The sequence below is a fragment of the Myxocyprinus asiaticus genome, chromosome 8, assembly GCF_019703515.2.
Source record: "Myxocyprinus asiaticus isolate MX2 ecotype Aquarium Trade chromosome 8, UBuf_Myxa_2, whole genome shotgun sequence".
NCBI classification, from domain to species: domain Eukaryota; kingdom Metazoa; phylum Chordata; class Actinopteri; order Cypriniformes; family Catostomidae; genus Myxocyprinus; species Myxocyprinus asiaticus.
The window spans coordinates 45,499,436-45,637,339 of record NC_059351.1 but is presented as its reverse complement, the minus strand read 5'-3'; the positions used below and the strand labels follow the sequence as shown (position 1 = coordinate 45,637,339).

General features: G+C 39.2%; 3 protein-coding genes across 9 annotated transcripts; 1 reads left to right on the top strand and 2 right to left on the bottom strand.

Annotated features, from left to right (window-relative positions):
• Positions 1–6,894: 6,894 nt before the first annotated feature.
• LOC127445311 (gap junction alpha-8 protein-like) lies at positions 6,895–11,323 on the bottom strand. 4 transcript variants are annotated; one of them, XM_051705303.1, is made up of 3 exons: positions 10,773–11,323; positions 9,123–10,288; positions 6,895–8,098 (listed from the first exon to the last, which is right to left on the bottom strand). In XM_051705303.1, exons 2-3 carry the CDS (start codon positions 10,271–10,273, stop codon positions 8,089–8,091), a joined length of 1,161 nt encoding a protein of 386 aa, XP_051561263.1. In that variant the 5' UTR covers positions 10,274–10,288; positions 10,773–11,323; the 3' UTR covers positions 6,895–8,088. The 4 variants fall into 4 exon arrangements, with proteins under 4 accessions (XP_051561263.1, XP_051561261.1, XP_051561260.1 ...); XM_051705301.1 differs by having other exon boundaries at positions 6,895–10,288; positions 10,744–11,322; XM_051705300.1 differs by having other exon boundaries at positions 6,895–10,288; positions 10,773–11,322.
• A 12,437-nt stretch (positions 11,324–23,760) lies between these two features.
• On the top strand, positions 23,761–35,130 carry LOC127445312 (gap junction alpha-5 protein-like). 2 transcript variants are annotated; one of them, XR_007897960.1, is made up of 2 exons: positions 23,761–24,775; positions 26,522–27,810. XR_007897960.1 is itself a non-coding variant. In XM_051705304.1 (2 exons), the coding sequence occupies exon 2, from the start codon at positions 32,242–32,244 to the stop codon at positions 33,373–33,375; it is 1,134 nt and encodes a 377-aa protein (XP_051561264.1). In that variant the 5' UTR covers positions 23,764–24,775; positions 32,214–32,241; the 3' UTR covers positions 33,376–35,130. The 2 variants fall into 2 exon arrangements, 1 of the variants encoding a protein (XP_051561264.1); XM_051705304.1 differs by lacking the exon at positions 26,522–27,810 and adding an exon at positions 32,214–35,130 and having other exon boundaries at positions 23,764–24,775.
• An 11,376-nt stretch (positions 35,131–46,506) lies between these two features.
• Positions 46,507–107,530, bottom strand: LOC127445305 (B-cell CLL/lymphoma 9 protein-like). Of its 3 annotated transcripts, none has more exons than XM_051705288.1 (11): positions 106,449–107,530; positions 102,394–102,549; positions 83,564–83,641; positions 62,010–62,407; positions 58,019–58,353; positions 53,351–53,461; positions 52,788–52,947; positions 52,025–52,124; positions 49,628–51,917; positions 49,033–49,317; positions 46,507–48,921 (listed from the first exon to the last, which is right to left on the bottom strand). In XM_051705288.1, exons 4-11 carry the CDS (start codon positions 62,348–62,350, stop codon positions 47,819–47,821), a joined length of 4,725 nt encoding a protein of 1,574 aa, XP_051561248.1. In that variant the 5' UTR covers positions 62,351–62,407; positions 83,564–83,641; positions 102,394–102,549; positions 106,449–107,530; the 3' UTR covers positions 46,507–47,818. The 3 variants fall into 3 exon arrangements, with proteins under 3 accessions (XP_051561248.1, XP_051561249.1, XP_051561250.1); XM_051705289.1 differs by having other exon boundaries at positions 58,019–58,350; XM_051705290.1 differs by lacking the exon at positions 62,010–62,407 and having other exon boundaries at positions 58,019–58,350.
• Positions 107,531–137,904: the final 30,374 nt, after the last annotated feature.

Sequence of the window (137,904 nt, the reverse complement as noted above, 5' to 3'; positions counted from 1 at the left end):
CTGTCCTACCCGCTCTGTACGGGACTCAACTGGCATCTCGGGTGCGCTAACAAGGAGGCTAAATGCTACAGCCTCAAGCGTCAGTCGCTAGTGCACCTCTTGAGGTCAGGAGAGTGAGGTTTATACACATTGCACAGCTATCTATCAGCTGCTCCCGTTACACTCACCCCCGTAAACCTCACTCCCATCCGGGTCACGGCACCACTGTGACGCTCCTGTTCTACCCGCTCCATACGGGACTCAAACTGGCATCTCTGGCATAAGAGGCGGGTGCGCTAAACAAGGAGGCTAAAGGCTACAGCCTCTAGCGTCAGTCGCTAGTGCACCTCTTGAGGTCAGGAGAGTGAGGTTTATACATATTGCACAGCTATCTATCAGCTGGCTCCCGTTACACTGGCAACCAACTCTAGCATCGTGGAGGCGACTTTTGCATGGCAATGCACAACACACATTTTGTTCAGATCAAATCAATCAAATGTTCTTAGCATCATCTGTTGATTTCTTATGTTCCTATCACACTGTAGTTCTGCACATAAAAGTACACTTTGAGTATGACTCTACAGTTTGCAATTCACTTAAAGTGTTCCCCACAGAACTCTCAAGTGATGGAACTACCTAAAATCCTTCTTATAAAGGGTTTTTAATTTTGTTGGTTCTACACAGAACCTTCTTCCAGATGGTGCTTGCTATGTGGTGGGCGGTACAACTGGGAAAGCCTTTATGGGTAATTTGCTGTAGGGACAGTCACACCAAACTGACCACCAATGTGGCCACACAACTAGTTAATAAACAGGACAAACACTGCAAAATATAACAAATTGTCATGACACTTAACCTACAGCACTTAAGTAGATAACAATATTTTGGATAGTCTATAGGCCAATCAAGATCATACACTTTATGTAAATGACAAAATAGATTTGACGTATCAAAACTTCTGTTCAGCTCGTAAACGTTATTTTTTTCTTCTTTTAAAACAGTGGAGAATTTAGTCCATTCATAAACTTTTCTCTGTCTTACATCTAAACACTGGCGTCATTTTTTTTTTTTAGACATTTCCGTTGAAGCAAAGAATTGTGGGTTGTGAGTGCCCACGAAGGATACACCTCATGCATCCTCTGAATTCCCATGAAAGGAGGTCGCATTCGAAGGCTGCATTCGAAGTGTCCTACTCACTTTTCTGAAACGAGACAGCCTCAATGACGTATGCGGCCGACAAATGCGACCTCCGGAGGACGCAGCCTTCCAAACAAGACACAGCCATTATTTTTCATTAAAGGTGCAGTATGTAAGATTCAGAAACCCTTGTTATTAATGACAACTGTGGCCGTTAAGTGAACTGCAGCCAGCTACCTGTTGCACGTGCTTGTGCTCGCGCACACACTCCATAGGGACGTGAGTGAGCGAGCATCGACCAAAACAAAGACGTAACGTAGAGACAACGTGATTCACCGGCATCATGCTGACAGATGAGGCAGCATAATTAAAATTACACAGTTATGATTGTTTTACTGCAAACTTTGAGACTGTATATTATATTTGACCCTCCAGTGCTGGAACAGGGCTAAAACAAAGTGTGGATATAGGTCTGGCTATGCGAGACTAGTTTGAAGTAATCACTTTTCTTTGCATGATACATTGACTGTATTTATATGCTAGCCTATGTCGGCGTTAGCTAGCTAGCCAGCTTTATCAATAGCTGTTAGCTAAATTTGGTGGATGATGACAGTAGCTGTTTATAAAATAGATTGTACATTATAAATATGTTGACACAATTCAGTATTGATGTGATTCCATCACAACTGTTATTTTGATATATCGATGCACTATCGTTTTATAATAATAGATTGTATATATTTTCTGTATAACCAAGTTACGTTGTCTAGCATTCATTTCATGTGTTTTCGTAGTTTACCGTGCTGAATAATTACAGATTAACATTGTTTATGTCAGTTACTGTGAATCAGTATACCTGACTTTTAGTATAAAGAGAAGATCGTTGAAATTATTTGAAAGTTACGAAGCAAGGTAGCTTGCAATTCGTCAGCGTTAGCAGGCAAGATCAAGTTAGCTAAAATTACACAGATCAATCCTTATGACAATATATTTCACATGCTTTGCAGTTATGTAAGCTTCAATAAGAAGAATGCCAATTCAGGGTCGGTTTTGATCCCCAAAACCGAATGAAGGTCCCTCCAGGAATCAAATGCCCTGCCGATTTTCACTCTAGTTTTCACTCGACCATGATCACGTTCCCGCTTAGCCAGATGGGATTCAGTAGATAAATGTTTTTTGGTTTTTTGACTTACTCAGAGTTTGTGTAGGAGTCGGTGTTGTTCTGGGAGCCGGACGTTTGCTGGATTCCATCTCTCAGATAACGTTACCTAGTGTTGCAGTTTGTTGTCGCTGTTGAATAGCAGAAGAGAAGCACTGAGGCAAGGCTCTCGGGAGCGCGCATAAACGTCACATCCTTTGGATTTTCCCGGCAAAAGCGACCCGCTCCCTTTGCATGAAAATCAGTCTACAGGCTTTAATAGGCAACCTAGGAAGTCCGGGAAGGGCTAATTTTTTAAGTTGCATTACAAACCGTTCACACATTGGCAAAATAAAGGCGAATATTACATGAAAATTGTTACATATTGCACCTTTTAAAAAAAAAAAAAACATTTCTGAGTGTTTGAAAATAATACATTTATAAGAAAATTGATTAAAATCAAGAACAAAAGTTTACAAAATAGTTTGTATATGGTCTTCGTATGGGTGACGGATAATAAAAAAACTTTTATTGATGAGTCATTATGTAAGAAATATTAACCTATTACATTATATAATGGTTAAAAGATAACTAAAATAAACTGCTGAATAAATATTCATATAGGCCTATATATTCATATTTAAATGTATCAGTCTGTTGCTTATTATATTTTTAATGACATTCAAGTTTTACCTACATATTTAAAGTATTAGGCCTATATAGGCATATTTATACAGAAAACAGATGTGTCTATCTCACCTCTTGTGCAGTGACCAAAAATCCTTTTCTCCTTCAGTTTATTATTTATTTTGTGCCTCCCTTTTTCAGTCGCTCGACTGTGAATACTTGGTCAGCACTTTTTCACAGTTTGTGTATGTATACTACAGTACATGTTAAGCATACCAGTGAATATTTTCGTTTTTGGGTCATGGAAAAATTACATTTGCATCTTGTTTTGTTTTTGTTTTTCCAAGTGTACCAAAAATGTGAGGGGGTTTGCATTTGGGAAGAACAATTTCCCAAGTGATTGTGAATACTATATTCACTGATTCTAAGTTCAAACAGAGAATTTATCAAGATAGTGGAACCATAATTTATTGATCAAAAAGACAATAAGTAGACATGGGTAGGCGTTCACGTTTACTGTAGCTCAGAATAATGCATAATTCAGCCATTGCTTTTTACTGAAACAACATTTTACAGGTATGTTAATGATGATCAGATTTCCACTCATAGTAAACAGAGTTCATCCTCTCTTGGTAACTTTTATGTTTTTCTCGTATCTTCATCTTTTCAGAAACCTGTAAATGAAGGCAAAGTGAAACTGAGTGACCCATGGCACAAATATAAAGATACTGAGGTGTGATACTAGCATTGGGGTGGTGTGAGTTTACAACTTTCATACCTCAATGAAAGAGACCTCACTATCTTGAACCTTTCAGATGGAAAGGGCAACAATGAATTCATAAGGAAAGGGCAACAAACAAACTAACTAATCATAATTTTAAACCAATAAAAAGCACCTGTCCTATGCATTTCCTACATTTGCAAATACATTCATTAAAACTGAACTTTATTTTAGATTATAATGAAAGTGATAATGTTGTTTATATAAATATCCTCTTTTACCTCATTTTCTTGTGTTTTGATTTGTGATTTTTGCCTATGAAATAAAAAAAATTAAAAAAAAGAATTGTTCTTCATTTCATACATCATATGGTAGGTTTGTACTGTATGCAGCAAGTAAACTACATCTGAGATGAAAATTTCATAGGAAGCTGTCACTCACCCTGTGTTATTCAGGAGTTTCCAAAAACTCAAGAAGACAGTGAATGCCAGGAAAAAACAAAAACCACAAAGCAAAATCAACACGATCATCCTTGAGATGTTCACTAGCCAACTTGCATCCAAAGAATGGGTCTCATATTGTTCTGGTGTTAAAAAATAAATAAATAAATAAATATTTTACAAGAAACAGAAGAAGAAAAATTACTCTTAAAATTATCTCTTAGTTTAGACATGTCTGCTTTGTATTTTTAATGTCAATATTACATTTACACTTGTAGCTAGACCTCATTTTGCAGAAATCTTTTATTCTACACCACATTAATGCAGTGCCGGTCCTACCCCATTTGGCACCCTAGGCGAGACCCTCCAGTACCCCCACCCACAATGTGTATAAATGCAAACTAGCAAAATATGAATTATAACAATGTTGGGAAGAAACCTGCAAGTGCATGTTACGGCTTCTTAAGTAGGCATCATAAATGGGTATCACTATATATAGGAATAACTTTAATGTAAAGTGCACATAAACCAAGTCAAGTGGTCTAAGGCACTCTAAAAAAAGGCACACTGCCCTAAAGATCTATGCATATTGTACAGCGTATTTCACAGCAGGCACAATTATAGGCTTTCATCATTACTGGGTAGTCTGGGGCCCATCAAGTACACAATCTTTTGTACTACGATGTTGTATTCATTTCTGGTGATTTTAGGAGCATCTTTTGAACGTTTTCTTTAGTAGCCTATATATATTGTGTAGCATTAATAAATAGACTAAAAACATATTGTCACCTTTTCACATTACACAGCACAAGATGAAGTTGATCGAAGTTACCTTTCTCAAAAGCCTGCAGTAGCAGTATCATGGTACAATGATGGTACAATATGGTAAAACCTTGGTATTTTTATTATATACAGTAGGCCTATATCATGGTATTTATATGGAAGGCTACTCCAGAAAACCTGGTATTGGATTGTTTTTGGTACTTTTAAGTGCTTTCATACAATGTAAGTGTTTTGAGACGCCTATATTTAGAAAGTATCTTTACCTGCAGTAGATAATCGTTCACAGGCTGCACTCGCACATAATCTTCATCAATGGCAAATGATTGAAAGCAGCTGCAGGTTTTGTTCCAATGAATTGTAAGTAAATATTCACTTCATTCAGTGTCAGTTTTGTTCTCTGTCTTCTAAGGCATCCCGTTACTGTTTTACTGCGTGACAAAGAGCTTCAAACGACTCAGCCCGCAAGTTAGACAAATTAATTGAGAAGAGCTGACTCAAAAGACTAATTAATTCACGCATCAGGCATCACTTCGATTCACGAGCCCCGCACTCGTGAGTCTATAGCCGTGTTCACAATGGCATACTAACCCATACTACCCTAACTGTTTTTGTTTTTGTGTTTTTTGTGTGTGTACAAGCAGGTATAACAAAAACAGTAAGAGTCGTATGGTGGTATGGCATTCAGTACACGGTCTATTTGTTCTGGGGGGCGCCACAACACATCATCGAACACACAGGGCGCATTTTGTTCGACACAGTTGAACACATACTTTTTGGCACGGTAAATCGGCGCCCCTGAAGCGATGCTGCCCTAGGCACTCGCCTATGGTGCCTGATGGATTGACCGGCCCTGCATTAATAATTTACAGGGTCAAATTCAGCCATTTATTTAATGCCTATTTCTCTGTATAACTCTGTATCATCATGCCAACAATGACTTAATCTCAGCTCACCTGTAGCATTTTCCTTTTGTGACCCATTGTTGTGTGATCCATTCATCTGCTGAATTCAAGATGGTTTATTATAAAGTAAAAGAAAATCTGTGAAAATATCTTTGCAGTTGCCACACGTCGTCCTTTCCAAGCATAATACAAAACATTTCGTTAAGGTGTAAATCAGTGAAGATTGACAATAAATCTTACCCTTTGATCAAATTTGGCCCTGCAGTCTTTATGACTGTAGTCTGCATGTTCTGTGTTGCACTGTGGAAGACCGTTCACACATCATTCACATGAGCTGCCTAACACAGGAAATTGTCTTGCAAATGTTCACACCATCACAGTATTTATTTTTTTTTTTGTCTAGAAATATGTTGATATGTGTAAAATAAGCATTTAAAACGATATAAGCAAGTAAAAATTAAACAATATCCAATGGCTTTAGAACTCCACAGTCACGACTGCTTAGACATGGTCTACATCTGCAGAAACACGAGGATTAAGAACACTTTATTCATAAGGGTATTTAGCCCTTTTAAATAAGCAATCTTCTATAGTAGACTTATCTATCAGTAATCATTGCGACTGCACAGTATCCTCTTGTTGTCGTTGATTTGGCACATTGTTTGTTCCTTTTGTAGGCTGGTAACACTTTTATGCAGTTACATATTTGTAATTTTCCATTTTACTATTTAACCTACGTCCTCTAAATACTTTTGTACAGTGTAAATATGATCCTTTTATCAGTAACAGGGTACAGAGATGTATCATATGGTCCTTTGATAAATAGTACTGTACCATGGTGCTGAGTGACTAATGTTTTTACAGGCCCTCAGTGAAAACGGCTTGATTAACATACTAAATAATGTCTTAATGAAAATGTAAAAATACAGAAAGTTTTGCTTGCTGGTTTGGCTTAGGGGTAAGAGATAGAAAATATCATTATCTTAGGATAAAAGCAAATGTAAGTGAATGGAAAGTCCACAACATCATAGAAAAACAAGTGCGTGTGTTAATTTAGACACTTCATGCTAGATAAAAATGTGTTTGTAGGTGTCAAAATATGTGTGAACATATTTTCACACTTTTGGATTTAAATAACTACTAGCAGACTGCCTTGTTGACCACACATGGACTTTTATTGGCTATTTCCACAGGTTTCAATTTATGATAATTTCTCATACAAGCGTATATGAGCAGTAAAGAAATACAAGTTAGTAAAAAGGATGTTTTGTGTTTAAGAAATGAAAAAAAAAAAAAAAAATGATGTCCAATAATATAAATGCAACAGAAGACCTTGAACAAAGTAATTAAAAATGACTTCTCAGAACAATGTGCTGAAAATCACAATTAAGAACTAATGACCATTAATGAGATATAATTTTAGCATTGCCACCCCCAAATCTCCAAATCTGTCTTGAGGGAAAATCAGTGTGCTTTTTTTTTTTTTTTTTTCCTGGGCTGTTTGTTTTCTGTGAACAGACTGATCGCTGTCAGCTTAACCTCTCTGGCCACCGCAAAATACAGAATCATTTGTCTGCCGCAAACTTCTTTGCATGACAGCTGACAAACTTTGTGCTGGTTGTTTTTATTTATTTTATTTTTTATTACTATTTCACAGGTTATGAAAGCTTCTCTACAAAGTAATTTTATGCACTTATCTTATCAGTTACAGCCATTGTGTGTTTCAAAGTTGTTTCCACTAACCAGTTCACAGAAATGGAACAGAGTAATACAGGAAGTGAATAGTGATGTGCAAGCAAACAAAAAGTTTTCCTTTTTTTTTTTTTTCATTCAATTATTTTCATTGCTGGAAAGGCTTATCAGCAGTATGAAATAACAGTTTTACATTCAAACCAAAGAGAGAGAGAGAGAGAGAGAGAGAGAGAGAGAGAGAGAGAGAGAGAGAGAGAGAAGAAAAAAACAGGCACTTTGAACTCTTTTGACATATCTGTTATCGTATACACCCTATTAACATTACATTTTTATACATTTCAGTAAAGTATGTCCTGTGACTTCAATAGAACTGTGAAAGTATTTAGAAACAAAGTGAAAAACAAAGAGACATTTTATTTGGTCAAAAGTTCACCCACTCACTATGAGAAACAAAAGAGGAACTTATAATAATAATAATAATAATAATAATAATAATAATGAAAAAAAAAAGAAACCAACTTTTCAAACTAAACTTGCATGACTGATCATTTACATTTTTTTTTTTTGTTTGTTTTTTTTTTTGCTGTTTCACACTATTGTCCATGGCCTTGTTTTTGTTTTAGGTCAAATTAGTGGTGAAGCCCTTCTGTTCTTGTCCTCTGAAATGTTTTAAAGTTGCCTTTAAAAAAATAAAAATAAAATAAACTTTAGTGTCATGGAGGGCAAAGTGTGGACATGTTGTTTACAACAATGTCAAGGATGTCTGACCATCTGTAATGACATAATGTTGTTTTATTGACACTTGTTGAACAATACTTTGTGCTGATTGGGCGTGATCTTTATCATCATCATCATCATGGATGCATGCACAGAGTCCACAAAGAATGTGGCCTGCAATCATTTTTATGGCTAATGCAATTAGTACAATTATATGTAAGTGAGTGAAACCAGAAACAATGTATTTCATAATTCTTCATATTTATCAGTGGTGATCATTTCTTTTAAATAAATAGTCTATATTTTGATAGGATGCCATGATGAACAACTGTGCAATGACACTATCAGCACTTGTTTCACCTCGCACATACACATATCTATGCCAAACATTACAGTACCATTTACATACAAATCAATAAGAGTGATTTAGTAATTATCATGTATGGTTGAACTTATTGAGGTGAAAAGGATGATGCCCTGACAGTTTTCTTATCAGAATAATAATAATTTCAAAATATCACATACAACGTTTAGCTAATGGCTAATCCAAAAATGTAAACATCAGAATCTCACCTTAGATAAGCAAAATTCTGGATAGAAAAAGTTATTATTTAAAAAAAAAAAAACAGCACATATTTTGCTAAATAAGTTCTCCTGACACACAACTCCCATCGTAGATCTAGCTGCTGCAGATCTCTACCTTTAGTTTGATAATGTCTTAAATCTGTTTGATAAAATAGTACAAAAAATACTGCTGTATAAAAAAGTGAATCAAGCTCTCAAGTTTCCTCACAAAAATTGCACAGCATTATTTTTTATTTTTTATCTTTTTCCTCCTCAAAATAATAAACTGATATTATAAGTGTTGCCACAGTTGCCGGAAGGCACCTCTCTTTCTCACACTAGTTTTTACTTTCTTCAGTATAACTAGACTTTATTTTGCTGTAGTTCTAATCCAGTTTATTTATACTGTCAAGTCATCTGACCTTGCACGGCTGCTGGCCTTGCTCAGGCTGCTTAGTGGTCGTGTATCTTCTATCGTCTCACTGGCTTCCACGTCTGCTTCCACGGCCAAATCATCCTCATCGTCATCCCTGCGTAGAACTCCTGTCGCACTTGGCCCTATTATGGTCATCTGTGCGTAGGAGGGCAGCGTTTCATCATACAGCTTTGACACGTCTTTCTTAGGTGCAGCTGCCTCATTGGATTTCTCCTCAAATGGCTCGTAAGGAGCCGGTAGCCGCCCAGCCTCCATCCCCACTACCTCTGTCATGGGGAAGAAGTGAGATGTGGCTTTGTCCTCCTCCAACAGCTTATAGCCTTTGGCTTTCTGGATAGAGGAGACTGCCATGGAAGGCAGGGCCTTCTCAACTGCCCCTGGTCCCTCAACTTGTGGCCGGGCTGGTTTACGGAATACAAAGTGGATCTTTTTCAGACCTAAATGGCTGATTTCCACAAAGTTGAGGAAAAGTGAGACACAGGCCACAGCTAGCATGAAGATGATGAAAACGGTTTTCTCGGTGGGTCTTGAGACAAAACAGTCAACCGTGTTTGGGCACGGCCAGCGGCTGCACTTGTAAAGTGGCTGGATTCGGAAGCCATACAGGTAGTACTGGCCCACCACAAAGCCTACCTCAAAGAGAGTCTTAAAGATAATGTGGCAGATATAGGTCCTCAACAGTGTGCCCTCTAGACGGAACTTCTTGCTGCCCTTTGTGCTTGTCTCCTTGGCTGTACGGACACTCCCCTGATCAGGTGCAAGTGGCAGCCTTTCCTCGTTCTCTTGCTGCCTGTTTAGCTCTGCCTCCTCCCGTTCCTTGCGTTTCTCCTCCATATGTACATGGTGGACAGCATGACCCACGTACACCAAAGACGGTGTGGAAACAAAGATGATCTGTAGTACCCACAGGCGAATGTGTGAAATGGGGAAGGCCTCATCGTAGCAAACATTCTCGCAACCTGGCTGCTGCGTGTTGCACACGTAATCCGACTGCTCATCGCCCCATACAAACTCCGCAGCCGTGCCCAGGATTAGGATTCGGAAGATGAAGAGGACTGTCAGCCACACTCTACCGATTACTGTCGAATGCTCATTAACTTCCTCAAGGATGTTACCCAAGAAACTCCAGTCACCCATGGTTGACTGTCAGCACTGCAGACAGGAAGAGCAAACAAAGAAATACCTGAGAATGGACAGCGATGTAAATTGATTTTGTGTTGAAAATTGAATAATATCAATATGGAGAATAGAACTCAAGTTACATTTCAAAATGTAGGTTGCCCCAAACAATATACTGATGCAAAGATGAAGAGTTTTGTAAAAGGTATTTTAGATTGTGACAAAAATTAATCAAAAATGTGTTTACATTTTGTGGCATAAGTTCTATTAGATAATCATCTTGAGTAAGTATTGTCCTTTTAAAAAACAATCAAATCAAGCCAGGAATTCATATATCCTAATAGCCTGGTCAAACAAACAAGCATATAGTCTTGAAACTCTTGCACCCCCTCTAAAAAATTTACATCAATTTTCAAAAATTTGCTAAACTACTCTACTAAAGAAATTTCAGAGCTCAAAAATGGTCTGTATAGAACAAACAGCAATACAGGTAAATGGTAGAAAATGGGCAGCTTGCCACAGTAAGAGCTCCAGAGTATTTGCGTTCCCCCTTCTCTTGGCACACTGTGGTGTGAAGTGAACTTTTTGCTCTCTGGTTCCCACCTATGGCCTCCAATCCTTGTCGCCCGAGTGAGCAGAAGTGAATGAATCCAGTCTGATGGTTGGTTTTTAGTTTGCTGCAATATTTAAGCTGGGAGCCAGACAGCCTTTATTCAGAGGGCGACGAATGGTGACACACGATACAATAGTATTCCCAAACAGATGCAGAACATATGTGACACTGGTATTGGGAAAAAGGGAAATTTTAGTGGTGTAAACTTGACATGGCATTAACTAAAAAGCATGTTTCTTAGTAGGCAAGGCTTTTTCTTTCAAATTTACTTATACTGTCATACCTGTACTTTGGCTCAAAGGATGTGGAAAGGTGGGCATTGTGGAAAGGTGGGCTAATCAAAAAAAGAGTAAAGTTGTATAAAGCATTTCTAAATATGATTTTGAAGTTTCCTGCATGTTTGTCAATGGTTCACGTAAATTTTGTATCCCTTATAGATCTCTTCTACATTGAATGATATGGTAAATAAACTTAATTGTTTGAAGGCTAGCAACAGGCTAGTTTGATCATTAGTAATAGAATGCTAATTTGGAAGGTGGAGTACAGAAATCTTCAAATGTATTAAACAAAATAATTAAAGGTCTACCAAAGAAAGATGAATATTTTGATATTACTTTGAGACAAAAACACTCATATATTGTTTTGCAGTATTAACTACTGATACAATCACTGAATTTCCTGAGAAATGTAACCAGAGTTCATGATAAATGGTTGATAACACTGCTAGTTCAAACTCAAGTAAAATATCTTTTTTTTGCACTTTTCCGATATCTTGTGTGGCCCTCTGGCATCATAATGCATAAGGCGTTGTTTAAAAAAACAGCATCAATAAGCTTGGATAACTTTTAGTTTCATTCAGGTTGTAAAAGAGAATATGAATTTGGTTGTAATTGGCTCTGGTACAATTCACATATGTAGGCTAAATGTGAAAGTTGGTATGGGTTGGGAATGGTGTATCTCAGTGTAAATAAATGTTTGTAAATGTAAACCATTTTTATAGGTAAAGCCAAGTTTTTACACTTCTGCTTCTACAACACAGTTTGCCTACTATGGCAGAACCAAACCAATAATACTTCTCTGGATAATGCTTCATCCTGTGGTTCAGTGGTTTCTCATGAGTTATATATGAGTTTTCGGGAGAGATGGGGTGGGTATTTGCATATGCAAACAAGTCTTCATGTTAAGGTCAAAAATCCTCCACATTGTTTCACAAATAGGTGTAAAGAACATACTATTGTAAAAGAATAACATGTTGACCCCAATGACCCTGTTGCATTTGCTCTGGAATTAAAGACAAGTGCAGGCAAATCAACTAAAAACATCCTGTACCATCATTGAACCACCAGAAAATAACTTCATCAACAGTGATCCTTCCAAATTCTCCAGTGCCTGCGAATCTCTGCAGGTCTCTAAGCTATCAGTGTGATCAGGAATAGTAGAAAGCCTTCACTTTGGGGTTCCATGATGAGTGCATGTCTGATGATACAGAACACTGCATCAGAAGTCATAAAAACAAAACATTATTTGTGTGGATATAAGCAAATGGAGGTTTATCTTCTGTCTGTTATGACTTTTGACAATCCAGCATCACTGATTACATTGTTTTAGTTGTCTACTGACCTCCTCGGCAACCTGACAGTAAATAAACCATAGATTTACAAATTACACTGTATTCTAACTGTAGGATGACATGCCCTGTACTTGTCAAAAGACTGTCTCATGGATAAACACATCCCTACAGAGGTTGTAAGTAGCGCAACACCCTCTGCATAGAGTATTCCAAATGTTTGTGCAAATTGTCCTCATGATAGCTTGATCCTGGAACCTACATTTAAAGGTGCTACTTGTTGATATTGCCAGCGCTGGCAGCCTAAGCCAGCAGCAGAGTAGTGAATGGATGTTGGGATTTCAAACAATGGCATGATGTCATGATGAAGTCTGATGTGTCTATTGAATGTGCGCATTGAGGCATGATCCCAGATTGTGCGAATGAAGCAGGCCCCAGGCTATGGCTAAGCACTGGACCATCCCTCAAACAAAGTTATCTTACGGTGATCTGCCTACACGCCGTCGCTCAACGTTTCCTGCTCATGAGGGACGAATTAGCTGACAGCCATAAAAATACATAGGATGCAGGGAATGACTAGCAGTAGCCTATAGGTAGCCTTAACCAATAGTTGGAAAAAAAGCTGGGCACAACATGTCCCATGTGCTCTCAGTCTCACTAGATGAAACTTTGCATTGTATGACAACTATGACAAGTTTAGAATGAAAATGTAAGCTTAATTTGAATGAATGTGATTATATTTGGCGGTACCGTTGGTTTGAAAAATTGTTAAATTGCTAAACAAATTGTATTTATTTGTAGTGAAGCTTTTGTATTGATATCAAAGAAGACTTCTGCTGAAAAGTCCAGTTTAGACATGCATTAATTTCCATGTTGGGCCAAGTTCACTTATGCTAGTTAACACTGATCTAGCTTGGATGAACTACATAACTTTAGCTTGTCATGCTGGTGATGACTAGCAGGATCTTTCGAGTTTTGCTAGATGACCAAGAAGTCTTGCAGGTTAAGCTAGGTTAGAAGCCTGCTACGAATACCAGCTCACCAGCCAAAACATAACATTAGCTGGAGACCAACTGTACTGTATTTTCAGCAGGGTCATAAGCATGTTTACTGATTTCATTTGTGAATTGGAATCCCTCAAGAGGTCACTTGATGTCTTTGTGAGCAATATTGATTTAAAGTACCAGTGTCTGTCTTGAAACAGTAGAAAAGTAGGTTCTGTACCTAAATATTGGGCTGGGCTCACTCAGAACTCCTGCATGGTTTGACTTCATATGTCTGTCCTCTTGTTCTTGTCGTAATCCCCATTAATCTCTATTCCAGCACCAGCCATTTGATGGATCCAGTGTGGGTCTCTCTCTTCTCTGTTCTTTGTGCATACCAGAGATACCAACTACAATAAGGAGGATTTACCTGATTCAGTTCACTTCCATTCCATGTGGGAGACTGAAAAGTGAATGAATCCTCATTGCAGCCTTGTCTATGAATGAGATTATCAAACTGTCTTTCTCCTCCTTCTGGACATCCCTCTCTAGAGTAGCAAAATCACTTGCAATACAACACACTTGGTTAACATTGTGGGCTTGGATACCAATCTTTTTTTTAGTTGGATTAACCACTGCCATACTTCCAAATAATAAAGATCTCAAACCTTGGTCACTCGCCCGTTACAACACCTTGATTCAGAGACACACTGTCCCTGTCTAAATAATGCAACAATTTGCATATTGATGACTACAGTAATATTCAAGTATTGCTGGTCAACAGTATATATTGTGTTTTAGATGCTGGTATACTGGTGTCCCCACCAGGCTTCTTAGCCAGTTTACCAGCAAGACTTCCTTAGTCTGCCGGCTTTACCAGAAAGACCATGCTCCTCGACCAGCTTTACCAACTAAGTTTTGCTGGTGAATAGCATGGCTATGCCTCTAGCCTCCAATTAGGTCAGCACCAAATCATCTTGGATCAGCATTAATATTATACTAGTCTAAGATGGACTTCTCAGCAGGGATAGCAAAAGAATAACAATCTTTTGTTGGATGTTCTCCAGTTTTTCTTGTTTTCTGAATTTAGCCAGGTTATTAAGAAAAGCAACCTTTTAGGAACACATTTTTGTAATGTTCAATTTAATCTATAAGTATGGCTACATGATAAACTCCAAGACCCAGACTGGAGACAAAGTGTCCACATACATAGTATCAGGATTTTAAAATGGTTATTTTTCTGTAAGTATGGAAACAAATGACCATCTAACCACACCCTGGCTGGAAGTCCCAGCATTCAGTGGCATTTTATTTATCACATGCGATATTGAATTTGCAGGAGAAAGGCTGGAGTAAAGGTAATCAGTTGTTCTGACCAATCTCACAGGAAATGGTTATGTGACTTCCTTTGTGTGTTAGCATGGGTTAGGGTACAGCAAGAGGAAATAAAAGCCCATGGCAATACAATGGAGACATGGAAGATAGAGTGGTCACAAATCACAAAGTGTTGTGATAAAAAAAAAAAAAAAAGAGTGCAATGGCCCTGTAATGGAATGGATAGTAAAAAATGTGGCAAAAAAAGGTTAAAAAGAATAAATTATGACCATCACTTCAGACCATGGTTCATTGTGTACCTGTGTCCAGGGCCTCTTTCTTCGTAAGTTCCCAAACAAATGGGCAACACATGCAGGGCAAACCCCTCTGGACAGGACTCAGTAGGGTATCTGCATCTAAAAAACAAGGATCACATGTTCAAGAGTAGTGAAATCGAAAGTTTGGACAGGGAGGATAGATGGTTTTAGAGATGAGTGAAGGAGACCATCAATGTAAAAAGGAGCAACCATCTGTAAACTTAATTAAAATAGCTGTCAAAGATCAACAGTCCAGTTAATTCAAAAAGTAGGAATCCCATTAATGCTGACGTGTGAATTTAAAAAAAAAATAGAGCTGTCGAAATTAACGCGTTAAAGCATGCGGATAATTAAAAATGTTTAACACTGTAATTTTTCTTTAACACTAATAATGTTTTTATCATTTTCCACATTACATTCTGACTTTTTTTTAGTTCCGTGTGAGTTCTGAACACTGGCTGGAATAGGGCAGAAACTTTACGAAGTGTTCAGGGTCATTACACTGATGTACACACCACAAACACATAACAGTGATTCCATGTCAATGATCAAGTGATGGAAAAAGGACATCTTAACCATTTTGTTGTTGTTGTTGTTTTGTACAAAACAAACCCAGATGGGACCTGTGAAAAGCTGCATCCACGTGACTCGCTAGAGTGAAGCATCAGCTCTTCCTCTGCGCTGTTACACTTCCGTCTTACCGAACAATTCGGATGAAGTATCGCCAGTGCTTAGAGCAAAACGACATTTAACAAGAAGTTTAAAATGGCGAGAATCATGTGAATGCAACTTCAAGATTGCTGTAGCAAAGTATATTGCCACAATTAGTATTGTGGAGTATGAGGGTTTAAGAGATTTAATGCACATTTCAATGAATTCTCAATCTATGGGGACTAGCTCTTTAACAGCTTTATTCTGTGGAAGGCTTTGATTGGAAAATGTTAGTAAAACATTTTTGTTATTGGTTTCTTTCCTAAGAAGGAACTAAATGCATTCAAATTTTTTGCAGTCAATTTTAAACTCTCAAAATCTGTAAATATTTGTGATTAACTATGAAAAATCGTGCGATTAATCTTGAATAAGAATTTTAATCGACAGACAGCACTAGGTAAAATAAATTCTGGTATCCCAGCATAATATGTAGAGTTTGTTTGAGTGACCTGTCCAGCCAGACACAGCAACATTAGCTCGACCACTGGCATGAGTTCGTCACACTGTGAATTTGGCCACAGTAGGTCGAATATTTTGCTGCTTAAATCAGTTTGTGCTTACTGAAACTCGAATCACTGCCCCCAGTGGCCGAAGTTGGAATTGTTTTTGAATGTATGGGTATGTGAGTGCATCCAGTTTAGGGGTGAAATCTCCACAGTATTTTTTTATGTAAATGATTATACATTCAACAGGAATACATATTATATTAACCATAAACCAAACCATCAGCAGGGTAAAAATGTATTTTTAGAACGAAAATGCATCCTCTGTCCACCATTGTTTATAGAACACAATTACTTCCTGGTTTTATGGGACCAGAATCTTTGTCTTGGGGGTTGCTTGTGCAAGACAATATCAGTAGCATAAGAGGGAGATGTATTCATGTTGGAACTGATTAAAAAATGTGCGAAGGGGGATGGCGCTTGTCAGAAATCCGGCTGAATGGGGTTTATTTCAAAGTACATGAACTTTCAGAAGCAAGGAACATGCCGATTTCTTGTGTGATCATGTTGATGAGTTTGGGGAAGGGCTGTCTGTTTATACTACCAATGAACGATAGGGGGAGTTTTCTGAAATGTTTTTTAAAACAGTGATTATTTTTGCATTTCCTTTTGGTGATGCTAGCAGCACAGAAATTACACACTTCGGCTTTACCAAAAGACAAATGCATGCTACACTTATAGCCATCATCAGATCTTCTGGTTGACTGGCACTTTCTCTAAGGCAGGACTCTGTCAGGGCATAGGCAGAACTATTTTTAACATTAGGTCAAAGAAGGCTCCACTCTCTTTTAGGTGATAACGCTGATCTACTGGGTGTCTCTATCACTCGCCAATGTTTCACAGCTTCAGGGCTCTCTTTAAAAAAGATAGAGATGATTTTAGTGTCATAATTAGTTTCACACATACCGTTTGTGGAAAAAAACAACAACACTGAAGTACAACAATTAAAACATTTCTGCAATACATTCCTGTTTTTGCAGCAAAATTCACACCTTAAAGGTGCACTCATCCCATCGGTCTCAGTAGTACTTGTGGTTTTGGACTCTATACTGACACCCATCGTCCTGGTTACTGGAAGTTTGTTTACCAAATGCTGCCACTTTACACCAAATATCTTTGTTTATCTTCTGTTTTTTTTTTTTAAATTTTTTTTTTTTTACTTTTAGTCTGTGTTTTCATCCATCTCATAATACACACATCCCTATAATGAACATTCTTGTGTGCAATCCAAACAAATTTTCATGTGTTGTTGCACGCTAGACTGTGACTGTGCAACTGCGGCTCGCGAGCTCTCTGCCCTGGCTGAAAACCGCTTTGTGCTCGTTGTGCCATTTATCCATAAGAAATGCAGGTTGTAGCGGTTTGTTTCATGACTCCAGAAGGGACCTCTTGTTTGGACATTTTATCTGTCCACTTGCACTCATTCTGTTCAGACTGTCTGGTAGATCACTTTCCTCTTTATAAATATCATACCATCACTATGAACTAAATTGTTGACTCTGGCTCCATAATAAGTATGTTGTGTTTGTTGTTTTATTTTATTTTTTTGGTTTGCTTGTTTTGTTTACATGTACTTTTATGTTTGAGCCTTGGCTGAAAGCACTATATAAAGTAAACATGCTATCATTATTAGTTATTATCAGTGGTAGTAACTTGATTAATTGCATGACTCTGGTTGTCATGTGCTGTCAACATGGCAGCGCCCATGAGGGGGCGACCAGTTCCATGTAAAATTAAACAGCTTTTATGAGGTTTCTGATATGACTGGAGTCTTCATCTATTGTGAGTATACATCATTTCTTTATGTGTAAAACTTTTTTAATTTGAAAAACGTACTTAGCGCACCTTTAAGTTGTTGTTTTAAGTATCGCACAACCCAAAGAAAAAAACAAATAGATGTTGATTTCAAACAGTTTTGCAGCAGCTTCAACATTACCTTCTAACAATGTGAAAACTTGGGTATAGCCCCTTAAACTACTTTTCAAATGAAAGATTGTCTGGCTAACTTTTACTTTTTTTCCACTAGGGACAGCTGGAGAAAAGTCAGGTTCTTACTGAACTACTGTTCTTGAGTGCAGGGATATGTTTAGGTTTGTACTTTCTATAAATCAGAAATGAGCTGTCATATAAAGACATTTGTGAGTTATGGTTCAGAAACCATTGTTATGAATAGCACATTTATATCCCTACTAATTGTGTGCATGATTGGACAAATCTTGATACTAGGGTTGCCAAATGTCCCATACACGTTTTGTTCTATATTGAAGCCTCGGCGAAATGTCCCTTATTGAAAACTTTGTGTCCCATATTGAAGCAGAAAAAATACTCAAACGTCCCGTATTCGTATGACAAAATGTTTGCAACCCTACTCAAAACATGGAGGTGAAATGGGATATTTAAAGAACCTATGAGAGAATACAAAGACACAGAAACAATTTAAACTTCTGTTTTCATGCAGGAAATATAGTAGACATAGGTAAATTATATACTTCTGAATTAGACAACAACAGGCTGGCATTTTGTTAAATTGCTTACTTCAACACCCAACAAGTCCAAAGCCCAGCAAAAACAAATGCCTGTCTACATTTTTAACCTCATAATCTTAAAGCTGAGTTTGAATGTCAGATCTGAAAGGGAGTCCATTGTCTAAGGTATCAGCAAAACTATTGTTATATAAGAGACATGAATTAGAAATTATATAAAGATTTCTGCTGAGTGTGGAAAGTCACCATGTTTTCTCCATTGTTTCAAAAGGGTAAAAGAGAGAATAAGCATTGACACAAGAACACAAGAGGAGACTGAGACAGACACCAAGAGGTTGGTCTGCTTTCTTTGTCTACTACTTTGAACATTGCGAGTGTTTGGTTTGGCTTTAGAGATTGTTTGGAGAGGCTTTTCACGTAACTATCCGTAAAGCTGGTAGGATAACAACAAAGGTCAATGAGAGGGACTGAAGAATAAAAGCAATAAATAAAGGAAAAGTTTGTCTTTTCATGTGTAATCATCAGGTGGATTAACGCTGTCTAGATGGGTAAAATGTGAGGGGTCAGGTCAGGTCACCATACTTACAATGGTCCTCGCAATGATTGCTGGGTAAATAAAGAATGGATGAAATAAAGGGGTCAAGGTTTGGCTGGTTAGCTTTTTAAGCCCCTGCTGGTAGATAACGCAACCATTATGTGGGCAAAAAGAAGGTTTCTTTTTTTACAAGAAAACTTATAAATTGTATTTATTTATATTATAAGTAGATGTATTAAAAGTGACAACTACTGTATGTTTTGGAGAGTTTATATTTTATTTAGTTTAATGAATGCAAAAAGGTGTCAGAGTTTAAGTAAGTAGACCTGAGATAAACTATGGCCATTTGCACTTTTGACATTTTGCTGTTCAAGCAATACATGGCGTTGGTCCACATTATCATTGTATACCCTGCTCTGCCCTTTGCAGGTCTTATTTCAGAGGTTATGTGATTCGGGCACATGGCTATCCTCTTCACACCATCCTTTACAGCAGGGCTAAATGAAGAGAAAGGCATTTTATCACTGTCCGTATGACCATGATTGAAGAGCGAGTGCTAGGATTCACAGGGGTGTTGATGACAACTTAAAGTACTGCAGTCACACTATGTCTTAAGTGGTTACTGTACCCACCATGAGAGCAGCATTGGTGGTATTACTGGTGGCGCTTGCTTAGGCAAGCATCACTGCAACTATTGCTCATACTCTGGTTTTGGGATTTTTCAAATCCTTTAACCCCAAGTATTATACCTTAGTGTGTAACTTGTCCCACACTGTTTGTGTTACGTGCATGAATGATCCCTCAGATCATGTGGCTTGTTAAGGAGAGATGTATTATTACTCATAATCAAATATAACAAAATTTCAAAGAGAGGGCAGGCCTTTTTTAACTTTGTCCAGGAAGAGACCACAGTAGCAACCACTCAAAACACCCTAGCAACCACCTAATAACCAAATAGGAACCACATAGAACACCCTAGCAACTGCATAGCAACACACTAAAAACCATTCAGAGTACCTTAGCAACTACATAGCAATATGCTAAAAACCAATTAAAACACCTTGGCAGCTGTATAGCAACACTCTAAAAACTACTCAGAAACTGCTATTGGAAACTACTTAGTGACATGTTGAGAAAAAAAAAAACATTAGCAACTTCAAAGAAACACCCTGAAAACCACCATCAACAAGGGAGCACCACTCACTTTTTCCTTATTAAATGTGAACATGTAGTTGGTCAAGTGTTTTCACAGTCTGAAAAGTCATCTGTCCTTATACCAATATGTTTCTTCCATGCTTTTTAAACTTCAGAGATGGATGCAAATGCATTTTTAGTCATTGTGAGTGTCAGAAACCAACATATGAAACTGTTTTTTAAAAAAAGAAACAAAACTCAAGACATATCTAACTAAATCAGGGGTCGGCAACCTATGGCACACGGAGTGGTAATCACTGGCATGCCAGCAATGGCGAGAGAGGAGTAGACTATTTTATTTATATCAATTCGCAACTGCATTCCAATCTACATCTTGATGTAATCCTTCCTCTTGATCATGCAGCGTGTTTTCATGAGCTGAATGGGAGACTAAACAAAAAGTTAAAATGTGACGAGACTGCAGTATACCCAACAGACTCGTGCAGCGCGTGCATTTGCGCATCATGAGATGGCAGAGCTTCACTTCCGGTTAATCGCGCGAGTAAACGCGCCGCTTTGCTTCGGTCAAACTGCGCGGATGACAGCCTACATTCCGTGTTTCATTTGTTTCATAAGGACAACACCACTATTATCCTTGAAATTTCCAACCCAGCATACAGGTATACCCTCCTTAAACCATGATCACACTCAAAATTACATTAAACAATTAAAAGAGAAAACATAAACCCACATCGTGGGGTTCAAAAATCTAAATTAAACCTGGAAATAAAGTTATAGGATTTTGCAGGTGCAATTCACCAAAAAGGGCTGAATAGTTGATCGGCTTGTAATGTGCGAGTCTCGTCACACTTTAATAGTGTTTAACCTCCATTGACCAGGAAAATAAAAAATGGCACTCCATGTCAAAAAGGTTTCCGACCCCTGAACTAAACGGTAGCCCAAAGCTAGTCTGATCACATGATGCGTCTCTTCATTGTCCCCTTTCCAGTCCCTGTCTGAGGACTCATTATGTGCCTGCATTTCACATCACTCATATAATTAATGTAGGATTATATAAGAGTGTGGTGGTGGGGGTAAGCACCGGTTTGTTAATGGAGAGCGAGATCAGGAGATGAGAAAGTTAAGGATCATCACCAGGGGCCGGTTGCACCAGCTATACTTACGTTACAACTTAGCCTAGTTGTGGCGTAAATGGGCACTAAGTCACGATTTACAGACTGATATTTTATGACATCAATGAGCTCATGTTTTGCGTGACAAGCTTAAGTCTTTTCGACATATATGATGATGTTGGCATTTACACTCCTTTACATTTACGAGAGAGAAAAATCTTAAGAGGCTCTTCAGCATGAGCGTCGCTCAGTGTCAAGTTTCAACATATTAAAATATATATAGGATATTAAAATGAATAAATGTCTATTTTTCCAGCGTTTTGTATTAGAATTTATTTATCACCCCTTATTTATTTTAGATACAGTTCCTATATATTGTTATTTACATAAGCTAAATATACCATTAGTGAAATCCTGTTTTATTACATATCATATTTCAATGGGGGTATAATTTATTACAGCGACAGTTATGTGAGCAAACAAGGTTTGAACATCAACCGTAGCGAGATAAACTGAAATGCAGGGCTTTTTAACACGTCTGTGTACAAATTTGAAGGCTACTTATTGGATAAATATGGGTAAACGTCATAGTATGCGACTACGCATTACTTTATTGAAAGCTTACGACCTACTGGTTAAGTCTCGCCTTAAGAACAGGTGGTGCAACCAAATTAAGCACTGACTTAGTTACAAACTATCTAGTAGTTACTAAGCCCTTAGTGTAAACTTTACGTCCCAACTTACGTAAGAACTTACGCACAGCTGGTGCAACCCTACCCTGGCAATGATTGTCTCTAACAGCTGTTTGTCATTGCAGTGAGAGAGGAGACGGGCTTTAAAAGCCAGTCAGACGCCACTCAGAGGGGGAGAGTTACGAGACCTGAGTTGGAGAAAGACAATTGCTTTATGTCCACTGAAAAGCGGAGTTTCTGAGTGTGACTCCTGAAAAGCTTAAATATTGAGTTTAAAGAAAATAAAAAGATACCGTTTGAGTTGGATTTGCCGTCTCCCGCTTCCTCCTATTCTGTGAACATTTGTTACAAAGAGATATATTTTTGTGTGTTGGTATTGTGTAGTCTTCCATTTTCTAAAAGCGTTTGTGTCGATGGCAGTAAGAAACATTTAAATGCAGTGAGTTTTTGATGGAAGAGTTTAAACACACATAGTTTAACTCTTTTCCAAAATCTAGTGAGCTGCCTTGCTGTTATGCCTACATAGGCAGCATCCTCATAAATGACAGGATCGGAATGCTCTACATAGGCGGCAACTTTGCGTGGCACGCGCGCCATACAGATGGTGCTCCTCACGAGCAGGGCCATAGCTAATGGGGTGAAAGGTGGTAACGATTCTAGAAGCCCACAGGTCTAGGGGACCCACAACAAATTTTAGACTGTATTTTTTTTTATATGAAAAGGACCCAGAACAATATAGTGTCAGGGGGCCCAGAATTCCCTGCTACGACCCTGCTCATGAGCATTCTACTTTTAATTCTATTAATTACTACACTAATTAACACACACAAATATTCAGCAAAATAGTAAATTTAAAAAAAAAAATTAACTGTGTTTATTCATACTATTTTGAATTAAATAAGAAATCATATTTATAGTAAACATTTATGCTGCATTCACGTGCTATCAGAATTATACTAAATATGAGTTTTGCACTCAGAAGTGTTGCATGAATGCCCCTTTTGCTGCAAAGCTGATTTGCATGTGAAAATGATCAGTGGTGAATATGCAGCCAGTTTGCAATAAATCTGCCATGAACTTTCGATTTTTGTAAGGGAATAGCCTACATGTCATGCTGCCTTAGAATTTGGCCAAAATTAGGTACCTCAAAAAGCAGCATAAGTTGCTTACTTTTTGGAGTGTTCTTATGATGCCTTAAAATACTAGGTAGGTAGCTAACTAGGCTTTGGATCAGAGCTTTAGTGTTATCTCTGCATCATCTTAGTTTCTTTTAAATCAAATATTGTCACCAACTGTTCAACAACACAGTCATATCAGACAGGCTGATCACTCAGAGAGCAGTTTGAAACATTTAGCATTCAAAATAATTACCAGGAGACCACGAGTCGATTTTCCCATTGTTTCTCAATACAATCTTACTTTCCTTCCTGATGATTAGATACTCCAACTAAAATAGAGTGGCAGGCAGGCATTGTGAGTAGGGGAGTAGAAGGAGGTGGAGAGGGAAGGGGAGACGGAGGGAGGGTAAGAAGGAGGGCAGAGAAGGAGAATGAGGGAGGCATAGCTCTGTTGGTATTTCTTGGTATGTCCTTAAAGTGTAAGGGCACTTCCAAGACTGTGGCCAGCCTGCAAGCAGCTGTTCCTGATTATCAGCGCGTCTGCAATCTGTTGTCCCTTGGAAATAACAGTGTCCCTACTCAGGCACCGAAGACGACAAGGAGCCTTCTAAGAAAGAATTGAATTGATTTGTCTACTTTTAACTCTAATATCAGAAAGAGTCTTTCTTGTGTGGCAACCGCAGTGGTGACTATCTACAAAGACCTTCTGACAGGCTACCTTTCTTGATCAGTATGACACCAACCACATCGAGTCATCCATCCTCAAGTTCATGACAGAGACATTTTCTCTTCTTCAATCAGAGTAATGAGTCCATTGTAACCATCAGTCAAGAGCCTCTCCTTCACTGACAAGATGAGAACAAGCGGCAATCTGTCTGCAAACGGCCTTGCATCCACAACTCTACCGTCAAGAAGATACGTCTAGAAGAATATAGTTTCATCACCTTGATCCTGCTGAGGTGTCAACATACCTGCGTCAACTCTTGAAACATCCCTACCACTGAGGAGGCATCAAACAGGCTGGCTCTACACTAGATCATTCAAAAAGGATCTTTAGTTCACAGCCCTAGGCTTTGAGAGACACTCAACCCTTAGGCAGTAATCACAGATAACATACAGATAGAACGAACAGTGATATCAAAGTGAAACAGCTTCTGCTAAAGCTGAGAGGATTCTGAGGTACTGTGGCTGTCAGCCCAGCAAATATTTCTGGCAAGTAATCCCATATTTTTACAAGCAGAAGAGACAAGAGGGGTTCTCAGCTCATGTAAAAGTATAGAGCATCAATACCCAGTCTTAGAAGATTCTGTCAAGCATCGTCCCTAAACAGGCAGTTCTTTACCCATCAGTCTGCAGAGAGACAAACAAACACCTGTCGGATCTTTAAGAGACACCTTTTGGTCCACTTCTGTTAAAGGTATGGGAATACATAAAGAACATGGAGGGTTATATAGATATATATTCAATTCTATATACATCAAACCTGCTCAAATATGAAATTGAAAATGAGTCACTGTACTCGGTCGATGTATAAAATATATATATTATAATAAGTATAAAAGTTGTCGAGACAAAATTAATACAGTTCTGTACAGAATTTTTGCAGAAATATGACAGTGCTTAACAAAAGTGATATATACACACACACACATAACAGTTAGTTCTGGCCCATGAGCACTTGGATGCTTCACTGTTTGTATCACTCCACTTGATGTATCTCTTCACATTTATTTTTGTGACATCAAAGATTTTAGCCAGCAGGTGGCAGCAAAAGACCATTTTTGTGTGTAAATGAGTCAGCTGAGGTGACCTGCATCGCCAGTTAGTCAGTATTTTCATTAATCCGTACTCCGTGATTTCTCGGATTACTACTACACTACTAAAGCTGTGAAATAACTCACCTTACCTCTTGCTTATGTATATATGTATATGTATGTGTGTGTGTGTGTGTGTGTGTGTGAGTGTGTATGTGTATATATATATATATATATATATATATATATATATATATATATATATATATACACACACACACACACCGATCAGCCACAACATTAAAACCACCTGCCTAATATTGTGTAGGTCCCCCTCATGCCACCAAAACATATGCCAACCTGCATCTCAGAATAGCATCCTGAGATGCTATTCTTCTCACCACAATTGTACAGAGCGGTTATCTGAGTTACTGTAGACTTCGCCAGTTCAAACCAGTCTGGCCATTTTCTGTTGACCTCTCTCATCAACAAGGCATTTCAATCCACAGAACTGCCGCTTACTGGATGTTTTTGGCACCATTCTGAGTAAATTCTAGAGACTATTGTGTGTGAAAATCCCAGGAGATCAGCAGTTACAAGAAAACTCAAACCAGCCCGTCTGGCTCATGCCACAATCCAGTTCACTAAGATCACATTTTTACCCCATTCTGATGGTTGATGTGAACATTAACTGAAGCTCCTGATCCGTATATGTGTGATTTTATGCACTGCTGCCACATGATTGGCTGATTAGATAATCTCATGGATCATTGTTGGTTCCAGATTGGCTGGTTTGAGTATTTCTGGAACTGCTGATCTCTTGGGATTTTCATGCACAACAGTCTCAACAATTTACTCAGAATGGTGCCAAAAACATCCAGTGAGCGGCAGTTCTGTGGATTGAAATGCCTTGATGATGAGAGAGGTCAACAGAGAATGGCCAGACTGGTTCGAACTGACAAAGTCTATGGTAACTCAGATAACCGCTCTGTACAATTGTGTTAAGAATAGCATCTCAGAATGCTATTCTAAGATGTGGGTTGGCGCTGTTTTGGCGGCAGGAGGGGGACCTACACAATATTAGGCAGGAGGTTTTTAATGTTGTGGCTGATCGGTGTGTGTGTGTATATATATATATATATATATATATATATATATATATATATATATATATAATGTATATGTAGTGTATATATAGTGTATTGTATCATATCTTAGTTACAAATATCTAGTAAAATTAGTCAGATTTCATATTGTATTTTCAGACTTTTTTTTATAATGTTTTCCCTCTTCCAAAATGTTGTCACTACCTTACCACAGAAATACACTGTAATACAAATGATTATTTTTATCTATTAAGAATTTATTTCCATCCCCCCTCTAAAGAATATTTTTATGAATTTTTCTAGAAGATTTTCACAGCCATTTACTTCAAAATGATGGGATCCAGCTACTCACCATAAGGCCTTAATGGACAGGGATGCAGTCTCACATGGTCAAAAATGAGGCTCAGCCAATGGACAAAAACGCTTTTGTGTTTCTGCATTTCTAAATAAAGTTTAATTAATCAAAAATTAAACCCTCAATAGAATACAAAATTTTTCCTTTCACTTTAAAGGAAATTGTAAAGATGTTTTAAAAAACAACGCTGAAATTTAGGGGTTATGGACAGCCACTTCCTAATAGAAAGTCCTCTATAAATGGTGATTTTGTATATATTAGATTATTATTATGTAAATTATTGCCTTGTGTTTAAATAGCTCATAACATATCATTATGAAATATCCAATTTCTAAATTCTTAAATTGTTTTTCAATAGTTTGTGTGTACACTATGGGGGGCAAACAGGAAATAAATATATAAATTCTCAATATATATTTATAAACCCTGAATATATAATTGCATGTTGCAAATCTGAATCTAAAATTGTAAATCCAAATATATTATAAATCTGAATATATAATTGTTAATCCAAATTGTTGTAAATATGGATATATAATTGTAAATCTTAGTAAATAGTTATAAATCTGAATAAATAGCTGTAAATTGGAATATAGTTATAAATTGAAATATATAGTTATAAATCAGAATATAGTTATAATCTGAATATATGACTGTAAATCTGAATACAATAAATCTTACCCTTGTTGTAACTGCTGTTAGTTAATCAGATAAAGTTGAACTATACTGTATATGGCCTGGTTTACTAATTTACAAAACACTGCAAATCTACAAATCTTTCTCTTAAACGTCCCGGGGGGAACGTAAAAGGCCCTATCTCCAGATGCCCCTGCTGTAAAAAAAAAAAAAAAAGAAAGAAAGAAAGAAAAAAAAAACTCCTGCATTGTTCTCCTTTCCTCGGGTAAACAAGTAAAGGAGAAGGGAGTGGGTGTCACCCCTTTCCTCCACAAAGTTTCTCTGACACAGAAAAAGCACTGAGAAACGTTCACATACAGTACAGTAATTAGTTTGGGATTATTGTAATAAGTTACTGTATGTTTCAATGTTCTTGTATTTTTACATATGTGCCTCAAATGTTGATGTAATATTTTTCTTCCATATTTATCTGCTACAAATTAAAGTAGTTTAGAATTCTACTACTTATCTCTAAACTGTGTAAATTAGTCTCAAATATAAAGAGTGCTGTTGTTACAACTTACCCCCCTAACACTAATAAAAATGATTTTGATGTTTTTAATTTTGTGCATGATGAATGTATGGTGATAATCAAATCTACTCATTCAAAAAAAGTGTTACAAGCTTCCACGTCTGTTCGGGTATGATATTTTCCTTTTTTAACATGAGCGAAAAGCTTGTTTGAATTTTTATATCAAAATAAACAATAGAACCATCTCCATTAACATGATGGCAATAAAATTACAGTTTAAACCAGATGTGAAATTCTACTTTCTTACCCCAAGTACAGGAATCAGTACATAAATAATTTAATTAATACACTAAAGAATAAATAAATATCTAAATAAATACAAAAATAATTAAAGGAATAAAAAGAGAAATACAGAATTTAAACTCGATGAATTTTATATTTCCTTAACATTTTTGTATTTTTCTTACCATTTATTTATGTATTATATCGTGTATATTTTTTTGTTAATTTCTTTAAGTATTTTGTTAATTTTTTTCTTTCTCGTTTATTTCTTTATTAATTTCTGCACATTTTTAATCCTCTAAAAATAGTTTTTATTTATTTATTTATTTTATTTATTTTTATTTATTTTTGTCCTGTAAGTCCTTTATATTTTTAAACAGAGACTTACAACTTAATGTCACCTTAAAGGAAAAGTTCACCCAAAAAGAGAGATCCATACAATGCAAGTTAAGATCCATCTGGAGATCCATACAATGCAAGTTAATGGGTACCAAAATTTTAAAGCTCGAAAAAGCACATAAATCCATCGTAAAAGTAATCCATACGACTCCAGTGGTTAATTCAATGTCATCAGATGCGATGTGATAGGTGTAGGTGAGAATATTTATGTCCATTTTACTATCAATCTCCACTTTAACTACCACCATGTACTCCATTTGTTTTTGTCGATTCATATTCTTCAAACATATTGCTACTTACTGGGCAGGGAGGAGAATTTATAGTAAAAAAGGACATAAATATTGATCTGTTTCTCACCCACACTTATCATATCGCTTCTGAAGACATGGAATAAACAACTGGAGTCTTATGGATTAATTTTATGCTGCCTTGATGTGCTTTTTGGAGTTTTAAAAATTTGGTACCCATTCACTTGTATTGTGAGGACCTACAGAGCTGAAATATTCTTCTAAAAATCTTCATTTGTGTTCAGCAGAAGAAAGAAAGTCATACACATCTGGGATGGCACGAGGGTTAGTAAATGATGAGAGAATTTTCATTTTTGGGTGAACTATCCCTTTAAGAAGGTGGGTGGCCATCTACAATAGTGATTTCACCCCTGTAGCTAATTCATTATTGGTTAAACTGATGGTGTTGCAACTCACCATGTTACTTACAACACTTTCTGATCTTCTACTCTAGCATTCAAACTATACTAATTCAAGAAGATTAAGTTGCAGATTTTACAACCATATGCACAGTTCAGATGGTTCCAGTTTTAAAACAGAATGATCTTGAATCCACCACCTAGCTGAAGACTGATTTGGCTTTTAAGTGTTGACATTAACCTCTTTGGCCTCAATGCCTTGAACCCAGCCTGTTTCCTTTTCAAGTGGCTTGTAAGAGGGAAATCATATTGTTTGGGATTGTTTCCTCAAAGTATACAGTTTCCTCACTTGTATACAGACTCCAGGTGGGTGGGTGCCCAATCACATTCAACCTGGTTCCCACAATTGATGTCACATTGCCTTTCTTAGTAATGTGTTGGGAATGTTATAAAAGGTCAAACAAATTATATATTCAAATTTTACATAATTATGACAAAGTCAATCCAAATTTACTAACTAAACTACTAAATCAAACCAAACCTAGCGTAAAGCAAGTAAGTCCTTTTCATTTATTTTCAGCTACTAAGAAGCCAATAGAGCGCAACAGTGCCCACCCACTTTTTTTTTTTTTAGCGTCTGGGTTCTGGAAGTATTTTTCCAGTAAATTTTTTGCAGACTTTTCATTAAATCCTTCATAAAAGAGTTGTAAGCCATGAACCAAACCAATCAGCTCCAAAGTGAAGCACAACATTACAAACTTCATTTTGAGGCAAAAGCGTATTTGAAAATTGGACAAGAAGACAAAGGTAGACTGTGTACTTACCGTCTTTCACAAGGACACGAACTACAATCCCATGAAGCATTGTGAATTATGTAATCGAATAAAAAATAATTATGGGAATATATTAAACTATTAATTTTAGTTTGTTTATTATAAGTATTTGATTGCAACATTCACAGTGCGTCATGAGAGTGGGCAGTCGCTCCTGGGCTCGTTTCATGGGCTTTGTTGGCCACAGTTCTCTGATTGGTGAAGCTTTCACAGCTGGACCCTGGTTAATGTAGTTGTTCACCAGGAATCTATCAAACACGACTTTTAAACAATGAAGTTGAAATAACGCAGACTGATGGCTTCGGCGGAAGCATATACCATCGATGAACAACCTCAGAGCTCATGGTAGGTCTTAAACTTTAAAACGTTTATACAGTAAGTTATCATTGAAAATCAGTTTGTCTATAGAAAAAAATGTATGGGATTTTCTGGAACCAGACTGTCTATTGATAAAAAATTTAAAATCTCTCCCATTGCTGAAACATATTCTTAAAATAATAGTGGTGGGGCATCAAGGTCTGACCTGATAAGCTTCTGACATAAAAAGGGTGGCTCCTAATAGGGAATGTTTACACAGAGTGATTCTGCAGTTAAATTTACATCCACATTTGTTCAGTGCTTTCCCCAGAGAAACTGCACACAGTCTTACCCAAGTTCTCATGGTAAAGCACTGAGAGTATTGCAGCCTCCCTGTTCCCATAAACTCCCTGGAGGGCTGTGAAAATGACATAGAGATATAATTATACACATTAAATGACATTTAACTTTCTGTCATATAGAAATCTACCGACAAATGGCTAACTTACTGTAAAGCTCTGCATCTTATTTCTATCTATACCTTGAAAAAAAAGTGCAGTGTTGTCCTTGACCAGACATTAACCTGATTTGAACCAAATTATAAATTGTATTTGAATATAAAATGGATGAAATAATTTACATCTCATTGATTAATCTGTCGATTAATTTATCTGACACATTTCCTCAGTTGTCTGCTTTAGAAAGATAACAGGAAATACTCCAATACCCAGAAAAGATTAATGCCAGTAAATATTTGCTTCTATGTTTATTTTTAGTTGCTGGTTTCTTAAATTCCTTAGTCTCTTTTTCCCAGACTCCAAGCACTTGACTGTGTGGGAAAAGTTTATGTCGAAGCCCTAAACACACACAGACAAAACCTAAATATACAGTCTCTGCATGTTTGCAATCTTTGCCCCTGTTTTAGAATGGCATGAGAAGGCACAAGGCAGTACAGTATATCACTATACTGACTGCAGAATTGCACATTCAATTTAAATAATGTATTTCAAAAACATTCTTCTATAGGAAGAAGTTGGAACAGCATCAAGGTATCAGACTAAATATTAACAACGATAATGTAAACTCTATATTGAACAGAAATGTTATGATTTTTATTGCACTATACTTTAAATATATTCTGTAGGCCTGTTGTAGTACATAGTGCTCATTTAAAGTTTATACCAAGTATTTTCTTCGATTATGTTTTGCTGGTCAATACGACACTTTATATAAAACACCTATTGGCATGGATGCAGCATCATGCAAAATGTATGGTTACCAATACAGTTGTAGAAATATTCAAATCTGCAGGCATATTTGACACCCATGATTAATATATTCTAAACCCGAAAGTATCTGATAATAGAGGGGTTACAGGGGTGTAGTATACTGCTGGTCATCTCATCCCATGATCAATTAGCATTTACACTACAAATGCAATATTGTCACATCCATTTTCTACTACCACCAAATGTGGTTTAATAATTGGATAACAATAATCGGATTACAAAACTATGAGAGCGTTTATATGCATCGATTATGCTTAATAAGTAGAAATGTGTGAGGTCATGTAAACACCTTAAACAGTTTTCCTTTAACAGGCCGGGTAAGGTCTTAAACTGTTTAATCATAAACCAATTGGCACACAGATTTTTGCCCATTACCCTGATTTTGCTCTGCATGTAAACAGCTTTGCTGGCATTCTTACCAGCTTATCCAATGCACTCAGGTGTGGTGTTCACGTTTAGATGTCAGAAGCAGAGAATAACCCGATTATTTCAAATCTCTTGTAAAGCGGTTTTCTTGCATTGTCTGATTTTTTTAATAAACTGATTTTCGGTAGTTTTCAGCATACTGACGTGCATGCAAACATGATATTCTACCCTGTCTACATCTGTATTTGGTGTTGTGCACTTGTGAATGGATTACCAGAAACATATCTTAATACCAGGTGTAAACAGATGTAACAAGCAGTGTAAACATTCACAGTTTCTTTTTTACTTTACGTTCATTTACACTTCCTCTCTTTTCCACAGGACTCTTCACTAAACCTCCTGACTTGTCATGGCTGACTGGAGCTTGCTGGGGAACTTTCTAGAAGAAGTCCAGGAACATTCCACCTCAGTGGGAAAGGTGTGGCTCACAATCCTCTTCATCTTCCGGATCCTGGTCCTGGGCACGGCCGCCGAGTCCTCCTGGGGTGACGAACAGGAGGACTTCACCTGTGACACAGAGCAACCTGGTTGTGAAAACGTTTGTTATGACCAAGCCTTTCCGATAGCGCACATACGATACTGGGTGCTTCAGATAGTGTTTGTGTCCACACCTTCTCTTATTTACATGGGGCACGCCATGCATAGCGTCCGCAGGGAGGAGAAAAAAAGGAAAAAACAGGAAGATGAGGGAGCTCAGATAGATGGAGAGAAGTACCCTGAAGAAGAGAAGGATTGTGGGAAGGAGGATGAGGGCGGATGGGGGAAAGTTCGACTCAAGGGTGCCCTGTTACAAACATATGTACTTAGCATCCTCATTCGCAGTGTGATGGAGGTGATCTTTATCGTAGTCCAGTACTTGATCTATGGAGTCTTCCTTAACGCACTCTACGTGTGTAGGGCAGCTCCGTGTCCACATCCGGTGAACTGCTATATCTCACGACCTACAGAGAAGAACGTATTTATTGTGTTTATGTTAGTGGTTGCAGCTGTATCGTTGTTACTCAGTATCGTAGAACTATATCATTTGGCATGGAAGCAGTGTAAGAAGAGTTTGCAAGGGTACAAGGCTTCCAAACAACAAAATACGCCTTCCACCGTGGCTGCAGTTTCACCAAATCCATCTACGCCAAACCGGGCGTGCACTCCACCACCTGACTTCAACCAGTGCTTGGTGACATCACCACCATCTTCCCCTTCTATACATACACATGCACACTCTCTCACACACCCAAGTTTCCCGCCCTTTCATGACTGTCTGGCGCACCAGCAAAATTCGGCGAACATGGTCACCGAACGTCACCATGGTCAGGACTTCCTAGGAGTGGATTTCTTCAAGCTGAGCTTCTCACAAGGTGCAACAGAGATGCTCAAATCTTTTGCCTCTCCGTCATTGCTAAGCAGTGAATTTGTTGAGGACAAGCGAAGGTTTAGCAAGAGCAGTGGGAACAGTAGTCGCATGAGACCAGATGACCTTGCGGTATAACATTGACCAGTCACATTTGGACAAAGGATGTGTAGTGTGACTAGGCATAAGCCTGGTACAAATAATGTTGCACTCATCAGACTGATCCAGAACATCTGTTCACACATTTGCACAAATGGATCATGTGAGAAATGCAGTTCACAAAATGTTGTTCACCATGAAATCAAAATTGAATCTATTAACTTTCTTAATGCACGTTCATGGTCTTATTGTCAATTTTTCAGTGCATTTTATTTTACATGGAAGTAAAATGGTTTGCAAACAGTATTTCATGTTGATTTTAATTTCACTTTAAGTCAACAAATATGTCAAAATATAATGCACTGATGAAATGCTTACAACCAATGATGCAATATATATATAAACTCAGTATATATAAGAAACATCCTCTCACTTTCAACTGCTTTTATTTTCAGCAAACTTAACGTGTAAATATTTGTATGAACATAAAAAGATTCAACAACTAAGACATAAACTGAACAAGTTTCACAGACATGTAATAATGTGTCCCTGAACAAAGGGGGGGTCAAAATCAAAAGTAACAGTCAGTATCTGGCATGGCCCCAACTGCATTAAGTACTGCAGTGCATCTCCTCCTCATGGACCGCACCAGATTTGCCAGTTCTTGCTGTGAGATGTTACCTCACTCTTCCACCAAGGTACTTGCAAGTACCCGGACATTTATGGGGGGAATGGCCCTAGCCCTCACCCTCCGATCCAACAGATCCCAGACGTGCTCAATGGGATTGAGATCCGGGCTCTTTGGTGGCCATGGCAGAACACTGACAGTCCTGTCTTGCAGGAAATCACGCATAGAATGAGCAGTATGGCTAGTGGCATTGTCATGCTGGAGGGTCATGTCAGGATGAGCCTGCAGGAAGGGTACCACCTGAGGGAGGAGGATGTCTTCCCAGTGTTGAGATTGCCTGCAATGACATCAAGCTCAATCCGATGATGCTGTGACACACTGCCCCAGACCATGATGGACCATCCAAATCGATCCCACTCCAGAGTACAGGCCTCAGTGTAATGCTCATTTCTTCGATGATAAACACGAGTCCGACTATCACCCCTGGTGAGACAAAACCACGACTTGTCAGTGAAGAGCACTTTTTGCCAGTCCTGTCTGGTCCAGTAAAGGTGGGTTTGTGCCCATAGGCGACGTTGTTGCTGGTGATGTCTGGTAAGGACCTGCCTTACAACAGGCCTACAAGCCCTCAGTCCAGCCTCTCTCAGCCTATTGCGGACAGTCTGATCACTGATGGAGGGATTGTGCATTCCTGGTGTAACTCGGGCAGTTGTTGTTGCCATCCTGTACCTGTCCCGCAGGTGTGATATTCAGATGTACCGATCCTGTGTAGGTGTTGTTACAAGTGTTCTACCACTGTGAGGATGATCAGCTGTCCTTCCTCTCTCCCTGTAGCGCTGTCTTAACCGTCTCACAGTATGGACATTGCAGTTTATTGCCCTGGCCACATCTGCAGTCCTCATGCCTCCATGCAGCATGCGTAAGGCACGTTCACGCAGATGAGCAGGGACCCTGGGCATCTTTCTTTTGGTGTTTTTAAGAGTCAGAAGAAAGGTCTTTTTAGTGTCCTAAGTTTTTATAACTGTGACCTTAATTGCCTACTGTCTGTAAGCTGTTAGTGTCTTAATGACCGTTCCACAGGTGCATGTTCATTAATTGTTTATGGTTCATTGAACAAGCATGGAAAACATTGTTTAAACCCTTTACAATAAAGATCTTTAAAGTTATTTGGATTTTTACAGTTATCTTTTAAATACAGTGTCCTGAAAAAGGGACGTTTCTTTTTTTGCTGAGTTATACATAGGCAAAAAGGTCATTGAGAAAGAAAGGATGAAAAAATATTTATTTATTAGGCATGTTATGAGAGCAGAGAAGGCTTTGGTGGCCCTGAGAAATCGCCACTGATAAATATGAATATATATATATATACAGGGTTGGGAGGATTACTTTTAAAATGTATTCCATTACAGATTACAGAATACATGCTGTAAAATGTAATTTGAAACATATTCCATTAGATTACTCAAGGTCAGTAATGTAATCTAAATACTTTGGATTACTTCTTCAGCACTGGTAGATTTTTTCACTTGTTTTGACTATAAAAAAATCTGCCAGTACAGTAACACAAAATACATTTTCTGAAAAACCTAAATATCTTATGCAGTGTAATCATGTTTTAAGGATTCTAATCAAGAATAAGATTTTTGTCCTAATGTAAAAGGTCTTACTAGAGAGAACAAAAATATAACCTAAGGTTTATTTTCTTGATAAATAATATGACGTGCTTGGTAAAAAAGTGCATTTAAAATGGCTAGAAAGAGCATTTTAGCTTAGCATAAAGATATACATGTTCACATGACAATTTACACACGGTTTATTTATATTTCTTCTGCTCCAAACTTACTTCAAATTTACTTCTCTGTCTGCTCGTCTGATGTTAAACATCATAAAAAAAGTGTTTCACCGCTGTTCAAATGCTCATTGAATGGCATAATTTATATGGATAAATGTTTTCCATCTGAAAGGACTAAATATTAAATGAAACAAATGACAATAAAATGCAAAGTAATCTCTTCAGTAATTAAAATACTTTTTGAATGTAACTGTATTCTAATTACCAATGATTTAAATTGTAACTGTAGTGGAATACAGTTACTAATATTTTGTATTTTAAATACGTAATCCCATTACATGTATTCTGTTACTCCCCAACCCTGTATATATATATATATATATATATATATATATATATATATATATATATATATATATATATATGGTTATGTAACAAGCGACACACACTGGCGGCCAAAAGTTTGTAATAATGTACAGATTTTGCTCTTATGGAAAGAAATTTGTACTTTTATTAACCAAAGTGGCATTCAACTAATCACAATATTTAGTCAGGACAGTAATAACGTGAAAATTACTATTATAATTTGAATTATTTTTAACTATTTCAGAGTTCTCATCAAAAAATCTCAACGTGTAAGCAATGACAGCTTTGCAGATCCTTAAGCTGTCAGTTTGTCCAGATACTGAGGAGACATTTCACCAGTTCCTGTAGCACTTGCCATAGATGTGGCTGTCTTGTCGTAACTTCTCACACACCTTACAGTCTAGCTGATCCCACAAAATCTCAATGGGATTAAGATCCATAACACTCTTTTCCAATTATCTGTGTTTCTTTGCCCACTCTAACCTTTTCTTTTTGTTTTCTGTTTCAAAAGTGGCTTTTTCTTTGCAATTCTTCCCCTAAGGCCTGCACCCCTAAGTCTTCTCTTTACTGTTGTACATGAAAAGTCTTGGTTACTTGCGTAACCTCCGTTCCCTGATGAAGGGAACGAGACGTTGTGTCGATGTAGTGACACTAGGGGTCACTCTTGGGAGCCCGAGACACCTCTGGTCTTAGATAAAAGCATACCACTCCCCCGGACATACGGGTATAAAAGGAGCTGGTATGCAACCACTCATTCAGGTTTTATGCTGAGGAGCCGAGACAAGGTCCCGGCCATTTCAGTGGCTAGTTCAGCGTTGTGGTAGGAGGGACACAATGTCTCATTCCCTCCATCAGGGAACGGAGGTTACGCAAGTAACCAGGATGTTCCCTATCTGTCACTCACTCGACGTTGTGTCGATGTAGTGACACTAGGGGTCCCTATACAAAATGCCGCAACTGGCTGAACTGTGTTACGTGAACTGGTGGTGTGTGATGGGCAGACCACTGTGTGCCTCGTAGCCAGCACACCAGGCCGACACGTAACCTCCCTCAACACTGTTATGAGTGTCTAATGGCCCTTTGGGACAAGTCGACTACCCAAAAGATTGGCAGGATAGCCCAGTCATGGTCTCTTTTCCCCTTCTTTTTTTCCACTCCCTAAAAAAAAGGGGGATTATCCGACTGGGCCCACCAGGTCTAGTCGGGGGGTGTCCCTCCCAAGGTCCCATGAGGGAATGAGGCACGGTCTGGAGGGTTTCAGCCTCCTGGTGCCTCTCAGGAACCTGATGATCAGGTCGTGCTTCCCTAAGGACTTACCATCCACTGTGTCATGGTGTGCCACTATAGCGGTTACATACACCTTCAAGGTGGAAGGGGACAGCCGCCCTTCCCATCTCTCCTGCAGGAAGGAAAGCACCGATCTGACTGCGCATCTCTGGGGGTCTTCCTGTCGGGAAGAACACCACTTAGCAAACAGATGCCACTTAAAGGCATACAGACGCCTCTTAGAGGGAGCCCTAGCCTGAGTGATCGTGTCTACCACCGTGGGTGGTAGACCACTTAGATCTTCCACGTCCCGTCCAGGGGCCAGACATGGTGATTCCAAAGGTCTGGTCATGGGTGCCAGATGGTGCCCCGTCCCTGAGAAAGAAGGTCCTTCCTCAGGGGAATTTGCCGGGGGGGCACTGTCGCGAGGAGCGTGAGGTCCAAGAACTACATCTGGGTGAGCCAGTAGGGTGCTACCAGGACGACCTGCTCCTCATCCTCCCTGACCTTGCACAGGGTCTGTGCAAGTAGGCTCGCTGGGGGAAACGCATATTTGCGCAGTCCAGGTGGCCAGCTGTGTGCCAGCGCATCTATACCGAGAGGTGCCTCGGTCAGGGCGTACCAGAGCGGGCAGTGGGAGGATTCCTGGGAGGAGAACAGGTCTACCTGTGCCTGTCCGAATCAACTCCAGATCAGCTGGACCACCTGAGGGTGGAGTCTCCACTCTCCCCTGAGGGTAACCTGCCGTGACAGCGAGTCCGCTGCAGTGTTGGGGTCACCCGGGATGTGAGTGGCTCGCAGCGACTTGAGGTGCTGCTGACTCCAGTGGAGGAGACGGCGGGCGAGTTGTGACATACAACGGGAGCGCAGACCGCCTTGACGGTTGACATATGCTACCGTTGCTGTGTTGTCTGTCCGAACTAACACGTGCTTGCCCTGGATTAACGGCCGGAACCTCCGCAGGGCAAGCAGAATTGCCAGCAACTCGAGGCAGTTGATGTGCCAACACAGCCGCGGGCCCGTCCATAAGCCAGCGGCTGCGTGCCCGTTGCAAACAGCACCCCAGCACGTTTTGGAGGCATCTGTCGTGACCACGATGTGCCTGAAGTGATGGGCTGAAGAGACGGTGACAGATCGGCATGATGGCCACACGATGTGTCCCGTGGCGCCATGCCCATCTCGGGATTCGAGTCTGAAGCCAGTGCTGAAGCGGTCTCATATGCATCAACCCGAGCGGAGTGGCCACCGCTGAGGATGCCATATGCCCCAGGAGCCTCTGAAAAAATTTCAGTGGAACCGCTGTTTTCTGTTTGAATGCCTTCAAACAGGTCAGCACTGACTGTGCACGCTCGTTCCTGAGGCGCGCCGTCAACGAGACTGAGTCCAACTCCAAACCGAGAAAAGAGATGCTTTGAACTGGGAGGAGCTTGCTCTTTTCCCAGTTGACCCGAAGCCCTAGTCGGCTGAGGTGTGAGAGCACCATGTCCCTGTGTGCACACAACACATCCCGAGAGTGAGCTAGGATTAGCCAAATGTCGGGATAGTTGAGGATGCGACTGCCCACTTCCCTTAACGGGGCAAGGCCTGCCTCTGTGACCTTCGTGAAGATGCGAGGGAACAAGGACAGACCGAAAGGGAGGACCTTGTACTAATACGCACGACCCTCGAATGCAAACCGCAGGAAGGGTCTGTGTCAGATTTACGCGTCCTTCAGGCCTACCGCTGCGGACCAATCTTGATGCCGAACGCTTGCTAGAGTGCGTCTTTGCATCAGCATCTAGGATGGGAGTCTGTATAAAGCCCGGTTCAGTACTCACAGGTCCAAGATTGGCCGTAACCCACCGCCTTTTTTCAGTACAATGAAGTAGGGGCTGTAAAACCCCTTCTTCGTCTCGGCCGGAGGTACAATCTCATCAGACGTACCGGCAGGTGGGGCCTCGCAGCGGGTCGGAGCCTGAGGTGCCACACCGTGTCGTGGCTGTGCTGAGTTCAGGGACATTGAAGTACTTACCTGGCTCCTTGTAACCACCCCCGGAACAGCCTGGGACAGGGGAGGAAGAGGCCTGTCCTCGTGACCCGTGGGGACTGTCACATCGGGGGCGGATTTGTGCCACAGCTGGGCGCTCAGGGGTGGGGAGACTTGGGCATGCAGCGCAATTAAATGCAAAGGTAACAAAAGATTCTCCTCCCGGCCCTCGACCCGGGGATGGAGTGGCCTGCTTACCAGTTCCAGAGCAGCGGGTTTCGTCATCCCTGGGTCGCCCATCTCAGGGGTGCTTCGAAGCCTTCCTGCGATGGGCTCCACGCCGGGGCTGGGCCGCAGGGTCGGGCTGCGGTGGAGCCGGTGCAGTCACCGCAGGGGAATGCCCTTGGCAACGAACAGACGGGGTGTGGGATCTTGAGCCGCGCCGGGGCAGGATGTGCCGGATAACCTCCGTCTGCTGCTTCACTGCTGAGAACTGCTGGGCAAAGTCCTCGGTGTTGCCAGACTGGCCAACTTGGGAAATGGGGGAAGCAAGGAACCGTGCCTTGTCGTCCTCTCCCATCTCGACCAGGTTGAGCCAAATGTGGCGCTCCTGGACCACCAAGGTGGACATCACCCGCCTGAGAGACCGCGGCGTGACCTTCGTTGCTGGAGACCAAGGTCGGTCACCGAGCGCAGCTCCTGCATCAATCCCGGGGTGGAACAACCCTCGTGCAGTTCCTTTAGCGCCTTGGCTTGGTGGACTTGCAGGAGAGCCATGGCGTGCAGGGCAAAGGCGGCTCGTCCAGCAGCAACGTAGGCCTTGGCCATCAGAGACGACATAAACCTACAGGTCTTGTACAGGAGCTTTGGGTGCCTGCACCAGGTGGCGGCGCTCTGTGGGCATAGGTGCACCGCGAGCGCCTTTATCCACTGGGGGGATTGCCGAATAGCCTTTGGCCGCCCCACCATCGAGGGTAGTGAGGGCGGGGAAGCTGAAAGATCGGGATCCATGTTAGAGCCAGTTGTCTTTTGTCTTTGAAGCCTGTAGTGTACACCTTTGTATGAAATCAAGCATTGTATAGCCTTCATTCCTCAAAACAATGATTGACTGATGAGGTTCTAGAGAAAGCTGTTTCTTTTTTGCCATTTTTGACCTAATATTGACCTTAAGACATGCCAGTCTATTGCATACTGTGGCAACTCAAAAACAAACACAAAGACAATGTTAAGCTTCATTTAACGAACCAAATAGCTTTCAACTGTGTTTGATATAATGGCAAGTGATTTTCTAGTACCAAATTAGCAATTTAGCATGATTACTCAAGGAAAAGGTATTGGAGTGATGGCTACTGGAAATGGGGCCTGTCTAGATTTGATCAAAAATGACTTTTTTCAAATAGTGATGGTGCTGTTTTTTTTACATCAGTAATGTCCTGACTATAATTTGTGATCAGTTGAATGCCACTTTGGTGAATTAAAGTATCAATTTCCTTTCAAAACAGCAAAATCTGTACAGTATTCCAAACTTTTGGCCGGCAGTGTGTATATGTGTATATATACAGGTGCATCTCAATAAATTAGAATGTTGTAGAAAAGTTCATTTATTTCAGTAATTCAACTCAAATTGTGAAACTCGTGTATTAAATAAATTCAATGCACACAGACTGAAGTAGTTTAAGTCTTTGGTTCTTTTAATTGTGATGATTTTGGCTCACATTTAACAAAAACCCACCAATTCACTATCTCAAAAAATTAGAATACATTATAAGACCAATAAAAAAAAATTTTTTAGTGAATTGTTGGCCTTCTGGAAAGTATGTTCATTTACTGTATATGTACTCAATACTTGGTAGGGGCTCCTTTTGCTTTAATTACTGCCTCAATTCGGCGTGGCATGGAGGTGATCAGTTTGTGGCACTGCTGAGGTGGTATGGAAGCCCAGGTTTCTTTGACAGTGGCCTTCAGCTCATCTGCATTTTTTGGTCTCTTGTTTCTCATTTTCCTCTTGATAATACCCCATAGATTCTCTATGGGGTTCAGGTCTGGTGAGTTTGTTGGCCAGTCAAGCACACCAACACCATGGTCATTTAACCAACTTTTGGTGCTTTTGGCAGTGTGGGCAGGTGCCAAATCCTGCTAGAAAATGAAATCAGCATCTTTAAAAAGCTGGTCAGCAGAAGGAAGCATGAAGTGCTCCAAAATTTCTTGGTAAACGGGTGCAGTGACTTTGCTTTTCAAAAAACACAATGGACCAACACCAGCAGATGACATTGCACCCCAAATCATCACAGACTGTGGAAACTTAACACTGGACTTCAAGCAACTTGGGCTATGAGCTTCTCCACCCTCCCTCCAGACTCTAGGACCTTGGTTTCCAAATGAAATACAAAACTTGCTCTCATCTGAAAGAGGACTTTGGACCACTGGGCAACAGTCCAGTTCTTCTTCTCCTTAGCCCAGGTAAGACGCCTCTGACGTTGTCTGTGGTTCAGGAGTGGCTTAACAAGAGGAATACGACAACTGTAGCCAAATTCCTTGACATGTCTGTGTGTGGTGGCTCTTGATGCCTTGACCCCAGCCTCAGTCCATTCCTTGTGAAGTTCACCCAAATTCTTGAATCGATTTTGCTGGACAATCATAAGGCTGCGGTTCTCTTGGTTGGTTGTGCATCTTTTTCTCCAACATTTTTTCCTTCCACTCAACTTTCTGTTAACATGCTTGGATACAGCACTCTGTGAACAGCCAGCTTCTTTGGCAATGAATGTTTGTGGCTTACCCTCCTTGTGAAGGGTGTCAATGATTGTCTTCTGGACAACTGTCAGATCAGCAGTCTTCCCCATGATTGTGTAGCCTAGTGAACCAAACTGAGAGACCATTTTGAAGGCTCAGGAAAACTTTGCAGGTGTTTTGAGTTGATTAGCTGATTGGCATGTCAAAACATTCTAATTTGTTGAGATAGTGAATTGGTGGGTTTTTGTTAAATGTGAGCTAAAATCATCACAATTAAAAGAACCAAAGACTTAAACTACTTCAATCTGTGTGCACTGAATTTATTTAATACACGAGTTTCACAATTTTAGTTGAATTACTGAAATAAATGAACTTTTCCATGACATTCTAATTTATTGAGATGCACCTGTATATATATATATATATATATATATATATACAGTTTTGGGGAGTAACAGAATACATGTAATGGGATTACGTATTTAAAATACAAAATATAAGTAACTGTATTCCACTACAGTTACAATTTAAATAATTTGTAATTAGAATACAGTTACATCCAAAAAGTATTTTGATTACTGAAGTGATTACTTTGCATTTTACTGTCATTTGTTTATTTAATATTTAGTCCTTTCACATGGAAAACATTTATCCATATAAATGATGTGATCCAAAGTGCATTTGAACAGCGGTGAAACACTTTCTTACAGAGCAGACAGAGAATTTAGTTTGGAGCAGAAGAAATAGAAATAAACCTTGTGTAAATTGTCAGCTTTACACTAAGCTAAAATGCTATTTCTAGTGCATATAAAATGGCATGTTACCAGGCACAATCATATTTTTTTATCAAGAAAATTAATGTTGGATCATAATTTATTTTTTTCTAGTAAGACCTTTGGTATTAGGGCAAAAATCGTATTCTTGATAATTTTTGTATTGTTTTTCTGTAAAAATATCTAAAATTCCTTAAAACAAGATCAGTTAGATTAATCTTGTTTTAGAAACAACACTGCTTAAGATATTTAGGTTTTTCAGAGAATGTATTTTTAACATGTGTATTTTGTCTTACTGTACTGCCGGAGTTTTTATAGTCAAAACAAGTGAAAAAATATTTAGAATATGTTACTGACCTTGAGTAATCTAATGGAATACATTACAAATTACATTTGACAGCATGTATTCTGTAATCTGTAGTGGAACACATTTCAAAAGTAACCCTCCCAACCCTGTATATATAGAGAGAGAGAGAGAGAGAGAGAGAGAGAGTGAGAGAGAGAGATGTGTGTGTGTGACGTAGACTTTATATATTTGGACACACTACAATTCAGACATTTTTGTTTTTAAAAGAAATTGATGCTTCCCTGAAATACCTATTATATATTTTTATTTATTATAAATGATTTATTTGCCCATGATTACAAAGCCTTATTTTCAGTATTCAGTACTTCAGTCTACTGGGTCATCTAATCCTTGAAAATCATTCGAATGTCCTAAGTACTCAAGAAACTTTTCTTATTATTTGAACAGTTCAAACAGGTTGTGCTATTTAATGATATATGAACATTGCAATAAGGTGTCCTTTTTCAGTTGCTGGAGTACAGAGTACACTTGCATTTCCTGTTATTTTTTATTTTTATTTTTTTGTGCAACGTGAAGGATTATGTTTCTTTGCATTCATGGTGTAACATCCAATATTTGTAGAAACCTAATATAAACCATCTTCATTCTATGACTTAACGTGTAAATTATTTTTTACACGTTATTTATGTGAATTGTAGTAAAGGTAAATATTGAAAAATCTAACTGCACATTAATTTTATTAAAGGTTTTCCAAGATTATTGGTAGAGAACACACGGGTAATTTCTCCAACAAAACAACAATTTGTTCCTCTTTAAATTTAAGTTATATTGAAACAAATCTTTAAAGCATCACTAGTACAAATACAAATAAAAAAATCTGTTAAGTTAAATCTGAAATTGCACGTGATGCCACTACCACCACTAGATAGCGCAATCACCCTCCACTATTCAGTAAAAAACAAGAATTGCATGCATCAGAATGCTCTTTGAATGCTAACAGGTCATGTGTTGTCATTCTGACACAGAGGTGCTTTAAACATTTTGCTTATAGATAAAGAGGGCCCAAACAAGTGAGCTAGTCTAACTCTGCTAAAATTAGCCGCAGTACAGCACGCTCTCCACCATCAGTCTGTATGAAATGCTGGATCATTACAGCTCACTAGCAAAATTTTTTTGGATGAAACTTGGGAAGAATGGCAAAGGATGGAATAGGACTGGGCAGCTTCCAGGACAAATCCAAGGCATAGTGTGGCTCACAACCAAGTATTAACTTCCTTCATATACAGATAAAAAATGGAATCAAAGATTTTGTGGCACACTAATTGATGACATACACTGCCTGGCCAAAAAAAAAAAAAAAAAAGTTGCATACTCTAATGTTTCATTGGAATGCCTTTAGCTTTGATTACCGCACACATTAATTGTGGCATTGTTTCGACAACCTTATGCAACGTCACAAAATTTTTTGCATTCATTTTTGGCCGAGATCTTATTTTGATGATGCGAGAGTTAAACTGGGTGCATCGCTTCATGCGCTTCCCTTCTTACCCTGACGTGCCCATCGCTTTGGAATAGATTAAATCTGGACTCATGAGACCACATGACCTTTTTCCATTGCTCCACAGTCCAATCTTTATGCTCCCTAGCAAACTGAAGTCGTTTTTTTCCCAATTAGCCTCACTAACAAGTGGCTTTCTTGTGGCCACGCAGCTGTTTAGTCCCAATCCCGTAAATTCTCGTCGTATTGTGCATGAGGAAATGCTCTTATTTTCACTATTAAACATAGCCGTGAGTTCTACTGTTGATTTTTTTACGATGTGACTTCAAGCGTTTGTGATCTCTGATAACGATCATTCAAGAATTTTTCCCGACCACATTTCTTCCACGAAGCTGACGGTTCACCACTATCCATCCAGGTTTTAATAATGCATTGGACAGACCTCAACTCAATTCCAGTGCTTTCAGCAATCTCCTTTTGTTTTCTTTGCTTGATGCAGGCCAATAATTTGCCCCTTCTGAAACACAGTAACATCTATACCATGACCACGGGATACGTCTTCTGACATGGTTGTTGAAGAAATGAGAAGCTACATCAGCTCTGCATCAGTTAGGGTTAAAAGAATTGTTGCCAGCTTAAACATATTTATCACTGTAATAATGATCCAATCAAAGGCTAAGTATCTGTTTATTTAAATCCAAATGGCAACTTTTTTTGACCAGGCAGTGTATTTGCTTTCTCTTGCAATATTGTCATTATGAATTCATTAAGAATCCATAAAATAGCTTATACTGAGATGTTGGTTTCAGAATTCAGTTTACAGCTTACTTCTATTGACAGCCCAATGCATCCATATGTATTGGGAAACTTGATAGAACACCACAATCTACCCAGTAATCCTGCCCTATCCACAAGCAGGCCCATGGAATCTATATCAGCAGAACTGGAAGAGGTAATGTTCAGAAAGTTCTAGACATCTGCTGTCCACATGCATGTTAAATTTAACCTCTTAGATGTGCTAATTTGATTATGATTTCAGTTATCAAAAACAGTGTAGAACAGTGCCATTTCACTCATTTTCGAATGTTTAAATTTATCCCATTGAATTGGGATCCCCATTCAGCAGATTCCTTCTGGCCTGTCGATAAGACACCCTTGTTTCATCACTAATTTGTCATACCTAACACTTTTATCCAAAGCTAAAAATAATAATTCCCCTGAAACCACCTGAAGTTGAGGGTATTGCTCAAACGGCCCAATGATGATTGCCTCTTGTGGGAATTTAACTTTCAGCACTTCAGGATATGTGTTAATGGTAGTACATGATACCTAATGCCTTAACTAATGTTAATGTTCACAACCTTTTTGGAAAGTGTTATCCCTCAATTATCAGTCTAGATCTTTAACACCACACTACACCACCCGTAACTCTTGATTAAATGTTATACACCAACCAATCCTACAGGAAATACTACCTAAAGAACTAAAAACAGTCATGGAAGGGGCATTTTCATTTGTCTTGTGGGCTACAAGTAGACAGAAACTGAGGTCATCAGATATATTTAATCGTAACAGGAAAGCTTCCTCTAGCATTAATGAACAGTAAAGCACCTACACTGCCACTAGAGGGCAGAGGAAGACCATTAATACCCATAAGATACACGTAGGAATTGAGACGCTTTATACCAAACAATATATTTTATTTGTCGTCCAACACCACAGCCCAGCCTTAGGAAGTGGTTCAGTACCAAATTCAATGGAGTTACACATGACGAGCATCAACACAGGAGGGGCAGGGCAAGAGGACAATCTATTAGCATTTTTCTGTTTTTGTTTTAATAATCATTTTTCTAAAAAAAAAAAAAAAAAAAAAAAAAAAAAAAAAATCCACCCTCTAGTAGCTCAAATGTTGTCAGCCCTGCACTGTATAGCTAGCTGTACACAGCCAAGCAATAAAAATAAAAAATAAAAAAAATCTTGTATTCTGTAGTGGTGGCAAACAGCAATATTGCCTGACTGCAGTCCTTGACTAACAGTAGCCTGAGTCACTGCAGTACTGTGTGCTGGTTTATGGGCTTTAAAAAATGCCCCTCCACAGTCACCCCTCACCTGTACCCAGACCAGTTTACAGAATTTTCTAGAACAGGAACAGGAGACCACACTGCATACATCTGATTACGGCTCCTAATAACTGTCAAAAGTGTTTTCTCTACAATTTAAAAAAGGAGAAAAAGAACCACTTTATTCTTTACAGTTCATTCTTGTTTGTGCTTTTTTAATAATACTATGATCTGTATGAGGTCTTAGTTTGTTTTTATCATACACTGGAGTAGCAAAGAAAATTAAATTTAAAATATTCTGTACGCCCCACAGTACACAGTATTTTGTGGTGGTGTTGGTCACCTATCGACTACAACCAACCACTTCAACCCCCCCTTTTTACAAATGAAGATGGAAAATAAAACTATTGAAATCACTGGTAGAATCCCTTTAACAACACAAGTACAGTACACACATACAAAGAGCATTTCCTGTCTGGAGGGAAGTGATGCGATGAGATGTAAACATATAGCCAAGACAGTGCACCTTGTAACAAAATGTTTCTTGACTTATTTCCATTTTGACATCTGTTCTTTCAGTTCTGTGACTTATTTCCAACAATCTTTCTTGGTTTCCACCAATGTAGAAAAGTACAATGAAGACTTTAAACTTTCATACTTGGTTTACTGTAGGCTTTATATGTGGCATCATATCAACAAGATCAAGCAAATATCCTTGACACAAGTCAGTCTTGAATATTCCATATATATTCCCAAGTTTCCGGAGAAAAAGCCCATTCCAAACTATGCTGGACCTGAGCCCAACACTGAGGAAAGCACACTTGGCTTCTCTCTTTCTTCCACCTGTTAAATTACATTACCATTGAAGAAGATTCCCTGTGAACACATCCATGTGTAAAATGATGGTCACCCATCACTTTGTATGTATGATATAAACCTTTTTCTGCCCAGGTGCATGGGCATCTGTATGTGCACAAAATGTCCCAGTTTCCACACATCTCTTTAAGAACACAGAGTTTCATTTTGTAATTCTTTACGAAGGTTTTTATTTCACAGGTTACGCAGTTTCCAGGTTGTTCATAACTGTAGTGGAGGCTCAAAACATTATATTCCCAGGGTTCCCTGGGCCAGGGTTAAATCCCATGCCCATATCTGCTGCCATTCCTCGAGGCCTCATCTGAGAAGACATCATCATAGTCTGTTGAGGACCACTCATCCCTTGTAGTGACATCATCATATTAGGAGAGCCCACAGGGCCAGGGTGGTTGTACATCGGTCTTTCCTTGCCCTGCATCATTCCAGGGCCTCCCATCATTCCTGGCTGCTGGCCAGGAGACAACATCCTATGCTGTGGCCCCATCATACCCTGACCCATAAAACCTGGGGGTCTCATGGGGTTATGGCCTGGATTACCCATGGTTATGTCCTGTGGTCCCATGTGTCCAGGGCCTGGAGGACTTCCCATTCCCTGCATGGGGAGGCCCATCCTTGGGTTGCCATCACCCATCATCCCCTGCATTTGGGGAAAGCCAGGTGGGCCAGATGGATGTGGTGGCTTCCCACCAGGGGCATCCCCACCACGAGGGAAGTAGGACAGAGTCTGGCTAGGCTTCTCAGAAGGTATAATTCGAGAGAGATCAAACTCAGGGATACCTGAGGCACCTGGTCGCATCACCTCGTGTAGATCCGTATCATTAAAGACACCCGACATGTTATTAAACTCCTGGCCTCCTGGAGTGTTAGGTTTACACATACCTAGCTCTCCACCAGGACCATGAGGCATATTGCCCATCCTGCCCAGTGGGCCCCCCTCTCCCTGGAAACCCATCCCATGAGGGAAGCCACCCTGGGGTCCAGGTCCATTGTGAGGAAAGGGAACCTGCTGTGGTGGCGACTGCCCTGGGGGAAAGCCCTGTCCTCTGTGTGTAAGACCCATGCGGCCTTGTGACATTATCTGGTTGTTAACAATGCCAGGGTCTTGGGAGACTGGGTTCATCATCATACCATGGGGCATCATGCCTGAGTGAGGAGGCATATTGGGGCCCATGGGGTTGGGTGAGGGCATCTGGTTTGGCATGCCATGGGAAAGTGGCTGAGAGCCCATTGCATTCATCCCCATTGGGCTGAGTGAAGGCATGGGCCCAGAAGAGTTGGGTGTCATCATTCGAGGGTGACCCGGGTGATGATTCATACCCATTCCTGCAGAGAGAAGAAAATGAAATGATGAGATCTAAAGGAAATGAACTCAAAGATACTGCCACCATTAAGACCACTGCATTTTCATCAACTCCTGTGCATTTTGTCTCTTACCTGGCATGTTGTTGTTCATAGACGGTAGGTTTGGGGATCGAGCAGGCGGCGAGTCATCATCAGAACTGGCCACAGTTTTAATTGCATCGTGATATAGGGGTGTAGAGCTAGGCATTGCAAACTTGGACATACGTGACATCATGATGGAAAGAGGATTTTGTGATAGTGTTGGCTCCGGGGGCATGGTGTAGGGACTGCTGGATGGAAGACTTCCTGGAACATTGATGGAGCCTGGCTGACTCGAGGAACTACTGGAGGGAGGAGCTGAAGGAGGAGGATTACCACCTGAGGAGGGGAGAAGAGGACAGAAGAGGGTAAGTGAAGAGAAAGAAGAGGGGGGAAGAAAGGGAGGATCAGCATTTACCAATGATCTTTTTTAACACTGATTAGGCCAATGGCTGCAACAAATGCATAAAAAAAAATGTCCTACTGTAAAATTATAATTTGCGGGGATAATCGCGACCAAATGAAAATAGTTGGAGACAGTAAATAAAAGTATTATACAAGCATAATTCCGGACAGTAAAACATGACATTGAACAAAGATTCCATCCACTTAAAATGCACATGTAAAGGCAAGGTTTTTTTCATCTTACCTTGCTCTACACTGCACATCATATTTGGTGATGTCATGCTAAGGGGAGGCTTGTTGTTCTGTGGGATTCCTGGGCTTTGCATGGGCGGCTTGGGTGATGATGTCCAGCCTGGCGAGGGGGCAGGAAGTGAGGGAGACTTCATATGGACGGGTGATGCCCCTGCTGACCCCATCATGGGAGGAGATTTAATGGCTGCCGCCGCCGCTACTGCTACAGCTGATGGCCCACTAAGCATGCCAGCCAGCTGGGATGGTGTCTGTGGGGACTTGAGGTTACCTGATGGTGAGCCCAGCATGGGTGACTGGACCTGCCGAAGTGTTGGTGACTTCAACGGATTTACATTGGGTGAGTTAGCAGGGCCAGACTGGACACTCAGATCTGAGGGTTTGCGACCTATATTTCTGGGGCCAGGAGGAGGCCCTACACTGTTGGGAGCCTGGTTGGGTGGTAGAGGCGGCATGTGACTGAGACGACCATTTCCACCCACATTTCCTCCTCTTTGGTCAGGACCAAAGGGTGGCTCACCTCTGGGACCTCTTTGATTCCCAGGGCCTTGGGGACCCATGCCAGGGAACTGTCGGTTGGGTCCCATGTTGAGGTCTCCTGCATGGGGTTGGTCAGGAAAAGGCACCCCCTGCATCATTCTTTGTTGAGCTACCACATTATCAGGCATTGGTCCAACACCTTGCCTCATCTTCATTATTTCCTCTGGACTAAGATTCATTGGTGGCTCTCTCATCTTAGGGGGTATCATCTGAGGACTGGGCCCCATGTTTACATTGAGGTTTCCAGGTCCCATGCCAAATTCACCCATGTCACGGCCAAGACCTTTTACAAACTCCATTCTCGAGGAGGGGCTCATGGGACCATCACCTGGCATTCTAGGAAACATCATGCCACCCCCATTTCCAGGCTCCATGGGTCTTTGGTTACCCATCATTCGGTTCATTTCCATCATCATGCCAGGTGGAAGACCCATGCCTTGTTTATCACCCATGCCTTGATGGAACATTGCTTCCTGTACAGAATGAGGATTAGGGAATCTTTCCACCCGCCCTCCTGGACCTCCAAACATGCCTTGGCCAGGTGGAAACCCTCTCCCATCACCCATTTTGGGCATATCATCGGGCCAGTTCATACCAGGTCTGGGCATAGCATTGGGCCCTCCCTCCATATCAGGGTTCATCATCCCAGGGAAGCCAGGCATCCTTTGCATGTGTGGATGCATCCCTCTGGGGCCCATATTCATCTGGTCAGGGAATGTTTCAGGGCCACTAGGGCCCCACACCTCTCCTGGGTTCATCTGGTAGGGTGGGGGTGGGCCTCGCATCATCCCTCTAGGTCCACCCTGGTGAAGCATCATGTCTCCCATTGGTCTATGCTGCATCTGTTCCTGCTTTCGCTTCTTCTCCTCATAAAACTCCTGCTGCAGTTTTAACCAGGCCATCTGCTCTGGGGTCATGTGATCTCCATGTTCCCCAAAAGGGCCTGGATGTGAGTTCATAGGTCCTGGACCCTGAGGAGGAGGTCCAAGATCATCTGGAGAGAAGGGCATGTCCCGAGGACCGGGCGGACCAAAGGGGGGTCCATCTGGACGCAGTCCTCCTGGACCACCAGGCTTTCCAAGGCTTTGTGACTGGGCCATCATGGCTTGGAGAGGCCCTTGTTCTGGTTTCTTAGGTCCTCCTTCCATCATTGCAGAATTGGTTGGAGGACCACCCATGTTCCCTTGGCCCATGGAAGCCATGTCCTTGTCATCTGGGAAGAGCATACGCTGTATATCACGTAAAGTCTGTAGGGAACGCTCCCGATGCTCCAGCTGTTCTTGGGAAAGGCCCTCAGAGTTGTCCCCCATACTAGACATGATCTCATGAGCCAGCTGCTGGTGGTGCTGAGCTGTGAGCTTAGCATCTGCTCCTTTAGGCAGATCCAAGGATGGGAAGCTCTGTTGAGGGCCAGCAGTGAGAGGCTGGCTGGAGGCCTGGCTACCAGGTGTCCCAGCAGAGTTACTACTGTCATGGGATCCAGAACCATCCTGCGGGCTACTGCTACGGAGGCTCTTAGAGTCCATGACCCCTGAAGGTGCACTGTCTGGAGGGAGGCTAGACGGTTTGGCCCCCTGGGCTGGCTGCTGAGGTTGGGTGGGTTGCGCTTGAGGTTGTTGCTGCTGGCCTGACTGCGCTACTTTAGAGGCTGCTTGGATGTTCTGATCACTGGAGTGAGATGAGGGATGTTGCTGGGATGGACCTCCCTGTTTGGTGTCACTTCTAATGGATCCAATCTGATTGTTCTAAAACAGATACAATAAAAATATAAAATAAAAACATTTTCAATGTGGCTCAAACAATCTTGAAATTTAGTAGTAAATATTTTAATTAAGTGATTTATTTTTCTTACCAGGGGTAGTTGGGGCTTTCCACCCTTGCTGTTAGAGATATTATTCATGTGGTAAGTGATGATGTTTTCTACATGTCCTGTAATGACTGCATCTGCAGCTCTGAGATGGGAAGAAAATACAGACACATACACAGTCAAAGCTTTGCATAGTTGTTAATGATGAATAACATCAGTCTTGCATGAGGCTAATTGAGGCTATTGCCTAATTTAACAGTTAGAAATGCACCATGCATTATAATGCAATCCTTACCATTTAAAGTACCAATCTGTACCCTGTCAATGCAGCTGACCATATACAAATTCAGAACAGTTTTACCATGAACAAACAAACAGAAGACTTTGACACTGGGCTCAGTCTCATCTAGTGTGATGGCAGAGCAGTAATGGCACTGCTCTGTGGGAGACTCTCCTTATGGCCACAGCATGTCTGACAGAGTTTGACACATCCTCTAAATAATATTTGACATCCTACTGGCTGCCATCAAAAGGTCTTTCTAGTTTAGACAAAAATGTCACTATCAGTGCTCAAACACTTCCATCTTTTACCACTTCTACTCTTAAAGACATTTCTTAACTCAGCAAAAGAGGAAAATGGACTTCCGTGTAAGGAGGGAGGGAGAAGCAAAGTGGGCTTTCATTCTTTGACAAAAAACATTATGTGGTTTACCAAATCAGCTGCACTTTAGCAGAATATCTGAGGGCAAACATGCTAGCAATTTAAATATGACATCAAGCAGCACTTACGAAAGAAGGTTAGTCTTACTTGTTGGCCATCTCTGTGGTGAAGACGTACACAACCTTTGACCCAGGTTTCTGCCCACTTCCCAGTTCAGATGCTGTGTTCTGTCCTGCAACTGTATTGTGGGTAGGCGTAGAGGCAGAAAGAGCACCTGGATCGGGCTTTATGTCTGTGGAGTTACAGTCTGAGCAGATAAACATAAAAATATGGATATTACAGAGCACCGGTTACAATAAGGTGAATATTGCTATTCCTTCTGTTTTGCAATATTGAAATACACTGCAATTTTATTTTATTGACTAGAGTACATCAGCAAGACTTCTAAATTTCATTGGTTCCCAAATTGCATTGCATTACTCTCTGTAATACTGCAAGTTACTCTTACATGCTTGATCTGAATATGGATTGTGCAGCCATGATTCAATAATATTTGTCATTAGGATTTTTATACAAAAACTTTCAATTAAGATAATGTAGCACTTTAGAGTATAAACATTTTATTATAAATAAAAAAAATAAATAAATAAAAAAAACTGCAAAACCTTGAACAGGAATATTATGAAAATACAAATATTAATAGTACATACTGAAGAATCCTGGGTCATCTTCATCACTCTCTCCTCCTGAACACCAATCCGCACCACTGTAGGGCAGTCGCCGTTCTCCAACACATAACCTTTTTGCTCTACTGCCCAGTTCTACAAAGATGCAGAAGAGAAAGACATATTACGGTGATGTTCATGAGATCATGAGATGGTCATGAGGTGGTACACTGCTGTTGGATTGCGAGGTTGTTTCTCAAACACAGCGAGAACATAAAATACAACAAATAACCAAATGGCAGTGTGTAGTTCCAGAATAGGCTTAGTCTTATGAACGGTGCTTTTAGCCATTTGTAGGATGACTTCTACAAAATATGTAAACACCGGCTGTGTAACACTATAAACTGTACTCAACATTGGCATGAGTATGGAGCAGGACAGGAATAACTTCCCTCACAATAACTACTGTTATATAGTCTCATTCACTAACCGTGCACACACACATTTTTGTGTGTATTTGTACGCAAATATTTTCACACAGAAATCAGGTTCACACTTACATTATTTCTAAATTTAGGGTAAAATTCATCATCTACTCTAACCACACACAAACAAGCAGGTCTCCTTAAAAACATGGCATATGTTAATTCAAATATGGCCTATTTGAACAATGTTATGTTTCATAACATAAAGTAGTTTGGCACAAACTACTTTACCTAAAGATTTTACTGGAGACATTTTCTGCACACATAAGAAAGAACACTTGTACGCAACTAATAGTAAAGGAGACCCGGTCTGTTACAATGGTTAGTTCTCTGACCACAGAGTCTAAAGTTGGGATAGAGTGGGGTCAAGAGAGGAGATACGACACGACTTCCTGTGTACAGAAAACACACACTGCTCAAACAAACGGCAAGAGCAAACAATCGACAGCTTGAACAAATACAAACACCCACACACCAAACAGTTTCCTTGTGTGCATACAAGCGCATCAGTACACAAAAGGAAACCAAACAGGTTGGTTATCCATGTTTGCGCTCCTCAGACATACAAAACTGGACAAGTCATTTTTTACTTATAAATAAACGTCACCATTTGAAACATATCAAGAGATGTGTTGAATATATTTGTTATGTTTATGTCATAACAGTCTTTAACATGCTTTACGTGCTGTACCTCAGGCAGAGTCAATTAGCCATGTAAAAAGTAAAACAGCCGAGAGTGATGCTCCCACCAGTAGACATACAGGGGTGTGGATGTCTTAATGCACTTCTACAGCCCTTAGCGCAACCCTGAGGTGGCGATTGAACATGCAAGCACACACATACACACCAGAGGGAAACAGCGTAAATGTGTGACCCAAGGGATATGTTGTGTATGCAGCCTAGGTCATCAAATGGTTATGGCTTTGTAATGTTGTAAATCAGGAACAAGCGAACAGAATGTGGGACCAGAACAATATACAGTAATATAATTATACAGCATGTATAAGCATAATTTATCAGACTAGCAAAACCAAAACAACTCATTTTTAGGAAACTTTTTTTTTTCTCCCCAATTTGGAATGCCCAATTCCCAATGCGCTCTACATCCTCGTGGTGGCGTAGTGACTCGCCTCAATCCGGGTGGCGGAGGACGAATCTCAGTTGCCTCCACGTCTGAGACCGTCAACCGGTGCATCTTCTCACGTGGCTTGTTGAACGGGTTACCGTGGAGACACAGCTTCACGCTATTCTCCGCGGCATCCACGCACAACTCACCACGTGCCCCACCGAGTGCGAACCACATTATAGTGACCACGAGGAGGTTACCCCATGTGAATCTACCCTCCCTAGCAACCGGGCCAATTTGGTTGCTTAGGAGACCTGGCTGGATTCACTCAGCACACCCTGGATTCGAGCTCGCGACTCCAGGGGTGGTAGTCAGCGTCTTTAATCGCTGAGCTACCCAGGCCCCCCTGCCCTAATAACTTTTACAATTTTATGACCATTATAATTATCAGGGAGGGAAAAACAAGATCTGAACACATTTAAAAATTATTTTATTTTTTGTTTATTATTGGAATATAATATATCAGACAATTTGCATGTCCTTGTTCATCACCATTGCATTTTTGTTACAGTTAGCCTATCCATGTGATGGGGTTAAAATAATATAGCGCTTTAGAGTTAGGATCAGTAACAATAAATAACTTGGCATTTTGCAAAGATTGGGAGTAATAATTTAAGAATTATCCATTGAAAATAACAGTAGACCACCATCTTAATATCAACTTAAACTAGTGAGGCAAGATACCGGAGATGCTTAAAACCACACCATCTAAAACGATAGCGGTCAAGCCATCCCTCTAGTAGTTGACATTTTATGAAGCCCTGATTCTGCTTCACAATTCCACATTTGACAACCCTCTACGATCATGTTGGAGAAAGAATTGTCATTGGCTAGTAAATTGTTTTTACTCACCAGACTTTTGATGACATGCAAGCATAATGTAACTAAAAAATATATTAAGCAAACAGAGAGAGAAGGCCTCTTCATATATATTCACGCAATATAGTATATTGTAATTTTTTTTTAAATATTTTGCTTTATGATTTTAATCACATTTTAGCTTTTTAAAAATGTACAAATTTCACATTCTATCAATTTATATGATGTCATGAAATCGCATTTTTAATAATGATACAAGCTATTGTCACTTTGAAATTTCGTACACATTAACAAAACAATTCACAAACTAGGAACCTAATAATGAAAATTAGGGGTCACGATTGTGAAATTTGGCCGACAATTAACTGTCAAACAAATAATTGCGATTATGACAATTAACGCCTTTTTTAGGACTATGATGATTAATTGTCTGTTTTAGGTGTTTCACGAATATGATGATTAATTACCATACAAACTCACTATGTGTGCTTCATGCACACAACAAAGTAATTTATACAAATTTAGCTTGGGTCATATAATAAAATAAGGGTACAGGATTTCCTTTTCAGGCTTCAAAAATGTATGAATGACAGTCAAACATAAAAGTATAAAATTTAAAATAATTAAAATAATATTTGATCAAAATATGCCTAAATAACTAAAATATATCTCTCTTATTTGTCTGATTTACTTTTGATCCATTGGACTTTTTCAATGTTTTGGTTTCTTTTGCTTCTTTTGTAACCCAGCCAACCTGTATACAGTTGTGCTCAAAAGTTTGCATACCCTGACAGAAATTGTGAAATTTTGGTATTGATTTTGAAAATATGACTGATCATGCAAAAATCTTTTTTATTTAAATATAGTGATCATATGAAGCCATTTATTATCACATCCTTTTTAAATCATAATGGTAACAGAAATCACCCAAATGGCCCTGATCAAAAGTTTACATACCCTTGAATGTTTGGCCTTGTTACAGACACACAAGGTGACACACACAGGTTTAAATGGCAATTAAAGGTTCATTTCCCACACCTGTGGCTTTTTAAATTGCAGTTAGTGTCTGCATATAAATAGTCAATGAGTTTGTTAGCTCTCACATGGATGCACTGAGCAGGCTAGATACTGAGCCAGTTCAGAAAAGAACTGTCAAAAGACCTGCGTAACAAGGTAATGGAACTATATAAAGATGGAAAAGGAGATAAAAAGATATCCAAAGCCTTTAAAATGCCAGTCAGTACTGTTCAATCTCTTATTAAGAAGTGGAAAATTCAGGGATCTCTTGATACCAATCCAAGGTCAGGTAGACCAAGAAAGATTTCAGCCACAACTGCCAGAAGAATTGTTCGGGATACAAAGAAAAACCCACAGGTAACCTCAGGAGAAATACAGGCTGCTCTGGAAAAAGACAGTGTGGTTGTTTCAATAAAAGTTTTTTTGCATGATCAGTCATATTTTCAAAATCAATGCCAAAATTTCACAATTTCTGCCAGGGTATGCAAATTTTTTAGCACAACAGTAGCTATTATAGTATATTATATTATAGTATATTATGCAATAGTAAAATATTTCTGCCTTAAATTCTTCACTTTCACACATTATTTTAAGGCTTTCTGATTAACTCACAAGCCCTTATTTCTCGTGAAGGAAGACTTTGTGATTCTGTTTCTTGCATTTTATCATCTCCACAGAAATAGAGCAGGGCATCTCCTCTGTCTCACTGTGTGTTATTAACACTGCGTGAATAAACCCACAATGACCACGGTCATTTGCCAATACATGGCCATTAAGTGAAACCGGAGCGTTTTGCGTTCACAAAATTAATACGTTTATAACATGTTTATGTTTTCGCGGGAGTTTGGCGCAAGCCTCTGTAGACGGCGTGCACATCAGGGCACTTGAGAAGTGGTTCATCTTCACACGCTCTCAAGAGAGCTGCTCGTGACGTCCACGGTGCAGTTCCCGGAGATGTTCGGATTTCAACTGAATGAGACACAAGTGCTTTTTCCTGCACGCATGAGACAGCATGCAGGGAAAGACGAGGCTTAATCCAGCTTCTTAATCAACTGCTTTTTATTCAGTTAAAGTGCCTCTGTGCTTCGACACTACACAACTCTAATCACTGGCGAGTGAAATGTTAATATTTACTTGCCAGTGGCTAATAACAGACATTTTTTGGTTGCATAGTGCGAAATTTACTCGCATATGCAATTGATTTACTCTCAATGTAGAGGGCTGTTTGATAAAATGCAGGTGAAACAACACAATTATTTATTTTACCTTTCTGGTCCCCTTCATTGCTGGGTGTTCCTGTATCCCTTTGTTCGAATGACTCCACTGAAGTGCTTCTCTCTCTCTTAATCTTGCCTTTCGCCCCATTGCCTGAACTTAGGCCTTGTCCATTTTTGAGTCCCATACTCCCTATTGGGCCCTGGGGACCTTTGGGGGTGTGGCTTCCACTCAGTGACTTAGGGTCACAAGGGGAAGGCTGTGATTGGCTGGCGGCACCCCCCTGCTTTCCCTGGTTGGGCAGTTTGGAGTCCATCTGTGCGGCGCTGGAGGGGGACATTACGGGTGGTGACCTAACCATGGCCTCCTGCTTGGATTTTGGACTGCTGAGAGAGAGAGAAAGGGAAATAAGTGTGATTACATGACCCAGATCTCAATGTGCTTTCAGTTTTCACTAATAACAAAAATTTGTAGAAGTTGGCATCAATGAATGAAGACAGAAATACTGCTTATACTATATTTACCATTCAAAGTGGTTTAATTGTGTGTCCTGGCAACAACTATTAGTCAAAGGTTCAGCCTTAGAATAGGGCTGGGTATTGTCAGCTACTTTATGATATCACAATTCACAATTCACCATCAAATATCACTCCTGTGGCTCAGCTGGTAGAGCATGGAGCTAACAACGCCAAGGTCATGAGGTTCAATTCCCAGGAATGACTGCACTGATAAAATATGCACCTTGAATGCATTGTTAGTGACATTGAATTGTTTGTTTTTTTATTATTGTATTGTGATAGAAACTACATTTAACTTTTGTCCAGTACACAAACCACCAGTACCTCAAAGTGACAGTTCTGACATCTCATTAAATTTAGACTTGTCCCTCCTTTTCCTAAAAAAAAAAAAAAAAAAAAAAAAAAAAGACCTGCAAATAATGAGGTTAAAGGTGAAGCTTATTTTATAAAAGCACTTTAATTCTGTTAGAACTAAATTGTAAAGTTGTTTAAATCAATTTTATTAGTTGTTTTAGGGTTTAAGACATTATGTCATCATGGCAACTTGTTGCTATACTTTTGAAACAGTGAGTTTTTTAACGCTTACAGACTGGCCCCATTCACTTCTATTGTAAGTGCCTCAATGTAACCCAGATTTTTTTTTTCTTTTAAGAAAAGGAGGGACAGGTCGAAATGTAATTTTGTAGTAATCAACATTATGCCACAAATGCTGGCGATTGAGATTAACTTGTACTGAACCCAGAATATTCCTTTAATTGAACTGTAGAAAATTATACAAATGCATGCGCAAAAAATATCGATAAAAAGATCTGAAAAAGAATCGAGAAAAAGAATTGCGATATATCAATATACAATTGTATCAGCACAGCCCTACCCTAGGATCATCAAAAATACCCAGTAAGACCAAACGGAACTATCTGTTCTTGTTGCATTACTACTTGGGGTTCCACTCTTTTTTTCCACTCACCTATGGCAGAAAGAATGACCTTCCCTCACTTTAGTAAATAACCTGCCAAAACATGTAGAACAATGTGCAGAAACCCAGACAGCTGAGTCATATCCATGCTCTTTGCAGCTGACTGGCCGATTGCAGCCACCACACCCTGAAAACATGTCATTCAATAACAGAAGGGAAATCTTGACAACACACTGGTGACGCAATTACAGTACTCTCAGCGACCTTATGTCCTAGCCCAGCTTTCTGTTGACAGAGTGCCAAGTTAATATTTAATAAAAACTTGTCAGACCAGATCTCCCACAAGCTAGCCTTCGTCCAAAGCCATGGGTCCACAGTGCCTGGTTTCCAAGGAACCCTGGTACACACCAATGGTGAGGCTGGCAATAGTTGGATAGGATTGTAGCCTGACATGTTCGAGTTAAGCCCAAAGTATTCATCAGTTTTGATATGAACGGTAAGAGTATGCACTGAGTTGAACGATCAGCCTTTTAATGTATACTCCCATTTAAATGTGCGCATACACAGGTGGTTGGCACATCCATGCTATGAGATACTAAACTATTTCTCTTCAGGAGTTTAGACCCATAAAGGTGTCTTTATAGTCTTTCAGACTTGAGTTATACAAATGCAGGTATCTCCTGAGCTCCTCACACATGCACTCTTGACGTGCACATCCACTGTTGTAGCTTCCACCTTTGTGTTGTGTTGTTTACCAGCAATTACATCTTCTTGCGCTTCTGATTCTGGGGCATTCCGATTCCCCAAAACATCTGATGCCCTAGCCCTGACTAACAGCAAAACGATCAAGGTGGCTGTGATGGCTAAACAATGAATGCCCCCCCCACCCACCAAACATTCAAGTTTCCCACTGAAGACCACATCCTAGTATTGGCCCTGGATGGTTGGCAGGTTCAGCTTTCCAAAAGTGAGGCTGCAGTTACACAGGCCAGACTAACAATTGAGAGCGGTAGGGGTTCGGGGTTCCTAACCAGACGCGAAACCATGATACTCATACACTAAAATGATTATAAATGACAATAAAAGCAGATGTTACAACAGTCTGTTTATTGTGCGTACCTCATTTTCTCACTGAAGCTGTATGGACATACACTTTCGATCACAAATCTCAAAGGCATAGTAAACGAATCACACACATACACAGGGCAAAGTTACTTTATGAATCGCATCAAAATTCAGTCTATTACCATTTTTTGTTCACACACTCACGTAGTACTCTGTCGTTATTTCGGCGATCTGCATGTGACAGGGAAGCAGAGATCATGTCAAAATGAGCTGCTGGTGTGTGTGTGAGTGTCCATAGAGCTCAGGTTGAAGAGAATGAGACCTCAAACACAACATCCCGTAGGTCTGTGACATCCTTGGCGAAAATAAAGTTGTTTTGAACCGGCTAGTGTCACGTCTGGTTAGGACATGGTGGGAATTAGATTTCTTTCACCGTTTCTTTTCATCAGGATGTGGCATTTACAATAAGATCATAGTAACCAAAGGTAAAACCATGGTAATCACATGGATACTAACCATAAAAACAAATTATGCCATTTTTCATGAGAAAAACACATTCTGAAATTATATTGTATTCCCTCACTACCCTGATATATTGATATACGTTCATGGTAAATATTTTTTAATGACTGTGATGTGTGGATTAAAAGCCTTGGCTACAATTTCTGTCTGTTCATGATACAGATTTCTCCTTTATTCCTTTTCAATGTGGTTTAAAATGTTGGGGCCCTTTAATACTAGTTTAATCATCGAAACATTATGGGTTTTCATAGAGGTTTTAAACAAACAATCAATGCTGAATCTGCAACCCAGCCTGTGCTTCTTGAAGCGCTGTTTGTGATGACCTGTGCAGCTGAGCGCTCAAGACCGGTCCATGTGTAAATGCACATCTCTGCACTGATCTGTCCATTGAGCCTTGAGCCGTGCTGACTGAGCTGTTTCCTTTCGCGTTTTGAACGTTTGCCGTTTGATATTTCTCATGCACAACAAAAACCGACAGCACACAATCAGAGAGTCGGCCAACTTTGTAGTCACACCAGTGCGACCTCTTGCAAAGTTTAATCGCACTGTTAGTCTGGAGCCCTGGGAACACATGCACGACCTCTTTAGCTTACTGCTTTCATATTAAATAGTGGTAATAGTTGCTTTCAAATTTGTCCTACAGCATTAAAACTATTTGTTAATACATTAAACACATACTGTAAAACTAGGGCTGCAACTAACCACTATTTTGACAAACCATTAATCTTTCAATTATTTCTTCAATTAATTAATCTGATTTTATTTCCAGCATCATATAGGAGTGCACATTAATGCTCTCATTTAAACAATGTGCAAATTGAATGCTCTCTGTAAAGTGACAATGCCACTATACAAAGACCCACATAACCGATAATGACAACTGTTGTCAACTAATCAGATTATACAGAATCTATAGAATGATGTGAAAACATTAATTTTACTTTGTTGAGTCCACATCTGAAATGTAATGAACAAGGCAGTTATGGAATACTTCATACGAATACATGTACAGTTCTCTCACCTCTGAGTGTTAGCCGATGGAGAGTTCCTCACTTTGGGGTTGCTGGAATGCATTGACGTCAGTCCCAGTACGACAGAGGCAGGAGCAGTAGAGTGCTGGTGGGGACTGGAGGTGTGTCTATGTGTATGGGAGTGTGTGTGTGTAGTGGTGGGCGTGGATTTGGCCCGGGTGCTCCGGGGCCCTGTGATCGGGGTTGCGACAGGGCTGCTGCAGTCCTGGCCCTCCTCCTGCCGTTCTTTGGCCCTCTCCTTCCTGCCGGAAGTGTTTCCTGTGGTTCCGGTAGCTGTGGAGGTTGCCGTGGCTGGTGCTGCTGCTGGTCTCTCCTCCTGCACCTCCAGCATTCTCTGTGTGGGCTAGTCTGGAGTCTCCCCAAGGAGCCCTCACAGCCCCTGGCCACACTGTACAGCAAAAAAAAAAAAAAAAAAAAAAAAAAAATTGTTTAGATCAAGCCAGCTAGCAAAGGCAGCTTCTGGTTATTTAGTTAACTGAAATAAATTATTATTATTTATTTTTTTTAAACGCTGAAATACAACACAAACACACAAAAAAAAAAACACAACGTCCAGAAAAACATATATAATATCTAGATAAATGTACAAAATTAAACGTCCAGAAAGACGTCAGGATCCACCATGTCCAGACAAACGTCAGATTACACTACATCCGGTAAGCCAAAGAAGCCAATTTAACGTCCTGAAAATGTAAAAATACACCTGCAGAAAAACAAACTAAATGTCCAGACAGACATAAAAAAATGTAATGTCCAATAAGACATCTAAATACACATGTCCAGAAAAATGTCAAAATACAATACATCCAGAAAGCTCAAAAACACATGTAACATCCAGAAAAATACAAAAATCAAAATACACCATATCCATAAAAACTGAACAATGTAATGTCTACAAAAACATCTAAATACACACAAGGTAAAAAATAAAATAAAATAAAAATCCATACAAAATTTTGAGTAAAAAAGGTAAATCCAAAAAAAACATCAAAATATACCATGTCCGAAATACACATCCAGAAAAAAAGGGTCTAGAAAAACTATAAAATAGACCAAATCCAAATTTATAAAAAGACATTTCCAGGTAAATGTCAAAATGAAATGTCCAGAAAAACACAAAATAACCCACATCTAGAAACCCCCCCAATACATCTATCCATATCCCAGTGATGGTGTATAGGGAAAGTCTATTGAGATTATGTACCCTATAATAGAGATATAAGTCTCCTAAGCAACCAAATTGGCCCGGTTGCTAGGGAGGGTAGAGTCACATTGGGTAACCTCCTTGTGGTCACGATTAGGGGTTCTTGTTCTCAATAGGGCGCGTGGTAAGTTGTGCGTTAATCGCGGAGAGTAGTATGAGCCTCCACGTGCTGTGACTCTCCGCGGTGTCATGCACAGCAAGCCACGTTATAAGATGCGCGGATTGATGGTTTCAGAAGTGGAGGCCACTGAGACTTGTCCTCCGCCACCCGGATTGAGGTGAGTAACCACGCCTCCACGAGGACCTACCAAGTAGTGGGAATTGGGCATTACAGATTTGGAGAAAAGTGGATAAAATAAAAAATAAAAAAAACAAGTATGTGTCCCCTTCCTCTGACACGCCTAAACTAGTCTGAAAGTAACAAATACTCTTCTTCAAGTCACATACAGATTAAGTCAGAAGTTTGCATACACTTGTTGAAGTCAGTAAAACTCATTTTTTTAACCACTCCACAAATTTAATTTGAGCAAACTATAGTTTTGGGAAGTTGTTTAGGACATCTACTTTGTGCATGACATGAGTAATTTTTCCAACAATTGTTTTCAGACAGATTCTTTCACTTTTAATTGACTATATCACACTTCCAGAGGGTCAAAAGTTTACATACACTAAATTAATCTGCTTGGAAAATTCCATAAAATTATCTCAAGCCTTTAGACAATTAGCTTCTGATAGGAGGTGTACTGAATTGGAGGTGTACCTGTGGATGTATTTTAAGGCCTACCTTCAAACTTTGTGCCTCTTTGCTTGACATCATGGGAAAATCAGCCAAGACCTCAGAAAAAAAATTGTGGACCTCCACAAAACTGGTTCATCCTTGGGAGCAATTTACAAATGCCTGAAAGTACCATGTTCATCTGTACAAACAATAGTACACAAGTATAAACACCAAGGGACCACGCAGCCATCGTACCGCTCAGGAAGGAGACACATTCTGTCTCCTAGAGATGAACATAATTTGGTGCGAAAAGTGTAAATTAATCCCAAAACAACAGCAAAAGGACCACGTGAAGATGCTGGGGGAAACAGGTAGACAAGTATCTATTTCCAGAGTAAAACGAGCCTTACATCGACATAACATGAAAGGCTGCTCAGCAAGAAAGAAGCCACTGCTCCAAAACCGTCATAAAAAAAAGCCAGACTACAGTTTGCAAGTGCACATGGGGACAAAGATCTTACTTTTTGGAGAAATGTCCTCTGGTCTGATGAAACAAAAATTTAACTGTTTGGCCATAATGACCATCATTATGTTTGGAGAAAAATGGTGAGGCTTGCAAGCCGAAAAACACCGTCCCAACCGTGAAGCATGTGGGTGGCAGCATCATGTTGTGGGGGTGCTTTGCTGCAGGAGGGACTGGTGCACTTCACAAAATAGATGGAATCATGAGGAAGGAAAATTATGTGGATATATTGAAGCAACATCTCAAGACATCAGCCAGGAAATTAAAGCTCGGTCGCAAATGGGTCTTCCAAATGGACAATGACCCCAAGCATACCTCCAAAGTTGTGGCAAAATGGCTTAAGGACAACAAAGTCAAGGTATTGGAGTGGCCATCACAAAGCCCTGACCTTAATCTGATAGAAAATTTGTGGGAAGAACTGAAAAAGCGTGTGCGAGAGCACGGAGGCCTTCAAACCTGACTCAGTTACACCAGTTCTGTCTGGAGGAATGGGCCAAAATTCCAGCAACTTATTGTGAGAAGCTTGTGGAAGGCTACCCAAAACATTTGGCCCAAGTTAAACAATTGAAAGGCAATGCTACCAAATACTAACAAAGTGTATGTAAACTTCTGACCCACTGGGAATGTGATGAAAGAAATAAAAGCTGAAATAAATAATTCTCTCAACTATTATTCTGACATTTCACATTCTTAAAATAATGATCCTAACTGACCTAAGACAGGGAATGTGTTCTACGATTAAATGTCAGGAATTGTGAAAAACTGAGTTTAAATGTATTTGGCTAAGGTGTATGTAAACCTCTGACTTCAACTGTACATACTTCTTTGGAACCCACGTGTTTGCAAACATGTTTTATAAGAGTTCAGCATAAATACAGTTTAGGAACATCTATGGCTGGGCATTATGACCAAAATCTTTTATCGAGATATGAATAATTGTATATCACGATAACGATATTTATCACGATATAGTAACATTTTTCTAAACAATAAAGAAATAAAAAATATCACCATATTGTAATGTCTAACAATCCAGTCAGTGAACTAAATACTTTATAAATGAGAGCTACTTCCTCTTATATAAATTTTCTCTTCAGGCTATTTTGTGTAACCGCAATAGAGACGATAACCCAAAATGTATACCGGTTGTCAATTTTCTACCGGTTCATCATGTCCCACTATAATTGCCCACCCCTAGGAACATCCCCACCTAGTTATTACAGTGAAGACCATTTACAACACATCAAAGACAAGGTTCTCAAAAAATAGCAATCAGACTCAGAACAAAATAACATTTCCAAGGCACTGCTTATTTGCCAAAACACAGTGAAGTTCACCATTATAAAGTGAGAAAATGTGGAACTGTGAATCTGCCAAGTGGCCATCCTCCAAAACTAACTGAAGAGTTACACTGAAGACAACCAAGAGGACAGTTTGCTGAAAACAAGTCGTCATACAAAACCTTGGATGGAGGCATATGATAGACTTAACAGTTTGCTGGAAGAATTTGTGGTCTGCACCAGAACATCACACTGAGAACACAATCCCTAGAGTGAGTCATCGTGGTGGCACTGGCCATTTTTACGGGATGCATCTCTGAACTACGGAACAATGGATGGAGCCAAGCATTTAGAATTTGGCCCCATCAACTAGTCTGTCTTTTTCTGTTTTATATATATATATATATATATATATATATATATATATATATATATATTAGGGCTGGGGGATGTGACGATGTTATCGGATATCGACAATGTCTTACAAAGATCCCGATGCCGATTTTGAACAGATGATCGACAATATCGGGAAATGGCAAAACCATTGATCTGGGAAGTTGCCAAATATATTAAACAGTGGCCAGGGTGTGAAACTAGCATCCACCACCCGCAAAATACAATGATGCTAAATCCAGTTCGCAAGCTCCTCGTCCAAATGCATTTCATGCATGGGTAATTTTGCTCATCTGCCCGCAACAGGTGGGCGACCTGTAAGACATCTCAGTGACACATGACAAGAAATGCTGTTAGTCACAAAGACACGCGCTTGAAGAAACGCACTCTTATATTTTTAAGAACAGACAAAAGAAAAGCCATCAATGCTCGTGTCTGATTCACTGTTTGTTCAGAGGTGTGCAGCATGAGCCTGTCATGTGGAACAAGTGCATGTAAAGAGTTCTCACACTTTTTTTCTCAGTTTCATTCGTTTGAAAACTGTTTGCAAGAATAATGTAGTCTATGAGAATGCTTCAAATTATCTCAGATCATATCGGGAGGTGCTGTGAGTTTAATGTACTTTATTTCCTCATGGTTGGCATGCATTGTGGATTCCTACGTGATGCAAATGGAGCCATTGGAGGTGGTAAACGTTTTTTGTGTGTGTGTGTGTGTGTGTGTGTGTGTGTGTGTGTGTGTGTTTCAATAAATGAACAAAAATTGTAAAAAAAAAAAAAAAAAAAAAATCACCTGATTCGCCATTTGTTCAGAGGCGTGCGGCACGAGCCTGTCATGTGGAACAAGCACAGGTAGAGTTTAGGGAATTTATTAGTCTTATTTATTTTGATTATTATGGTCTTTACATGTATAAATGTCTTTAGTTCTTAATCTGTAGGCTATTAGTAATTTTCCATTTGTTGTGTTGACGGATGCTTACGTGATGGCAAATGGAGTCGTTGGAGACGGTAAATGTTTGGATTTGGGGAGGTGGTTAAATACGATTTTTTGATCACTTTGTTATTTTATTGCTTTTTTTGTTTAGTTTAAAGTGCAATTTGAATTTAGAAATGTCTTTTATGTTTTTCATGTTTCAATAAATGAATTAAATTTAACCACAATCAATAAAGCAAAAAAATTCACCCACCCTCGGCGGGGATGTTGACGATGTAATCGGATATCACAAGTTCCTCTATATTATTTATATATATTTTTTTTATTTTTTTTGTCACTCAATCATTAACACAATGTACTCCAATCCAGATAGGTGTAATTTGTTTAGAATAAGACCATAACACATGGTTGTATGAATAAGTTAATATTTAGAGGGATCACTTATGGCAGTTAAAGCTGCAGGTCTGTTTGGATTAGTCTTAGTCTCAATCAGCCTTACAATCTTGATGCAGGAAATTATCCTCATTCTTTTAGTCAACATAGCTCAAGTTCCAACAAGTGTGGTGGAGAATGCAAGTAATTTCACAAATGCTCAATTGCACTGAGGTCTGGACATTGACTAGTCCACTCCGGGACAGTAAACATCTAGGACACTAAAACAACAGTTCGTAATAGCAAGACTGCATAATCTGTACCAGAACCTAAATATTTTAGACAGGGGTACATTAAGCTTTCCAACCGCTGCTAACACTCTTCCACTTAATGCTCTATGCAGCTTTGGGTCAGCCATAACTGTTAAGGCCCAGGTATACTTCATTTTTGCGTGTTCCTGATCGGCTCGCGGCTGGTTGACCGCAATGCCTTTGTGAGTATACTCTTCTGGCTGCGAGCACCTCGAACGTGTTTGACACATGCCCTCTACAAGTTCTTTGTTAAACTCTTTTAGTACAGTCAATGGCCGCCGCATGCACCGTCAATGCGCACAGACTATGACTGCGTGCGCGAGTCGAGAAAATCTGGCCGGCGCGCAGTCAGGCCACGCGCCAAGTATACTTTGGGCTTTAGCACACCATTAGCTGTGGACCTGCACACCCTTAAACTAGGGTGAAAATTCACCTTTCAGCCTGACAATGACGCAAAGCACACAACACAGATATGAACACACTGTACATGATTGCCCAGCCAAGGCCCAAACTTGATTCCACTTTAAATCAATCAGTAAAAAGACCTGAACATGCTGTTCACAGATTCCGACAGTCCAATTAAACAATGCTTGGATGGATCTGCAAGATAAACTGGCAAAATTGCAGTTTGAAACATTCGCAAACGTGATAGCAACCATAGGAAGTCCGTCACTTTAAAGGGATAGTTCACCCAAAAATGAAAATACTCTAATCATTTACTCACCCTCTTGCCATCCCGGAGTTGTATGACTTTCTTCTGCTGAACACAAACAAAGATTTTTAGAAGAATATGTCAGCTCTGTAAGTCCATACAATGCAAGTGGATGGTGATCAGCACTTTAAAGCTCCAAAAACACAGACAATCATAGCAAAAAAAAAAATAGACTCTAATGCGTGTCCACGAGGGGAATCAGTTCATGCTGCCTCTCGCGTGATGCGAGCGTGTTGGCATGTTCATGCGAAAACTGGAATACCGGAAGTGTAGCTTGATTTGTTTACAAGAGAATGCTGTTTAAAAGCTTCATTGGTTTTGCTTTCATTTGAACATGCCAGCACGCTTAAGTCACGCAACAGGCATTATTTTGGGGCTTATGTTTTTGAGGTGTCAACTGATTTCCTGGGAATTGTGTAAGCTACAGCACACCTATACATTGTGCCAATGACACTGTGTCAGGTGTTTGAAATAACCACAAGTAATTTTCTAGGTTATATCTACTTGTGAGGTCATTGGAGTTCCAAAAAACGTAAAACATCAGATGTGAAAATTAGGCATGACCAATGACAATACAGATAACAGAACGGACTATACCTCTATCCCTCACAACCTTGTTTTCATTCATGTCAAATTAAATATGGCGTCCACCCTGGCTTGGGTGTGTTATTGCAAAATAACTCCAAACAGGGCGATCAGGACCTTGATGCAAAGTGGACCCGCGGACTGTACATTCTCCCTTATAAATTCATCTCTCGGTGTAACCTCGGTATAGTACAAGTATAATGTGTCTTTAAGGGTGTGCTAGTAGCTCAATGTGTGAATGAGATCGCGTTTAATATGCATTTGCTTTAAAGTTAGGGTTTGTCTCTCTTTGCACAAGTGTACATCCAATCTCTTCCCCTCTGGTGAAGATATGAGAACCCTCTCAAAAAGCTGCAGTGTCAGACTGCGCTGTCATCCAGAAAATATTCAGGACAGCTTCCAAAATACTCAAATGATGTAAGCATCTCGCAAATTCCCCTCGGGCAAACAGCAAGCACTGAAATTTACCAAAGAAACAGGCTGAAACTACACAGCTAAACCCCCAGACAGTAATTTTAGACAGACTAAACTTATAAAATTCATGAAGTATCTCATAAAAAGTTCTAGCATCAACGATCTTCAAATTAAATGCATGTAACGAACAGCGCAAGAAATGCTAAATCTGATCCTGGAAGTATGTTTATTATTGAAGAGATCATTTACTCACTTTCATATGTAGAGGTCTGCACGGGCCTTAATATGAAACCCAAACCCGATTTGTTTCCTAGACTGTGTCTGTGTGGCTCTACCCTACCCAGCCTGAATGGTGCCAAGAGATTTTAAGCCCGAACCAGACCCCAAAATCGCTCACTCTCTAATTTCTTCTCCTAGCTTTGGTTTTCTCCTAATTGTTGGTGCGATTGACAGCATTTTATGTAAGCATCCTAGGCAACATATGTAACAGTATTGTAACAGTAAACATGCAAGGCACGGCAGCCCCTATAAGCTAGATGCAGCGCAACAAATGAAACCGAACAAAGGTGTCACAACATGCATTTTTCAAATGTAGTTCCTTTAAATTTGACACGGTGTCTAAAAAATGTGCCAGCCCTGCACAACACGCTGAAGAAACAGTGTAAAATGGTGCAACAGACAAAGACCTCCATACAGCTTGCATTTACGTAGAAAAACAATAGAAAAACAGAGCAGATGCACGCAAAAACATGTTCGGTGTGAACGCCCCATTACTTTGCGCATCTTTGAAAGCGAGTGCGCGAAACAAATTAGGTAGGCCTGTTTATTTTTTCATTAATTACAAACCTGACCCAAACCCGAAGTCATACTAGAACAACTGACCAAAACAAGGCCCAAAACCCAACGGTTTCTCGGGTCCCGTCGGGCCCGGGTCGGGTTGCAGACCTCTATTACATTATTCCAAACCTGTAAGATATACTTTCCTTCCATGGAACATAAAATATGATGTTAGGCAGAATGGCAAACTCTGCATTTATTTATTTATTTTTGTCCAGACAATGAAAATTAATGGTGACTGAGTCCCTAACATTATGCCTCCTTTTAACAATCACCTTTTGCATTCCACTAAAGTCAGTCAGTCATTTGGGAACAACATGAGGGTGAGTAAATTTTCATTTTGTTGGTAACTATTTAAGATAACATGATCACAGACACCTTCCCAATATAAACTGTACGTAGAAAAATTGAGACGTGTGTCTCTGCAGAACAAAAATAGGCATTTTTCTAATCAGTGGGCATTTTCAAACCAGGATGGGCATTTTTCAACTGCTTTACACAATTTGCCTACTACAGTGAGATTCCCTACTTTCATTGGATAGTTCAGAAACGACCATCCTGGTTTGGAAACGCCCACTGATTACTACATTGAGATTCCCTACATCCATTGGATAATTGAAAAACACCCATCCCAATTTGAAAACACTCACAGATTGAGAAACACCCATTATTGTTCCACAGAGACCTACACTTCGAAAAATTGCTCCAAGGTCATAGTTAATTTCACTTTCTCAAACACCCAGTGACATTACAGCACGATTTCTCATTTCTGTAAGAAAACGCACCTTCTAAACCCTCATTCACTCCATATGTAAAATGATTTAATTTGCTGAAAAATGAAAAGGGAAACATAAAATGATAAAAAAAACTCCAGTCAAGCGAAGCAGCCACTGAATTTTTTTTGTCATTTCAAGCGTGGTTTCCTTGACTGGCCCCTCTCTCCTCCTGAAACCACACTCACATTCTGACATTCTCAGATTTCAGTATGCACTGCATGAGAGGTTGGTGTGCTGCTACAGTACTGCACTCTAATGGAATACAGCAGCAGCATGGCCGTCAAGCCTTCTCCAGCCCGCCAGAGACATTTCATGTGAGCACACCCACCGACACCGTTGCCAAGGCAACCCCGACTGACAGGCCCTGGATCTACAACAGCCTCAAAAACACACCCGCGCGCACCAGTCAACAGCAAGAGTTTACTTAAAGGCACACACAGATACTTACACACACAGTTTTCTGACATTTCAGACATTTTCAGCTCATTTAGGAGCCACATAAGAAATTGCAAAAACTACTGGGCAGTATGACCAAAATAGCATTTCACAATCATTTTATATCATGGTAACTATATATCACAATATAGGCCTAACATTTTTAATGGCAATTCGTCAAAATGTAGGAACGCCCATTTTTGGCTAATCAAGTGAATTAAATCCTTTACAAATTAAACCTACTTCATCTCATTTGAATATTTTGTCCTTGGGATTTGGATGCAAACCAAAAGGTGATTATTCAAAACAAATGAATTAAAGTCTGGCAACAGTGCAAACACTTTAGTTAAAAATGAAGACTCAAAATAGTAAAACTAATATAATAAGATTGTGTTATAACTTATTAAACATTTGAAGCCATCGTAAAATGGACAATATTCACACACCTGTGACAATGCATCAATTTAATTCTATATTATAATGCAGCAAATTACAAAGCAAATCGAAGTTTCACTGGCACACTTCCCACTCCGTATTTCTGCAAAACTCCATGTTTCTTCGTTGCTCTCACATGTAAATAACACAAATCAGACCTGCCCATTGATAGCTACGCAAAGATCTACTGCGGTATACACAATATAGCAAAACCTCTACTGGTTGACACATTTTCACTATCGCACAGTGTACCATCATACTAGCAAGCCCTTTAACAAGTCTTTATGCCTAAATATTTAACAAGCCCTGATCCTCTAAATGTGAAAAATAAATCTTGGAATGAGCCTCACTTGAATTCGTGGGGCTAGAAACAGAGTGAAGAGAATGCATGTTGTGCATTTAAGCTCAGATTTTTCCACTTCCTTCTCAGAAATGAAAAAAACATTCCAGAATGATCTCACACTTCCTGACTAGCTTTGAGCAAGTGGGAAAAATAAACAGGTGAAAACTGTGGCCATGGCGATGAGATATCCAGTCAAATCTGGAATGGAGTGAAAAAATAAATTACAATTTCAAAATCTAATATATTAAGGGTGGAAGAGATCAGTAGATGCCACAACCAACTAAAATACCCTTTTAAAGCCAGACAATGTGAAGATCACACCTTCAACATGCCACTGGGCAACTGAATATTTACGATACATCCAATATTTTATGATGATTCGATTTATTCCTCTGAATCGGTTCTTTTGAAAAGTCATTTTCAATTAAATTATTCAGTGGTTTGTCACTCAAACTTAACTTGTGTTAATTTAGTGAAAAACCTTTTTTGTCCTTTGAATCTACAATAGCTTACGAGTTGAAACGCAGGTTATTCTCATTCAGAAATCAACCAGGGCTTGGGGCAAAAATGCCTCTGTAGTGAATTCCTGTTATCTGTTATCTAACATTTGATATTTTTTATAATATTCTATTCTAGGCCTATCTAGGTATGGGTTTAGACATCGTATTGACCATTTCAATGAATGGATTCAAGATTTAAAATGTGCCACACTGTGTTTTATAGGCCATTTTAGAAATGGTATATTTTGAATATTGTCTAAAGGCTGAAAATACGATTTCTTTAGCTCTAAAAGGAACCCTAGAGATGCAAGAGTTCGCCTTATGCAATTTAAGATTTTACATTTTAAATGGACCCCCTCTAGATTCTATAGGCATGGTCTTAAAGACACACCCACCTAAATCCAAGATTTTTGGTTAAAGGTTCAGAATTATTTGTGTGACGTTTTGGGCACTCAAATTTTCCTTTGCCCCAGACTTTGTATTTTGGGCGATGGGGCAGTTATACATTTGGGGGGACAAATATATAAAAAATTGGGTTCTGACTAGCATGATGATTGGCAGACAAATTATTTTAAGGGGTTGGAAGTCGGATGGAGCGCCACCATTTCCGGAGTGGTGTGCGGAAATGGGGAGGGTGGTGGCTTTTGAGTAGATGACAGGTAGAAGGCTGGGGTTGGGGGACTTGTTTTTCAGGAAGTGGGGTAGGTATTTGGCAGTTTTGGGGGACTCTCGGGGAAGGGATGAGGAGAGAGAAGTTTAGTTTAATTATGCATGTTTATTTATTTTTTTAATTTTATTTTATTGTGTGTGTATTATTTTGTGTGACCACAGGGGTGTTCGGGGAGGGATATTAGTGAGAGTTAAAAGTTAAATGTTGATTCGGTGTGTATGTGTTGTGTTTTTCTCTGTTGTGTTATTTTCTTTGAATCAATAAAAAAATGTTAATTACAAAAAAGAAGATTTCTTTAGCTAGATCACCCAGCCCTGCACACAAACAGATCAAGCTCATGTTCACTGCACACAGCGGTTTTCCACAATCCATTACCTCAAAACATGCACAGCGGTATCAAGGCTACATGGCACAGTGCTCATGATGCGACTGGCCGGCTGTTGGTTCTGCTACAGGGCATCAAACAGGCAAATAGAATAGCAGGAGGTGGGTCATGCACACAGACAGCAGAGCTGGACGCCACAAAGCCGTGAGGCTTAAATGACTGTATGAACTGCATAAAGGTCCTGCCACTCTTATTCAGTTAAAGCAAAGCTTCCTAAACTCCATTTCCATTTTGCATGGCTCAAGGGCTGTATACTCCCACTTATAAATCATAACTCATAAAGAGAGTACATGTGTGTAGGAGATGTGTGGGCCCAAAAACACACACACACACACAACATCATGGTATAAAGCAAAGGATTTTTCATATCTTTCCTCACATAGAGAAAAAGAGCTGCTATAACCTTGAAAGTCATTGTCTTTGGGTGGGGAAAAAAAGAAATAAAACACACACACACACACACACAAGCACTTAAGTTGCCTTTTATTGCTAGTTGTGGTCTTCCGTAGCCAAAGCCTAGTCTTTACCAATATAGATAGCTTATGAAACTAATGACATATTGCTCTTAGAGGTAGCTTCTGTTAATATAAAGACAGCTAAAGAGAAATCTAAAATAAGTTATGGCTGGATTTAGCAGCCAGAATAAACAGTCAACATACAATCCATTAATCTAAACTGCTCCACAGAGTTAGATGCTCAAGAAGAGGTTGCAACAAACACACTTTACAGCAGGGGATCTCTTCTTTTGCTTCAGAAATTTACATTAGACATCAAGTGGTGACCCTACGCAGTCCCAAAATTGTTTATCGCACAAAAGTAAACAAAAATAATCCTTAAAATCAAACACTGAAATTTATTAGTTCACAAGCCCACTACTTGAGTGTTTGGTTTCTAAATGCCTCTTGAATTTCGATGGTTTCATGCTCTCGGCAGCCAATAATACACGGCAAAACTCATTGTGTGGTCACCACAACCACGTTTATCATGGTAGCAAGTACACATGTATTTAATTTAGTTTGAGTCGCATTTTCTTTTACCATGCATAGATTTGTTCATGGTTTGAGGATGAGGGCAGGTCCCACAATCTGTTCATGTTGGTACCTGCCCAATTTGGCAAGTTTCTACCAAGTATTTTGTGGTGAAATACGTTCGAGTTTAACAGGGTGTAGGGCCTTTGACATCATCAAACAAAAGATATGGAAAGCAAATACGGCTATTTATTTAGCTATTCTATCTATGCATGATTATATGCATACTGGAGGTCGACCGCTATATCAGTTTCACAGATTAATTGTTGCCAATAGTTGCTTTTTAGAACTGCCGATTATCGGCAAAAATCATACTGATAGTTGCCGATGCATATACATGTGTTGGGCATTTCCACAAAAATGTAAACCACATTCTGAAAAAATAAAAAGTTCACAAAGGAACAAAACTGCCTTTTATGTTCTCTGTAAATGGGAAAATAAACAAAGTGGATCGGACTGATCCACACAACACTATTGCATGTGCATTAATTTGGAGGGCGGAGCTTCTGAAGGAGCAATGAATGGAGGGGTGTGTTTGTTTGGCTGTTGAGTTCAAATATCAACAGCCTTTCTCAGGAATCACTTACTCCACCTTTAAAAAAAAATTGTGTGTTTAATAGGGACCTTTAGCCCCTGCAACAGGGGGGCTTTTTAGCCCAAATACTATCCTTTCACTTACTGGACAGTCATTTAAAATGTATTGATGTACTGAAATTGAAAATGATTTCCAGGATATTCTTTAGCTACATAAATTTACAACATTTAAAAATGATTAAAGATTAGATCAAATGATCTTGAAATCAAACTTTCGACATTGCACACGACGATCTCATGAAACAGGAATATTTTGCAGTGCATAGCGACAAACAGGTGTTTAGGAAAGTACAGTGGTAGTTTATGATGCCATTTAGTGTTTTGGGAGAAAATAAAATCAAAGGAGCCTTCAGCCCCATTGTACCCTATTTTGGGCTTGTTTACAGTTAAGCGTTCCATGTTACTTAGTAAAAATAAATAAATAAATAAAACAAATCTGGTTGTTATTGGGATTGTAGTTGCACAACAAACCCGCATCTGGAATTTTACTCATTTTGGATTTTGCACCCTCTATGTCTCTGCCCGTCACAGTAAGGAAAGACTAAGGGTACGTTTACACGACAACAATGTACTAAAAACGGAAACGTTTTTCCTTTGTGTTTTTGAAAAGTTTCGCGTACAGACGACAACGTTGTCAAAACGATCCCCGTTCACACGGATCCGCGAAAACGACTAAAAACACTGTATTATGCATGCCAGGCCAGTAGTTGGCGATGTCACTTTGTAAAGAAACACTACGCACCTGCGCACATTAGCATTCTTCCACAGAGCGGTGAATACAAACAATGAAGATGGCGAAAGCATCAAGCAATTTTGTCTGGACTGACGATGAGGTTGCTTTATTACTACAATTAATTTGCTGGAGAAGCGTCAATAAACTCAAAATCTTGAGCAGCACAAACACAGTCCTGTAGTCCAGCCTTGTAGTTTTGAATGTCTCGCACGTTGTTTTGAAGTACTCGCGTGCATACCTATAGACAGAACTCTCAAGATTATTCAATAAACTCTGCTCATTTTTACCATCACTTCAGCTCCTGCCTTCTTCTGTATTCCCCCTGCTGACTCTTGGGTTGGTAGGAGAGTAAGTTAACATAAGCTGTTGATGTTGACTGGATATCAGACAGAACTCTGATATATGGATATCTTCTGACGGAGAGAGAGGTCTTGTGTACACTGGATCTACATTTATGCATTTGGCAGACACTTTTATCCAAAGCGACTTACTTATTACAGGGACAATCCCCCTGGAGCAACCTGGAGTTAAGTGCCTTGCTCAAGGACACAATGGTGATGGCTGTGGGGATTGAACCAGCAACCTTCTGGTTACCAGTTATGTGCTTTAGCCCACTACACCACCACCACTCCAGTGAGGATCTAACATCATTTTCACTGCCTCATGTTTTCATATTCTAAGCATATCATTGAATACTGTACATGGCATCACATCTCTGTCTATAGGCTATATACATAAGCGGTGGGTGAATGAATTGCAGGGTAAAGGTACATCAAATAAAAGTAAATAAATAAATAACATTTAAAATACAAATACATTTTTCCCATCTGAATCCATACATTAATTTCAAGATTTTCAAATTGCAGGTTCTGCCTACTGTACAATTTTCACACTCCAAATGAATAAATTGTTGATTATTGTTATTTGCACAGACACCAGTATTCATATTGAGAATTATACATCTCAAATTGATGCCTATCAATCCATCATTCTTTATATAAACACGTAATATGCGTGTGCATGTCGTCATCGTTTTCACAGATTCGCATTTTTGTATGTGTACATGGAGACAATAACGGCATCGTTTTCAAAAACTTGCACTTTGAAACCCGTTTTCAAAAGTTTGCGTTTTCAGGCCCCAAAACGCCATCGTCGTGTAAACGAACAGCCAAAACGCATAAAACGTTTTCAGTTTTTAGTTGAAAACATTGTCATGTAAACGGCCCCTAAGGAAAATGTTTTAACATTCAATAAATGGATTTTAAAAACTATTTGCAAAATCCACTATGGGTCAAACTCTAATGCTTACTTGCATTTAATTATTTTCATGTAGCATTGTTTATCCCTGCGGTTCAAAACCCCATTAGTACAGACTTGTGGCCCATTTTTTGGTTGTGACCCGCTACACACGACTAGATCTTCCTTGTTTTCATTCCTTTTAAATAAACCAGACATAAAACGTAAATCCCATTTACAACCCACAACTGATCAATAAAAATTACCCGCTTCTCTCCACAACCTCATCCTTCCTATTCTTTCTCAAAACTGGGTGTGTGCTGTGCCTGACTGCCTGCAGAGACACACATAAATACACAACAAGCAGGTCTGCCACTCAACAGATACCTGTACTAGATTACGGACTTGCTGCAAGGCTATTTGCAGACTGACCAGGCATCCAGACATTTTACATTTATGCAGGGAAAAAGCGACTTACAATGCATTCAAGCTAGACAATTTATCAGTGCGTACATTTCCTGAAAATCAAACCCATGCCCTTGGTGTTGCTAACGGCATGCTCTACCAGTTGAGCTACAAGAAGAGGCATCTAGTGAACATTATAGAGCAGTAATATTAAGAGCAAATGCAGTGAAATCAATTATTATTGTCCCGAACAGCCAGTTAAACCATCACCACCGAAACACCAGGAACTTCCTTTGGCTTTCCCTCCTTACACTGTCGTAACTAAGCACAACGCGACGATTTTACAGCAACAAGTAAACTGCTGTTTTGCTGTGTTGTGACACTAAAGGCGGGGTCCAAAACATGTTGAGATTTGTCCAAGTGGTCGAAAACTCATGTGGCCACATTGGGTTCGAAGTGAAAACACGCATCCATTCAAATGAGTTTTAACAGCAGTAAAGTGCCACCAACTCAACAATGCAACCAACTGGTGCGCTAAAACAAGAGTTTAAACATTGACCCTTATGTGAGTCTTTTTAATGGAAATTACAGTCCTGTAAAAAGATTTGAAAAAGCCAATAGATATATGCACAAGAACTTCGCGGAACTTCTTCAATGTGTCTGATATCAACATACAGGGACACAGAATAGAAGCATGCACATCTAAAGCTCCACTAAAATAACCGAGAATTCCACTGTACAATTAAGAGAAATGGCATGCTGAATTTTAGTGCTCTCTTTTTTGGGCACTTTATTATCATGCAGTAATACACAGACGTAGTGACTGATACATGTCATCCTTAAATCAGAGACCCTACTCTCGAAATCTGAACACAAGTGGTAAAAAGAGATGAATACTGCGAGCAGTTGTAAATGACGATGTGTCTCGCCTGTCCATTTGTGACTGGATCGCCCAAAACACATCTTAAAAGGTGAGTTACTTAGAAGCAAGTCATTTTAATCCAATACTCTTTTTGTCAAATTCTGCAAATATCTCTTCACGGTCCGCTAGCTGTTCGTTCTGTGTGCGCTGAAAAAAATCTGGTGTTTGTACTCAGCCCTGGCTCTGTAAATGGAAAAATAAAGTTGATCGGACAGATCCCCACAACACAATTGCACGTGCATGAATTTGGGAGGTGGAGCTTCTGAAGGAGCACTGAAGGGAGGAGTGTGTTTGTTTGGCTGTTGAGTTCAACAGTGTTTCTCAGGAATCGCTTACTCCACCTTTAATACCAGGTGTAAACAGGGTCCAAGTCACCAACAATGTTAAGACGCAGCTGGTCAAAATTAACATGGAAACTTAAGCCATTTTTCCACCATCAGGCTGAATGGTTCTGAGCTTGGTACGGAGAGGTTATAGTAGCATTTCCAAATGAGCAAGGATCGGCACGGCATGATTGTAAACTGTTCTCGGCACGGTTAGCTAACCGCACTCAACCGTACTGGTGGAATGGCTTTAGTATGTGGCGACTCGTTAAGTGTATCTTCATGATTTTATGATGGTTTAACTAGTATTGTAGACTACATTTATTTTTCGTCAGGGATGTAGATTATTAGCTCATTTAAACTCAAAATACATCAATATATTCTCATATCGTCACTGTTCGATGAAAAACACGTTAAGCCACTTTTGGCAATTTTGAATTTTTACCATAGACAGAATGCGCCAAATGACCTTCCTACTGTTTGAATTGTGCATCGATATCACCATTGAGAAAAGATGTTTAATCAGGCTCTGTTTAACAACTATCTCCATTGGACTTGAGAAGGGTCCTTCAAAACAGTGTACAGTGGTGGCCAAAAATATTGGCACCCTTGGTAAATAGGAGCAAAGAAGGCTGTGAAAAAATCTGCATTGTTTATCCTTTTGATCTTTCATTCAAAAAAAATAAAAAAATAAATAAATCTAACCTTTAATTGAAGTAAAACAATTGAAATGGGAAATATCTCATTATTAAATAAATATTTTTCTCCAAAATGCATTGGCCATAATTATTGGCACCCTTTTATTCAATACTTTTTGCAACCTCCCTTTGCCAAGATAACAGCTCTGAGTCTTCTCTTATAATGCCTAATGAGGTTGGAGAACACCTGGCAAGGGATCTGAGACCATTCCTCCATACAAAATCTCTTCAGATCCTTCAAATTCAGAGGTCCATGTTGGCGGACTCTCCTCTTCAGTTTGCCTCACAAATTTTCAATGGGGTTCAGGTCAGGGGACGGGGATGGCCATGGCAGTACCTTGATTTTGTGGTCAATGAACCATTTTTGTGTTGATTTTGATGTTTGTTTTGATCATTGTCCTGCTGGAAGATCCAACCAGGGCCCATTTTAAGCTTTCTGGCAGAGGCAGCCAGGTTTTGACTTCTTATTTGCTGGTATTTGATAGAGTCCGTTATGCCATGTATCCGAACAAGATGTCCAGGACCTCTGGCAGAAAAACAGCCCCACAACATTGAAGATCTAGCACCACATTTAACCGTGGGCATTGGGTACTACTTCATCTCCGTGTGCACCATAACCATCTCTGGTGTTTGCTGCCAAAAATCTAATTTTTTGTTTCATCTGACCTTAGAACCCGGTTGCATTTGAAGTTCCAGTAGTGTCTGGCAAACTGAAGATGCTTGAGTTTGTTGTTGGATGAGAGCAGATGCTTTTTTTCTTAAAATGTCTGATATTTTTTGTTGAGAGTTTCTGACCCCAAGACCCAACTAATTTCTGCAATTTTCCAGCTGTGATCCTTGGAGATTCTTTGGCCACTTGAACCATCCTCCTCACTGCACGTGGAGTCAATATAGACATGCGTCCTTTTCCAGGCCGATTCTTAAGATCTCCAGTTGATTGGAATTTGTAAATTATTGCCCTGATGGTGGAAATGGGCATTTTCAATGCTTTGGCCATTTTCTTGTAGCCAGTTCCCATTTTGTGAAGCTCAACAACCTTTTGCTGCACATCAGAACTATATTCTTTAGTCTAACCCACTGTGATTGATGATTAAGGGAATTTGGCCTGTGTGTTCTCATATTTATACCCCTGTGAAACAGGAAGTCATGGCTGAACAATTTCACATTCCTAGTCACCCAGGTGCACTAAAAAATTTAAAATATGAATGGGAATATACTTCAGATATATTTTACACATAACAATTTCTAGGGGTGCCAATAATTGTGGCCAATGTGTTTGAGAAATATATTTATTTAATAATGAGATATTTCCCCACTTTCAATTGTTTTACTTCAGTTAAAGGTTAGATTTTTGTGAATGTTTGAATGAAAGATCAAAAGGATAAACAATGCAGGGTTTTTTTCACAGCCTTCTTTGCTCATATTTACCAAGGGTGCCAACATTTTTGGCCACCATTGTATGTCCTGCCCTTATGTTTTGAAAAGCGTCAACTAATTTACCTCAGCTGTCCGGCTGAAGTGTAGTAAAGAGATTGCCTACACCGTGCTGGCTCTGCGATTTCTGTGAACACAAACAGTTAAACTCGAGTCTGTAACTGAACATGCGCCATTGGAATCCATAAAAAGAAAACAGTGCATGTCCATGTTCGCTAACAAAAATACATCCAAGTCCAATTAAAATATCGAACAGTTCACAGACGTGTAATGATCGAATTCTATTTACAGTGCTAAAAACATTTTTTGGAGATACGTACTTCATCAGACAGCGACAATATTCTATTTTCATACAATACTATATAATATTGTGTCAATAAATATCCTTTTCAGCTAGTCTGGGAACTTTTATCTTTCATGTCCAGTGGTAAAACACAAGCCCTCAGAAAATTATTTTAAACCTTGTGCCTTTTTCTCTTTATTTTACTTTTTGTGACATGGTCCATGTCTTTGCTGTTTGTTAGCAAAGTAAAATCAGGAAAAAAGCAGTCCTAAAAACTGGAATATGCAATCATCCTCTATAGCGTGCCACACTCGCTCCAATGTTTACCTCTCATGGCGTCACCAAAAGACAGATCTGTTACATACCACAGTGGAAAAAGAAACCTTTACCGCATCAGCTGGCCCGGATCAGCACGGAACAGTACAGCTTTGCGATGAGAAATGTTCGGCCCGATGGTGGAAAAGCGGCTTTATATTACCACATCATGTCTGGTTAGGACAAAGTTTTACACAACAGAGCTGCTGTAGAATTTTCTATAAACAAGTCCCACATAAACACTTAATACGACACACTTACACATTTCCTCTTGTTCTTCAGTCAGGGGTGCTCAATCCCACACCTGCAGGTCCTTCTTGCTGAGTCCTACTCGAACACACCTGACTGTAATTTACTAGTAAACCTCAAGACCTTGATTAGCTCATTCAGGTGCATGTTTAATTACAGCTGCAGCTAAAGACTGCAGAAAGGCAGACCTTCAGCAGTTGGACTGAGCATCTCTGATCTATGCATGCAATGGCACCAAGTTATACAGAACCTTTTACAACCAAAAGCACCACACGGCTGAAGACTGTGTCCGAAAGCGAAGGCAGCTCACTTGCTGTTTAGTCAGTCAAATGGCTTTACCAAACAGCACTCCTGTATGAAGGTACATCTTAAGCAAACAGGTTTCAGACAAGCTTCCAAGGTGCTTTGATGCCCATCTACCTTCGCAAATAGCCTGATAAAAGACTGGTTGCGGACAGAGCGAAAGTAAAACTTAAAAGACAGGAGCAATTGGGATTAACTTTGATCATTTCGAGCCAAGTATTTAAGTGCATTCTGGAGAGAGAAAAACTTGAGATGGCCTCAGTCTTACAGATAAAGGGCTACAGAGGTCATAAACCGGCATTATCTACTAAAAGTTCAATTAAATGGAGCAAGTCAATACATTAAGCTTTATTACAACCTTCAAGGCAAGAGACTGTTTAAATTGATGACAGTAGTGCCCAACAGACAGTTTCAAGGAACTAAAGGTGAAGGAGATAAGAAAACATTTCCCATTGCAAAGCTCTTCAGAGTGTAACAAATAAGTTCCAAACAACAATTATTTGTTTTATGGGATCCATAAAGAGGCCAACTACATTCTGATAAACGCAACTAGCATTACACAGAGCCAGCAGGACTAATTCTAGAACAGCTTCCTTCCAGAGCAAGTTTCATTTAGTACCCATTTCCATCCCAAGAAAACAAAATGCTCAAGCCAGTAGACTGGGACTAGCTTTCCATAAGAGTGAACAACAAAAAGTTCATTACATTGCATCGAATTCGAGACCTCTATGCCATCCAAGTAAGCTAGGGTCTCAGTTCTGGGCTAAGAATATATAAAACATGGTGCCACATAAATAGGGTGATCAATATGAACACCTCAGCTTTGAGTCATCCAGCTTCTTAACAATTAAGACAGACATTTTAAGGATCACCACAGACCGAAATTTAGTCTTGGGCTAGAATTAATCTTCATCCACATAGCCTTAAACCCACCTCTCATTTGCAGTTTCTCTCTCACTAATTCCATTTCTAATGTCTCTTCCCCTCTGCTGCCTTTCATTTTCTTTTTCACACTCTGGTTTTCCTTTTCTCACATTCAACAGTATCTAAAGTATGTGTGTGTGTGTGTGTATCTCTTTGAGACAACTCCATACATCAGTGCTGTTTATGTCCATGTAGCCCCCTGCTGAAAGAATGTTGTTTGACAGGATGTGTGTATGTAAGGGTGTGAAAGAGAGATGTAAGCTGCACTCACCATGTCCCTCTGTGTCACGATATAGCTGTGGCCATGACTGCACTGACTGAAACAGAACACCACCAACCGCACTACGATCTGAGAGAGAGAGAGGGAGAGAAAACACATTTATTAAACAGACTTAGGGCTAATGTTGTTAGAACATTTCCTAAATGTTAAAAAGACAAGCGAACAGTGCGTTAAAAGCCAGATTTATGGGTTTGATTAATTGATGGATGAACCTGAATTTGATTGAATAACATTTCAGTGTTTGAATTCATAGATTGCCAGCAAAGACACCGAAAGCCACTTGTTCTTGCGTGTCTCCCAACTGATTCGCCAAGTTCTTGAATATGTGCAAGTGCAAATGAGATTGAAGAGCCATTGCGGAGAAGATGTTCACCATTTTTTTATCCTGGGTGATACAAACATTGGAGGGGAGAGGAGTGACGATTCAGTCGGTCAATCTTTTGTGAAAGAGGTGACAGTATAAAAAATAAAACTCTGACATAAACTCACAATCTTCATCTAAAAGTAACATGGTATATATTTTCATATGTATATATATATATATATATATTAAAAAAAAAGAGCAATGTGAAGAACTTTCTTTTAAATATTTGACTATTTAATGGGAGTCATTTTAAACCCCCTTTAGCGTAAGCAACAGTTTGACCATTAACAATTTTTGTTTTTGCCAGTGTCTGGCTGCAGTGGCCAAGTGACTCTTCTACTCCAAGTGTGAGATGTTTGTGAGCTTGTGCCTTTCACTTCAAGAACAGAGTATTAAACATGTGGAAGAGAAAAAGCAAGTCTGTGTGGGTGAGCCCAATGCTCAAAATAAAACTCATAAGACATGAAAGAACTATATCAAAGGTTTCAAGCACAGATCCTAAAACACCGTACGCACAGTTGAGCTTCAAAGCCTACAACCATACAAAGACTAGACAATACAGGTCCAAGACATCGTAAAGACTTAATGCATTGTTTTGTTTCAAAGTGACACTCTACATGCCAATACAAGCTTCCTCATCTAATGAGGTCACTTCCTACTCCAAACAAGAGCTGATCTAAGACCAGTTTCCTCTTTCCCCAAAGCCGTAAAAAGAGCCTTCCTGCATTTTAAACATCAGATTCATTGCCATTGCCATACAAAGTCCAGATGGCAAACAAATGGCAAAAAAAAAAAAAAAAAAAAATTTTATTCTTTTAAAATGAAGTGTTCTATTTGCACGACTAGTGTCACCAAATGGAATTGCAAAAATAATTACTGTTTACTGAGCACACCCTCCGTTTTTCATTGGTCAACAAACACCCAAACTCATGGCATTCATCAAGCCAACGTTGATGTTAGGCTGGTCAGATGCTAAATGTAGTGCAATGTGCAGTGTTTAAACTATTTGGGAAAATCAACTTATGAATGGCTTACTTACAGTTGTCTTGGCATATCAAGTTGGAGTAGAGAAAGTACTTTAAAAACAAATATTCGAAAAAATACAAACTTCACCTTGAAGTTTTTTAAGGGCTTATGCCTTTAATGGGATAGTACTGTGGAGAAGTGAAAATAAGGTAGTGGGAAAATGGGAGAAACTATTGGGAGATGACCCAGGCCAGATTTGAACAAGTCGCCCACACACAAGAGTCACTGTGCAATATGTCGGAACACGTGCACTACCAACAAGGCCACATCTCCAGCATATGATGGTATAAAAAATCTTGACCATCAATATCCAGTTAAAAGGCATATCGCTGGGTTAGCAGAATATCGTACCAAATCAAACAGAGGAAAATGATGCATCACCACATGAGAACCATTTCTCTTTTGTTTCCAACAGTGAAATTATTTCTCCTGATGCGATACCAATTGGCCATATCATCTCTGGACGTTATATTAACTACAAGCAAGAGTGTGATGGTGTTGAACCACTACTAAAGACCGAATGGTTGCAGGATTCAGATTTTCATTGGTCATTGACCAGAATGTTTAAGACAGATATGGAAAGACATTGTCCTAATGTGACTCCAAAAGCAGATTCCATGTATAAGAGAAACACACGTTACTACCACATTCATGACAAGATGCAATGCTGCGTTCAAATCCTTGAGGGAAGTTTTAACTTTAAATTCGGAAATCGTCATTACGATGTGATGTGCATTCCAGTGATTTGGTCAGAATAAAATGGATGCATTGTACAATTTCATTTGTTTTTCTCTTTTTCACATCCAGACAGAAGTTTTTTAGCTCTAGTGCATCAAAACAAAAACAAAGAATGTGCATTAGATGTTTAACTGATGCTTCTTTATGCATTTAATCAGTCGAGGCACTTTAACAATTAGTATTATCTAACAAACGTTATCGCTATTCTTTGTCAACAGTACACAAAAAGCGTAAAGAACATTCCACTGGTAACTATGACATTGTGGTGGTGTTCATGTGTGCTCATGTCACAAATACTTGGCTACACCTGGCATATAAATTGAGGGAGAGACATTTACCCCATATATTCAAATTAGAGGTCGGCCGATATAAGTTTCAAATGTTGAATGTAAAATCATTACATTTTGTCCACCACCTTCCAGAATACATCTCTATTCTTCTTTAACAGTACACAAGAGGGGGGCCTGGGTAGCTCAGTGGTAAAGATGCTGGCTACCACCCCTGGAGTTCGCTAGTTCGAATCCCAGGGCGTGCTGAGTGACTCCAGCCAGGTCTCCTAAGCAACCAAATTGGCCCGGTTGCTAGGGAGGGTAGAGTCACGTGGGGTAACCTCCTCGTGATCGCTATAATGTGGTTCGTTCTCATGGTGAGTTGAGCGTGGTTGCCGCGGTGGATGTCGTGAAGCCTCCACACGTGCTATGTCTCTGTGGCAACGCGCTCAACAAGCCACGTGATAAGATGCGCGGGTTGACAGTCTCAGACGTGGAGACAACTGGGATTCATCCTCCAGGTGAATCACTACGCAACCACGAGGACTTAAAGCATATTGGGAATTGGGTATTCCAAATTGGAAGGAAAAATGGGAGAAAATCCCCCCCAAAAAACAAAAAAAAGTACACAAGAGAACAGTAAAATGCACAATTTCATAAACATCAAAAATTTTATTTTATTTTTTTAAATTGAGACAACTCAAAGTCAGGATTGAAAGAAAACAGATGTTCCCACTGGTATTAATGACATTATGGCAGAGTTCGTGTGCGCTCATCTGGTAAATACAGGGCCGCAACTTGCAACCCAGACACGCACACAGCTGTTGACAAATAACAGCATGACATACACAAGATGAACCTCACTTGGGTGTCGTCATAAGCCTGCCGAAGGTTGTAGCCTCATATTACAGGTTCCTTTGTGTGCCAACACCCCTACACCCTGGCTACCATCAGAAGACACTGATGCAAGCAGACATAGTGAACTTAACCTTTTACTGCACAGAGCTTTCACAATATCATTCCATACATGCCACAACAAACCAGTTTATCAGTGCATAGAGAAGACTGGGATTGAGCAGGAGCTACCTATATCGTTCCCTGATGGTGGAAGGCTGCGGCTTTGTTTGGACAGGCAGCAAAAAAGCAGTTTCTTTGGTGTATCAGTCTCAAAATAATTTTAATTGTTTAAAGTCTGGAAAAAAAAAAAATTATATTTGAAAGAAGTGGCTTTTCCATGACTTTTCCAGTAATTCCTAGTAGATGAAATATTTTAGAGCTACTTTTATATTATATTTACTACAGAAATTTCCATATCTTTACATTTCAATTACTTTTTAAGATTGTATTCATTCCCATTATTTTTCCAAGCCTGGAAAACCATACAATGAAAGTGAATAGTGAACATTAGGCTAACATTCTAGCTAAAAATCTCCTTTTTGTGTTCCACAGAAGAAATAAAGTCATACAAGTCTGGAACAAAATGGATGAGTGTATGATAAAATATGAACAGGTAAACTTAAAGTTACGCAGTAGTCAGAACGGGTTACTTGCATGAATCCACGGTTTCACTAAAAACACGCTACACATAACACGTGAGGAATTCACAACAGACAAACAACTTCCAAAAAGCAGCTAATACTTCAGTATATTCATTATATGCTATTACTTCAAGAGCTCAGGTTCAGGAAAGATTTATCAAGTCGTTTAATATAATATTTTAAACATCAAATCTTTAATATGCTTATAAAAGCAAGTTAAAATAATTGTAGTTTATACATTTTTCAAAATAGTTGGTTAAAGTTTGGTCTGTTACATTTTGTTACAGGTTTTTGCCATTTTGCACATTATCGTAACCTAAAATGTTATTTGTAAATTATATGCCATTTTAGTCACAGTAAAACAGACTAAAATTAATGACATGATGAAATATTGACTACATTTAAAGGACATTCATCAAAAAGACAAAAATGGCAGAATGAACAAAGCGTCCCTCTCTGCCCTGTCCTTAAAACAATAATAAGCCTTGCTCTTGCAGCCAAGTAGAACCTGAGTGTCTCTGGCCCTCACAAACCCTCTTATCATCAAAGGAAGTTGAACAACCACTCCAGGAACTTTTTTAGTGCCAACGTGGTAGTGCACAACTGACCATCCAGAATGTAACTGTTCTTACTGGAGAGAATTTAAAAGTTAGAAGTGCTGACATTTAGCTTGCTTTCTGCCTTACTAGAGAACCAGTGTGGACAACAGCAGTTCACAGGCAAGAATTCATGAACATGTTGTAGTCTACGATCTGGGTTTGTTAATGAGAATGAAACAACAGAAAACTGGATCCTTTTTTTTTTTTTTTTTTTGATTAACATTTTTATTGATTCCTACATCGAACACAGAAAAGCAAAACATAAATACACAGAATCAACATTTAACTCCCACTACTACATTTAACTCCCACTTCACCATATCTTGGCCTTCTTCGTCCTTAGGAATTCCAACAATTCGGATGTTGTTTCGTCGGTTACGATTCTCAAGGTCTTCCAACTTCTCCCAGAGATGCTCCAAGTCTACCTTGGTCACTAGAGGATTAGCAGCTAATTCCCTCTCTGATGACTCCAGATAATCGATCCGTTTCTCGACATCCGTCACTCTTGTAACCAACTCAGTGAATTTCCTCTCCATGGCAGTGATCGATTGACGTATTACAGCAAGATCCTCCAAGTCAGCAATGCCCTTCGTCAGCATCACCGTCATGTTCAACAGCTGACACTGAATCTCTTTCACGCACTGTCCAAATTGAATCCCGGCCTTGCGGCCTGCTCAGGGGCTTCAGCTTGAGCACATAAGTGTCTTTTAATGTCTCCAGAGAGCCCGAGAATTTTGAATTCTTCGACATATTGTCTTCCTAGAACAGTTATGGAACAGCGTGTATCGAATCTCACCGGTTTATGACACAAAAAGTTTTAAAAACTAGCAAAGGGCGCAGAGCTCGCCGTTCACACGTCCGAACCTTGCATGGTGCCACGCGACTCCCCAGGAAATTGGATCCTTGTTCAGACTCCGTCCAAACACTGATCCTGAGCTTATCGTATACAATAAAAGGAGGATGAGTAAGAGGAGGGATGGGAGAGAGATAGTAACAAAGAAAGTGGGAGAAACGGAGAAGTATTAGACAGAGGTATGGTGGACAGAGTTAGCAGAAAGAGTACCGTACACATTTCTTTTAGGTATTTTGGCTAATTTGACTAATTTTTACATGTTTAAATGTATTCCGCAGAATAATCCACAGATTGTGCCCAAAAATTGGGAGAAAAAAAAGTCTGCAGATTCTGTCTGGGCCAGTGTACATGTCTCAATTCAATAAATTGTGATGCATGTTTATACAATGTCATAACTGGATTGCGACTGAAACTGCAGCAAACATTTGAGCGACCCGCAATATCCACTTTTGAATGGCCCTATATTGGCCATTGAAAAGCCTATGTCACAGACCGATACATCAATAAGGCTGATTATTCATCCAATATTTGGCCATTCTGAGAATATCGAATTGACTGATGTTAACTATGTCCAAAAATATTTAAAAACTGAAAACGCATACTTTGATGTTCAAACTTCGGAAAATTGTCCAAGCAGGGACAGCTATTAGCTGATAGTCTAAAAGTGGACAAATATCGTGGCCAATATAATCAGTACTATACACAACAGTGCACAGAGATCAAGAAGGGAAGGAATTGAAAGATATTAGAAACATCTTCATACTCGAAGAATTTTCCTATATACTGATGTTGCACAGCTGTTCTTCTCAGTTGTAACAGCATCTTAAAGCTTGTATTCTCTCTACATAACATCTACAGACTGCGGATGTCCAAATGCCCATTTCTCTCAAGACTGTTTCCTCCATTGAGCCTGAACATTTTCCATACGCATTAGCTGTAAACTGTGCAGGCCTGAGCTGAACCTAGCGAACTTAAACAGTAGACAAATGTTCGGTGCCTCCCTCCTTCTCATTTTCTCTAAAAGCAGAGCTGTACTCTTGGCCGTGTATGTTGCTTTGTTCATTTGAGTGTCTGTCTAGTGAAGTGAGCTCTCCTGATTTGAGACCAGTGCTGGCAAGGATCACCCGCTCTCCTGTGTGTGTGTGTGTGTGTGTGCGCGCGCACGCGCAGTGGTAGGATCTCCTGCTTGGTTACCAGAGTTGGCATGGCGTTCCCTCTCCATAAATGCAAGACTAAACTCCTGTTTCTGTGTGCCGGTGTGTGTGTTGTTGGCATGGTGCTGCAGGCTTCTGCAGGCCGCCAAAGGCCTGGCGCCATGATGACATGATGTCAGTCGACCAGCTGGTGAGAGTGGTGATGTGCACTGGCACGTAAGTGTGTGCACGTGCACGCTTGCATTCACACACAACTAGAGAGGAGCATGCTCTCACACACAAAACAAAAACAATCTACTTAACATGTACAATTTACAGATTAGTTGTCAACCAATATGGGCTTACAAGTTGCTAATGCAGAGCTATTTACAGATTTTTTAAGAGCTGTAAATAGCGAATATGTTATCAAATTTGATGAAACCAACTAAAAAAAAAAAAAAAGGCTTCATTTACACAATATTTACTAAATTCACACACCAACAAAAAGGGAAATGAAAAAATGTGCATTGACTGACAAAGCTGTAAGAAGATTGACACTAGGAAAGAGACACTAGGTGGAAAGAACATTTCTGTTAATCAAACCATCAGGCATAGTTATTGGCCAATGTTGATAGTTTTAAATCTACTAAATCACAATTTAAAATAAAAAAAGTGATTTTCACATTTTCACCCAATCAAATTCTCTAAAGAATTAAATTGTTCCTTCCCTTGCAAATAAACAGCAAGTGGCAATCTTTCATGGCTGTGACATTAACTAGAGTATTGGCTGCAGTGTTTTTTATTACCGTTATTATTTTAGTCCTCAAAATGTAGTCAATATTTTGTCATGTCATAATTACATTTTAGTCCATTTTACTTGCATACACAATTAGTCGACTACAATAATATTGAAAGGGATAGTTAAAATAATTAAAATTCTCATCATTTATTCACCTTCATGCCATCCCAGATGTTTTTGACTTTCTTTTTACAGCAGTACACAAATTAAGAATTTTAGAAGAATATTTCAGCTCTGTGGGTCCATACAATGCAAGTGAATGGTGAACAGACCTCTGTAACTCAGCAAAAGAAAAAAAAAAATCACATATAGGAAACATAGAAGTAATCCATATGACTCCAGTGTTTAAATTCATGTCTTCAGAAGTGATATAATAGGTGTGGGTGGGAAACAGAACAATTGAGCGATTTTTGGAGCTACAAAAGGTCTGTTCACCATTCACTTGCACTGTATGGACCTACAGAGCTGAGATATTCTTAAATTCTCCATTTGTGTTCTGAAGAAGAAACAAAGTCAAACACATCTGGGATGGCGAGATGGTGAGTAAATGATGAGAGAATTTTCAACTTTGGGTGAACTATCCCTTTATGTGACTATAATGTGCAAAACAACAAAAATATGTAACCAACTGTAACCATACAGTGATGTGAAAAGGTATTCCTGATTTCCTCTATTTTTGTGTATTTTTCCCATACTAAATCTCAAACGGGTTCAAGTCAGGACTTTGACTAAACCAATTCAAAACTTAAATTTTGCTGCTTTTGAGGTTTATAATTAATGCTGTAATTTTGCCTACCAGAACACACACACACACACACACACACACACACAGAAGTCTAACCAAATGAACTCATATTCGGGTCCATTTAGCAGGCTGGCACACAGACCCCATACACACACACTTATGAACTAGCACTTATGCTCCTGCCGTGGAGGGCGCAAGCTGGCACAGCTGGACCGCTCCATGTTGCACAGAGGCTGGAACTGTGAACACACACTCACAGACACCAAAATTAAAAAAACAGTAGCGACACAGGTTTGGGTCAGTAGTACCCCCAACCAGCACCCCATCCTTGTAAGAGGATCAAAAGAGGAGAAATCAGTCTTGTTAGTCCTTTGGATTATTTCAAGAGGAGAAAATGAAATCGGGAGGGAGGAAATGGCAAAAACCATTGAGATCCTGTTAGTAGAGCTTTTTTCTCTCTTTAAAGTATGATACGTAATCTTTTGCAAGCACTAAGCATAGTGTCAGAGCTGTGGTGCAGTGGTTAATGCATGTGATCCGGACATTGAGCCTTGGAGCTAATGAGAGTGACACAGGTTCAAGTTCAGTCCATAAAACGTTCTTCCATTTTCTGTCAAATAGGGGTTGGGACTCCATTCTTAAAACTACTTGAACCTAATGATTCTAAATGGCATTCGGCTCCATTAACAGTTCTTGAAAATCTACATTCTTCAGACGATGTGGACAGAACACTGTACTAAAAAACTCAGTGTTTCCTGTTTCGCTATCAGTTGAATCTAAAGCATCCCAGCAAAAAAATAATAATAATTTTCGGTCTTGGAAGTTCTTAGTTTGAATCAGTTTAAATGACTCAGTGAACTGATCAGAGCAGTTCTTGACTTACTGACTGGGTTCTCTAAAATAATTTTTTATGGAATCTTATGGGAACCAAAATTCTTAAGCAAAGAAATCAAAACTGTTAAATTAATTACTATTCCCACCACTGCTCTCCACTATGTATTTGTACATTTAAAAAAAAAAAATAATAATAATAATAATAATAATAATAATAATAATAATAATACAGTAAATTTGCCATTAAGGAAGCAGACACAGGTTTGTCTGTATGGATCATGCTTCATAATCTCAGAGTATTAGCTTATGTTTGGATGATATTGCAATACTGACACACAGAACCACCTGAGTAACTTCCCTCCCCATCCAGAGAGCATCCCAGGCGTTAATACCCAACTCCAAAAATAGGCTTGGCAAAATAATAAATGCACCAAGATTAGCAGAGCAGTACGGTGCATCTTGTGGAGATTAAAAACAGCCTTTTCGCTAAAGCTGCTCTGCCTGGCAGCTGTGAGGGATGACAGATTGCTCACTGGCCTGTCAGGGAGAAGCCAGCGAGACCGTGTCAAGAGAGGGTACTTGGTCACCAGCAAGAAACCGTGAGACCGAAAGGTTTATTGCAGTAGCGCAGCAGCCATGATTAGCATTTAATGATGCTAGCATACTGAGAACAGTACTATCTGAAAGCTAATACAAATACAGTTATAACAGCTTCTTGCTAAGAAGCTTGAAGCTCTTGGGTCAGTTTTTCGGGGTTTTAAAACAAAAAGTCCAGAGATTTGTAAGAGATTTGTCTGACTGGCATATCGCAATATTTATTTTCTCTCATTTACCTCTGGTAAAATGATTCAGATTTGACGGCAAGTGCAACATCCAGTTATATAAATGTGGTTAGTAGGGGTGTGTTCGGTCACTCTTCACTCGCTCGAGGCAAAAATTTGGCTAACATAGTTCGTGAATTGAGGGTCAATTTAATGCAGATACATTTTTGAGAACACAATGATTATAACAGTCAGGAAATCTGAACAAATTGACTTAATCCACCATCACTATTTATATGGTATGACCCAAAAATTTAAAGTGCATAATTTTCTCATGTTGTTCAAAACCTGTATGACTTTCTTTTCTCTGTGGAACACAAAAGGAGATGTTAGGCAGAATGGCAGCCTCATTCACTTTCATTGCAATAAAAGTGATTAGTGACAGAAGATAACATGCAACCTAACATCCCATTTTTTGTCCACAGAGAAAGTCAAACGGGTTTGTAATGACATGAAATATTAGGGATGCACCGATCCCATTTTTATTTGTATTTATTTTTTGAGAACGAGTACCAATACATTTTTTTTTAGTACTCACCGATACGGAGTCTGATAACTGTTTTTTTTTCTGAACTCAATATTAGCATTTTATTTCAATTTTATCAGCAAAATTGTTTAATACATTAATTAAAACTTTAATTAAATGAAAGTATAACAATTAATTTTTATCAAATGAAGTGATTTTATACAGAACCTCACAGCACAATCCAAAATACAACATTGGAGTTATTCGTGTCAAATAAAGTGCTGCATAATAGAGCATCACAGATGTTAGATACTGCTTAAACATAACACAGTTACTATTGCTTTATTAGTAGTAGTAGCAGTAGTAGAAGAACAGTGAATATTACATAACTATAAAAGTAGTGATCTATTTCTGTCATACTTTTTTCATTTAAATTGACCTTTTATTTTGGCAGAGCTTTTATTTTGAAGTGTTTCTGTGGAGCTCTGATGTAATCACGGCAGATTCCTAATGCGGAAATGCAGGTCGCTACGTGAATCACAGTAATTATTAAACCGCAAAAGGCTGCTATATAAATCAATAAATATGTAGTCTATACATGACTTGTGCTAAAAAGTGAATTAGCGCTCTGCCTACTGTCATCTGCTACAAACAGAGTATGCGATGCTCATAAATGTTTTCCATGTGTGATCCAAGGCAGTTTGTGTCTCTATGACCGCACAACACCGGCTCCACACATTCACAAGCACTCACATGTAAAACCTGCATGTGCAAACACTATTTATCTCATTATATCACCACTTTTGCCGTTAAATAATCTCACTATGACATGATGCGATTTTAATTTGTGCGCGAATGTTTACCTAATGACATTCGTACGTCAGATGGTATCGGGTTTTGGTATCGGAGTATTTTTACGAGTACGAGTACATGAGCATGGTATCGGACCCAATTTCAATACCAGTATCAGTGCATCCCTATGAAATATGATTGGAAATTTTCATTTTTTGGTGAACTTTCTATTTAAATATATACCATGATGGTGTCTGTCAACAAAACATGGCATTAACTGTTGTAGCATACCTAAAAAATATTGTTATACCATGGTACGTCTTGGTACTTTCTGAAAGTACTGTGAAGGAAATAACACAATGCAAGTACAAGCACAGCCTTCAGTTCTGAACCGTTCTGAACAGTTCTGAAATTTTATTCTTCTTCAGTGTATGTTAGGTAAATAAAGCCAATAAGTGTATGGCATCTTCATTATTATTTAATCAGCAAGTCATTTCAGGAATGCTAATTTAAAAAAGCAATGGTTATGAAAATATTCCACCTATTACAAATCTCAATTAATTCACACAAATCCACATTTAACAAAGCCATTCAATCAGCATTCCACAGAAGACCATGATGCCAGTGGGCAGCACTGCAAGGGAAAAAAGACGTACAGGGATAATAATAATCTGCAATCTATTAATGAAAGAGAATCAATCTATGTCCTGCTAAAACTATTGAGGGACCAACTCTGATGCAAGTGTTTTAATGACTTTAAAAGGTAATAAAGTAAATGCCACTATTTAGCTCAGACTGAAAAGCCTTACAAACACTCAGTCTACATTTACACATGCAAATTCCATTTCTCCAGGACAAACTGGCTGATTTTAGACAAGCAACCTTCTTGCTTGCTTCCACATTATGCAAAACGAACATTTGGTTTATGTCAAAACTTTTCCAATGAATACAGAAGCATTTGGATACAATACAGGTTTGGATAGACATGAGGGTAAGAAAACGATGGCATTGGGTGAACTATCCCTTGAACTATTATAAACTTTAAAAGAAAATGTAAAGTTTATAGAAGTTTGTCAACAAGGAAATGACATGCTTAGGTAAATAAATTAATCCTGGTAATAGCACATCCAGTAAAGTATGACTAGCTACAGTTAAAAGGCCAGCATTTCCATTGTGGACAGTGGGTTTATAAAATCCTTGTGCACATTTCCCAAAATCACATTTAATTATAAACTAGCAGGAACTGCAAACCACAAACTAACACACACAGAACTGGATGGCTGAGGACGGTACTAATCAAAGAGCATGCAAGCAAATGGACAAGCCTTTGCATGGACACTACATAAAATTCAAACAAAACCCATCCATAAACATACACACATTCACTATTCTCACAATGCAGGTTCCAGACTTAGTGACATCATCCAGCTGAAAACACACATTAATGGCCATTAAATTGGCAATGAGCAGTGCTGGTGGCTAGGCGGTAGCAATGATTACAGGTTGGCATTCGGTGTGCATGTATTTGAAACAGTACACTGAGTATTAGGGCTAGGAATCTGTCTTTTTCATACATCAATATATCTCGGCATTTTTTTCCAGATATAGAGACAACAGTTTGTCTCATCATACATATTTCTCAACACAACTTTTGTAAAGTGTAAGCAACAGGGTAACTTAAATTCGCACATCGGACACAGCGCCACAGAGCGTAACTTGCATAATTTTACTTATGCGGGAATCATTTTCAAAGGACATAGATTATTTACAATAGTCATCACTGGATGATATATTGTGTACAGGGTTGGGAGGGTTACTTTTGAAATGCATTTCACTACAGATTACAGAATACATGCTGTGAAATGTAATTTGTAACGTATTTTGTTACATTACTCAAGGTCAGTAACGTATTCTAAATACTTTGGATTACTTCTTCAGCACTGGTAGATTTTTTCACTTGTTTTAACTATAAAAACTCTGCCAGTACAGTAAGACAAAATACACGTTAAAAATACATTCTCTGCAAAACCTAAATATCTTATGCAGTGTTGTTTCTAAAACAAGATAAATCAAATTGATCTTGTTTTAAGGATTTTTAGATATTTTTACAGGATAAACAATACAAAAATGTTTATCAAGAATATGATTTTTGCCCTAATATCAAAGATGTTACTAGAAACAAATTATGATCCAACATGAATTTTCTTGATAAAAAAAATATGATCGTGCCTGGTAACGTGCATGTAAAATGGCTAGAAATAGCATTTTAGCTTAGCGTAAAGCTGACAATTTACCCAAGGTTTATTTCTATTTCTTCTGCTCCAAACTGACTTCAAACTTACTTCTCTGTCTGCTCATATGAATGTAACACATCATAAGAAAGTGTTTCACCGCTGTTCAAATGCACTATGGATCGCATCATTTATATGTATAAATGTTTTACATCTGAAAGGACTAAATATTAAATGAAACAAATGACAATAAAATGCAAAGTAATTTCTTCAGTAATCAAAATACTTTTTGAATGTAACTGTATTCTAATTACCAATGATTTAAATTGTAACTGTAGTGGAATACAGTTACTTATATTTTGTATTTTATATATGTAATCCTGTTACATGTATTTCGTTACTACCCAACACTGATTGTGTATACGTATCTTTCATATAGCGTACACAATATATTTTCAGTCACAAGTGTTTTTTTTGTGTGGTATGACAGTTTGAATTAAACCTATACAATTCCACATATTGCATAACAAATGTCGCCGTTTCTAATCGTACAGTTTGCGCCCCTACAGCATACACTAACCTGCAAACTCAGTCACTTTGTTCATTCTTGAAGAAGTACAATCTTTATAACTTGTGTGTATATGGTGACTAGATTCACAACTTTGGACTGCCACCTGCACCGCATCCATGCATCCTTCGGAATTAAGTACAGAAAATTTTATAGCATCCCCTTGTTGTCTCCCAAAGCTATTATGCCAGACTGCATTAAATGAAGGCCAACTGACAGTGAATTGAAAAGCACACAAATCAGGCTTCTAATTTAAAGAGCCCATATTCTGCTAATTTACAGGTTCATGATTTTATTTTGGGGGTCTACTAGAATAGGTTTACATGCATTAATGTTCAAAAAACACATTTTTCTCATACTGTACATTTCTGCTAAAACTATTTTCATCCTCTGGCTCAAATGCTCCGATTTATGTCCTGTCTCTTTAAAGCCCCCCTTTCCAAAAAGCCCAGTCTACTCTGATTGGTCAACTGGCCTAGTCTGTTGTGATTGGTCAACCGTGTAGAGCGTGTCGGAAATGTAACGCCCCTTACCATAACTGAGTTTCAGGCTTCCTTAACAGCTGTAAACATTATTGTAGCTATGGAATCAATGGCGTCGGTTTTTGCCATACCAGGTTGAGTCCGATAATGAAAGTTTGGAAGAACAAGCTGATCGACCCGAACCACCTTCACAAGCATGACTTGAGCAGGACGTTTCACAGTGTTGAGTTTTAATTTTGTAATTTTCTTACAAGTACACTGTTGATTATTGTGAACCTAACAAAGCTTCAAGTAAAAGACAAGTACTGCATCTAAGTTAGTCATCTTTTGCTGGAATGGGTGTAGCCGAACTTTTTTCGCCCAAGATATGAACGGAGAACAGAGGCTTACTCCCTGTTAGTGAGCAAGTTAGCCGTGGACTACTGTGGATAGCGGCCGTAACATTACAGCTTGTAATAATTATACAAGACTCTTGAGATCGACCATTTTGTTACACAGTTTTAGGTAAAAGCCAGAACCACAGCTGAATAGTAAACCCTTCCCAAAACAATAACGTTACACAGCAAGTTAGCCAAGCACTCCCGTGGATTGTTGATGTAAAATTACCGTTTGAAAAAATAAATCCATCTCCACACTTATTCACTATTCATGATAGTAAGAACGACAAACAATCTGCATAATTCTACACAATTGTAGGTAAAAGTGGGCCCGCAGCTGATTAACAAAATTATTTCAACACAATAACATTAGCTAGCAGGTTAGCAGAGGCCTACAGCTGTGCACTGGGTGTACACCATAGCTACAACACAAAACTCTGCATTTGAACTCTCGGTAGCAGATAAATCCACAAATAATCAAGCATACTTACAGGTTGTGATCCTGAAGCGCCAAATTGTACCAACAAAGTAGGAACTGCACCATTTTTCAGGAATAACTGTCTTGAAAATCCGGCATTGGTTGTGGTTGTACTGCTAAATAATTAAAACCAATTTTAACCACTGATTCTTCAATTCATCTGCCTTTGGAAGTCCAAATAAAGAGGTTTTGCTTTTGCAGTGAAGACATCGTCTTCTCGACATGGCGACAACACTAACCCAACTCATCCTGGCCTCTGCTATAACTACGTTTGTTTGAGGGCGGTCCAAAGTAGCCCTCAGGCAGGCATTTTGCAAATGTATTACATAGTGATGTAGATACTTTACGGAAGAAATGGCTGGACTACAATCCAGGTGTTTCTTGTAGTTCTTGAGCAGTGTTGTCTGTGGGAGAGAATAACTCCCTTTTGAGTGGACTTTGTACTTTGTAACTTTGCAGACCTTTGCGCAAACAGCTATATTACACACTAAAGGAAAGGTAAAATTCCAAAAAGCATAATAGGGCCTCTTTAAATGTTGGCAAATGTTAATATATCAATGTCTCAAAGTATCTAGAATATAATGTGCCGATCAATAATCAATGTATCAATATTTTATGACATTCCTACTGAGCATCCAACCCAACTTTCCATGGTCCCAACTTTCTTCCATACAAACTACCAGATTGTAACATTCAGAAGTACACAAACTATGCTTGGATGGGTTTTGTGAAAAACCATACTTTCCATATCAACTAGTGAGGGATTGCCAGAACAACTAAGAAATTTCTGTATACTTATTCAGATTCACCTGACCCCAATCGGATGCGTTTCTTAGGGAGGTTTTTTACGTAAAACTTGCGCTTGCATTCAAAAACAACTGGTCGGAGTGCAACAGAACGGAACAGGAGGCAGGGGTCTCGAGACACATTTTTAAAAGTTGGACTATTTGTAGCTTGATGTAATGTCAAAAACTGCAACGCTTGTGATAGATGTTCAAAAAACAACACACAATCCAATGGCCAAAAACGTCCATCTGAAGGAGTATGGCTGTAGCAGTGGGTCTTTAAAAGGGATGAGTTTATAGATGCAACTTTTCCAAACTGTCCAACAGCTAAAATACATAACACCAATTAAATCACCACAACAAAATGTCAGTACTAAAAATATATGAAAAAATCTAGACAAACTAGCTGATTAGTCAACTGTGGGATGACAAGTCAACCACTGTGGCCCATCACTAGACCAGGTTCAGCCCTGCCAGAAAATTACATTCATATACCCTCCTTTCTAGTCACCAGTAGGGTTGCGCGATACCAAAAAAATTAAAACGGTACGATATCATCTTGTTGCTAATTTCGGAACCATATTACAGTATGCTGTCATTATCAAAATGATAAGAGATGTGACAAATTTGAGATGAAATCACTGACAATTTGAAAATAAAATAAAAAAACCTCTGGATATGGCAATGTATGATCATTAAAGAGCTGTAATGTAAATGTAATGTTAAAGGATTTAATTTAATATTATACAGTCGCATGCACAGCATGCTACAGAATGAACAAGAGGTGCCATATGATTCCCACACACACACACACAAACACACACATGGGCGCACGCATGCGAACACACTCACACAAATTCAACACACACTGCTGGTGCTTAATTTTCATGCTGTGTGTTTAGAGTATAAATGGCTGTTAACACTTAAATTAACGCCACGGTTGCAGCTTGGAGATTTCAGCTCGAGAGTCGTGACGGGAGTATCCCAGCATTAATAGGAAGCTTAATATAACTAACCCGTAAAAACAGGAAGAACTCAAAGGTCTGTCAAAATAAAAGTCCCGCTAACATGAAAGCTCTATTCAAATGGATGCGTGAAATTGAAGACAGAAAAATATAACTTCTGTATAAAACTGTAATATTCAAAAAGTAGCAATAGACTCATAATACCAATTATGTAGTATTAAATGGTTGTATTATTATTATCATTATCATTATTTGTAAGCAATATCACAAACAGCCATGTCCCACAGGTAATCAGAATTTTTTTCATTAATGTTTTCATTAATACTGTGAAGCCCTGTTGTACAGCATTTTATTTTACCAAAAATAAAATTGCAATTTATTGTATATATATATATATATATATATATATATATTATTATTATTAAAACTGTATGTATCAATTTCATGAAACACTGTTTGATCATAATATTTAATTAAAACATTTAACATGGAATCCAGACAAATTTAAATGAAAACGCATAATTTGTATCTATGACTTTATGTAGTTTTTTCTGTGAAGTCATTTTCTGTGTAATTTGATCAAAAATCTGAGGCTTTTTATTTGTTGATTATAGTATCGATTTAGTACCGAAGCCAAAATTTTGGTATCGAAGCAACCCTAGTCACCAGAAACATTTGTATGAACATAAAACCTTTGTAAAAATAATTTTCTGTACCCAACAAACACCAAATTTCACATCCACTCATATACTGATATGTAAATGATTGTCCTATAGCTCAAATTCTGTAAAACTCTGTGCCAGACAATTGTGCATCAAGAAAATGCCATTGGTTGAGCAAGTGTTGCTATGTCAAGCTGGTCGGGATAAAACAAACAGAGCAATTTTTATTAAGCACCATAGAGCCACAGTGTGAAATATGAAAATGCATTTCAACATTGATTAACACACATTCAATTTTCTGATCAGCAAGTTAATTTGGAGTATTAGCTGTTTCAAAAGAACAAACCAAAAAAAAAAAAAAAAAACTTTAAAATACATGACAATAATTAGTTGTGTTAGTATATTTACAACAAATTTCACGGTTCTAAATGTCTGCAGTTATGTCTGGCCAAAAGAAAGCCACCTCTGGGCATATCACAACTACACCTGAGATAGAGAATATCTGCTTTTGCCAAATATAAGAATCGGAAAGACAAAGAGAGACAATCAAAGAGAGAGACACTCTAAAATTGCTTTGTTTATAAAAAAATAAAAATAAAAAAAATACTCTTTTAAACTCACTTTCACATAACTGGCATGTTTGAACGTAGCAGGTAAGTTCCATACAATGTTATGTAACATTTGGACATTAGAGCTAAAATGCCAAGCACAAAAGATAATAGCCAAATAGCCGTCTACAGCTTAATAAACCACTAATATTAAACCCTAGCACAATCCTATGATACAAGTAGATATTGTATAGATATTGCATTTCTCCTAAATGCAACCTATGAACGCTACACTGCTACCTAACCGAACTCAGGGATAATGTACAGTCAGACGGTCATTACTGCTAAATAAACCATGGCTGGGTAATCAGGACCCTGACAAAAAGTGGTGGGGTCTTGTATTACCCATAAGGGGTTTATTTTGCAATAATGATCATCTGACTGTAGATTTCCCCAGTTATTACATGGCTACTTAGCAAATAAATAAACTGATATTGGACAAGAGTGATATGAGGGACATGAAATTAGCACATCTATGTAGAAAATCGTTTGCCTGGGACAACAGTTGATTCAAAATCAAGTATTTAAGAGAGATGTGTTAATTTATAACACCAAGTAGTGTCATCTAATAAGCTTTTTGTACAACATTTTTTAAAAGCACAAGTGATTTGAACTAAAATCATGTTTCAAAAAACGGTGAAACTTGACATTGTGTGCGTGTGTGCATTCATTGGGCCATTTGTCTTACCTCGAACGACCCTCAGGTTTCAGAATTTCCAGTTCTCCCTCATCTGAAGAGCGTGCAAAATAATTTCCACTGTAAATAGTATGTAAATGTATGTGTGCCTCTTCTCTTGTAGATTAAACCAATAAGCTCAGCAGATCACAGACTATATCCAAACACCTGTGGAGACAGACAAAGAGCTTTCAGAACACAAACCTACACAACAAGGCCACAGAAGATACGGAGGTGGTGGTAGATGTGCGATTGACTTATTTAAGCCTTCATTCTTACAAGAATTCTAAGAAAATAACTCATTAAAGTGATGACAATGTTTCATGGAAAGTGTGAGAATGAGGGTGAAACCAGGAAGCCAGTTTTTAATGAGTTTCCAAGTAATGGCAAAGCTGTTTGAAAATCTGTCACTAACAGCAAAAGCTGCTTTAAAACTACCACAAACCAGCAAGAAACCAAGGTTTCATAAAGAAAAACTGAACTGTTCTCCAATAACACAGTATATAATGTTCCAGAACCCCCTACATATGATTTGTGAATTGGGATTCTAACCACTCTTTCACCCAAAAATGAAAATTCTCTCATCATTTACTCAACCTCATGCCATCCCAGATGTGTATGACTTTATTTCTTCTGCAAAACACAAAGATTTTCAGAAGAATCTCTCAGCTCTTTAGGTCCATACAATTAAAGTAAATGGTGACCAAAAAGCACATAAAGGCAGCATAACAGTAATCCATATGTGGTTTTATCCATGTCTTCTGAAGCCATCTAATCAGTTTTGGGTGAGAACAGACCAAAAAATAAATCCTTTTTCATTGTACAACTTGCCTTTGCAGTCTCTAGGCAGGATCATGATTTCAAGCTCTATTACACTTCCTAGTGCTTGATGCATGTGCAAAGCGCTAGATGGCGCTAGAAAGTGTAATCAAGCTTGAAAACATGATCATGATTTATAGTGAAAAAGGAGTTCTATTTTGATCAGTTCTCACCCTAATACGATTGGATCGCTTCAGAAGACATGGATTAAACCACTGGAGTCTTACGGATAACTTTCATGCTGCATGTGTGCTTTTTGGAGCTTCAAAGTTTTGGTCACCATTCACTTGCATTGTATGGACCTACAGAGCTGAGATATTCTTCTAAAAATCTTCATTTGTGTTCTGCAGAAGAAAAAGTCATACACATCAGGGATGGCATGAGGGTGAGTAAATGATGAGAGAATTTTCATTTTTGGGTAAACTACTCCTTGAATGCACAGTACACTGGGACAAATACTGTACCTTGCATTATAGCTGAATGCTGTGGTGAAGCAAAGCCAAAACTAATAGAAAGCTTGCCAGAGCAAATCCAAGGAACTCAAGAACTTCTCGCCTTTCCAATATTTCTAATTAACTTCTTGGCCAATTCTCGACCAAAACCAAACCTACAGCAGCAATTGCACAGCTCACTTTGTGGATTGGTAAAACAAGGAATCCATTCTATAAACACACTCGTGTTAGTTAAAGGAATAGATTTGCTATGTAGAAGAGTAGACTACCAGATATAGTACATCTGCGACTCAGCAAGATTATTTTCAGCAGTGGAGGAAAACTTGCATTGTACTAGTGCAGTCTATTCTTTTACACACAGGAAGCATTATGCATATAAATCAGGCATTTTTTTAAGTACCTTAATGTGCCTTAAGCACAGCGGAGTTATTTCAAATAAAAATGCCTATGCATTTTTTTTTTTTTTTTTTGCATATAATTGGTTGGCGCTTAGATTCCCAAACACAGCAATTACGTTGTGTGATCTTATTATATTCAACAAGAACCTATCTGTATCTTAAAGGTCAGTCCTGACTATGAGAAACACAGTAATTTATTAACAACACACCGTTAGCAATGCAGTATGAACCCCTTTTTCGGCACAAATCAGTGCTTTTTAATATTGACTCATAATTGCTCAAATCTATGCCATTCAGTCATCATTAAACACACTTGGGTTCCATCTAAAAAGCACATTACGCTATTAATAAGCAGAATTCCTAATGGTTTAACTAATTTATAGCTAAATTGCCATCTTACTTTGCCAAGCCTCAGGAGTTATGAGTTTACAACACCAGCAAGAGAGCTGATCTTAAATGTTCCTACCTAATGCACTAAAAGTAATTGAAGTTCAAACCAGGGTGACCGGAGGTTGTAATGCCAATAAATAAAGCGTTTAAGGTTGTGTATGGATTCTTGGCAAACCACACCCAGCAAACATGGGCTTTTCTTTTGAAAAAGATAAGTATGCCAGTTATGAAGACTGGCCAAGTATGTGGTTACTACACTGAGGCAACGTCACCTTAAACAAAAATATGATTTCCTGAGATCACATCCTATACACTGTAAAAAATAAAAATAAATGAATTTGCATTTTTTTCAGTTATCATAACTTAAAATGCTGAGTTAGAATAACTGCCCTGGATTGATCATGTTGAGATAACTCCATCCAAGTTTTTGTTGCCTGAACTTGTGGTAAGTTATTGAACTTAAAACTATTCAGCTAAAATCAAGAGAACTATGCACATCATGCTCACGTATATGATTCCCAGCATGCACTGTGGCATGAATAAATTGTGCAAATTGCAGTATTACTATGTGTTTTTTTACTGTATGCTGCTTTTATTTACGCTCTTGGCTGCTGTAGTTGTCACTTTCAGTTATTTGTCATGCAGCAATAATTCAAAAATCATCTTTTTACTCAATGTGTAAGAAGATTGTCAACATGTAAAGCGTTAAGGCCCATGTGTGTCTCCTTGGCAAGCTTTAGTCTAAATGTGATAGAGGGATCAGACTTTGGTCACTGATCATCAACAGGCCATTTACTATTAAATGGCAGTTTAATTTACCTCTGACAATGAGATGGATTTAGCTACTTCTCCGGTTATCAATAATACTAAACGACAACACAATAGATCTTCTATGCTCAGTTTGAATTAAATTAGAATGAAGTTGACTGAACAAAGAAAGTCAAGTTTACATAAAAATACATTAAGTGCATTTATTTAAATAGTTATATTGAAACAAGTCAACTTTTAAACAACTTTCCCTCTTAAGTTAACACAACTTAAAATTAAGGCACCATGAACACTTACTTTTTAAGTTGAGACAACAAGATTATATAAGGTGTAATAACACATTTTTTTGACAGCCTCCTGAATAAGATATGGTCCTAAACACCTTTGTTGCTTTGTTTTTTGCACATTTGCGATACACCCTGCTGTTGTACAGGCCTGGGCAGAGTTAACTACCACCAACACACGAACAACAGCTACAACTTGCCTCTCTCGAGTAACCTCACACAGATACCTGCACACTGAGAAGGCAATACGGAACAAAACGCCGCTTATGTCTGCAGTCGAGCTCCATTTTGCGGTAAACACAGATAGCTGGTTACCATGTATCAAAACGGGGCTTCCAGTAACATCGTAACAAAAGTAATCGAGGCTTGAGGTAACAATAGAAAACTGTAGCAACATGCAGTGGCCTTGCGAACTTCCTTGTAACCTGGTGGATTCAACAAACAAGATTAAAAAATGCGTAAAGTTAGCAAAGCAATGGTAGTGTTCAACAGGGACGGTAACGTTTAGAACGTATATGGGCCAAGCATTCTGAAATAATTCTGTTTTTATTGAAATGCTCAGATTTTTGTCGCGGTAAAGAAAAAACTATGAGAAATAATCGGCGAGGTGGGAAACGAAAAGCGTCCTTCAACATATCCAGCTACAGTGGCATCTGCAAAAAGTTATACGTGCACAACTATGAATGCAAATAGAAGAGAAAGGGAAACAAACTTCGCACAATATGGGCAAATCGTATACAATTTACACGCACTCCGGCCTGTTTGCTATTTCAAGTAGCCTTTAATCTAAACTGGAGGGAGCTGAAACAATCAATTATTTTGGGTTTTCTAAACAGCCTATATCTGGTTGCTGATTTCAAATGGGAGCCAGGCCAAACGTGTTTACTGCCGGCCATCGTGCATGAAAGAAAAGTAGATGGTAGGATCAAAAGGAACGTAAGCAAACCAATTCTTACCCATGTTGAGCAAATATTCCACACAGACACGTTCCCATTGGATTTGCAATTGATCGAAAAGTCAGAGCCCGTTAAATAGGCGCACCGCGAATTCCATTCTCGCTAGAAAAAAAAGTGAAGTTATTCCACAAGCGAGCGCGTTCCCCCCAATTATAGTAATCCTAGAGGTAAGTAACCCATTTTCCAAAGAAAAAAAAAATCTCAAGAGCATGGATGCCCGATCCTTCTCGATAACAAAGGGCTACGACAATCCAAGGCATAACCAAAGAAATAGTGTAAAAAAAAAAAAATTTTTTTTAAAAAAAAAAATCTCAGCTCCGGAATAGAAATGGCCAAACGAAGTGCATGGCTGATCCAAGACGTCCCAAACTTGTGCAGCCCTTTTTTTGCTCTCTCTCTCTCAAAGAAGTTGTTCCTGTTTCGCCAAAGCTTGGGGGAGGGGATCCTTTTTATTAAGCTCCTGGCCAAAGCGAGAGAGGGAGAGATCCTTCAGGCTCTTGTGTGCTACAGATCCACCAGAAGAAACGCTTTAAATTAAAACTGGTTGCGAGAGATTTGGAGGTCTGTAGTGTATCTGTCGAGCGAGCGATGGGCGATATGAGGTCGGTTAGATCATGATGTTAAAAATAGCAATGGATCAAGTAATAACCGCAGCTGGCTGCAACGTTGTTACACCGACACAAAGATCTCCAACTACAGTTAATATATCGGACCTCTTGTAGGTCCATGCTTTTGATAATCGACATGTAAATATAACATGAACGGTAGCCTATATTTTGATATGCACTGAAAAGCAAGCAAAATGCATTAAAAGGATACTCTGTTGAATTCTTAGAGAAATTCCTTTATCCCCTGCTGGACTGCCTTCCTTTACAGTGGTTGGGAAAAGCCGCTATATTTTAATGGTGAAAAGTGTGCGGTTCGATTTTCGATCACCAAATAACACAGGGGTGTCCGATTCCGAGCGATGGGGCTACACACGCGATTCACCCTCGTAAAACGCAACACACACACACAACCTTTCTGGATAAAACAAACCCGACGGTGAGAAAAGCACCACGAGAGATTAAAATAGCTCACGACAGTAACATGGCTTCCCCAATCTGATATGAACAAGTACCGCTGATGTGTGCTCGCCTCCCCCGCTTTGATGCGACATGATGGTTTAGTCCATATTGTAGCAATTCTAGGTCAGGTTGACTTGCCATCGAATTTACTGACTGCCGGGGATCAATGAAATCACCCGCATGATGTATTGTTCGAATGCAGGTAATCGCTAATCAACGGTTTATCCTTGCACGACATGTCTGTTGTGTTAGTAAGGACACGTTGCTTCGAGATGCACTGCTATTTTGTTTTGCGTCAGACATGAGAGGTAAGACAGGGGTGAAAGGGAACTGTTTCTAAGGTGACATGAGACACCCATCTCCACTTTTAAGTACTGTAAGCTTGACGCCATTGATAAAAGGATGAATCTCACAAGAACATGTTTAAGTCATATTAATTTCACCCCAGAAGAAATGGACAATAAATTATAATTGCTGTAATATATTATTTATTGCTGTAGTACAGTATTGACATTTTCAAAATGAGCCTTTTTGAAAACGATCCTGTCTGGACACAATGCTTTTTATTATTATTATTATTATTATTAACATCAGCATAAATTAAAGGTAAAAAACAAATAGTACAATTATATATAAATTATGGAAGCCCGTTTCCAACAAATTGTGAAAAACAAATAGTGCTTTGGTAAAGGGGATAGTTCACCCCAAAATTAAAACCCAGATGTGTATGACTTTCTTTTTTTCTGCTGAACACAACGTTTTTTAGACGAATATCTCAGCTCTGTTGGTCCATTCAATGCAAGTGAATGTTGGCCAAAACTTTGAAGCTCCAAAAAGCACATAAAGGTAGCATAAAAGTAATCCATATGACTCCAGTGGTTTAATCCATGTTTCCAGAAGCAATATTATAGGTGTGGGTGAGAAACAGATTCATATTTACGTCCTTTAGGTGGGGTATAAGTGGTGATATGCATGAAGAGTGCTAATCAGCAAATAACAAAAGAAGAACTCTGAGGAGAGAAGAGAGCACTTAGCAGGGCTGGTGTAAGTGGACGTTTATAGTAAAAAAATACTTAAATATTGATCTGTTTCTCATCTACACCTATCATATTGCTTCTGGTGACATGGATTAAACCACTGGAGTCGGATGGATTACTTTTATGCTGCCTTTATGTGCTTTTTGGAGCTTCAAAGGTCTGGAGCTGAGATATTTTTCTAAAAAGCTTTGTATTCTAGAGAAGTAAGTGGCATGAGGGTCAGTAAATGATGAGAGCATTTTCAATTCAAAATAATGAGATACTACTAAGTCATATTTATGAGATACTAAATCATAATTACGAGATTAAATATAACAATTAAATTCATATTTATGGCATAAAACATAATTATGATTTACAAAAAGTCATAATTATGAGTTAAAAATCTATCAATCTAAAGCCTTGAGATGCTAATCTAAAAATGTTGTCTTTTTATTTTATGATTATGACTATATAAATTAAGACTTACTGTCTTATAATTTGGACTTTTTATGACTTAGTATCTCATGACATTTTCTCTTATTTTTATGACTTTTAATCTCAATTATGACATAATTCTGATTTACTAAACATGTGGAGGATATGGGCTTCAATAATAAACACTTTACACCATAATATATAATAAATATAAACTTATAAACCAAATAATCATTATAATTTATTTGTAATGCGGTAATGAGAATAACATTTCTTATTATCTAATAATCATGTGGCACAAATGGGCTTCCATAATAAATATTTTACACCATAATGCATAATTTAAAAAAAATATAATAAACAAAAGAATCAATATTTTATTTGTATTGCGATAATGAGAATAAGATACATTACAATAAAGAAAATGGGGGGGGGCATAATTGTCATGTCAAAATGTAAATTACAATTTCCTTTTTTTCTGATTTTGGGGCTAAATATGACTTGGAGATTTTCTTGAAAGGCTTTGTGAGATTCACCCCAAAAACCTTACACACATGGCCAAGACATTTCCATTATTTAGGCTAAGAGAAAAAAGATTTGGGATATATATCCAGTTGGCATCTTATGGCCGTTTTGAGGGCACTAAGGTCCTTTGAAACACACAAACACTCCCACGAGAGTGTTGCACAAGTTCACAAGGTTTTCATCAAAAAATCATTGGATGTATTTTGGAGACACCCTTATATCAACCTGTTCTGCTGAGACACTCCAACAACAAAAACACTTAAAAGAAGCAAAACAAGAGAGCGATATCAGTAAAAGTTCAACCGAGTCGAGCACAACAGCGGATTGGAAATACGTTTACTTACTTAACAAGAAATTGCTATTAATTCAAGCACAAAATAGCATGCAAGTAGGAGAGCAATGGGGGCAAAGGTACATTTCTCTTAATTTTGACAACAGTAAAACAATAACTGTTGTGTGTGAGTGAGAGAGAGCTCAGAGGTGACAGTGTATGTTCACACTGCAGTGTATTAAATGCTGAGGAAGAGGAGAGGTGAGACTCAGGGGACTAAATGCATTGGCTGGCAATCTAATCCTGAACCGTGACAACCACCAACACAACCAAGCGATTCCTTCGTTCCACTGTTTGGCGGGGTGGGCGTCTAAAAACAACAGTGTAAGATTCTCTTTCCTTCCCGGGGTGTACTCAATTCCCCATAATGTTAGCAATTGCTTTCTCTGCTTTTTATACACTGCTGAGTGCCGAATTGTGTCCCTACAGGTAAAAAGGGAGAGAAAACAAACAATCTTTTGCCTTTTCCTCCAACAGTGATACGTGCAAACAGTGCTTCCCTGCTGATAGAAGAAAAATGTATTAACTCTCTTGGAGGAGAGAAAAACATGACAGCGTATAGAGCGTTTACCTCTTAGTTTTTTGATGGAGAGTACACTGTAAAAAAATCCTGTTGTTTTAAAAAAATAAAAAATAAAAATGGCAGCTGTGGTTGCCAGAATAATTATGTACAAAATAAAGTAAAAATGTAAACAAATTTACAGAACAACCTGTACATTTTACAGTTTAAAACTGTTGTAATTTACATGACCATGATGGCACTGTAAATAAAAAATAAAAAAAATCTGTTAAATTTATAGTAAAGAAACATCATAAACTTGATATTAACCTTCTGAAACTGTAAAAATCTGCTTTTTACTTTATAAGGTATTATTAATCACCGTAACAATTACAGAAAAGCACAAGATGACATGAAGTTCACCAATAGTGGCTCTTCCAGGAGCAATGACCAATAAACATGTAGAGACACAATGTCACTCACACAAACACTAAACACCATCAGGGTAACACATGTAAAATTTAAAAATGCAGTAAAAATTAACTAAACTACATTAAATATAAAACAGAACACCCCAATGTACATAACTGATATAAAAAATAAGAAGAAACATAACTATTCTCATAAAATATAATGAAATATGATGGGTCATGCAGGGAATTGTGGGAATGCCCGATTCTTGTTTTTTACTGTAATTTTAACAATAATTTACTGTAAAAAAAAGTACATGTACTCTCTTGTTAAACAATGTACATTTTTACAATTAATTATACAGGAAAATCATAATTTTTACATCTAAAAAAATGTAATTTTTACAATATTTTATTGTAAAAACTACAGTACCATTTTTTACTGTATATTTTACAGTTAATACTCGTTAATCAATTAACGTTTAGTTTTTCTGTAGCATTTTTAGTCTTTTACCGTTAAAATTACAGACATTTTTTACAATGTACAGTGACAGGTGTCAAATTTGAAATCAGCCAAATTTCAGAAATATCCCTGGCTGAACTGTTTTATTTTGTTAATACTTTTTCGGAAGAAAGATAAACATAAATGATGATGAAAGCCAAAATATTCAATGCCGTGGATCAATATTTACTGACTAATTCATTATTTTGGAGAGGGGAATCAAAATGATAATTTTCACCTATGAATTTGGAGCAACACTACGGGTAAAAAAATAACCTTAGAAAGGTGGCAGCATCATCATTTTATTTTTACATAGAGATAGAGTAGATAGGACTTTTACTAAAATCAGTTGACTTCTGCACCTCTTGTATTATATGTATTATATGCCAATGGTGTGACTCCAAAACTTGGAAAATACTTTTTTTCTGTGTGTTGTTTTTCTCAAGTTAGAGTGCCTATAACTCCAAAAGTATTAAATATATATATATTTTTGTATTATTTTTGTTTAATTTTTTTTTTTTTTTTGGCATCTTTAATATTTAAAGTCCTATATGGTTAAATCCCAGAAATAAGGAGCTTTTACTGTTAACAATTTCAATGGTCGAAAACCAAATGTGAGTCACATGGTATGCAGCTAGTTTTTTAGTTTTCTGAAGTAACAATCATTTTTAAACTAGAAATGTCTTTTATCATGTTTCCTTTTAGGATTCAATGTATCACTTATGATGCTGGTCAAAGGTGCCCTTTAAGCTAGAAACATACAGAACATTGAAATGTGCAATTATAATATTGTTTAGTCTGACTGAAATCTGATGCACAGTAGAGCCAAAATGTGTAAACTTTTCAGGAAAAAAACATACTAATGGTTTACTTACATTTGTCTATAACATCGAAAAAATTCTGCACATCACGTTTAACTGTTCCTTTCCTCTCTATTTACCCCCTCTTTTTGCTCTTGCCTTGTTTACTCTTTTCCCTGCACTAACAGGGTCAAACATCAACTACAGCTACTTAAGCGGAACACATGTCATTCATATGCCACTTAGCATGTCATCAATATGCCACTTAATACCAAACAATTTTATCAAGCACCATAATTGATTCAATAGTACCATATCAAAGCAATGAATTAAAAAAGTGCAAGAAATATCACAATGAATATCTGTGTAATTGTTGTTTACAATATTAAATAAATCATTTAATGTACTTGAGCAAATGTTCCGGGTTCAATACAAGTTAAGCTCAGTCAACAGCATTTGTGGAATAATATTTCGGACTCGTCCCTCATTCATTTTAAAAAACTAAAATCATGGTTAACTCACTTACAATGGAAGTGAATGGGGCCAATTCATAAATGTTATAATGTACACTGTATCAAGAGTATAGCCACAAGATGTAAACATGCATGTTAACATGATTTTAGTGCGCTAAAATCTTTGTTCTACATGATTTTATTGTGATAAAGTCACTTGCAGGGTTTACCGGTGTTGTGTCATCATAGCAACAAAGTTGTAACATTGGATAGAACTTTACACAGTCATGTTAACACTTACTGTAATATGTACGTTTTATGGCTATACTTTTAATCATGTGTATTTTAGCGTTTATTGATTTGCCCCATTCACTTCCATTGTAAGTGCCTTATTTAAACAGAATTAATGTAGCTTTTTTTTAAATATACGATAGCAAGTCAAACATATTTTTTTGTGGTAATCAACATTATGCCACAAATGCTGTCGATTGAGCTTAACTTGTATTGAACCCAGAACATTTCTTTAATATGGACAGAAGTAAAATGTGAAGGAGTGAGCATTGCTTTGCTTTGGTTCTCACAGCTCCTGGTGCAAGAACACTATCATCTCTCTTCAACTTTTGGCTGAAGTTTTGAGTTTGTTTGAAAGAGTTTTTGGCCACTGTCATATCTGTCTCAACATGACAGCAGATCTTTCGACTCTGCACAAACATCACAGCAAAACAAACTTCCTTTGCTGGGCCCACACTCCTCCTTTTAATTTATTTCTGTGATTTTGGAAGTGTACATAGCTCAGCTGCACCATCCATCCCTCTCTCTACCAGTCTCTCTCTCACTTTCTCTCATGTTTACTTCCTTCTTGCCACTCTACCCTCCTTCTCCCGTCAACCCCCATCTCATACTTCTCTGCAGTACACACTCTGTCATTGTAATAGAAAACATTTCTCTTTCGCTGGTAAACACTTGTGAACACATTCAACTTTTACACCAAGAGAGTCAAGAGCAAAAGCAAAGTGCTACGTAAACACCTCATGTGCTAAGTATAAGAACTTAGTAATTGTGACATAAATTCTACATAAGAGGTCAGAGCCTTGGTGCAGCAGTTACCATACATGCTCATGACACATTGAGCCTTGGTGCTCATACAGGCGACACAGATTCGAGTCCGGCCTGCATCGTGTCCCAATCTGTTCCCAGAGGAATAGTTCACCCAAAAATTAAAATTCAGTTTCAGATTAAAGTCTGATTATGTAAAGCTCACGCTTCCATGTGTCACTGTGTCAAGAATTCTATCCTATAGGCCTTACATGCCATTCAAATACATTTCTGGACATTTCCAAAATGAAAATGTTCTGTTTTTAGGAAGCATAACATTAATTCAGTAGTTTTAGTGCATCAGCTGTGGCCGATATCCAAACATTAATAGCATTCCAACACCCACACAAGTCTATTTTGGCCTTTGCCTAAAGCCATGAGATCTTATCTCAACACCCCCACCCCCTATCAGAAATGGATGTGCCTGCCCCCCACTAGAATGTGAAGACTGGACCACCAAGGCTGTGTTGATGGGGGGGGGGGGGGTTTTATAAATGTCATCTGTTCAGGCAGGTATCCAGTCATTATGTGGTTATAGTGGTGGATTCCAGGGCACACAGCCTACCTGCACGCCAACCCGTATGCCATAGTTAAGACGCAGGTGTCCCTGTCCAGCTGCTGTCTGCCTTTGAAGATACAAATCCAACACATTGCACTTAGTTTCCATAGACAAAAATACACATCTAACATAATTAAGCATTTAAACAAACTGCTTCTATTGCATCTTTTGCATCAGATGCAAAAAAGATGCATCTTCTCACGTTATCCATTGTCTCTCATTGTGTGTATGAGTGTGTGAGTCTTACTGTATGGATGTTTACTGTAATATAGCAGTGGTTTGAGGTTGTCAGGGTGGCTGAGGAGGCCACTGTGGTGTGTACTAAACAGATGGAGGTTTTCTTCTCTCAACAACTTGTTTTTAAATATCTTGTGTCTCAGACAACAACACGTGACCTGTTTAAAGAGCTTTAGGGATTTTAATAGGTGTTGCTTGATGTACTGATGGACCTAATACTGGTTCTAATCACTTGGATTTTAGAATGGTAACCACACACTGGGTCAGTGTAGACTAGTGATTAGTGATGTCTGGTTCGTGAATGGATCATTGATTCTTTTTTAACCGGTTATTTTCAGTGAACTGGTTAATCCAGTTCAGCAAATCGTGCTGAATCGGTTGGAACAGTTTGCATCTCGTGTCAACAGTAATCCACAAGTTACTCAATTAGTGAATCTGTCTCCTGGATGTACATGACAGTCCGACTCAAAATGAGCCAATAACCAAGAGTAATATTGCGACAGGTTCATGTTTTCAGGGCAATGGAGGAGTCAGGAGCAGCGAACAGTCAGTGTGAGTGTTTTTATTACTCCTTCAGCATCGCACACAACTTAAACAAAAAGGGCTCTTAATGGCCAAAACACACATAAACAAGTCTTTGAGGCTTTACACTATAATATAACTCTCTCTGTGGTCTCTCTCTGTCTCAATCATGTGCTGGTGCGCTTTTCAGGTCTCCCTCCATCATCGCTATAACAAGAGATGGGTGTTAGAGATAATTACAACCCAGGTGATGAGCCTCACCGCTCTCCCTCTCCCACAGACAGATACACGACCACGCCCCCATCCCCACATACCCCCACCGCCTGACTCAGGCCGGGGCAACATCCGGCCTGCCAACCCCCTCTCAATCCCCATTTCTGGAGAGAAAGTCAGCCACAGCCATATGCGCCCCCAGTCTATGGATTCAAATTTGAATGGCTGAAGTGCCAGGTACCAACGGGTGATCTGCACGTTGGTATCCTTCATGCGGTATGGGGCGTGATCTGAGCATAGGGTGAAGGCCCGCCCCAGCAGGTAGTAGTGGAGGGTGAGGACAACACACTTGATCACAAGACACTCCTTTTCGATGGTGCTGTAATTCATCTCCCTCAAGGAGAGCCTGCGACTGATGAACAGCACCAGCCGTTCCTTCCCCCCCCACCCCCCACCTCCTGCGACAGCACTGCCCCCAACTCTTCTGTTAAAACTTGTGTATTATATGAGCTGTCAAATTGCCATTTTTGTAGTCGTTTTAGGGTTTAAGGCGTTACATCATCATGGCAACAAAGTTGTAATATTGTATATTACAGAGAAAAGGTTAGTTACTTAAGACTACTTTATTCTCTTTATATGCTTTATAGACCATAACACACCATGTTTGTATATCCCTGTATGTACTGGATGCTTTTGGTGCAAAACTGTAAAGTAGAAAAGTTATCCAAGATCTAATCAATATTTGTCAGTCGTATTCAACGTGCAATATCCCTGAATGAAACACTAATGACACTAATCACAATTAATATATATATATATATATATATATATATATATATATATATATATATATATATATATATATAATAAAACGCACTAAGTACTTACATATGGCTTTATTTGAACCACCTGCTTAGAACCACCAACTTATATAGGCACAAACCATCAGACCAACATGTAAATAACCATCCACAGTTTTGTATAATCTCCTAAAATGTCATTTAGGGTGGGGTCTGAAATCAATAGAATGGTCATCACAATGTATAAACATGCTTTTTGCCCACATAATGGTACAGCATTAACCAGCAAGAATTAATTGCCAAAGCCAAACCCTCGTCAACACAGGAAAGAAAACTGCACACATCAAACCATTTCACTGGGTCTTTAAAGCATGCTCAGGAAAAGTTTGAATCTGTGAAACACAAATGTACATCAATACGCATTAGAATCAGTAAGTGCCTCCCTGCAGATCAGGGAACAGCTCTCGAGAGCCCCTCCATCCCGGCTAGGGGCAGCGTGACTCAGCAAATCCTGGCAAATGGGCCAGTCAGCACAGCTGCCCGTCAGTCACTAGGTCATCAGGCCAGCCAGCCAACCAGCCAGCAGGATGTCTATATATACCACGCAGACCAGGCATGTTACGTCTGATAAATAATTGAAGAGGGCAGTCATTAGCCTAGGTTATTTATCTTAAACCCTGGCTTCCATCCACCACAATCAGACATCGTTACCTCACAATGAGCATGAGCAACATTCCAAGTTCCGAACCAACACCTATCAATCAACTGCCTGATGCCAGTGAAGGGAGGTAGGAACACTCATGGAAACATTCTGGGAAGTGGTTAAGAAGGCTAGGAGTAAGATGAGAGAGCAATACTCCACCCAACTGTCCACTTTCCACTGGGCCCCTCGACCTGCTTGGAGCATCGCCAGAATACATACAAACATACAGCACATACAAGCTGACAAAGCCAAAGCACAACCAGAGCTTCTCAAAACATGAAGTATATACTGTAAACAAAAGCTTGTTCCAGCACAGAATGGCACAGCATACACACACAAGGTAGAAAATTGCAAATTTATTACTGTAGTTTTAAGTCATAACATGAAAAATCACATTTTCCCTGATCTTTTGAAACAGTCTGATGTACTTTACAAACATACTGTAACTTTCACAGTTTAAACCCCCTTCCCCAGTCCCAAAAGAACAATTAGCTGCAAAAACATGAAACAAAATTAATTTCAACTCATCCTTCCTTTTCCTTAAAAGAAGCAGTAATCGAGGCAGAAATGGAAGAGAATGGAGCCAATTTTTGGTGGGTCTAAAGGCAGAAATGTGACGCTTATAATTCTATAAAAGCACTTACATTAATTCTGTTAAAACTTGTGTGTTATTTGAGCTGTAAAGTTGTATAAATCGTTATACCCCGTCAACACCAAAATACTCTTTCTCCACAAATACATAATGTGTAGTGATTAATACTGCTTTATCTTTCTTGTTCTCACTTCTTTCTCTTCCCCCAATATCTTTCTCTATGGAAGGTCTCTGTCCCCTAGATAAAAAGTGGTTTGAAAATAAATGAGGTTTATTCTCTCTCAGGTCCGAAGCCAGCTGTTATAGAATAAGTGCCATTCTGCTGCTATTTCGAGGAGAGATACGTAATTAGAAAATCAATACCTTCCAACGAAACCTTTTTAGCTATACACAACCATATTGACCTAGTCCTGGTTCACTATATTCACAAACACACATTGCTGCTGAACAACAACAAGCTGGCATATCACATAAACTGTCTCACGCACAAACACACATATGGTATATATTCAAGGTTCCATTGATTTTCTAAAACATCTGTTCTGTGATGCTGAATTCTGTTCTGTTGAAGTCAATATGATTTTTTTTTTTTAACTTAATACAGATTCCTGGTAATACACATACTTTCTTGATACACATTCCTAAACAATTAGTCAATGCACGCATTCCACATTTTTTAAACGTTTTAATTCTGGACATAAAAACAAAGGTACAAGGACTGTGTACTTAATGTCTGTATAAGGAAATGAACTACAATTCCAAAATATAAATTATAAAAATGATTGGTTTTATATTGATTAAAAGTATAGAAACAATACATTTAGATTATATTGCAATATATTTGTGACGAGGAGGAGGGCGGGGCTGTGACTATGCACGTCTGGCCCCAATTGAGCTAATCAGCCGAGGAGAGGGATAAATGCAGCCGGATGCGGCAGTTCGGGAGAGAGAGAGCCACACGCAGCTGCCGTGTGTGTGTTTGTGTTTTGTGACTTTTCGTTTAAGTTTTTATTAAAATATTACTTTGATGCTTCGTCCGGTTCCTGCCTCCTCCTTGCCCATCCTTTATACTGTTACATTGGTCCCGAAACCTGGGAAGGAGGAGGGATGCACTGTCGTGGAGTCCTCGCCACTGCCATCCGCCCAAAGGAGCAGCCGCGGCCATCCGCTGGGGAACGGAGGAGTCGCTGCCGGCCACCTGGCCGCGGAGGAACGGCCGCTGTCCGCGAGGGGAGGAGGGGCTCACTGCCGGCCTCCTGGAGCAGTGGGGCCACTGCCAGGGGCGGAGGGGCTTGCTACCAGCCGCCAGAACACGGAGGGGCGTTCCATCCACCAGGGGTCGGAGGACTCATTCCTGTCCACCCGGAGAGGAGCGGCTATCGTCCGCCAGAGGGTGGAGGAGTGGTCGAGGACCAGGCGATGGCGTATCTGGGAACTGGCAAGCAATTTTTTCTCTCTCTCTCTCTCTCTCTCTCTCTCTCTCTCTCTCTCTCTCTCTCTCTCTCTTTCACTGTCGCTCTGCCTTGCCCCTTCCCTCTCCTCATTTTTTCCCTTCCCTTGTCCCCCTCCCCAGCTCTAGAGAGGCAGGGAAAAGCCTGCCGGCAGGCGCAGCCAGAAAGGCTCTCTGATTGGTGGAGCTTTCTCTGCAGGATCTTGGGTAGTGTAGTTCTTAACCAGAAATGTTACAATTAAACACTACCTTTAAAAAATTAGGTTGAAATAACACAGACTGATGGCTTCGATAGAAGCATATACCATTGATTAACAACATCAGAGCTCACAGTAGTTCTGCATTTAAAGGTTTGTAAGTTGTCATTAAAAAACTATTTGTGTATGGAGAAAATAAAAGGGATTTTTACTTCGGGTACCCGACTGCTGCGCTCTATTGTATATCCTGTTCCACTCAAATATATGTCAGATTATGGATATAAAATGGGTTTCGTACTGCATTTTATGTTGACTTAAACACAACTAACAACAAACAAAAATGAGAAAACCAACTCTCAGTAAATATGTGAATTGGAATGAAAATAGAGAGCAGCACCCCTGCAGTCAGCCCTGGCACTTGAAACTCGGACGCAATCGTCTGTTGTGACAGCGACAAGAGACAAGGAGATTTCTGTATGCAAATAAAATGTAAACAGACCACCAGGGAACCATCTGTGTGGCTGGAACTCCCAGTAGGGGCGGGGCCTCTGTAAGCAGGGAGACAGCAAGCAAATGAAAGTTATAGTTTACTGCATCAGTAGGGTCAACAGACTGTAGACCTCTGCGAATGTAAATAGAACTGTTATTACCTCAGTCTGAGCCTGTTCAGGGGCCATAGTGACATGTCTGTAAATTTGTGTTCGTTGAGTGTTTACAAATGAGTCAACTGTCTAACTCTGCTCCTCACACACACAATGGGTAGATTTCTTGTAATTAACTATCCTAAATGAGGAAGGGAATACCCTTGTTTGCGTTCAGCAGAAGAAAGAAAGTCATACACATCTGGAATGGCCTGAGGGTGAATAAATGATGAGAGAATTTAACTATTCCTGTAAGGTCATAGGTATTTTTAGAGAAACAATTTGTATGTTTGTGGGTATTTGTGTGAGAGCCCTGGAAGTTGGCACTGGAGTTTGTTTTCGAAACACACAAGCATAGTGTTCCAGTAGCACACCCTCTCACTGAGGGAACAAGTGAAAAATATCACACACACACTTACAAGAAAGGCAAGGCACTCTCTCTCTGTTTCACACACACAGTTCTTCTAGAGTTCCTTGCCCCTTGTTCAACTACTGTCACCACAAATACCTAACCTTAATACCAAGCACAGAATAATGGCAAAATCTCAAATGAGTATCACTCTTTATTAATATTATTAGTTGTAGTGTAGTAGTAGTAGTAGTACATAGTTGACTCTTGTCACCTTCAAGGACAAAAAAGCTTTCCATTATCTTCTAAAGTCATTACAATTGCCATTTTCAATGAAAATCCTCCCTTCCACCATAGCTCTCAAATCTTTGGTGCTTGCGCTCTTTTCAAAATAGTCATACTTTACATCACAATTGGTCACAAAACATCCTTGAATCAATTTTGTTTGATGTATTTGAAGTCAAACCTGGCACAATGTGTCTTGAGGCAACATATTTAAATGTGCACAAGCATAAATGAGATTTGAGCCCTAATATTTTCATTGAATAATGACTTGAATTTCAATATGTTGCTCATATGAAGCTATTGTTTAACTATGTTTAAATATAGCAAATGGAATACTTTTAAGGTGCTTTGTTGGAGCTTCCACTTTAAATCACAATCCATTTTCATTGTATGTAAAAAAGCAGCCTCAGCATTTTTCAAATGACTTCTTTTGAGTTCCACGAAAGAAAGAAAGTCATACGGGAACAAACAATGTGAGGGTGAGTAAATGTTGAAAAATGTTTTTTTTAAATAAATCCTTTCAACAAAAGCTTAAAGTCATTAAATTCCAGATTTGGTGATGGCTAAGGATCCGAGCTTTGAACACAAATGTTGTGAGCTCAAACTCCAGTAGTGTTGACCCAGGAGTGGAGAATTACTATGTTTTCAGCCCTGTTCTATCACTGTTCTTCCCCTGAGCATGATACTTCCCCATGTTCTGCCCCAGGTTGTTCCAGCAGGTCTGTCCTGCAAGTAGTGTACTATAAGTCACTTTGGATAAGGTGTCTGCTTCAATGCCAAGCAACTAAACAGATTGCCTGTTTAAAACCCTGACCATACAGATTTTTGGTTTAGAGAGGTTATAATGTTAAAGGTGAATTGTGAAGCGTCACCATGCGAAGGTGCAAAAATAATGACTATAAATGACTTTAAAAGGTTTCCGGAACACTCCCCCATTTTTTATTGGTTGTACAAACAGATAGTCCCATCCCAAACTCAAGCCATTGGTCGAGCCAACACATTTAAGTGTGTTATAACACAATTCAGCTTTAAGGCGAAAAAAAGATTCACACCACATTTAACCGATTAAACTTTGCCCATTATGTTTTCTGGCTTCCATTAGGGCTGTTGATAGAACGCGTTTATTCTGTGCGTTAAATTATATAAAAAAATTATGTGTTAAAATTAACCCTTGTGTGTCCTTCGGGACATTTTTGTATTTTTCATATTTGTTTTTTCGATCATTTTGGCTGTGTTAATGCCAAAGGCATACATTTTGCCAAAGGTGTATATTTTTGGGGAAATTTTGATATTTCAACCTCAGTTCCTATAATACATCTATAATACACTGTGTACACAAAATAATTACACTCAGGACCTTTAGGACAAAAATGTACCCATTGAAACCCTTTGACCATTACAGCATAAAATCATTAATTCTATGATACTATGCTTTTATTCCGGAGCCCTGGCTTCAAAATTTTAATTTTTTATTTTTTCCACCAGATGGTGCCATTTTTCTCATGTTTAGCTTATGGAGCAAATACATGCTTTTTTCCTATTTTCTGTTTGCTGTATTATAGAGCACTGCAGGCCAACTGAATAAATGATGCAGCTAAAATAGTGTGGGTGTGTTGGTATGGATGTCAGTGTGTTTGGGATGTGTGTATTGAGAAATTTGTGTGTGTGTGTGTGTGTAAAAAAACTACAGTGGCATGTAAAGGGTTAAATTCCTGAAAATTAATGAATATTTGGTAGTTATGATCAGTAATGATGTTGGTTAAAAATCGAAGTTAGTGAAAGTGGATAATAATATTAATATAATATTTTTATGCCAGTTTTTTGATGCAGACATTTTTGTCCTCTAAGGTCCTGAGTGTGTTTTTTTTATCTGACACCACAAAAAATAATAATGCATCAAAATCAGTGTTGCTGCTAATCATTGACATATCCCAGACTGTGATAATCCACCACCCCCCCCCCCCCAAAAAATTTCTCCTTAGCATTTAGTCTATATATATATATATAATTATTTTTCTCATAAAAAACAACAGTGTCATTATATAAACAAACTGGCATTTAAAGTGTTACAATCCTGAAAATGAATGAATATTTGGTAGTTATGATCAGGACTGATGTTGGTTAAAAAAATTAACTAATTGAAAGTGGAAAATAATATTAATATATAATAGTAATTAATATATAATCTGAGTAACTTTTTTTATTGACGCACAAGGGTTAAGGCAGTTAATCTTGTCCCCGGACCGTAATAAAGAATATTCCTACCATCTGAGCAATTCAAGTTTAAAGTACCACCTGTTTTCAGCAGGGGGCAGTAAGCGAAACTCCAGCTGAATAGGCAACACACAGCTGTACAGACAACAAACCACACTCAGGCTTGACACTAGTGACAACACAAGATGAGAACTTGCATTAAAACAGAGCTGGATGGAGCGCAATTTCAAATGCAGGGATCTAGAGACGTGTGTTTCTAGTGATTAACATTTTTATTAATTTTCAAAACAAAGAAAAACAAAACATATATATAATGTTTCAACATTAACTCCCACTACTTCCCCTCCCCAATCAAGAACCCCACCCGACCTCAAACGAACATCCCAGTGGTCTTACATAAGTACACACATTTACAGAGAATAAAATAATTAAAAATATATATATATATATATATATATATACACATACATACATACTTTCAACCAAAATTCCTGAATCTCAGCACACCACCAAAAAACATGGGCCATGTCTCCTTCCTTTGATTGGCATCGCCAGCAGGTGGGTGTCTTTAAGACCAAGCCTATACAATTTAGAGGGGGTAAATAGAACCGATGTAAAATCTTGAATTGTATAATGCGCACCCTTGCATCTCTCGATGCAGTTTTTATGTTTTTTTTTAAATCCTAGCCCATTCTCTCTCCTCCAATTCCAGGTTTAAATCTTTCTCCCATAATCTCTTAAGAGTGGTTGAGACTCCATCCCCCAGACTCTGAATTAATAAGGAGTAATACACTGATGCCTCATGGCCCTTTCCAAAAGCAGAAATCACCTCTCCTATAGTATCTGCTGCTTTAGGGGGGTGTATGCTACTCCCAAAAATAGTACAGAGCAAATGGCGTAACTGAAGATACCTAAAAAACTGAGATCTGGGGATCCCAAAATATTGAACCAGATTTTCAAAGGATCTCATCACACCGCTCTCGTAAATATCACCGAGTGTATTAACCCCCCTCACAAACCACTCAGACCAACAAAAAGGGGACTTATTAATGCATAGTTTGGGGTTTAGCCATAGGCTCGAGGCAACATTTAGATAAATATCTGAATTAAACACTCTGGACACTTTTGTCCATACTGAGTGTAAATGTGAAATAATGGGGTGTAATTTAACTTCTCTATTCAGTTTGATGGAAAGGCTGTGCACTGGCAAAATAGGGGCAAGAAGTTCTTGTTCAGTGCAGAACCAGGGAGGGGCTATTTCAGGTGGAAGTGACCAATGAACCAAATGTCTGAGACCGAATGCATTATAATAAATCAGAATCTTGGGTAGGCCTAGCCCACCTTTGTCAATCGGCCTATGTAATTTATTGAAATGTAGACTGGGGTGCTTACCACTCCAAATGAAAGACTTTGCTATGCTATCAAATTGCTTGAAATAAGAGAGGGGGACATCTACCGGGAGAGACTGTAGCAAGTAGTTAAATTTTGGAATACAGTTCATTTTAATAACATTAAGCTTCCCAATCATCGATAAATGTAATGAAGCCCACCTGACTACATCGCTCAAAAATCGTTTTATTAAAGGGTCAAAATTAACTCGATCTGAGACTAAGATGTTTCCAATTGAGCAATCAACAACAGATGAAATGAGGGACTTAGATATAAAAAAAATCTATTCTAGAGTAAATCTTATGAACTGATAAAAAAAAATGTATAATCCCTACCAGATGGGTTCAAAAGTCACCAGTTATCTACAAGACCAAGATTTTTTACAGATCTTGTGAAGCGTCAATGTTGCCCTAAGGGGGTTTACACACTTTTGCTTCACTATGATCAAGGACTGAGTCCATCAAAAGATTAAAGTCTCCTCCCAATATTATATCATGAGGGGTGCCAGCAGCTTGCAACATCCCTTCAAGATCTATAAAAAAGCCCTGATCATCAACGTTACGTGCGTAAATATTAGCCAAAATCAACCTTTGCCCCTGAATTTCTCCTAAAACAACAATGACTCTCCTAATTTATCTTTAATCTGTTTGAGACATTTTAATTGTAAATGTTTATTAATCAATATAATAACTCCCTTGCTCTTACTTGAGCCAGCACTAAAGAAACATGTCCACCCCATATCTTCCCAAATTTTTCAGCTTCCTGCGGGGAAAGATGCGTTTCTTGAAGAAACACTATTTCATATTTCTTGCGCTTAAGAACAGAAATAACCTTCCTTCTTTTTATGGGGTGCCCCAACCCATTCACATTCCATGTGGAGAGAGATAACCCATTCACATTAACATTTGACATATTGATATAATAAAAAATAACAAAAATGAGTGTATCAAAAACAAGATTACACAGACCACATTCCCCATTAGTGAAACAATCAAACCCCGAACTTCCCCCTGAACAAAACAAACAGAAAAAAGACAACGTGCGCATTAACCCCACACACGACAATGCCAACTGGCATCAGTCCCTTAAAACTCAAAGAGTCCATGTACGCATGCGAGAACCCCCGCGACGACTTTGCCATCGGATTATTCAAGTCCGGTGTTCTGCACAAATTTTGTGAGGCACAATTACATAACAGAAAATACTTTGTAAAACAGACCCCAGCCAACAGGCAGAATAACAGAAAAAACATGTAGATTCATTCACAAAACTGTCTCGAAGGTGTGTTCCTCCACAAAATAAACTCCAGCTGATATAAAGCCGTTCAGTTTCCTCGGACAGACAAACAAATGATCAGTGAGCTGGCTGTTATGAGTGCTGCAGATGAGGTAATCATTCTACTAGGAGGCATAAGCACAAAGAACAAACATATTTAAGCACAACTGTCCCGAAGTAGTGTAATTCCACAAAACAAGCTCCAGCCGTTAGGCAGAGCCAGCGCAAAAAACAAAACCGGCATCCCGGTTCGTCGAATGATCAAGAGCCAAACTAACTCGGAGGCTGCGAAAAAAAAACAACAAAAAAAAACACCATAATTTACTCAGCCCGTCAACTTTATAAAAGACGTACTTTATGTGAGCATGTAGATATTTTGTGGTCATCCAAAGCGTCCATTCTCGATCTGGCCGGGAAAAAAATCTTCAGTCAGTGCAAAAGTTTCTTGGAGTTATGCCATAAAACTCCAGCCGCTAGGCGGAGTCAACGCAAAAAGAAACAAAATGGCACCCAGCTTCCTCAGATAATAGAGTACCTGAACCGCGAGTCAGTCCACTAATATAAGAAACATCAAATGGCTTACTCACTCCAATGTATTTGTAAAGGAGAGTGCCTGTTTTGGACAAGTAAATACTTAGCGACCATTCTTCGTTTCTATTCTCAGTTTGGCCGGAAACATCAATGCAAAGGCGATCTTCTGTTGGTGTAAGAGTTTCTTACATTCCTTAAACCGATCGCATTTCTCTCTTGTGGAATTCCCAAAGTCTGGGAACAAGAAAATATTATGGTTCTTCCAAGAAAGCTTCCCTTTACTCCTCGCCTGGCGCAACACGAGATCTTTATTGGATGATTTCAGAAATCTGGCCAGAATCGATCGGGGCCTGTCTCCCTCAGCAGATCTGTGAGCTGGGACTCTGTGAGCTCGCTCGATTTCCAGCTTGTGGCCTGTTATGTTGAGCAGACTTGGGAAAAGCTCGTCCAGGAATTTCACCATATCTCTGCCCTCTTCATGCTCAGGAATTCCAACAATTCGTATGTTATTCCTTCGGCTCATATTTTCGAAATATTCCAGTTTTTCCGAAATTAATTCCAAATCTGTTTTGGATGCGGGCGGATTAGCGGATAATTCCCTTTCCGATGACTCAAGATAATCGATTCGTTTTTCAACTTCTGTCACTCTTGTAAACAACTCAGAGAATTTTGTTTCCATTGCCGTAATCGATCGACGTATTACAGCGAGATCCTCCAAGTCAGCAAGAACCTTCGTCAACATCACCGACATGTGGACAACTGACGCTGAATATCTTCTCCCATCGTGCCACCCAAATTGAGTCCCCGGCTCGCAGTCCCGTCAGAGGCCTCAGCTTGAACACGTAAGTGTCTTTTAATGTCTCCAGAGTCTGAGAATTTTGACTTCTTTGCCATATTTACCTCAAAGAGCAAGTATGTAACTGGGTGTATCAAATCTCACCGGATCACAACATGAAAATAATTTAAAAACAAGCAAAGTTCGCAGAGCTCGTGTGTCACACGTCTGTCTCTCGCATGGCGTCATGTGAACTCAGAGACATGTGTTTCTAAGTTTCAAACTACGTTAAACTTGATATAGTCACGTAAAACTCTGCGTTAATGATGTAACGCAACCAAAGTGAGACGCTCCAGAAGCATCTGTCTGACGCATGTTTGTTTTTAATTATTTAATCATTATATGTCACGGTCCTGTCTCTCTGTCAGTCAGTGTTTTGGTCTGAGAGGGCCGTGGCATTATCCGCTCATTTCTGTCTTTGTGTGAGCGTGGCTTCTATTATATTCCCTGCCATGCGCTCTTCTGTCTGTTGTGTTTCCTGTCTGGAGTATGGTGTCTGGGTCCTGACTTCCTGCCTAGTTCGTTTCCGGTCTGTGTCAGGACCCGGTCATACATACTCCTTGTCTGTCTGTTATTGGCATGGGTGCATCGCGCTTGTGTCAGCTTGGCTGCATGCACTCACATCAATAATCAATGTTGGTCTTTGTGTCTGTCTCTTGCATCTGCTGATGCAGACGCGTCCGGGTCAAGAGCTGTCTTAATTTTTGTGCTGCGGTTTGGTCACTTTGGTAAGGTGTCGGGTGTGTGCATGGCCGAACTCTCTCACAAGCGTCTTCTGTCATCATGTTTGTCGAGTGGCATGAGTGTATACCTCTTTGTCTGGGCGATGTGTGCTCATGCCAACCGGATGTTTTGTCTGCTTGTGAGAGCATGCGACTTTGTTATTGTTTCTGTAGCGCTGCATGCTTCTCAGTCTTACGTCACACCCCGCCTCCTTGTTTGCTCTTTATTGTTTCATTAGTTTCATTAGTAACACCTGCCCTGTATTAACCCGCTTGATTTCTCTCCCTATTTTAGTCTCCTCGTGTTTGCTGTCCAGTGCCAATTCGTCTTGTTATCTTGTCGATCCAGTATGTGTTCTCTTGTGCTCCTGTCATCCTGATCACCTTCTTGGTTCCAGTGTGGTCCGGTTGGTCCTGTTCCCCGTAGTCCCTCTGCCCATTCCCTGGATTACTTTTGTCCCCTTCGTGGTTGTTTATGTTTTCCCCCTCGTGAGATTTTGTTTATTTTTATTAGTAAAGTATTTTTGTTTTTTTCACTCTGCGGGTCCTTACCGCTCCCCAAAACCATGACATTATATATTAAACATTTTTATTATCTGAGGGGCTTTCTCAGTAAATATTTATATATACGATTAATTGCAATTAATTAATCAGCATATCATGTAATTAATAAATTACATGTGAAATTAATTTAAAACATTAATCGATTGACAGTCTTAATATCCATACATAGTACTGTGCCATGAGATTCTGTGTAAAAAGTTCAACATGGATTGACAAAGGTTTGGAATCTCTCAGAAAATTCATGTATTCAGGTTGGAACGTTGGTCTCGGATCAGTGCTATATAAATGCTGTTTAAGTGGAGCTGGTACTTTCCCATGCATAATAAAATCACCTCATTGGCACAAAGCTGTCATCAGAGATGGGGAGCGGTTCCTTACGTTGGCCTACCTAAAGAGCCCCCTTTTCTCAAATTACACCAACACATGCACACAGGACACACATAACACTGACTCACAATACACTAAAACCCATTACACTGTGTGTATACACTCAAATACACTGATACAACCTCACACGCACACACATAAACAATGTTTACATCTAGACTATACCTCCACCCCTTGAGACCCATTCCACATTCCTTCACCAGACTCCTTGCATTCTTGTTCTGCTGAGGAGGGGGTCCGACCGACTTTCCCCCTCTCTCACCCTCTTTCTCTCTCATCTCTCTCTCTCTCTCTCTCTCTCTCTCTCTCTCTCCTTGTTTTTCTATTTGTCCTTCTTTGCTTTTCTTCGTCTTGCCCTGTTGTCCATCTCTTTTTCCTTTTACCTGTTTACGAGGAACACAGAGAAATGGAGAGACAAACAACTGGCAAAAGAGCGATGATCTGGGGGCGCCAGCCAGGCCTGGGCAACATATAGAATATTCACAATGTTTTTGCGATGATTTTGCTGTGGATACACAATTAAGCAATATTTGTGAATATTACAGTGGTTTTAATGGGCTTTTATTTTGGCCATTAAAGGAAAAGTTCACCTAAAAATGAAACTCACCCTCATTCCAAAACCATTATGTATTTCTTTCTTGTGCAGAGCACAAACAGAGATGTTTTAATGAATATCACGGGCTGTCTTTTCATTCCAATGGCAGTGGAAAGTGCCTCACTTTAATGCTTTAAAAAGGACCCAAAAGTATCATAAAAGTAGTCCATGCAAATCCTGCATCATATTCCAAGTCTTCTGAAGGCATACAATAGGTTTTGGTGAGAAACTACCTGAAATGTAAGTAATTTCTCAGTGAAAAATCACGAAGCCTGTTGCACGTTCATGAGCACTATGAGAGAAGCTCGTCCACAGTGGCAACAGTGGTGTGTCTTTACAATACAGTGGCTAAGTATGGCAGAAGTTCAAGACACCGCTTAGAGCACCTTTAAAGCCACGACCACACTAGTAAGTTTTTCTCTTGAAAACACATTAATTTAGCTAAGTTTTATCCTTCTGTCCCACTGAAATGGCAATTTTGTCCAGTGAAATCTGAGCTTTTTGTAAATGCTCTCCTAAGTGGAAAAATTTGAAAATGCTGTCTTCTCGTTGTAGTGTGGGCAGGGAAAACTGAGATATACGAGAACTTATTTTTTTATCATGCGACGCAGATCCATTCAACCCAAAACAATAAAACATGATGGCCCATGTTGTAGCGGAATTGCTGTGCCTGCTATCCACTTTTATAGCATTGTAAAAGATAAATGTTAATTTGTACAACCATCACATTGCATTCCTTCAAAGGCAACGGTAAGTTTACTTGGAATTACTGTCCGGCAGCAGAACTCGATGACAACTGTGTATAGATGCTGTAATGTCTGAACAGGCTCCCATCCACCAGAGGGAGCCCTCACCTGAATATTGAACTCCTGCCACATCAGTTCCTGTTTGGACATTCTCCATGTATATAAGTCATATGCTCACAGTATCACCTTGTGAAGTATTGCCAGTTATCTGCTTTACCAAGTGTTGTTTCTCTGCCATTGTTTTGTCTATTGTTATGACCATTGATTACGTTTGCTGGATTTTCGTCTCTGGATTATTGTTTTTGGATTTGTTGCCTGGGGACCAATTTATCTGTGTTTTGACCCAAGCCTGTGACCTGACTACATTTAAAGAATACTGTGAGCAACTCCTAAAATAAATATCTGCAAATGAATCCCACTCAGCCTACCTCATCCTTACAGAATACTTTGCCTGGCTCAGATCCAGCGGATGTCTCTCAACTCCTTTCAACCATCGGGTATCAGAATGAGGTGCTCAAGGGTTTTCAACAGCAACTCCTAATGCTACAAACCGCCAATGACCAGCTAACACAATATATTCGGTCTCTTCCTACACCACGCCATGATCCGGTAAGATTTGCTCTTCCCGATAAGTTTGACGGCTCTCCTGATAACTGTACTGGTTTCCTACAACAATGCTCGATTTACTTCTCAAACCAACCTGATGTATTTAACCAGGATAAGTTGAAATGCTCGTTTATCATGACTTTACTAACTGGGAAGGCATTACAGTGTGCAACGACTGTTTGGAATCATGATACACTTATTCAACAATCTTACAGGCATTTTTCTACGTTGATTTGTGATGTTTTTCAATACTCTGCGGGGGGCATGGATGCAGCAACTCGGCTCACTCAGTTACGCCAAGGCAATAAATCTGCTTCCAACCATGCCATGCAGTTTTGCATTCTTGCAGCACAGAGTGGATTTAATGACATTGCACTGAAACTCATCTTTTGTTCTAGTCTGTCAGCCAAACTTCAGGCAGAATTGGTGTGCAGAGGTAACTCCCTCGACTTCTCTCAATATATTACCCTCGCTATCAGACTAGACAGTCTCTTACGATCACAACCATGTTTCAATACCTTGTTGCCATGTCATGTACCTACAACCTCAGTTCAGGTACCAAGTGAGCAACAACCTACGGAGTCTATGCAAACAGGACAAACTTGTGTGTCTCAAGACGAACATAGAAGACGATTACTACATAACCTCTGTTTCTACTGTGGTGAACCAGGTCATCGCTGTTCCAACTGCCCCGTCAAACCTACTACCACCTCTACACAACATTATCGAGTGAGTCACATCTTTAATCCTCTAACAATCAGTCAAGGCTCGTCACTACCCATCATTTTGTCCATAGCAAACCAAGAATATAATTTTTCAGCGTTAATAGACTCTGGAGCTGCTGCCAATGTTATACATCAGGACTTAGTGAAGCAATTGAACATCCCCACGACCAAGTGTGAACCACCTATTACAGTAACTGCTGTCGATGATGGTCCCATCGGTAAAGGTCATATCACTTATCAAACTCTTCCTATAAAACTCCAAGTCGGTCTGCTTCACATTGAACAAATCACTCAGTATGTCATTTCTTCACCATGAAACCCAGTGATTCTCAGATATCCCTGGTTATCCGCTCACTAACCACAGTTTTCATGGAAGAACAAGGATTTAATCCGTTGGTCTCCTCACTGTCATCTCCACTGTCTGGATCTGCCACCCAAGTTTACAGTCTGCACAACTCATCTCACCGATAACCTCCCTTCATTGCCAAACAATGTCCCCAATGAGTATGCTGACTTGGCCGAGGTTTTTAGTAAGGAGAGGGCCACCAAGTTACCTCCTCATCGATCCTGTGACTGTGCTATAGACATTCTTCCTAACACTTCTCCACCCAAAAGCCGTGTTTATACATTGTCCATCCCAGAGTCCAAGGCCATGGAGGAGTACCTTGACGAGGCCATATTTTATGGATTTATTAGACCCTCTACTTCTCCAGCTGCTTCTGGATTCTTCTTTTTTGGCAAAAAAGATGGCGGCTTAAGACCTTGTATTGACTATGATGCACTCAACGTAATTACTGTCAAGAACCGCCATCCACTCCCACTTATTCCTTCTTCCCTAGAACTATTACGAGAGGCCAGGTACTTCACTAAATTGGACCTCTGATCTTACAACCTCATCAGAAAACGAGAGGGTGATGAACGGAAGACCACCTTTCTCACCACCAGGGGGCACTACGAATACTTGGTAATGCGTACGGACTATCCAACTCACCTTCCATCCACCAATCTTTCATCAATGAGGTCTTCAAAGACCTCCTGAATCAATATGTGATAGTCTACATAGATGACATTCTGACCTATTCCCGGTCTATGGAGGAGCATATTGACCAAGTAAGGAATGTCTTGTCACGTCTTCTCCTGAACAATCTTTTCGTCAAAGCCGAGAAGTGTGAATTCCATGTCCTTTCCACCACATTCTTGGGGTATAATATTAGCCACTCTGGAGTTGAGATGGATCTCACCAAGGTAAAAGCTGTCATTGACTGGCCCACACCCACCACGGTAAAGGAATTACAACGATTTCTAGGCTTCGCTAATTTCTACCGCAGATTCATCCGTAACTACAGTACCATTGCTGCACCCATCACCTATCTTCTTAAAGGTAAACCCAAGAAGTTGACGTGGACAGAGGCAGCATCAACCTCCCTCAATAGACTCAAGTCCAGTTTTACCTCTGCCCCCATTCTCAAGCATCCCGACCCTCAACTTCCCTTCATCGTAGAAGTCGACGCCTCTGATACTGGAATTGGTGCTGTCCTTTCCCAACGTCATGGAAACCCAGGCAAACTACACCCCTGTGCATTCTTCTCCCGGAAAATTAACATCAGCAGAGTGCAATTACGACATCGGTAACAAAGAGTTACTATCTATCAAGGCCACTCTAGAGGAGTGGAGACACTGGTTAGAAGGTGCACTTCATCAATTTCAGGTCATCACCGATCACAAAAATCTGGAATACATTAAGGAAGCCAAGAGATTAAATCCTCGCCAGGCCAGATGGGCACTCTTCTTCACTCGGTTCGATTTCACGGTCACATATCATCCAGGAAGTAAGAATAGTAAAGCTGATGCTCTGTCACGTATCTATGAATCTGTTGAGACACATATTAGTCCGGAGAGGATTCTACCTTCCTCCATCATCATCGCACCCATCCGGTGGGATATCATGGAGGAGATTCAACGCGTTCAACAAGAGGAAACTTCTCCTCCTGAATGTCCCACTGGCAAAGTGTACGTTCCTTCCAGACTACGCAACAGAATTATTCAATGGGTTCACGCATCACTCTCCTCTGGACATCCTGGAATTAACTGTACTATTACTTTAGTCAGAAACTCTTTCTGGTGGCCAACACTATCCACTGACGTCAAGAACTATGTAAGTGCCTGTCAGACCTGTGCACAATCCCGCACACCTCGTCAACTACCTGCAGGACTACTAGAACCACTACCCATTCCACAACAACCCTGGTCTCACTTGTCCATTGATTTCGTCACTGATCTGCCTAACTCTCAAGGATCCACCACCATCATGGTCACAATTGATCGCTTCTCCAAATCATGCCATCTTATACCTTTGAAGGGTCTACCCACTGCCATGGAAACTACTCAAGTACTGTTCAATCAAGTGTTTCGAATCTATGGTTTACCTGATGACATAGTCACTGATCGAGGACCACAGTTCACTTCAAGAGTATGGAGAGCCTTCTGCCAGCTACTCATCAACGTCAGTTTCATCTCTGGATACCATCCACAGGCTAATGGAAAAGTGGAGCATCTCAATCCGGAAATTGGTAGATATCTAAGGTTGTACTGTAGTAAGGAACAGGAGAAGTGGAGCATCTTCCTTCCATGGGCAGAGTGTGCCCAAAACTCCCTCACACACTCCTCTACGGGTTTGACCCCCTTCCAATGTGTCCTGGGATATCAACCTCCCCTATTCCCTTGGTCTGGGGAGCCTTCCGAAGTGCCTGCCGTGGACGATTGGATTAGAAAAGGTGAGCTAGTCTGGAACAGTGCTCATATCCGTCTTCAACAAGCCATTCGGTCTCAAAAGATCCAAGCTGACCGACACCGACGCCCTCATCCTGAGTATCAACCAGATCAAATGGTGTGGCTTTCTACTCGGGACCTACGCCTGAAACTCCCCTGCAAAAAGCTAAATCCCAGGTATGTAAAGATCTTACGTCAAGTTAATCCTGTCACATACCATTTAGAATTGCCTGCCACTTACCACATCTCTCCTTCTTTCCATGTGTCCCTCCTGAAACCGTTCCACGTGTCACCGAGTCCTGAGGCTACTGACGTAGGACCTCCTCCACCGCTTTAAATCGATGGAGCTCCTGCCTACCTAGTTCGGGAGATTCTTGATTCTCGCAGGAAGGGTGGTCAACTTCAATACCTCGTGGACTGGGAGGGATACGGCCCAGAGGAGAGATTGTGGATACCTGCCAAAGACATCTTGGACCCATCACTCATCAGAGACTTTCATCAAGCCCATCCGGATCGCCTGGCCCCCAAGATCAAGAGGTCGCCCCAGGAAAGGAACACCTAGAGGTGTTTTTAAAGGGGGGAATCTGTAACATCTGAACAAGCTCCCATCCACTAGAGGGAGCCCTCACCTGAATATTGAACTCTTGTCACTTCCTGTTCCTGCCACATCAGTTCCTGTTTGGACATTCTCCATGTATATAAGCCATATGCTCACAGTATCACCTTGTGAAGTATTGCCAGTTATCTGCCTTACCAAGCGTTGTTTCTCTGCCATTGTTTTGTCTATTGTTATGACCATTGCTTACTTTTGCTGGATTTACATCTCTGGATTACTGTTTTTGGATTTGTTGCCTGAGGACCGATTTATCTGTGTTTTGACCCAAGCCTGTGACCTGACTGTTTAAAGAATACTGTTTGAATTGTTTGAGCAACCCCTCTAATAAATATCCGCAAATGGATCCCACTCAGCCTACCTCATCCTTACAGATACATTCGGCAAGGAAAGCAAAGCCTTGTTACCACTGTTACTCATTCATTCCTATGAGAAAAAAGGGGAGAAATTTCTGATAGATTTAACGCTCTTCTTTTGGCATCTATATTTGTCAGTTGGAAGGCAATAAAAATCATTTCCAGTTTTTTTTGGCTTTGTTTGAAGTAAAACAAAAACATGTTTTCGTCATGTTTACCGTTTTTAAAATAGCCAAATTTCTCTGATTTTTCTCTTTTTTTTTTTTTTTTTTTTTTTCATATTAATGAATGAGTAACTATGGTAACGGGGAATCGATTTCCCCCATGCTAAACCATGCCCACAGAGTATGACAGTTTGCCGACTGTATCTATCAGACCATACATGTAAATGATGCAGGACCACACGTCGTTTGTCTCGCAACTTGCAAGTATGAGAGCGTAACTGCAGAGATGTTTTAATACTGTCTCTGATTTAAATTTCAGACACTTACATGGCTGTAGATTTTGATTCATTTCTGTGAATCAGTTCACACTGTCCAATTCAATGAATTGATTCAAAACTCTGATTTAATTATTCATTTGCGTCATCATTCAAAAATGTTAACAGATGTCTCTATAAAAGATTTTGTAAAATATATGTAGGTAAATATTACTGTTTATTCCTATGTTTTGTTATGTTACATATAAATGAAAATGATCAAATTAGCATTGCTATCCCCAGCATCTTCAGTTTGGCTTTCCCATCGGAGTTGACGCTAATGCCAGTGAAAAGTCCCATTCAGGAAGGCAGCAGTAGAGTTTTCCCTCCCTCTGTCCATATACACACTGCCTGCTGTTCAAAACACTAGAGTCATATGGATTACTTTTATGATGCCTTTATGTGCTTTTTGGAGCATCATATTTTGGCACCCATTCACTTACATTGAATGGACCTACAGAGCTGAAATATTTTTCTAAAAATAATAATTTGTGTTCTGCAGAAGAAAGAAAGCCATACACGTCTGTGATGGCATGAGGGCGAGTAAATGATGAGAGAATATTCATTTTTGTGTGAACTATCCCTTTTAACAAGAATTCACTGTGAAGTATGTTGATTGTGCATCATCCAGCAGGTCCTGAAGCAGAGAGTTTTGTTGGTATGGTAACAGGAATATCAGTAGAGGAGGCGGGGAGAAAGAGAGGGAGATGAGGAGAGCTGAAGGAAAGGGAATGAGTTAAAGAGCAGAGAATATGAATTAGCTATGGTGAGCCAAATTCTCTGGGTTTCTGGCTGTAACGTCTCTCTTTATTAGACATGACCACCTCACATCCCAGCCACATGGTATACTACAGTATTTCACTGTCTCCTCTGTCTCTCACTGTCCCTCTGCAGTCACTGTCTCACTGTCGTCGTGATCGCAGTTTGCCTCCTACTCTTATGCATTTCCTTTCCATGCCAGCCAATGTTTGTGTGTGTGTGTGCATGTGTGTGTCCATTCTGAGACACTGAGATGTCTCCTCCTGTCATCATACTCCCCTGCTGTAGCAGTAATCAGAAGCTGACTGGTGAACCGTGATTCCGAGATTCCAGCAAAGCTTTGATCCTGTTTTATAACAATACTTATGCACATACTGTATGTACTGTAAATTGGATACCACCTCTTAATTTGTATAACTTTCATTTTTATGTAAAATATGATTCCACTCCAAAGGTAACAAACACTATTTCTGTTTTTTCAAAACCACTTGGTTCTTCAAAAGACAATATGCGCCTATAACACAATAACAAGATTGTTTGAACATCAGTGAAGGTTTTTATTTACAGTATTCCCACTAAGGGATTGTTCACCCAGAAATGAAAATTCTGTCACCATTTACTCACCCTCATGTTGTTCCAAGTGTATATGACTTTCCAAGAAACACAAAAGGAGATATTAGGCAGAATGGTCCCACTTTATCCACCTTATTCCTGACTAACGACCATTGCGGCGAGAGACTTTCTCTCGGATGCTCCACACTTCTGCTTAGTTGTTGTTATCAGCTAGACTAACGTTACTGGTGATGGCGAGCAGCTAAGCGACTGGATAATTATGCGCTATAAAAAGGTGTTATAACAACTTCAGGTGGCTTAAAGACTACTGGAAAATTAATGTCACAACGATAAGCCCCCCAAAAGCTGCCAATGCTGAAACATTCCGAGTCGAACCAGATTTAATAATCAGAGGTTGCATTAAACTAATTCTACGTCACTTGCTTTTTAAAAAAAAAAAAAAAAACATTGACAGATAATTCCAAATACTGTCCATCATTTTGGAAGATAACAAAGATGAAAAACATTGAAACCAAGCCTTTGTTTTATTAATCATCTTTACAAGGTTCTCAAAAATATATCTCATGTTGTGCTGTGAGTGTATGTGAATGAGGGACAGACCGAGTTGTTCTCGGCAGAGTGTGTGAGAAGGCGGTACTTGTTAATACAGAAATAATGCAAAGGTATGTACCTCAAATCTGAAGATTTTTAAATAGAACCTATTATGACCATATGTCCTCTTTTCATGGATGTTTCCTCTTTTTTCGAACCTTAAAAATCAACCAGTCGGGATTTCTAGATTCCCTAAATATCCGCAGTTTGGCTGTTTTTATATTGAACTGCTCAACAAAAAAATGTAAATAATCTAGCGCATTATATACGTGAATTCTCTCTCTCTCTGCATGCTGTATGCCAGTCTCTCTCTCTCTCTCTCTCTCTCTTTCACACACACACACACACATACTGGGCGTGTGATTGTGTACTTATCTATTCAGGGATTGCCATCGAAACCTAATGTCCACACACGGCCTTTAGTGAGAAAGGGATTTACGTTAAGTAAACACAGACTGTTCACTCATTTTTGACTGTTGTTAGTGATATTTCAGTGCTTGGTAATGGGAATAAGCTGCGAAGCAGAAGTTTGTAGCATCTGCATTGGAAGAACACGCTAAGCATAATGGGTAATTTCGTTGCCTGTGAAAAAGGTGGATATTAGGTGTCTTTAACTTAGATGTACCAACATTAAAATACATACACTACAGTTTATTTATTGTGTAACTATATGATGTTCAGCAAAATTTTCACAAGATTCACATTTGCTGCCACTGAGGTTGTGGTACTGATAGGTTTAGGAAAAGGGTTAGGGTTTAGTTTAGGGTTGGGATAGGGTTAGCTGTAAGGTTAACAGTGTAACTACAGATGTAATTAAATGCAGTTACTTGAAATGTAAATACATTGCAACAACACGTATGTACATAATAAGGACATTGTATCAAATACTTGTGCATAGTAGTTAAAGACTCCTAATATAAAGAGGGTCCGGCAGAATGACAACTTCAGTTACCGTTCAACTTCTTTGTATGTTAAAAAGATTAAATGAAAGTGAATGGTGACTGAGGCAGTTACTCTGCCTAGTATGTTCTTTTGTGTTACATGA

Excerpts from the sequence above, each read along its gene's own strand:
- LOC127445305 (XM_051705288.1), bottom strand. The coding sequence starts at position 62,350 with ATGCTGGAGGTGCAGGAGGAGAGACCAGCAGCAGCACCAGCCACGGCA. Across the intron at positions 49,318-49,627 it reads GATGTGCAGTGTAGAGCAAG|GTGGTAATCCTCCTCCTTCA; the intron begins GTAAGATGAAAA and ends TCCCCTCCTCAG. Across the intron at positions 48,922-49,032 it reads TATGAACAACAACATGCCAG|GAATGGGTATGAATCATCAC; the intron begins GTAAGAGACAAA and ends TTCTCTCTGCAG.
- LOC127445312 (XM_051705304.1), top strand. The coding sequence starts at position 32,242 with ATGGCTGACTGGAGCTTGCTGGGGAACTTTCTAGAAGAAGTCCAGGAA.
- LOC127445311 (XM_051705301.1), bottom strand. The coding sequence starts at position 10,273 with ATGGGTGACTGGAGTTTCTTGGGTAACATCCTTGAGGAAGTTAATGAG.